Genomic DNA, 144179 nt, shown 5'->3' on the forward strand with positions numbered 1-144179 from the left:
CCGATGTTAGAACCACCCCAAGTTCGATGAACTTATGGATCCAAATCGCCTTCCTTTGCCTCCGATGCAAGAATGTACTCGCTTGTAGAATCACCATCAGATCCCGCTTTGAACTCTTCCACCGATGCCACCATTAATGCAAAATACGAACCCCGACTGTGATCTATAGTCATCCTGGTCGGTCTGGAAGCTAGCATCACTGTAACCCTTTACAGTTAGCTCATCATTGCCTCCATATATCAAGAAATATTCTTTAGTCCTTCTTAAGTACTTAAGAATATTCTTGACCGCTATCCAGTGACTTTCACCTGGATCTGACTGGTATCTGCTCGTCATGCTCAAAGCATACGAGATCGTCAGCATGGCGTACATGATCGATCCTATGGCTGAGGCATAAGGGATCTGATCCATGCGGTCTCTCTCCTCTCTAGAAGAGGGACCTTGAGTCTTCGAAAGACTCACGCCATGTGACATCGGCAGAAATCCCTTCTTGGAGTTCTGCATGGCAAACCGAAGGAGTACCTTGTCAATGTATGTACTCTGACTTAGGCCAAGCAATCTCTTAGATCTATCTCTATAGATCTGTATCCCTAGAATGCGGGATGCCTCACCTAAGTCCTTCATTGAGAAGCAACTCCCTAGCCAGGTCTTGACAGACTGAAGCATAGGGATGTCCTTCCCAATGAGTAGTATGTCATCCACATATAATATGAGGAAGACAACTATGTCCCCTACAACCTTCTTGTAGACACAAGGCTCATCTTCGTTCTTGATGAAACCAAACTGTTTGATCGCATCATCGAATCGAAGATTCCAGAGAAGCTTGCTTTAGTCCATAAATGGACCTATGCAGCTTGCATACTCTGCTAGTATGCTGTGGATCCCTCAGGTTGTGTCATATACACATCCTCGAGTAGGTTTTCATTCAGAAACGCGGTTTTGACATCCATCTGCCATATCTCATAGTCATGGTAGGCTGCAATAGCAAGCATGATCCGAATGGACTTAAACATCACCACTGGAGAAAAGGTTTCATCATAGTCAATACCATGAATCTGCTTGAAACCTTTAGCTACCAAGCGACCCTTATAGATAAGTCCATCCATGTCAGTCTTTCTCTTAAAGACCCATTTGCACCCAATGGGTTTTACCCCTTCAGGTGGATCAACCAAAGTCCATACTTGGTTGGTGTACATGGATTCTATCTCGGATCTCATGGCTTCTAGCCATTTCTCAGAATCTGGTCTCATCACAGCTTCTTGATAGGTGGTAGGCTCATCCTCTATGAGCACAATGTCATCATGGTCAGACAAGAGAAATGAGTATCTCTCAGGCTGACGACGTACCCTATCAGACCTGCGAAGAGGTATGTCTACTTGAACTTGTTGTTCCTCAACTCCTTGTGGAACAACATCATCCACAACACTTTGTGGTTCCAGTTCAATTTCCATCGAGGCATTAGTGCTATTGTTCGCATCTTGAACTTCTTCAAGATCGAACGCGCTCCCACTAGTCTTTCTAGAAACAAAGTCCCTTTCTAGAAAGACCCTAGTCTTTGCCACAACCACCTGACTGGGAATGTAGAAGTAATATCCCTTAGTTTCCTTGGGATATCCGATGAAATAGCACTTGTCGGATTTGGGTCCTAATTTGTCTGAGACTTGACGTCGTACGTAAGCCTCACAACCCCAAATCCTCATGAAAGACACCTGGGCATCTCTCCCAGTCCATATCCTATATGGTGTCTTTATCACGGCCTTTGATGGAACTCGGTTGAGTATGAAAGCTGCCGTGTTTAGAGCATATCCCCATAGATATGTTGGAAGATCTGTGTGACTCATCATAGATCGCACCATATCTAATAAGGTACGATTCCTCCTTTCGGATACACCATTCCACTGTGGTGTTCCAGGAGGAGTGAGTTGAGATAAAATCCCACACTCAGCTAAGTAGTCACGAAACTCATGGCTTAAGTATTCACCACCTCGATCTGATCGAAGTACCTTAATACTCTTGCCAAGCTGGTTCTGTACTTCATTCTTGAATTCTTTGAACTTTTCAAAGGATTCAGACTTATGTGTCATCAAGTACACATAACCGTATCTACTAAAATCATCAGTAAATGTGATGAAGTACCTATAACCGCCTCTAGCAGCGACATTGAAAGGGCCACATACATCACTATGTATGATTCCTAACAAATCAGTCGCTCTCTCGCCGTGCCCACTAAAGGGAGTCTTGGTCATCTTGCCTCGTTGGCATGACTCGCATATCTCATATGATTCAAAATCAAATGAGTCCAGCAAACCATCCTTATGGAGCTGGGATAAGCGCTTGTCATTTATATGGCCTAAGTGACAGTGCCAGAGGTAAGTTTGGTTCAAGTCATTCGACTTGATCCTCTTGGTATTTATGTTATAGACAGGGCTCTCTAGGTCTAGAATGTTGAGTCCGTTTATCAGAGGTGCACTACAATAGAACATATCGTTTAAAAAGACGGAACAACATTTGTTCTTTATTATAAACGAGTATCCTCTCTTGTCCAAACAAGAAACTGATATTATGTTCTTTGTCAAGGCAGGCACATAACAACAATCGTCTAATTCTAGTACTAGCCCAGAGGGCAGAGATAGATGATAAGTTCCTACAGCAATAGTAGCAACTCGTGCTCCATTGCCTACTTGTAGGTCTATCTCACCCTTCGTCAATGCTCTGCTATTCCTCAGCGCTTGTACATTAGAGAAGCACATCCGGTATCTAATACCCACGATGAAGAAATAGAGAGGTTGACTTCTATAACATTTATATCTGAAGTAGAAATCTTATTTCTCTTCTTCTTAAGATCTTTCAGGTATTCTTTGGAGTTCCTCTTCCAGTGCCTTGCTTGTCCTTGATATAGGTGACAAAGATGTTCAACCATATCGTAAGCGCTCATAAACTCATGTTGCTTCTGAAGCTCAAAGTTCATGGTTGCGAGCATAAGACAAGACACATCTAATGCGTCATCTCGATGCTTCTTGTAAGCATCTCGGTCTGCTCGCGTGGCAGTGGAAGGAGGGGCCAGAACGTACAGCTTACGCTCATGGGTGAGGACAATTCTCAGGTTCCTGTACCAGTCCAGGAAATTTGCTCCGTTGAGCTTGTCCTTCTTAAGGACAGATCGCAGAGAGAAAATGTTCGTATTTGACGTCATGGTTATCTACAACAGAAAATTTGCAGAAATAAATATCATATTCTTTAAAAATCATTTAATTAGGCCTTTAATTAAACGATGCTCCCACTGAATTCTATAATTCTTGTGGGACAAGATCCACATCATACTAACCCTTGAGTTAGCTTTGGCTAATACGCCCAAGGCTTAGTATGATCGGTAGGTAACGATTACCAATTACATCTCTATGCAACTCTTGTTTATAGAATCAATATCCGCATTTATATTAAAACTCGAGTTAGCTTTGGCTAATACGCCCGAGAGTTAATATAGATGTGATTTTGACCTATCTTTTCCAACCGTTGGAATAATGCCTATAGTTGACTCGATCCAATCGAGTAACTAGGAATACTCAATCTAATTGAGTTTGTATTCATCCATGCGTTGATAGGCGGGACCAAGATTGTCCCTCCGTACCCTACCAAGATAATATGTATTGCTCTGCTTTGGCAGATTCAACAATACATATGATCGAGATAGTGATAGGTATCACGGCACGGTTAGGCATTTAGAGTTGGTTCGATCTAGATCTAATCTAATCGAGAAGGATGATGCTTGTGCACGACTTAGATCTAATCTAATCGCAAGGGTGCATCATGTGCACGACTTAGATCTAATCTAATCGTTAAGGCACTAATTAATTAATTAACTATTAAACATGCATCAGATACATAATAATTAATTAATTAATCTATTTGTGATTTAGTCATGGCCCTACTACGATCTTCTCAAGCCAATGAGAAGATCGAATGGTCAACCTAGGGTCAACAGCTTCTCCAAGCTCCTCCCTTTGACCACCTTGTGTTGCTCATGCCCGCCTCGGAACTCCGTCTCGTGTGGACCCTCCACCGCTCCAATTTGTACATTAAAATTTGAAACTCGAGTTACATTCGAGTCTAAATCTAATTTACAACAAGAATAAAAGACGAGGCACGACGCGCAGGTCGCGAATAATAAAATAAATACAACACGCGAAAACACATCACGGCACGCAGGCCGTATTATGAATTACAACACAACCAATCATATTGGGTTTTGGGCCATGACTATCACAAAATTAATATATAATTCAAAATTATATATTTTCTTATTTTCTGTAATTTTAAAAATAATTTTTTTACAATTTTACAAGTAAAATTTCCCGGCGGTCCCGTTTAGCGGTTTCGGCGCAATCGCGGAACGGATCCCCTTGCGGGGCCCAGGGGCAGCGCCCCTACCCACGATCTAACCATCGCGAGGGTTCCTTTGCGATCCAACAGCGCCTAAACCCGCTGTCCCAAAATGATTTGGGCCGAGACATTACCGTTTCGGAAAAATCTTCCCGACGGGTTCGTTTTTAGCGATTTCGGGTGCGATCGCGGAGCAAATCCCCTTGCGGGGTTAGGGGCAGCACCCCTACCCATGATCTAACCATCGTGAGTTGCTCCGTTGCGATCTAAAGGCACCCGAGTCCGCTGTCCCAAAAGATTTTGGGTCGAAACGAAGCCGTTTGGGAAAATTCTTCCCGATAGCCGAAGCCTACAAGTGCCGAGACACTTGTGCTTCGCCTATAAGGAAAAATTACCCATAAAAACATAAAAATTGAATTTTTACAGAAAATCACAGAAGTTTTGTTTTCCAAAAACCAAAAACTAACTCGTACAAGTCTTTGCACGTGGCTCTGATACCACTGTTGGGTTCTTCGAGCCGCGAAAACCGCTGAAACCTCGCGGACCCAAAGCCGTAGATCCGTGCAAAGATTCGTATACAAAATTCGAAAAACTATTTCTTGTACGAGTTCAAAAACTGATCTACTACTTAGATCTACGAGGAAAAAGTGTTTACCCTTGATGCGCGCCCTACGCGAATCCCGCTCTTCCAAGGTGTTGCCGGATCTCAAGACCGTCAAGCGCCGGTCCTCTAGAAGTATCCACACGGACACACTAGATGGAGATGACCAAAAAACCAAGGTGTGCTAGCACCTATGTGGTTCGGCCAAGGGAGGAGGAGAGGGAGAGGGAGAGCTTGAGAGGAAGAACACAAGGAAGAAGAAGAAGTTCCACCACTTGAATGGGAAAAATGAAATTCACACCAAAAAATCAAGTGGCCGGCCACTTTCAAAATTCACATTAATTGCATTAATTGCAATTAATATGAAACCATAAAATCACATTAATTGCATTAATTACAATTAATATGAAACCATTAAGAGAGTGGCTTTGTAACTTCCATGAGGTGGCACCCATGATGATGTGGAACATCATTATTGGTCCACCTAATGCCAACTCACCAATGAGGTGGCAAAAGGTCAAGTCAAAATTGACCTTTGGTCTTCCTTCTCAAGTCAAGTCAAACTTGACTCAATCTCTACCATGGTGGATCTAATCCAACCATTTGATTCGAGCCAACTTAATATAATGAATCTAATTCATTAAATTAAATTGATTCAATGAGTCAAAATCTAAATTAGATTCATTTAACACATGAATCAACTTGAGTCGAACTCAAGTTAGCCCAATTAGGATTACTCTTAATCCAATTTGATTCATCAAATGAATCTAATCCTCTTGGTTCATCATATGAACCTAATCTCCACCTAATTGTCCTAAGTGTGTGACCCTATAGGTTCTTGTAACGTTGGCAATGCCCTAAACCCATTTAGGAGCATAAGTAATGAGCGGTATCTAGCAACACATCATTACTACCCAAGTTACAAGAATGTCGAGATCCGACATCACCTTGTGACTACTAATTGTGACTACTCACAAAATAATGACAAGTGTCCTTCTATCCTAGACATCTAAATTGATCAATGTGAGGCATAGACCGTGTCATCCTCTAATCAATCTAAATCTTGAACTCCAAGTAGACTCACTCGATCAAATGAGCTCAACATCTAATGTTGACTTATTTGGGCATGGCCATGCACTTAGTGGTCTCACTCTATCAAGAATACCGATGTCGCTCCCGTCATATGGGAGGGATAGATCTCATCTACATCACTCACATCCCTCTGCATAATTCGTTATATACCCAGTAATCGCCTTTATAGTCCACCCAGTTACGGGTGACGTTTGACGAAACTAAAGTACATAACTCCTTATGTAGGGATCCATGGTGACTTCATGTCTAAGGACTAATAGTCATACTAATAGCCACATGAGAAAGTATATGACACTCATATAACGATCCATGATACTTTCTCATGGCGGGTCATTCAATATACATTCTCTAATGCATACCCATGTGTCAGCTTGATATCTCTATATCCATGACTTGTGAGATCAAGTCATCGAGCTGACCTACATGCTAGTCTTATTGTATTAACATTGTCCCTGAATGCTAATACTCGACTAGGAATGATTTAGAGTAGTGTTCCCTATATCATCTCACTATCGATTCAACTAATCGATTGATATAGGTATGAACCTTCTACTCAAGGACGCTATTATACTTAGTCTATTTGACACTAATATAAATAAGTATAATAACCAAACAAATGCGTTTATTAATATACAAGAATATGATATACATGAGTCCATACAATCATCAAATGATTGGCTCTAGGGCTCTAACTAACATGTATGTGTCTGATATTGCTACTTATTGTATTTGTTGTTTAATAAACACTAGTTGGATTTACCCATATCTATAGATATATGTATTAAATGGATCATTGTACTAGAGGTATTTATGATGATTGAGATGTTGTATTGATGATGATAGTGTGGGTATCATCATTATTTTCGACATATACATTATTGCACTGCATGATGACAACCATTTGCTCCCTTATGGTATGAGCTAATCGCCAGTCAAATATGTGCATGTTGATGACCACTTGCTCCGTTATAGTATGAGCTAGTCATCAGACATGTTAGCTATCCATTCGGCCACTATGGGAGAGTGGTAGCTAGGAGTCGAGCTAGTACTATCGTGCTCACTTGGCCGCTCAGTGTTATACTTTGTCCACCTCAGCCACTCATGCGTAGTGGGTCTAGATGGTACAGTAGTCAGGGGACTAGAGATGTGAGCAGTCAGGGACCCTGATGCTATGTAGTTAGATAACTACTTAGTGAACTATCCGCCTTGGATGTTTTGTAGTGGTATCTAGAGGGTAGTACAGTAGTCACAAACCCAAACCTCTCAGTCATACAGGGGTCGTGGTGTCTTGAGAGGTGGCAGGGGTAACCATGTGGCATGCATGTGTATTTGCATATGATGCGCGATGCATCTGTGGAGATATATCTGCATACATATCTTATAGTTACTGTTAGGATGTATACTAAAAGTCAAGCTTTTTGTATGAAAATTTATTGAATGAACATTTATTTTGTAATAAGAATCACATTGGTCGAATGTCTGCATTTTGTTGAATGCAGTTATCCATTTAATTTATATTGTAGATGACATGGTGTGTGATGTCATACAAAAGATCATGTTATCAGTTCCTTATAAATTATAAATAGTAGCTCATAACCAAGATGGATTGGGATAAACCATTAGAATGGTTGTAGTGTAATTTTGTACTAGTTTATCTTGACTATAAAATTACACTAGTACACTGTGTGTGTATTGAGCAGCACCATTTTATGTTGTTCCTTTTATACTGACTGCATAAAAGAACATAAGCTTTGTTATTATGGATGTGCGTACTCTTAATCCTGATATAATAACAAGCACATATACTTAGTATTTATTTCTTTAATTTATCAATGGGTAAGACTTATTCGTTAAATCAAAAGGCCCGATAAGTTGGGAAATAATATTATTTATATGGTGTGTTGTTGATTATAGAAGGAAACTGTGTCCTAGTAATCTAGGTTGATGATGTCCCCTTGAGGAACTCATAAGGATTGTCATGTAAACCCTGCAGGTGGACCTAGTCCAGCATGACAATGAAGTTGAGTGGTACTACTCTTGGAGCTAGATGTTAATAAAGTGAGTGTCAGTAACTCATTTAATTAATGGACATTCGATATCTTAAACATAGGGAGATCGATACAATCATAATAAGAATGAGCCCATAATGTAATATTGGATTGGTACGGTAGTTCAATAATAACTCTTTAGTGGTATGAGTTATTATTGATGAACTTGAGTTAGGTATTCAGGGCGAACACAAGAAGCTCAAACTCATCAGGAGACCAAAACTAATTCCTCCTCTCAGTCCCTATTGTAGCCTCTATAAAGCCTTATATCCACCAAGTCTACTTCTTACCCGAGAAGTGGCCAGCCAAAGCATGGCTTGGTGCCCAAGCTAGGGGCCGACCATTAGGATTAAAAGGGAATTTTATTTTTATTAAAATCTTTCCTTTTATAGTCATCCACATGGTTTTAAAAAAGAGTTTTAAATTTTAAAATTTTTCCTTTTATAGCTACCTATAAAGGATTAAAAAGATAAATTTTAATTTTGTTAAAATCTTTCCTTATTTGTAGTGTTTAAAAGAGATATTTTAATTTTGATAAAACTTTCCTTTTTTGTAACTATGATTTAAAAGAAAAGTTTTAATTTTAATCTTTCCTTTTTTGTAGTCATCTACAATGTTTAAAAGAGAGAGATTAATTTTAAAACTTTCCTTTTGTTACCATCACAATAGGAAATTTAAAAGAGAGAGATTTTAATTATTATTAAAATTTCTTTTTTTGCCATGACCAAGGATTATAAAAGAGAGGTAGATGGTGCCTTATGGGGTAACACACAACCTAAGTCTCCTCTTCTATTCCTTGGTGGTCGGCCCTTCTTCTCCCTTTCTCCCTTGAGGCCGGTGGCACCTCTCTTCATCCTTGGTGGCCGGTTGTTTGGTGGAGAAGAAGAAGGAGGAGGAGGAGGAGGCCTCTTCACCTTGTTTTCTTCCTTAGGGCCAACGGCACATCAAGTGGCATCTTCTTGTGGCCGGTTACTTGGAGAGGAAGAAGAAGAGTAGGAAGTTTCCTATTTTGGTTTCCCTTAGTGGCCGAATTTCTTGGAGGAGAAGAAGTTGTTTGGGTAGATTTCATCTTGGTAGATCGTCGCCCACACGACGTCCAAGAGAAGGAGAGGAATACAATAGAAGATCAAGAGGTCTTTAGCTACAAAGAAAGGTATAACTAATTAATTGCTTCCACTTCAAATTAATTAGTTTATGTTCTTTGTATGGATCCTGAAATACCAACACAAGAGGCTAGCGATTTCATATTTCATTTTGTGTTTTGATTTAGTGTTTTGATCTTGTGCTTCTATTGAGGTCTATGTAGTTAAACCTAGGGTTACTGTAAGAAGTTTAAATATCCTATTTCTTTGAAAGGATTTGTCTAGGAAGTGGTGGATGATCCCATACCCAATAAAACCAAGTGCCTTGCCATGTTTAACCTAGAAGTCAATCCTTGAAATAGATATTTAATCAACTTCTATAACACGGGATGAACTTGGATTAATAATATTAAGTATCGTTTGCAATCCAAGTTTTAACTACTGAAGAACACATGAGTTGAACTTGAAGGAAAAATGTTAAGTTTCGTTTCCAATTCAGGTTTAACTTATGAAGAACACATAGGTTGTTAGGAAAGTTCTATGCTTGTACAAATTTTTGTACAAGGGAAGCAGAACGGAATTCTGAGTAGCTTCCAACAATTGGTATCAGAGCTAGTTTTCTGCCTCTGAGTGTTTGGTTTTTAGTTAAATTATGCACTTTTTATACATAAATTTAGGCAAGATAATAGTAGAATGTGTAAATAGATTAACTCTATGGTTGTAGGCATCCTAGTTCCAACTATTATGGCCCTATTGTGTTTGTGTGTAATTGGACCCTCGGGCATGTCGAGGGCATTTTATGTGTGTGCAAAATTGTAATTATTAAATACAGCAGGAGCTGTATTAGTTTTAGGATTTTATATTTTTGTTCGATCTAGATTACATGTACATTCCTTTGTGGAATATAGGATCGATAAATGTAAAATTTTATTTTGTTGCAGATCATATCCTTGCGAGGCGTGGTGTTATTTGAGGACCAGAGACGCAGCGGAAAAGGAAGCAAGAATGACGCGACAAAATAAACCCTAGGGCCGGGGGCCAGAGTTGGCGGTAGCTAGGGTTAGCGGCATACGGAGGACAACTATGGATAAGGCCATAATAGTTGGAAAATTAGTTTTCATATTTATTGCCTTTTATGCTGTGATGTGTGTGATGTGCTATGTGTGTGTGCATGTTAAAATTCCTCATTTTAAATAACTAAGTGGGAGAGGAATTATTTAAATTCCACGGTCTCCATTATTGGTTTGTAAGTGATGCATTCAAACTTGCACGTTGGTTCTGAGTGCCTTCCTCCACATCGGATGAGTTTATTTGTGGATCACTAGATTAAACTTCCTTTATGGATGATTATAGGAAGTTATTTAGATGTGTGTGATCTTCTCCATCTGAAGGGGCACAATCATATTTAATAGACTAAATATCAAGTAATGGTATACACTTAGGCGTATTTAATAGTATCCTCCCCATCGGAATCACTACTATTATTTGTGTGACCGAAGAAAAATTAACTATTAATTTTATTTATCATAAAGTTAGGTTGACAAGATAATAAAATTAATGGGTAAACCCCCTCTTATAAATGTTTGAATTTGTATACGTCCACACTATCGTGGCATACAAAATTCATGGTGCTTTGAGGTGTTGGTGAATTTAAATGATATTGTTTGAGGAATCAATATTATTTTAAATTCTTAAGTTTTTGACCAAATATTTTGTGATTCTTAGGAATTCAAATGGCCTTCAATTCTCTTGTTGTTATATTGAAAGAGAACAAACTTACTGGACCCAATTATATTGATTGGAAGAGGAACTTGGACATTGTCTTAACTGCTGAAGGTTACAAGTTCGTACTTTTTGAGATCTTTCCAAGCTTGCCTAATAGTGATTCTAGTGAAGAGGTGATTGAGTGTCATAAGAAATGGGTCAGGGTAGATGAGATGACGCGGTGTTACATTTTGGCTTCTATGTCAAATATACTGCAACATCAACATCAGGTCATGCCTACTGCTTATGACATGATGAGGAATCTCAAGGAATTCTTCGGACACCAGAATCGGGCTGCTAGGCAACAGGCTATGAGAAACTTAATGATAACCACCATGACTGAGGGGACACCCATAAGGGACCATATCCTCAAAATGATGGCCCATTTAAATGAGATAAAAATCCTTGGGGCTGAAATTGATGGGAACCCCCAGGTCGATATCATTCTCCAAACATTGCCTAAAAGTTTTAAGCAGTTCCGCTTGAACTACAACATGAACAAAAGGGTTTATTCGATGACAGAACTTCTGATAGAACTTCAAGCAGCAGAAGGGTTATTTCGTCAAATCTCTCAAATTCACATTGCTGAAAACGTTTCTGCTTCTAAACCAAAAGGTAGAAAGAAGAAAAATAAATAAGTTGGTTCAGCAAAGAAAGTGAATCGATCTCTAGGGACTGGACCGAAAGAAGGTGTGAAGAAGCCGAAGGACAAGTGCTTCACATGCAAGCAGTCTGGACATTAGAAGGTGGACTGTCCTCGTAGAAAGGAGAACAATAAAGGTATATCTTATTCTTTAGTAGTTAAAACATGTTTAGTGGTGTTATCCACAGATACCTGGTGTATAGATACGGGAGCCACTGATCATATCTGTAATTCATTGCAGGGGTTCCAGGAAACTCGACGACTACATGAAGGGGAGATTACCATCTACAAGGGCAATGCTACAAGAGTGGCGGTTATTGCAGTGGGAGATGTTTATTTGTCTTTTGATAGGAATAAAACATTGATTATGAGAAATTATCTTTATGTACCAGGTTTTAGAAAGAACATAATTTCAATTTCTAAACTCTTTATGGATGGATATTCTGTTTCTTTTGGAGCTAGATGTTATCGCAAGTACCACCTGATACGAGACATCGTAAAGCAAGGAGAAGTTGTTATCGCCAAGATTACATCAGAAGATAATCTGGCAGATCCTTTCACTAAGGTCCTTCCGGCGAGAGCTTTTGATAGACATGTTGAGGGGATGAGAATCAGATGTATGGCAGCATATATGGCAGCATAGTCTTTTAGTATAAGTGAGAGATTGTTAGGATGTATACTAAAAGCCTAGTTTTTTGTATGAACATTTATTGAATGAATATTTATTTTGTAATAAGAATCACATTGGTCGAATGTCTGCATTTAGTTGAATGTAGTTGTCCATTTAATTTACATTGTAGATGACATGGTGTGTGGTATCACACAGAAGATCATGTTATCAGTTCCTTATAAATTATAAATAGTAGCTCACAACAAGATGGATTGGGACAAACCATTGGAATGGTTGTAGTGTAATTTGGTACTAGTTTATCTTGACTATAAAATTACACTAGTACACTATGTGTGTATTGAGCAAGACCATTTGAGGTTGTTCCTTTTATACTAACTGCATAAAAGAACATAAGCTCTGTTATTATGGATGTGCGTACTCTTAATCCCGATATAATAACAAGCACATATACTTAGTATTTATTTCTTTAATTTATTAATGGGTGAGATTTATTCGTTAAATCAAAAGGTCCGATAAGTTGGGAAATAATATTATTTATATGGTGTGTTATTAATTAGAGAAGGAAACTGTGTCCTAGTAATCTAGGTTGATGATATCCCCTTGAGGAGCTCATAAGGATTGTCATGTAAACCCTGTAGGTGGACCTAGTCTGGCATGACAATAAAGTTGAGTGGTACTACTTTGGAGCTAGATGTTAATTAAGTGAGTGTCAGTAACTCATTTAATTAATGGGCATTCGATATCTTAAACACAGGGAGATTAATGCACTCATAATAAGAAAGAGCCCATAATGTAATATGGGATTGGTGCGGTAGTTCAATAATAACTCTTTAGTGGTATGAGTTATTATTGATGAACTTGATTTAGGTGTTCGGGGGCGAACACAAGAAGCTCAAGCTCATCGGGAGACCAAAATTAATTCCTCCTCTCGTCTCTGTTGTAACCTCTATAAAGCCTTATATCCACCAAGTCTACTTCTTACCCAAGTAATGGGTCGGACACATCCTTGCTTGGTGCAAGGGGGTCGGCTAAGCATTAGCTTAGAGCCCAAGAAGTGGTCGGCCAAAGCATGGCTTGGTGCCCAAGCTAGGGGTCGGCCACTAGGATTAAAAGTGGATTTTATTTTTATTAAAATCTTTCCTTTTATTGACATCCACATGATTTTAAAAGAGAGTTTTAAATTTTAAAATTTTTCCTTTTATAGCTATCTACAAAGGATTAAAAAGAGAGATTTTAATTTTTTTTAAAATCTTTCCTTATTTGTAGTGTTTAAAAGAGATATTTTAATTTTGATAAAACTTTCCATTTTTGTAATCATGATTTAAAAGAAAAGTTTTAATTTGAATCTTTCCTTTTTTGTAGTCATCTACAATGTTTAAAAGAGAGAGATTAATTTTAAAACTTTCCTTTTGTAACCATCATAATAGAAAATTTAAAAGAGAGAGATTTTAATTGTTATTAAAATTTCCTTTTTTGCCATAACCAAGGATTATAAAAGAGAGGTAGATGGTGCCTTATGGGGTAACACACAACCTAAGTCTCCTCTTATATTCCTTGGTGGCCGGCCCTTCTTCTCCCTTTCTCCCTTGAGGCCAGCGACACCTCTCTTCATCCTTGGTGGCCGGTTGTTTGATGGAGAAGAAGAAGGAGGAGGAGGCCTCTTCACCTTGTTTTCTTCCTTAGTGTCGGCAGCACATCAAGTGGCATCTTCTTGTGGCCGGTTGCTTGGAGAGGAAGAAGAAGAGTAGGAAGTTTCCTATTTTGGTTTCCCTTAGTGGTCGAATTTCTTGGAGGAGAAGAAGTTGTTTGAGTAGATTTCATCTTGGTAGATCGTCACCCACACGACATCCAAGAGAAGGAGAGGAATACAACAGAAGATCAAGAGATCTTTAGCTACAAAAAAAGATATAACTAATTAATTGTTTCCGCTTCAAATTAATTAGTTTATGTTCTTTGTATGGATCCTGAAATACCAACACAAGAGGCTAACGATTTCGTGTTTCATTTTGTGTTTCGATTTAGTGTTTTGATCTTGTACTTCTATTGAGGTCTATGTAGTTAAACCTAGGGTTACTATAAGAAATTTAAATATCCAATTTCCTTGAAAGGCTTTGTCTAGGAAGTGGTGGATAATCTCATACCCAAGAAGGTCAGGTGTCTCGCCATGTTTAACCTGGAAGTCAATCCTTGAAATAGATATTTAATCAACGTCTGTAACATGGGATGAACTTGGATTAATAATGTTAAGTATCATTTGCAATTCAAGTTTTAACTACTAAAGAACACATGAGTTGAACTTGAAGTAAAGATGTTAAGTTCCATTTCCAATTCAAATTTAACTTATGAGGAGCACATAGGTTGTTAGGAAAGTTCTGTGCTTGTACAAATTTTTGTATTGGGGAAGCAGAACGGAATTCCGAGTAGCTTCCAACAGTTACTAGCTACATGTGATTATGATATGTTACACTTATTTGATATATGATTGTTGCATATAGTTGTCATGCTTCATACATGTCATTTATCATACATGTAGATGTTTTCAGTTATATTGCTCAAGTACTACGAGTAGATCTATTGTTGATCCCTGGTGAGTATACTGATCATTATACCGTATGTGTTGGTTCCAGATTGGGTATGTGTATTTATTATGTCTGTTATGATTATGTGCAGTGGTTATGTCAGCTATGGTTATGTGTAGTCGTTATGTCAATTATGGTTATGTGTGTTGATTATGTCGTATATGTTCATGTTTTTATTTCTGAGACTATATAATTTGATCTTCATGTTTTATATAGACCATGTACCATTTTGTCTATTACCCGCTGAGTGACCCTCTCTCACCACCACATTCATGTATTATCTTTTTCCTCAGGTAGCAGGTAGATGATTGTGGAGTCGCTTGGAGTATCCTGTTAGTCGGATCCACGTCACATCCGAGGACAGTTTCTAGTTTTGTTTCTTATTTTACTTGTATTACATTTTGTGGACTTGACATTGTATAACTTGATTTGTTTTTGGAGTTTTGCTGTGTAGTGTCTTGTATTTGTTTTGTTATGGTTGTGTAAAGCCTAGTCGGCTAGCAGTCTATTATTTTTTGTTTATAGGCTTTTCTTTCGTTTTATACTGTGTTTTTATTACAACCGTATTGGCTGTTTATTATACAAGTGCATAGTTGTGATTATTTTTTTCTAGCCGAGTGGGTTGTGTATCTGTGTGGTTGTATATGTTTCAGCTGTATAGGTTGTTGATTATAGCTTGTGAGTAGCCTTGTGGCATTGTATACATATTTCAATTATCACTGTTACAGAGGAGATGTTGTTCATTTATCGGGTAGGGACTCCTCTGGGGGCATGACATATTCAGTCCTACATATGATGATGTTGTGAAAGAAAATGTAGAAAACTGTGTTGTGAAAGCAGTGTCTCAGGAATCACTGTCTTTTGTTGCATAACTATTTGATAATATGGGCATTGCAAGGATTGAACCTGTTGATGATGGAGGTGTAGGAATTTGTGCAGTGAAAGCCAAGCACCCCTAGAATTACTTCCTTTAGTTGCACCACCACTTGAGTAAGAGCTAGAACCCTTATTAGACTTAGAGAAAGTCGTATTCACTTGTTTAGAACCTCTAAGTATCTCTCTGCAATGCAAGGTTAGTATTTCTTATAATCTTTTTAAAAAAATTTATAGTGGTACCTATATTTAATTTTTTTTTTATGTGATTCATTTCTTGATACATGATTAGTTAAACTTAATATGATTTTAGTTCTTTCTTATCTCACATGCATGTGAGAAGTGTACTCGTTTATTGGGTGTGCAGGTTTTTATTGGGCCTGGGATTGGATGCTCAAATTGAACCATCTCCAACCTTTGGGATGTACTTTCAAGGAGATGATAGAGGAAGCAGTGTTTTAGGATATTGATCCCATGGTAATAGCTCTCTTTAATAGTTGGGCCATTGGAAAGAAAGTCCAAAGATATCTTACTCTAGTAGGAGTGAGATATAGAAGACACTTCATTAATAAGGGATCAAGCTAATGACCTAAAACAAATGCTTCTTGGGAGGAAACTCAAGTTCTTTCTTATTTGCATTTCTCTTTGAGTTTCCTTTTCTCTTTTTCCCTAACCCAATCCCTCTACTTAGTTTTTCTTATCTAATCTTCTTTTTGTAGTATTCATAGATAAGGAGGAGTGTGATTACCAGACAGAGAAGTGACTTTGGCAAAACAATGACTTAGACGCTTTACACACATTACTTGATAACTTCTCTCACTTCAAACCTCCTTTGCATTAGATTGCTTAGTTTTCATTGGGACAATAAAAGATTTAAGTCTGGGAGATGTATAAATATTATATTGTAGGTTAGTTTTTGTCATATTTTCTTTTACATAATAAATTTATTTAGTTGTATCATATATCATGTCATTATTTATTAATTACTCATAGCAAGATACTAAAACGCTTGTTCTAGATATTTATGTTATTGTGATCTGGTATGTTAGTATGCTTAGTGATCTATTTCTTTCTATCCATAGTAGCATGTTTTTATTGAAAAAGTTTAGTGTTGTCTTAGTTTAAGGATTTATTTACACTATACTTCCAAAAATAGTCATGATTCATAGAACTGGACTAGTATGTTTATTTTCTTTTGTGACTTCTCGACTATATTTTAGTTACTGTATAACCTCAATTCATGTCAACTTATTAGGAAAAATCTATATCCCAAAAAATAATATGTGTGGTCACACTTGGCAATCATTTTTTAAAAAAAAAGGAGAATAAGGGATATAAAAATAGTTATCATTAGTGGAAACTAACAAGCTACCCTTTTGAGACCAAGTTAAGTTATTGGAGAAATAACTATTATATTTCTCTTGATACCGCATACTTCTTTAATACTTTGTGTAGTTTGAGAAGGAAGAACTTTGTGAATGATAGATAAGTGTTGATCATCGGAAGCATGAAGAACATGGTTAGATGATGACTTGACTAGGCTTGAAAATTGACATTTGAAAAAGTTAGGCTACTCATTACATTGAGCATAGAAAACTTCAACTTAGGCTATACTCAAATAATTTTATATCATGCTCATCAATGAAACTACACAATAGGATTGGATTGATTCACTAGGGATTATGATGCACTATTTACATACATAAATCTAGATTGTAGATTTTACTTGAGGATAAGCAAATGTTTATATCTGGGGGGTGTTATGTGTGTATATCATATATGTTTTAAAGCGTCATTTTGTTGGCATTTCCGAGTCGCAAAAACCGCTTTTGCGTTGTAGAAACCCCGAAATCCCATGTCACCAGATCCGTACGAATATTAAAATTTTACATATACAAGTTTTCTAATCCTAGATCTACTTTAGATCTACATGTTTAGGAGCTTATACCTTTGATGCGAAGCCCTTCGCTTATCCCGCTCGTCCAAGGTTCGCCGGATCTCAAGGGTGTCAAGTGAACACCCCTCTATGTGTATCCACACGAACAAAAGGTGGAGAAGAAACCTTAGAGTGTGCTAGCACCCTTGAAGGTTTCGTCCAAGGTGGAGGAGAGGGAGAGAAGAAGATGAGATGAGGAAGAAGATGGAGTTACAAAATAAAATGAAACTCACAACACTTGAATGGCGGCTGGCCACTTCATGAGGAGTTTTAAACTCCATGGAATTCCAAGAGTCACAACTCTTGATTTCCCTCACGAGGTGGCACACACATAAACCAACCTTGATGATGTGGAACATCATCATTGGCCCACCTAATACTAACTCACAAATGAGGTGGCAATGGTCAAGTCAAACTTGACCTTTCATCTTCCCTCTCAAGTCAAGTCGAACTTGATCACTTCTCTCCCATGGTTGATCAAATCTAATCATTGGTTCAAATTAATTTTAATTTAATGAATCTATATTCATTGAATTAAATTGACTCAATGAATCCAAGTCCAAATTAGACTCATTAAACACATGAACTAAATTGAGTCCAACTCAATTAGTTTAATTTGGATTGCTCTTAATATAATTTGGTTCATCACATGAACCTAATCCTCTTGGTTCATCATATGAACATAATCTCCATCTAATTGCCCTTTGTGTGTGACCCTATAGGTTCTTGTAACGTTGGCAATGCTCCTAAACCCATTTAGAAGCATAAGTAATGAGCGGTATCTAGCAACACATCATTACTACCCAAGTTACAAGAATGTTGAGATCCAACATCACCTTGTGACTACTAATTGTGACTCTTCACAATATATGACGATGTCCTTCTATCCTTGACATCAAGGTTGATCAATTTGAGGCATAGACGGTGTCATCCTCTGATCAATCTAAATCTTGAACTCCAAGTAGACTCACTATAATCAAATAAGCTTAATATCTCATATTGACTCATTTGGGCATGGCCATGCACTTAGTGGTCTCACTCTATCAAGAATAACGATGTCACTCCCTTTATATAGGAGGGATAGATCTCATCTACATCACTCACATCCCTCCGCATAATTTGTTACATACCCAGTAATCGCCTTTATAGTCCACCCAGTTACGGGTGACGTTTGACGAAGCCAAAGTATGCAACTCCTTATGTAGGGAACCATGGTGACTTCAGGTCCAAGGACTAATAGTCATACTAATAGCCACATGAGAAAGTATATGACACTCATATAACGATCCATAATACTTTCTCATGGCGAGTCATTCAGTATACATTCTCCAATACATAACCATATGTCAACTTGATATCTCTATATCCATGACTTGTGAGATCAAGTCATCGAGTTGACCTACATGCTAGTCTCATCGCATTAACATTGTCCCTGAATGTTAATACTTGACTAGGAATGATTAATAGTAGTGTTCTCTATATCATCTCACTATCAATTCAACCAATCGATTGATATAGATAAGAACATTCTACTCAAGAACGCTATTATACTTAGTTATTTGGCACCAATACAAGTAAGTATAATAACCAAAACAAATACCTTTATATACATAGGAATATGATACAATGAGTTCATACAACAATCATCATATGATTGGCTCTAGGGCTCTAACTAACAATCTCCCACTAGCACTAGTGTCAATCTGTGTAGGCTCTAAGGCCCGATGACCTAGTGTGACCATTATGCTTTCTCTGTGCCAAAGCCTTGGTCAAGGGATCAACGACGTTAGCCTCTGTGGGTACTATGCAAATCTTCACATCTCCTCTATCGATGATCTCTCGAATGAGATGGAAGCGCCATAGTATGTGTTTGGTCCACTGGTGTGAGCGAGGTTCCTTAGCCTGTGCAATTGATCCATTATTGTCACAATAGAGCTCTATCGGATCGGCTATGCTAGGAACCATCCCAAGCTCAGTAATGAACTTGCGGATCCAAACTGCCTCCTTTGCTGCTTCTGATGCAGCAATATACTCGGCCTCTGTTGTAGAATCAGCAACTGTGTCCTGCTTCGAACTCTTCCAGCTTACAGCACCACCATTTATGCAAAACACGAACCCAGACTGCGATCTATAATCATCCTGGTCAGTTTAGAAGCTGACATCACTGTAACCCTTTACAGCTAGTTCATCATCGCCTCCATATATCAAGAAATATTCTTTAGTCCTTCTCAAGTACTTAAGAATATTCTTGACTGCTATCCAGTGACTTTCACCTCGATCTGACTGGTATCTGCTCGTCATTCTCAAAGCATACAAAACATCAGGACGAGTACATAGCATGGCGTACATGATTGTAACGCCCCAACTCCTGGGTACTAAGCTGTGAGCCGGATCGCTACATTAACTACTGAAGCTACTATGCTGTACTGTGCCCTAAACTGGGTAAAATAAAGTTTCACTAACTGACTCTGTTAAACTGACAACTGGTACACCCATGCTGTTATAAGGAAGGGTTCAAGACCTTTCCGGTTGGGGTATATGTGCTAAGGAGGATACTTGACCTCCCGTCTGAGCAAGAACTCCAAGCTAACTTCCCAGCTAGCTGCTGTTCGATCCACGGCTCGACCAAACATGCCGCGATTCTGTGCCCTGCTGGATCGGTCTGCGGACCGATCCAGCAAAGGCTAGATCGGTCGGCAAGACCGATCCAGGTGTGTCTGGATCGGTCTGCAGACCGATCCAGGCACCTGGAGACGCTGGGATGCCTTCTGTTCGATGCTGGGTCGGTCGGCTGACGATCCAGGGGGATACAGTAGGCACCGACCCAGGAGAAGGAATGGCACTGGATCGGTCTGCTGACCGATCCAGGTTCTGATAGTCTGAAATGAAATCAGAATTTCTGATTTCCAGCACTGATTCGTGCCAAAAATCACATACACAAGCTCTATATACATGAAAAACACTCTAGCATGTAAATACTAACGTTCTAAACATGATAAACTAAACAAGACATAGTTTACTAAACTATAACACCTAGTAACAAGACTAAGTCATAAAACTAGACATGTTAAGTACTAGAACTGAAATAAAAGCGTATAGATCCCAAGGATCTTTATTCCAGACCTCTTGCACACACACATCATCGTAGCATCGCCCCCCAGCCTTCGCTAGTCCACTTTTCTTTTACTGGTATCTGCAGTATAAGAAAAATAGCATCTGTAAGCTAAGAAGCTTAGTAAGAAACCATCTACCTCACAAAAACATGCAACGATGCGATTATGGTTTTAAATCATGCTGTTTGAAAACTGAACTGAGCATGGCAACATGGCATGGCATACAACATGTACTGAACTGATCATGGCATACAAATAAGCTGAGCATAGCATACTGTATCTGAACTAAGCATAAATACTGAACTGTTCATGCATATACATCTAACTGGTCATGAACTCAAATCATGAACTTAACTGAAATAATTAACTGAAACTGAAACTAAGTTAGTGTTTCCATCACTGATTACATATTTGGAAAACTATATATAATAATAGATGAAAATACTAAACATGCTGCTGGGCCCTGGCAACTGTACTTACTGTGCGCGCATCCCTAGGAGACCCGAGATTTGCAAGTTCTGAATCCAGCAGGGTTACTAGGTTATCTGAACCTAGGGACGACTGTGGGAGTCCATCCCATGGATATCTGATCCAAGTACAGTGCCACCTGAATAAAAGTAAAATACTAAATACTGTTTTATTTTACTTTGCTGTTCTAGGTTATCTGAACCTAGAGCTAGGTTATCTGAACCTAGAGGCTACTGTGGGAGCCCACCCAATGGATATCTGATCCATATAGCTGTAATAACTGATAATAAGCTGAATAAAATGTTTCTAATACATTTTACATGCTGTTAGGACGCCTACTGGTGCATCCTTCTGAACTGGGCATTCTACCGAATGCTTGGTGTGCACTAAAAGCACACCCTAAAACTGAAAACTGTAGAACTACTGAACTAACGCCAAAACTAACAAGCGAGAGCAATTATACTGCAGGTGAGGGGTTTCTTACCTCAATCGCAAGGTTTTCTTACGATTCTATCCGCTAGATTTTCCGGAAAAACTGCTCCGTTCGACGAACCGCTTACGTCCTCGCGTTCCTCTCGCGGAGAAGAACCGACTTCATGCTGGTGTTATCGCCGGAAAGTGAACACACGATCCTAGGGAAGGAACCCTAGGTCTCCTTTGCTTTGTTTGCTGCGCCGAGAGAAAGAAACGGGAGAGGGAGAGAAAGGCTTCGTTGAGGAGAGAAAATACCAAACCAAAAAAAATAAACCAATCCCACTTAAGTTTTCTATTTATATCGAATAGTTATTTCTCCCAAATCAAATATAAATATATTTGATTTCCTATCCTTTCAGCATGGCCCTGCTGGGTTCACTTGGTTTCCGGAACACATAATAAGTCGTAGGCTCCGATGGGTCCCGGGTTCGATTCCCGCGTAAACCATTTTGCGACTTATTTATTTTTGCTACTTCCGGTACTCCAAAAATTATGTAAAAATATCCTAAAAATCTAGAAAAATCATAGGGTATTTCTAAAATAAATTCGGGAATTTTTTCGGGCTTTACAATCCCCCATACCTTATAAAAAGTTCGTCCCCGAACTTAAAACAATTCTGGGTACTTCTGTCTCATGCTGGCCTCTGCTGCTGTGTGATTTTGCCAGCTGACTTTGACTAATGGTACTTCCTTGTTCCGTAATTTCTTTACTGCTCGGTCTATTATCTGAATAGGCCGACTGTCATAGCTGAGATCATCACGAACCTGTACCAACTGGGGCTCAATCACCTGGGTAGCGTCTGGAATATGCTTCTTCAGCATGGAGACATGAAATACGTTGTGGACAGCTGACATCTCCTGAGGTAGCTCTAGCTCATATGCTACCTTGCCCACTCTCTTCGTGAAAAGGTATGGTCCCACATATCTGGGAGCTAGCTTGCCCTTCTTCCCAAAATGCATGACTCCCTTCATGGGAGCTACTCTGAGGAAAACTGTATCCCCAACTGAAAACTCTAGGGGTCTGCGTCGTGTATCAGCATAGCTCTTCTGATGGCTCTGTGCTGTCTCTATCCTCTGGCGAATCTGCTGTATGGCTACTGTGGTATCTGCTACTAGATCTGTCTGAAGCTCTAGTTCCTTCTGTTCACCACTCTCATACCAGCAAATTGGTGATCTGCACCTCCGCCCATAGAGTGCCTCATAAGGTGTCATGCCGATAGTGACCTGATAACTGTTGTTGTATGCAAATTCTGCTAGACTCAGATATTTGCACCAACTTCCCTTGAAATCTAAGGCACAAGCCCGGAGCATATCTTCGAGTACCTGATTTACTCGCTCCGTCTGACCATCTGTCTGAGGATGGAAGGCTGTGCTGAATTTTAACTGGGTGCCCATAGCTGACTGTACACACTTCCAGAAGTGTGATGTAAATCTGCTGTCTCTGTCTGATATAATGGTTCGTGGGACTCCATGCAGCCTGACAATCTCCTTGAGATACAATTGAGCTAGCTGCTCCATGGAATAGGATATTCTGATAGCTAAGAAGTGGGCTGATTTAGTCAACCTGTCGACTATTACCCAGATGGCATCAAAATCATTCGTGGTTCTGGGTAATCCCACTATGAAGTCCATAGAGATATCCTCCCACTTCCATTCTGGAATCTGGATCGGCTGCAGAACTCCTCCTGGTCGCTGATGTTCTGCCTTAACCCTCTGACAGGTTAGACAGATGCTGACGTATCTGGCGATATCTCGCTTCATCCCAGGCCACCAAAATCATTTCTTTAGATCCTGATACATTTTGGTGGAACCAGGATGCATCGCATAGGGAGTCCTGTGAGCCTCGTCTAGAATCTGCTTTGTAGTTCCTCCTGATCTGGAACACAAAGTCTGTCACCACAATACACTACCCCACTGGCGGACACTCTGAACTCTCCACTTTCTGATTCTGCTAACCCTTGCTTGATTTTCTAGATTTCAGGATCCTGCTCCTGAGCTGTCTGGATATCATCAAGCAAGGTAGATGCTAAGGACATAGTGGAAAGCTGCCCGACTATAAGCTCGAGACTAAAAGCTGTAATCTCCTTCCTTAGGGGTGGTGACATAGTTGCTAAAGATAATAAGGTAGCACTGGACTTCCTGCTGAGTGCGTCTGCTACCTTATTAGCTTTCCCCGGATGATAGAGGATATCTATGTCATAATCCTTGACCAGCTCTAACCATCTGCGCTGTCGCATATTCAGATCCTTCTGAGTAAAGAAATACTTCAGACTTTGATGATCTGTATACACTCTGCACTGAGCTCCGTACAAATAATGTCTCCAAATCTTGAGAGCGAACACCACTGCTGCGAGCTCAAGGTCGTGAGTAGGATAGTTCCTCTCACAATCCTTGAGTTGTCTGGAGGCATAGGCGATCACCTTGCCCTGCTGCATCAGTACTGCTCCTAATCCCAATTTAGAGGCGTCACTGTAGATGTCGAAGCTGTCTGTGTTTTCTGGTATAGCTAAAATAGGAGCACTGGTCAGTCTCCATTTTAGTTCGCTGAAGCTGTTCTCGCAGTGCTCTGTCCACTGAAATTTCTTGTTCTTCCTGGTGAGAGCTGTCAGTGGGGAGGCTATCCTGGAGAAGTTCTCTAAGAATTTCTTGTAGTAGCCTGCTAATCCCAGAAAGCTTCTGATTTCACTGGCGTTCCTGGGTCTCTTCCAGTTACTTACTGCTTCTATCTTGCTGGGATCTACCATAACACCATCCTTGGAGATGATGTGACCTAGAAAGGCTACCTGGTCTAGCCAAAATTCACATTTCGTGAATTTGGCGTACAGCTGGTTCTGCTGAAGGATCTGCAAAACTGTCTTCAGATGCTCTGCATGGTCATCCTGAGTGCCTGAATAGATAAGAATGTCATCGATGAACACGATGACAAACTTGTCTAAGTATTCTCTGAATACTCTGTTCATGAGGTTCATGAAAGTAGCTGGAGCATTTGTCACGCCGAAAGGCATGACTACGAACTCATAATGTCCGTATCTGGTCCTGAAAGCTGTTTTAGGTATATCACTTTTCTTGACTCTAACCTGGTGATATCCTGATCTGAGGTCAATTTTAGAGAACACTGTGGCTCCCTTTAGCTGGTCAAACAGGTCATCTATCCTGGGGAGAGGGTACCTGTTTTTAATTGTGACCTGGTTCAAGGCACGGTAGTCTATGCATAGGCGCATGCTTCCATCCTTCTTCTTCACGAACAACACAGGTGCTCCCCATGGTGAGTGACTAGGGCGTATGAAACCCTTGTCAAGAAGCTCCTGTAATTGCTCCTGAAGTTCCTTCAGTTCTGCTGGAGCCATGCGGTACGGTGCCTTGGAAATTGGATTTGTGCCGGGAATGAGCTCTATCTCAAATTCAATCTCCCTGTCTGGTGCTAAGCCTGGTAGCTCTTCAGGGAAGACTGCTGGGTAGTCACAAACGACTCAAACCTCTGATAGCTGTTGGTTCTTGTCCTGGCTGGTGTTGACTACATTTGCTAAAAATCCCATGCATCCTGAATCCAATAGCTGCTGTGCTTTCAATGCTGAGAGAAACTTCCTGGCTTTTCTCTTTGGTTTTCCCATGTACTCAAACTGTACTCCTACTTCAGGTTAGAATATGACCTTCTGTTTACGGCACTCTATAGAAGCGCCGTATCTGATCAGAGAATCCATTCCAAGGATGACATCGTAGTCAGTCATTTCTAGCACTATCATATCACCAAAAAGTTCTCTGTCTGCTATAATGACTGGCACTGCTCTGAGCCAGTGCGTAGATGCCAAAATGTCTCCTGAGGGTAGTGTTGTCAGAAACTGACTATTGAGTACCTCTGGAGGTGTTGCTAATTTCTCGGCAAATGCCCTGGATACATAAGAGTGGGTTGCCCCAGTATCGAATAAGACAGTTGCATTATGCTGTAAAATACTGATCTGACCTGTGACAACTGTCGAGGCATTTTCTACGTCCTCTCTGGTTAGTGAGAAAATCCTGGCATTCGTGATAGCTGTGGGGGCTTCTAATCTGCCCTGACTGATCTGTGGACCATCTAAGGCAGCATACATCTGATGTAGCTGCGCTGGCTGAGCTCCATACTGTATCGGCTGAGGCTGAGGAAGACTGTTCTTGTTCGGGCACTGCTTAGCCATGTGCCCTTCCTGTCCATATTCAAAACAACCTCGCGTACCCTTGCGGCAAACTCCTGGATGATGTTTCCCACAAGTAGCACACTTGGGATGTCTGGAATATTTTCCAGCTGGTCCTCCTTTTGGGTCACTGCTTGCCATGCGTTCCCTTCCAGCTGGAGCTATGTCCTGTTGTTTCACGAGTACATGAGCCACTTGTCCTTGGGCTCTGTGGAAACTCGTCATGGGTGATGCTTGTCGATAGTGCTCGGTGATCGAGCACTACTCACTAGCTCCTCCGTGGTTTGTGGCCTATGAACGCCACCACCACATTCATTACGATCTCGTCCGAGCATCTTCAAGATCAACCGTACTCGCCTTCTCTCGTCCGACTAGTTCCTACGACGGGTTAACTGTTGAATTTCTTCACGGCTTCCTCAATCGATAGGTCCCTGACGAAATTCTGTAAACTCGTCATAGTGTTGGTTCGTGACTTGCATGTGAAAGAATTCCTCGAAGAATTCTTTCTCGAAGTTGGCCCATGTCATCTGGTTTCTTGGCCACTTCGATTTAATCCGCCACCACATGCGTGCATCTCCTGTTAAACAGAAGGAGGTACACTTCACCTTTTCGTGCTCTGGCCAGTCTAGAAGCTCCATCGTGCTTTCCAGTGTTTTAAACCATGCCTGAGCATCCCATGGTTCGCTGGTGCCTGAGAAGTTCTCGGGCTTAATTCTCTGCCACTGGATAAGGTAAGCTTCTCTCTTAGCCCCTGCTACTGGGGCTACTAGGACTGGTACTGCAGGCTGAGCTGGTACAACCTCTGTGATTACTGGAGTCGTGAGGTTCGGTACTGGAGTGACTGGGGGAGTAGTCTGCTGGTTAGCCTTTAAGGAGGCTATCTCCTGCTGCTGTAGCTGAGCCACTAGTGCTGTAAGGTCTGGGGGAGGCACTGAACTGCCTGCCTCATGCTGGGGCTCAGCCGCTGATGCTTTCTTAGCTGGACGTCCTCGTACCATTTTCTAAATAGCAGAGAACACATATATATAACTAGGCTATCATGTTATAGTTAACTACTGGTAACATGTTAAATACTATCACTGTAAACATGAATTAATTAACTACCAACATGAAAGCAAATACGAAAGCACATATAACTGATATGAAAGCTGAAAACAAAACTGAGTGAGAGATGTTCTTACTTGGAAGCTGTAGGCACAATGCTGATGTGTGTGTAGGAAGTAAGGAACTTGCTCTGATACCACTCTGTAACGCCCCAACTCCTAGGTACTAAGCTGTGAGCCGGATCGCTACATTAACTACTAAAGCTACTATGCTGTACTGTGCCCTAAACTGGGTAAAATAAAGTTTCACTAACTGACTCTGTTAAACTGACAACTGGTACACCCATGCTGTTATAAGGAAGGGTTCAAGACCTTTCTGGTTGGGGTATATGTGCTAAGGAGGATACTTGACCTCCCGTCTGAGCTAAAACTCCAAGCTAACTTCCCAGCTAGCTGCTGTTCGATCCACGGCTCGACCAAACTTGTCGCGATTCTGTGCCCTGCTGGATCGGTCTGCGGACCGATCTAGCAGAGGCTGGATCGGTCGGCAAGACCGATCCAGGTGTGTCTGGATCGGTCTATAGACCGATCCAGGCACCTGGAGACGCTGGGATGCCTTCTGTTCGATGCTGGGTTGGTCGGCTGACGATCCAGGGGGATACAGTAGGCTACTGTATCAATCTGGATCGGTCGGCTGACCGATCCAGGAGAAGGAATGGCACTGGATCGGTCTGCTGACCGATCCAGGTTCTGATAGTCTGAAATGAAATCAGAATTTCTGATTTCCAGCACTGATTCGTGCCAAAAATCACATACACAAGCTCTATATACATGAAAAACACTCTAGCATGTAAATACTAACGTTCTAAACATGATAAACTAAACAAGACATAGTTTACTAAACTATAACACCTAGTAACAAGACTAAGTCATAAAACTAGACATGTTAAGTACTAGAACTGAAATAAAAGCGTATAGATCCCAAGGATCTTTATTCCAGACCCCTTGCACACACACATCATCGTAGCATCGCCCCCCCAGCCTCCGCTAGTCCACTTTTCTTTTACCGGTATCTGCAGTATAAGAAAAATAGCATCTGTAAGCTAAGAAGCTTAGTAAGAAACCATCTACCTCACAAAAACATGCAACGATGCGATTATGGTTTTAAATCATGCTGTTTGAAAACTGAACTGAGCATGGCAACATGGCATGGCATACAACATGTACTGAACTGATCATGGCATACAAACAAGCTGAGCATAGCATACTGTATCTGAACTAAGCATAAATACTGAACTGATCATGCATATACATCTAACTGGTCATGAACTCAAATCATGAAACTTAACTGAGATAATTAACTGAAACTGAAACTAAGTTAGTGTTTCCATCACTGATTACATATTTGGAAAACTATATATATAATAATAGATGAAAATACTAAACATGCTGCTGGGCCCTGACAGATTTATCATGCGCGATCCCTACGAGACCCGGATTGCAAGTTCAATCCAGAGGGTTACTAGGTTATCTGAACCTAGGGACGATTGTGGGGCCCATGGATATCTGATCCAAGTACAATGCCAACTGAATAAAAGTAAAATACTGAATACTGTTTTATTTTACTTTGTTATCTGAACCTAGAGCTAGGTTATCTGAACCTAGAGGCTACTGTGGGCGCCCACTCAATGGATATCTGATCCATATAGCTGTAATAACTGATAATAAGCTGAATAAAATGTTTCTAATACATTTTACATGCTGTTAGGACGCCTACTGGTGCATCCTTCTGAACTAGGCATTCTACCGAATGCTTGGTGTGCACTAAAAGCATACCCTAAAACTGAAAACTGTAGAACTACTGAACTAACGCCAAAACTAACAAGCGAGAGCAATTATACTGCAGGTGAGGGGTTTCTTACCTCAATCGCAAGGTTTTCTTACGATTCTATCCGCTAGGTTTTCCGGAAAAACTGCTCCGTTCGACGAACCGCTTACGTCCTCGCGTTCCTCTCGCGGAGAAGAACCGACTTCATGCTAGTGTTGTCGCCGGAAAGTGAACACACGATCCTAGGGAAGGAACCCTAGGTCTCCTTTGCTTTGTTTGCTGCGCTGAGAGAAAGAAACGGGAGAGGGAGAGAAAGGCTTCGTTGAGGAGAGAAAATACCAAACCAAAAAAAATAAACCAATCCCACTTAAGTTTTCTATTTATATCGAATAGTTATTTCTCCCAAATCAAATATAAATATATTTGATTTCCTATCCTTTCAGCACGGCCCTGCTGGGTTCACTTGGTTTCCGGAACACATAATAAGTCGTAGGCTCCGATGGGTCCCGGGTTCAATTCCCGCGTAAACCATTTTGCGACTTATTTGTTTTTGCTACTTCCGGTACTCCAAAAATTATGTAAAAATATCCTAAAAATCTAGAAAAATCATAGGGTATTTCTAAAATAAATTCGGGAATTTTTTCGAGCTTTACAATGATAGATCCTATGGCTGAGGCATAAGGGATCATATCCATGCGGTCTCTCTCCTCTCTAGAAGATGGACTTTGCGTCTTCGAAAGACTCACACCATATGACATCAGTAGAAATCCCTTCTTGGAGTTCTGCATGGCAAACTGTAGTAATACCTTGTCAATATATGTACTCTAACTTAGGCCAAGCAATCTATTAGATCTATCTCTATAGATCTGTATGCCTAGAATACGGGTTACTTCACCTAAGTCCTTCATTGAGAAACAATTCCCTAGCCAAGTCTTTACAGACTGCAGCAAAGGGATGTCGTTCCGAATGAGTAGTATGTCATCCACATACAACACAAGGAAGACAACTGTGTTCTTGATGAAACTAAACTGTTTGATTGCATCATCGAATCGAAGATTCCAGCTTTGAGAAGCTTGCTTTAGTCCATAAATGGACTAATGCAGCTTGCATACTCTGCCAGTATGCTGTGGATCTAAAAAACCCCTCAGGTTGTGTCATGTACACATCCTTGAGCATATTTCCATTCAGAAACGTGGTTTTGACGTCCATCTGCCAGATCTCATAATTGTGGTATGCTGCAATAGAAAGCATGATCTGAATGGACTTAAACATCGATACTGGAGAAAAAGTTTCATCATAGTCAATACCATGAATTTGCTTGAAACCTTTAGCTACCAAACGACCCTTATAAATAAGTCCATCTATGTTAGTCTTTCTCTTAAAGACCCACTTACACCCAATGGGTTTTATCCCTTCAGGTGGATCAACCAAAGTCCATATTTGGTTGGTGTGTATGGATTCCATTTCGGATCTCATGACCTCTAGCCATTTCTCATAATCTGGTCTCATCACAGCTTCCTGATAAGAGGTAGGCTCATTCTCAATGAGCATAGCGTCATCATGGTAAGACAAGAGAAATGAGTATCTCTTAGGCTGACGACGTACCCTATCAGACTTACGAAGAGGTATGCCTACTTGAACTGGTTGTTGTTCTTCAACTCCTTGTGGAACAATCTCATCATCCAGAACACTTTGTGGTTCCAGTTCAACTTCCATCAAGGCTTCGGTGCTATGGTCCATATCTTGAACTTCTTCAAGATTGAACGTACTCCCACTAGTTTTTCTAGAAACAAAGTCCCTTTCTAGAAAAACCCTAATCTTAGCCACAACTACTTTGTGCTGACTGGGAATGTAGAAGTAATATCCCTTCGTTTCCTTGGAATATCCTATAAAATAGCACTTATCGGATTTGGATCTCAGTTTGTATGAGACTTAACGTCGAACGTAAGCCTCATAACTCCAAATCCTCATAAAAGACACCTGGGCATCTCTCCCAGTCCATATCCTATATGGTGTCTTTATCACAGCCTTGGATGGAACACGGTTGAGTATGAAGGCTGCTGTATCCAGAGCATAGCCCCAAAGAGATATAGGAAGATCTGTGTGACTCATCATAGACCGTACCATATCTAATAGGGTACGATTCTTCCTTTAGGATACACCATTCCACTGTAGTGTTCCTGGAGGAGCGAGTTGGGATAGAATCCCACACTTAGCTAGATAGTCATGAAACTCATGGCTAAGGTATTCACCACCTCGATCTGATTGAAGTATCTTAATACTCTTGCCAAGCTAGTTTTGTACTTCATTCTTGAATGCTTTGAACTTTTCAAAGGATTCTGACTTATGTGGCATCAAATACACATAACCATATCTACTGAAGTCATCAGTAAAGGTAATGAAGTACCTATAACCACCTCTGGCAACGACATTGAAAGGGCCACATGCATCACTATGTATAAGTCCTAACAAGTCAGTCACTCTTTCGCTGTGTCCACTAAAGGGAGTCTTGGTCATCTTGCCTAGTAGGCATGACTCACATGTCTCATATGATTCAAAATCAAATGAGTCCAGCAAACCATCTTTATGGAGCTAGGATAAGCGTTTGTCATTTATATGACTTAAGCGACAATGCCAGAGATAGGTTTGGTTCATTTCATTTGATTTGAACATTTTAGTATTTATGTTATAGATGAGGTTCTCCAAGTCTAGAATGTAGAGTCTGTTCATCAGATGTGCACTACAATAGAACATATCATTTAAATAAACTGAACAACATTTGTTCTTTATTATAAATGAAAAAATCTTTCTTGTCCAAACAAGAAATTGAAATTATGTTCTTAGTAAGAGCAGGCACATAACAACATTCATCTAGTTCTAGTATAAGCCCAGAGGGCAGAGATAGATAGTAAGTCCCTACAGCAACAGCAGTAACCCGTGCTCCATTGCCTACTCGTAGGTCCACCTCACCCTTCGTCAATGTCCTGCTATTTCTCAACGCCTGCACATTAGTACAAATGTGAGAAGCACATCCGGTATCTAATACCCATGATGAAGAAATAGAGAGATTAACTTCTATAACATATATACCTGAAGTGGAAGTCTCACTTCTCTTCTTCTTAAGATCTTCCAGGTAAACTTTGCAGTTCCTCTTCTAGTGTCCGGTCTGACCGCAGTGGAAGCAGGTAGCATCCTTGGCGACCCCTCCTTTGGGTTTCAGTGCCTTGCCTTTGCTCTTGGCTTGGGACATTCCCTTACCTTTAGGCTTGCCCTTGCCTTTGCCCTTTTGCACCATCAAAATGGAGTTGGGCTTTACCTTCTTAAGGTTTAGCTCAGCAGTTCTCAACATGCTTAGCAGCTCGGGCAGTGGCTTGGCAATTTCATTCATGTTGTAGTTCATGACAAATTGACTGTAGCTCTCCGGCAAGGATTGCAAGATCAAGTCAGTGGCCAGCTCTTGGCCAAGGGGAAATCTCAACCTCTATAGGTTTTCTATGTACCCAATCATCTTGAGTACATATGGACCTACGGGAGTCCCGTCTTGCATCTTGCACTGAAACAGTGCCTTAGAGATCTCGAATCTCTCGTGCCTAGCTTGTCCTTGATATAGTTGACGAAGATGTTCAACCATATCATAAGCACCCATCAACTCATGTTGCTTCTGAAGCTCAGAGTTCATGGTCGCGAGCATGAGACATGACACATCTAATGCGTCATCTTGATGCTTCTTATAAGCATCACGGTCAGCTCGCGTGGCAGTGGCAAGAGGTGCCTTGGGAATGGGCTTCTCCAGGACGTACAGTTTTCGTTCCTGTGTGAGAACAATTCTCAGGTTCCTGTACCAGTCTAGGAAGTTAGCTCCATTGAGCTTGTCCTTATCAAGGACAGAACGTAGGAAGAAGGTGTTCGTGTTTGACGACATGACAATCTACAACAGAAAATGTAGAAAATAAATAATCATATTCCACTAATCATTTAATTAGGCCTTTAACTAAATGATGCTCCCACTGAATTATAGAACTTTTGTAGAAACAAGTCATGGATGTGGTCAAACCACACCTACTAGATTCTAACCAACTAGCTATAATTCTTGCGGGACAAGATCCACATCATACTACGCCTTGAGTTAGCTTTGGCTAAATTGCCCAAGAATTAGTATGATCGGTAGGTAACTAATTACCAATTACATCTCTATGCAACTCTTGTTTATAGGATCAAGATCCGTATGTATATTAAAACTTGAGTTAGCTTTGACTAAATCACCCAAGAGTTAATATAAATGTGATTTTGACCTATCTACCAACAATTGGAAAATGTATATAGTTAAACCCGATCCAATTGAGTTTAACTAGTTTTACTCAATCTAATTGAGTTTGTACTCATCTATGCGTTGATAGGCGGAACCAAGATTGTCCCTCCGCACCCTACCAAGATAATATGCGTTGCTCTGCTTTGGCAGATTCAACAACAACATGTGATCGAGGTAGTGATGGGTATCATGGCATGGTAGGCATTTTGAGTTGACGCGATTTAGATCTAATCTAATCATTGATGTGTATCATATACTCGATTTAGATCTAATCTAATCGTGGTGCATCATATACGCGATTTAGATCTAATCTAATCGTTAAAGCACTAATTAATTACTCTACTCTAGCATGCATCACATACACACACAAGCAATTAATTAAATTAATTGTCATGTCCCTACTACGATCTTCTCAAGCTAATGAGAAGATCGGATGGTCAACCTAGGGTCAACAGCTTCTCCAAGCTCCTCCCTTTGACCGCCATGTGTTGCTCGCACCCTCCTCGTAACTCCTCCTCGAGTGGACCTTCCACAGCTCCATTTTGTACATTACAAAGATGAAACTCGAGTTACATTCGAGTCTAAATTATTTTACAACAGGAAATAAAATAGATAGGCACGACGCGCAGGTCGCGTATCAAATATACAACACGCACAATCACACAAAAATGGCACGCAGGTTATATTATGAATTACAACACATATATCCAATCCAATTGGGGTTTTTGGGTCATGACTATCATAAATACATACATAATTCTAAATTATGTATTTTATATAAATTTCTGTAATTTTATTACTGTTTTTACGATTTTATGAGTCGCAACTTCCCGGCGGTCCCGTTTAGCGATTTTCGGGTGCGATCGCAGGATAATGCCCCTTGCGGGGTTAGGGGCAGCACCCCTTCTCACGAAATGAATCTCACGAGTATCCCACGATGATCTTACAGTGCCTTTAGCCGCTGTCCCAAAATATTTTGGGCGAGACCTTATAGTTACGGAAGGGGTTTCTCAGTAGTCGAAGCCTACAAGTGTTCAAACACTTGTTGCTTCGCTTCTACGAGAAAAATACTCTTAAAAACCATAAAATTAACAAAATCACAGAAACTTACAGAACTTTAATTTTTCATAAAAATTAAAATAAAAATAAGTACATGTTCGCACGTGGTTCTGATACCACTGTTGGGATTTTCGAGTCACAAAAACCGCTTTTGCGTTGCGGAAACCCCGAAATCCCATGCTACCGGATCCGTGCAAATATTAAAATTTTACATGTACAAGTTTTCTAATCCTAGATTTACTTTAGATCTACATGTTTAAGAGTTTATACCTTTGATGCGAAGCCCTTCGCTTATCCCGCTCGTCCAAGGTTCGCCGGATCTCAAGGGTGTCAAGTGAACACCCCTCTATGTGTATCCACACGAACAAAAGGTGGAGAAGAAACCTTAGAGTGTGCTAGCACCCTTGAAGGTTTCGGCCAAGGTGGAGGAGAGGGAGAGAAGAAGATGAGATGAGGAAGAAGATGGAGTTACAAAACAAAATGAAACTCACAACACTTGAATGGTGGCCGGCCACTTCATGAGAAGTTTTAAACTCCATGGAATTCCAAGAGTCACAACTCTTGATTTCCCTCATGAGGTGGCACACACATAAACCAACCTTGATGATGTGGAACATCATCATTGGCCCACCTAATGCCAACTCACAAATGAGGTGGCAATGGTCAAGTCAAACTTGACCTTTCATCTTCCCTCTCAAGTCAAGTCGAACTTGATCACTTCTCTCCCATGGTTGATCAAATCTAATCATTGGTTCAAGTCAATTTTAATTTAATGAATCTCTATTCATTGAATTAAATTGATTCAATGAATCCAAGTCCAAATTAGACTCATTGAACACATGAACTAAATTGAGTCCAACTTAATTAGTTTAATTTGGATTACTCTTAATCCAATTTGGTTCATCACATGAACCTAATCCTCTTAGTTCATCATATGAACCTAATCTCCATCTAATTGCCCTTTGTGTGTGACCCTATAGGTTCTTGTAACATTGGCAATGCTCCTAAACTCATTTAGAAACATAAGTAATGAGCGGTATCTAGTAACACATCATTACTACCCAAGTTACAAGAATGTTGAGATCCAACATCACCTTGTGACTACTAATTGTGACTCTTCACAATATATGACAATGTCCTTCTATCCTTGACATCTAGGTTGATCAATTTGAGGCATAGACGATGTCATCCTTTGATCAATCTAAATCTTGAACTCCAAGTAGACTCACTATAATCAAATGAGCTCAATATCTCATATTGACTGATTTGGGCATGATCATGCACTTAGTGGTCTCACTCTATCAAGAATAATGATGTCACTCCCATTATATAGGAGGGATAGATCTCATCTACATCACTCACATCCCTCCGCATAATTTATTACATACCCAGTAATCGTCTTTATAGTCCACCCAGTTACGGGTGACGTTTGACGAAGCCAAAGTATGCAACTCCTTATGTAGGGAACCATGGTAAATTCAGGTCCAAGGACTAATAGTCATACTAATAGCCACATGAGAAAGTATATGACACTCATATAACGATCCATAATACTTTCTCATGGCGAGTCATTCAGTATATATTCTCTAATACATACCCATATATCAACTTGATATCTCTATATCCATGATTTGTGAGATTAAGTCATCGAGTTGACCTACATGCTAGTCTCGTCGCATTAATATTATCCCTGAATGTTAATACTTGACTAGAAATGATTAAGAGTAGTGTTCTCTATATCATCTTACTATCGATTCAACCAATCGATTGATATAGATAAGAACGTTCTACTCAAGGATATTATTATACTTAGTTATCTGACACTAATACAAGTAAGTATAATAACCAAAAAGAAATGTCTTTATATACATAGGAATATGATACAATGAGTCCATACAATAATTTATCATATGATTGACTCTAGGGCTCTAACTAATAATCTCCCACTAGCACTAGTGCCAATCAGTGTAGGCTCTATGGCCCAATGACCTAGTGTGACCATTATGCTTTCTCTGTGTCAAAGTCTTGGTAAAGGGATCAGGACGTTAGCCTCTATGGGTATTCTGCAAATCTTCACATCTCCTCTATCGATGATCTCTCGAATGAGATGGAAGCGCCATAGTATGTGTTTGGTCCGCTGGTGTGAGCGAGGTTCCTTAGCCTGTGCAATTACTCCATTGTTGTCACAATAGAACTCTATCGGATCGGTTATGCTAGGAACCACCTCAAGCTCAGTAATGAACTTGCGGATCCAAACTGCCTCCTTTGCTGCTTCTGATGCAGCAATATACTCGGCCTCTGTTGTAGAATCAGCAACTGTGCCCTGCTTCGAACTCTTCCAGCTCACAGCACCACCATTTATGCAAAACACGAACCCAGACTGTGATCTATAATCATCCTGGTCAGTTTGGAAGCTGACATCACTGTAACCCTTTACAGCTAGCTCATCATCGCCTCCATATATCAAGAAATATTCTTTAGTCCTTCTCAAGTACTTAAGAATATTCTTGACTACTATCCAGTGACTTTCACCTGGATCTGACTGGTATCTGCTTGTCATGCTCAAAGCATACGAAACATCAAGACGAGTACATAGCATGGCGTACATGATAGATCCTATGGCTGAGCCATAAGGGATCCCTTAGTGATATAAGGTATCCCTTTAAGCAGACTTTCTAAAGTTATTTATTTACTTAATGGCATTAAAAATTAGTATAAACACCCTGGTATAACCTTAATGGATCTATGCCAGTAATTTGTTTAGGATTCCTATAAGAATATAAGCATAGAGGTAAGAAGATGAATAATGCATTGGGATATTAACTAGTATCATAATGAAACTGAACCCCTAGAATCTCCCCCAAAGTCAACTTTTTTCCTCACTTGCTCTCTCTCCCTCTCTTTGCTCACTCGCTCTCTCTCTCTCTTGCTCACTCACTCTCTCTCTCTTTCTCTTTCTCTTTCTCTTTCTCTCTCTCTTATGTTCGTGACTAATACAACTTTTGATCGTCTAGATAACTTGCTTTATGAACTTGGCTAATGCTTAATCAACAATCCTTATGAATTTAATATTTTATTACTTAATTACTTATCTGTGCACTTATGGTTTTGACAACATCTTGATCCACTCTGGATGACTGGAGGCCTTTTTTGGCCAGCTTCTAACTTTATATTTCTACATCATCGAGTTAACACAACAAGTATCAAAGCAAATATAAAACAATTTGATAGTTTTGGGGTTGTCCGATCTTGACTTTTGGATTTTCCATGAAACCTTAGGTTGGACCGACCCATACTATTCCCTTAAAAGAAATGCATGCTCACCTAGTCCTCTTAGGAGAAGTTACTTGACTTGCCAAACATTTGGTCCTCTAGACCTATTTAGACTTCTACTCAGCATCCGATCCTCTGACCCTTATGGCTTCCTCTCGATGTCCAGTCCTCAAGACCCATCGACCTACAAAGCATCGGGTCCTCCAAACTCATCTAGACTATCTGCCTAGTGCACTCGATCTACTAAGTCTTCTACTTAGTATCTGGTCTAGTTGACCTACTAGAGCTTTTCTTTTGCCTAGTATCCACTCGAACTTTTTCCTTGCCTAATATCACTAGGACTTTATGGTTGTGCTACCTACACACTTAATCAACATCATAAGTATGTATATGTTATTTTTCTCAACTCCTAAAATGGACAAGTTTGGTTCTTCAATGTACTCAGTTAAAAGACATTTTATTTTCAACATACAAATTTTTCTCAATAAATAAATTCAAATTTAAAGGGATGATACCTGACTTAATTACCTTTAACTTGCCTTGTCCCGATTCTGACTTTTGGCTTGAGTTCTAGTTCGGGTTCAGATATTAACTCGGGTTGAGCTTCATTGGTTGAGTCCTTGAAATTTGATTCATCCATATGAGCTGTGCAATTTATTTGTTCTGATTTAGCTTCTTTATTTTCTACACTTAGCTTTTCCCAAAGCTCATTTACATCTTTAAATGAGTTGACTTTTTCAAGTTGGGCTGGAGTTAGAGCATAAAGAATGATGGTAGTAACTTTTGCATTTGATTGAACTACTTGCTTCATGTTGCTTGTTTATAGTTTGAACCTACATAGGTCACATTTTGTCTCTTTGCAAGTTAGTTCCATTTTAGATACTTTTCCAACATTTTGAGTTAGCTTTAAGAAAGTCTTCTATCTTTCTCCTTTAATTGGAAAAACTTTTGTCATTGAAAAGAGGAGGGTGGATTGTACTAAATCCTTCCGACAAAGACATTTCTCAAAGAAAATATTTATTTAAGTTGTATTAAGGTCTAGGAAAGGACATGAGTTTGGTTTGGATCTAGTATGGTTATAATTAGGGTTTGAACTAGGTTTGGATTATTAATCAATTTAATTATTTATTCCTGACTAAAAGTACAAAGTTTGCCCTTTGTTAGATTTAGGTTTTACTTTGGGCTAATTGAGCAAGAGTTTTTGAAATTAGCTTCCATGTTATGGTGAGACACATAAGTTTTCTTGAGTATCATAACAATGACCACTTCCTAAGATAAAATCTTTTTAAGAAATTGGAGCTAGATTAACTTTAATACAATGCTTTGATCTAATTAGTTTAGAGTAAGATGAGTTAGTTTCTTCTAGTTCCACTTGACTAGATACACTAGGTAGGGTACTCCTTACCTAGCCTAAACATGCACCTAACCAGGATTTTATAGCATAATATCAGCTCAACCCGCTTTGATACCAAATTGTAGGATTGAATTCGACGCTAGAGTAGCGGTGAATAGCGTTACAAATTTAAAAATAAGTAGATAGTAAATAAAATAGTTGAATCAATTAGAGTAGCAAGACAAATAATAAAGATTACTTAGATTGATTCAATCAAATAAGATAAGGTAATATAAACATGTAATAAATTTAGTTAACAGTTAAGAATGAAAGTAGTTGATCAATTAAATCAGAAGTAGACACATGCAACAACAATAATAATATGATTCTTATTTCTAAATTTCACCTAGATGGAGAAATCTTACAAAAAATAATATAAAAATTAAGCACAATAATAAAATGAGATAACACGATAAAAATGAAAATGCACTCAAGATGTTGCCGATAAAAAATGAAGCTCACGTTGTAGCATGTCGTAGCATAGAAGGTGAAGAAGCACTTAGAGCATGATAATAAGAGTGAATTCTGTATAGATGAGTGATTTTCAAGCTCCGTTTCAAAACTCCTTATATAGGACTCCTCCAGTTGCTTAGAACCTTTTCAATCACCTATATTAGTGCTGAAGTGGCTACAACTTTTATCTGTTTGATAATGTTAACGAAGCTCTCCAACAGATTGGACACCCTGTGGTCGCCCGAATATGGGTCAAACCTTATCTTGACCCGACCCACTCCGATTGCTAATAACGTCATCTCCTAGTCGCCTGAAAGCTGCTATAGTCACTCCGATCACCTGGACCCAATATAGTTGCTTAGACCCCTTGAAATGCCTTCGTCGAGAGTTATCATCAACTAGTCACCCTCAAACTCCCTTCTGGTTGCCTGGAATTGTTGAACATGCTTCCCTGCAATGGTTACAAGTAATGAGTGGGATATAGAATGTAAAGTTACTCATACTTACATTGGGTCTAGACGTTCAACTTCCAACTAACTTATTTAGACTGGTTACTAAGTCATAGCTCCCAACTACTTCCACTTGGACTTATTTGCTAAGCTTTAGCTCTTAGTTGACTTCACCTAGATTTGATCCATCTAGCACCCAACTAGTACTTTATTTGTCAAACTTTAATCACTTGGACTTGATTCACCTAGCCTCTAGTTCAAAATTTATTTGCCAAGTCTTAATCAATTATATTTGATTTACCTAGTCTCCATCTAGGAATTTGTCTACCAAGCCTTAATCACTTGGACTTGATTCATCTAACTCTAGTTAGATATTTGTTCGTTAAACCTTAATTACTTGGACTTTTTTCACCTAACTCCAATTATGAATTTGTTGCTTGGTCTCCAACCAAAACTTAGCTTATGTTTAACTTCCAATTAAGACTTCAGATGCCTAGTTCCACTAGAACTTAATCACTGCTTGATTTATAACCAGGTTTTAATATCTATTAAGTAACCTACACTTGCAAACTTGATACAAACTGGTTAGATCACAATTAAGTTAACTTTAAACTTAATCATATATCAAAACTTTGGATTAAATGTTATACACTCAACACTAACATTGTTTGTAGTACTTTCTATTTGTGTTTTATATTTATCATTATTGTGATTGTTGGAAAACATATAAGGGGTTTCTCAGTCTCCGAAAAAGTTTTGAAAAGGAGATAAAGCTAATGGACAAACCCCTCCTGTACATAGGCCTTGATATACTAACCATAGGGGGGGGGGGTTTAGGAACTAAGTAATTCTCATATCTTTTGTATTGTTGCTTTATTGTTTTATATTCCACTGCTATTAATTTTGAAGAAAGAATGAAAAAAAAAGTGACGTGATCGATATTTATTCCCCTCCATTGATTCTCATGATCCTACACATTGTGATGTTTTAGAATTTAGGTTTGAGTATGTGGGGTAGACTCAACGATCACACTGTTTTAGAATTTAGGTTTGAGCATGTGGGGTAGACTCAACAATCGATTGAGGAAAAAAAAATAGAAGCAAGTATATAAAACCTTCTTGTATTTCAATACTCAGTGGTTTAGATGAACACATGCTTTATGCGTGGACTATGTTTGGATATTATGGGAATATAATGTGTGAATTGATAAAAGTGATTTGAGTAGTAATGGCAGTGGAATGGAGAGTAAAATGCTAAAATCAATTTTTTTAAAAGCCATATTAGACAACCAATTTAGAGCTTAGAGTCCTATGTAACATAGTTTGAGGCGGAATTAGATTGGATATAACATAAAAATAAGTGAATCTACTAGGTCTTTGATGTGCTTACTCATGCATAATAATAATAATAATAATAATAATAATAATAATAATAATAATAATAATAATAATAATATATAATTTTTTTGAATTAATTAATTCTAGAGTTATAAAAATTTTCTACCAACAACTAACTACTAGAATAAATTAAAAAAATGGTAAATTTTATAATAATAATAATAATAATAATAATAATAATAGAATTTGTGTCAGCACACTTTTGCTATGACTTAATTTACTAGATTTTTTTTTCAAAAAATATTAATGTTGAATCGAATCTGGGAGTTAGGGTTGATGGACATCCAGTTTTTTTTTAATTAACATTACGGATTTATAATTCTTTTTTAAAGAAAAAATATTATCCAAGTGTAGTTTTGCGTATATTAATTGTCATAGTTAAATGTTTAAATAAAAGAAGGAGAAACAAAAAACATTGAAGATCCTAAATTACGAATATACCCCTGCCGGCAACTATTTAATTTTCTCGCCACTGGAACATCCGAAATTATGAATATACCCCCTGCCGGCAACGATTTAATTTTTCTCGCCACTTCTCCAAACTCCAACTACCCCCACCAAGCCACCTACCGATCGCGACCTTTATGCCACATCCTCCACTTTTTTCTCTCCATTTCTCCCTGCAGAAACACGCTCGGAAGCGAGATCTCAAGTTGGATTTGGAGTTTATTCATTCAATCAAAGGTGCGAGCTTGGCGAGCATACATCGGAAGGTGAATCATTTTTCATTTCATGCCCATTTCCATTTGGATCCCGTTCTTCTACTGAAATTTTAGGTTGGATTCTGGATTTTGGTCGGAATTTTGGAATTCTGTTAGACTGAGATCTTGGTAAAAGCTTTTCTTTGGAAAATAAAAATGTTGTTTTTTCTCCTATTGTAAGTCTGATATCGGGAACTAGCAATTTGGTTGATATGCTTCTCATCTTGGGTGGACTGAAGGCTTCGTTTTTTATCTTCGTCTTACGATGATTATTGGTTGGATGGTTGGATTCTTCGATCTGTATACTGGCGCATGAGATGGCGAGCGGTCTGTTCAGCAGGAGCGTTGCGGCTCGATTAGCTCCTACCACTTTCCGCAATCCTAGGGTTTCTGTTCATCGAAAATTGTGGCTGGTACGCAGACCTTCCTTTGCTGATCTTGCGGCGGCCTTCTGTCTTGCTTCCTTCGTTTTGGTTTTCGGTTGTATTGTGCATCTCTATCTATTCCGATACTCGGGAAGTGGGAGATTGATTGCTGGATATATTGGGGATACTGATGCATGCGATGCCTTAGATGGTAGTTGGGTTCCAGATAACTCATATCCTCTGTATAATAGCTCGGAGTGTCCCTTTGCTGAAAGGGGATTCAATTGTTTGGCAAATGGGAGAAGGGATATGGACTATCTAAAGTGGAGGTGGAAACCAAGGCAATGTGATGTACCCAAATTCAATGCCCATTATGCCCTTGAAATGCTTAGAGGGAAAAAGGTCATCTTTGTGGGGGATTCCATGAGCCGAACACAGTGGGAGTCACTTGTATGCATGCTTTTGACTGGAGTGCAGGATCCCAGTAGTGTTTATGAAGTCAATGGAAACCAAATATCAAAGACAACCCCCTATTTAGGTGTTCATTTCCGAACTTTCAATCTAAGCATAGAGTTCTTCCGTTCTGTGTTTCTTGTACAACAAGGATCACCGCCAAGACATAGTCCAAAACGAGTTCGAACATCACTTAAGCTGGACAAGATGGATGAAGTAAGTGGGAAGTGGGTTGATTCAGATGTACTCATATTCAACTCTGGGCATTGGTGGACTCCAAGCAAACTCTTTGAGATGTAAGTCCTTTAGTTTTACTGCATCAGTTTATTTACTGGCTGATTGTCTTTTGGCATTAAAAAAAAACTGATGCTAGCATAAAACTGATGCCATCATTAAACTAATGCCAAATCAAAAGAACAGATCGGTCTTCTATTGAATGCCAAAAGACAATCAGCCAAATCAAAAGGACTTACTGCATCAGTTTTAAAGCATGATATATATTTACCTTCATCAAAAGAAAAAAAAAGAGCATAACATCAACAAATGGCAAATCAAAATATTCTAATAGAGCTTTACATGTTTTTCTACTCATAAGAAAACACAATAGTTCCTTTTATTGTGTAAGCCATGTATCTCATAGCTAAATATTCAATTTACGTTAGATATGCTCATTAAACTTCATTTAGTCATTAGTTCGTCAAACTCAATGATCAATATATATTTATCAAAACTTCTCCATTAATAATAATATACAGAAGGTATCTCAAAGGAAACAAGTAGGAAGGTACCCACCTCGAAGAACCTCAAATTTTATGTCTCGCACTCCAAATAAATATTTTATCCACCTCGATGTTAACTCTAGATTGCATCACTAACTCAATCACACAACATGTAATATAAAACAATTTAACCGAGTATCTTATTAAATTAACTCACTAATGCCCCAACAATCAAGAAGGAATATTTCCAACAATTGATCAAAACTCCAAGTCTTATCAATCAAATTAGATCATCAATAAGCTTATAAACTCTCATATGCTTTAAAATAACTAAAATTGTAATTCTAAACCAATACAAAGTCTTATTAAAAGGAGAATAGACTTTATAGTTGAATTAAGATTCAACCATAAACATGTGGGGGTACACCCTCACAATTCCTCTTGTTAGGTCTTGATATATTCAATGTAGTTAGGATCAATATCATGAGTTCATGCAAAGACTCACTCTAGACGAAGTGGGTTATCTCACATCTTTGGACATTGCACATGATAGCTTAATAAAGGTAGTAGCCTCAACATGGTTTTCTCAACAATGAAGAGCAACAACTTTTACACTACTTGCTCGAGAGAGTAAGGATGTGGCCCTTGGCAGCACTTGCTTGGTTTGGACATGTTGTAACCAATATGGCTAATTGGAAGGGCACTAAGAACTTTCTCGAGGAAGGGTGGTGAATCGCTTAGGGAAGAGGACACTAAGAGAGAGGAAGATAGGGTGCAATGCCAAATAGAGAGAGGGGGAGGAGTCGACATCGACTAGGGCTATAAGGAGAGAAAGGGGCAGATCCAACTCTCTTATATAAGGAATCCATTGGTCACAACTAAACCAAACACATTTTAACTCTTTCACCACAAAAGTGATCGATTTGGCTATGAATCAAACCTAATTTGAGTTGAAACAACTTAAAATGTAATCTTCTCTTGATTAACTCTAATTACCCCCTAGTCTTAAGGTTTCAACTTGAATTCTTTTAAAATAAATTTCCAAAATTAAATTTTAAATTCAAATTAGTTATTTATTAGTTTAGGAAATAAAGAAAAATGTTGGAACACGTAACATGAATATTGGTGCGATGCTGCCCTAAGTGGTAGAGTATTTCCAACAACTTATCAAAACTCCAGTCCTTATCAATTAAATCAGGTCATCAATAAGCTTATATGGAGAGAATGGTGAGGATCCAACTCTCTTATGTAGGGAGTCCATTGATCACAACTAAACCAAACACAATTTAACTCTTTCACTACAAATGAACATTTTGGGTATGAATCAAACCCAATTTGAGTTCAAAAGCTTTGAATTTAATCTCCTCTCAATTAACTCCAATTATACCCCTAACCTTGAGGTTTTGACTCGAATTATGTAAAAATGGATCCCCAAAATTAAATTTTAAATTTAAATTATTTATTTATTTGTTCAGGAAATAAAGAAAAATTTTGGAACACATAATATGTATATTGGTATGATCTTGCTCCAAGTGGTCATGCTCCACCTTGAGTTTTGATATTTGTACAAAGTATTGAAGTTAGACCTTGCATGTGTATTTGAATTGTATAGAGTTTTGTAGGACACACATAGCTCGAAGAGCTTATCACTCAATGGCGTCGAGTGATGTATAGATCATGACTTAGTGCGACTTAGGTGACACATTCAGTGCTTGAAGATTCATGGATATCAGAGAAGGTTGCATGAAGCAACTTAGGGACCATAGGATGAAAGCATTGAAATGGTGTTGGAGCAGCTTTGGAGCATGATTTGGCGTGTCCAAGTTGGCAACTTGGTGGTTTGAGAAAAGTAGAGATTTGAGAAGGATAAAATGAAACATCCAAGGGACTGTAAGACGAGAAGTATTGAGGTCAGCGTTGACAATAGCCCATGGAGGCTCACTACATAGGTGAAGTATGAATGATGACACAGAGCGAGTTGATGGTATAGGTGCATGCGAGGGATGAGTAACTTACGGGAGGCGTTTGTGGTGGCGAAGAAGGTATGCTTTGGTCGTGAGTGATGTGTGGCAAATCCGCAAGTGCATGGAAGTGTCGTCAAGTAATAATAAGATCGAATCTACAGGGGCTGTTGATTAAGAACTAGTTAACTTCGTGAATTATCTAGACAATCGAAGGTTGGTTCACAAGCCCTTGAAAACTAGAAATTGAGAGCAGAGACAGAAGGAAAGAGCGAGAGGAGTGAGGGAAAGAGTGTGAGTAGAGAGGCATAGAAGAGGGGATTAGAGAGATCACAATAGAAAGATAGTAGGATCTCAGTGAGAATGCAGTGGGTGACGATAGTGGTGATCAGAGAGAGAGAGAGAGCGCAGAGGGTTATCATAGGAAATGACAGTGAGATCACTTAGAGAAGGTAGTGGTGAAGGCAATTTTAGAACTTCGGTTTCATTTAAATGATTGTAAACACCTAATCTATGTTTGGTTTCCTATCCTCAATGTGTATTTATGTAGGTAGACCATCCTATGGTATCCGATGTGAATTTTTTACTTCTACAACGACGTATCAACCCTAATCGTCTAACATATTAGGTATGATCCATTAAGTTCTATGATCGCCTAGGGTTTCTCGCGGTAAATCGGGTTGCACTTTTGTATCCGACTCTCCGCAACTCAGTTTTCTACGGGTCGGAGGGTCAAGTTCTTCTTTCGATTCATCCCCAATCCCTCGCGGGATACAAATCTCGTGCTTTGACATCGAGATTGTGTTAATACAGTAGATTTGGACTATAAACATACATTTTATTGAACAAGAAACATACAAACATATAGATTACCTGAAAAAAAGTTCACATAACAAAAGAGTTACTCCCTACATCTTAGAATCATGAGAGCTACTCCACAACGAAAGAATTATAATCCAAAGACACTAATGAAAATATTCACACAAATCAAAATAGAGAATAGAGATAAAAAATGCTTAGGGAGAAGATTCCCTTGCATTAGAGATGGACGAATCATCGGAGTGGATGAAGATGATGCCTCTAGGGTTTCTCAAGAGGGGAAACCCTCTCCGAAGGAGGGGGATGAAGTCCTCTGGTCCAAGCTTCCTAACCGATCTGATCGAATCCCCTTTTATAGGCATTAAGGTCGGTTGAGTGGCACGACCCATGCCGCTGGGCACGAGCGGCCGTGTTGAGCGAGAAAGCTCAGATCTAGCAGTCATGACCCATGGCGTGGCAGTCGAGCCACGACCTGTGGCGCTAGCCACGGGCAAGCTGTGGCATGGCGGTAGAGCTTTCCATGGGTCATGGCGCTGGCCATGATAGCCCGTGGCAGGGCAGGGCTTTTGGCTTGGTCTTTTTGCTCCCCATTTCGCTCCAATTTTTGCTCCTGTCATCCAAAATACACAAGAGCAATATCTAGGAACAATAAAATATGAGAATGTAGCATAAAACCAAGTTATATCAAATTATGCATACAAAAGTGGGTCGAATGTAGTGCGAAAACATGATGACAACCCTTTATACTTCACACTTAATTTCCCCATACCGAACCCTTGTTTGTCCTCAAGTAAACATCAATATCAAGAATGCATGTGAGTTCATATCTCCTAAATTTCAATAAGTTCATCTAATCCTATCAACTAGTATCATCTTTAAACGAAGGTATTCAATTACTTTCACCAAACCTAACGAGCTAGCTTAGGTGCACAGTGCATAATTTGTTCCTAAGGTTTGAAGTTCCTCCCTAAGTTAAGTCATCATTCCATGGTGTTCCCATAGTTTCCAGCGTTAAGCACTTACTTGGCATACGTGTGGTTCGTCCCCTCTTCCTAACACAAAGTCTATTGAGAGAAATGGATAGATATTTCCCCAATAACCTAACTCGGTCTTAAAGGGCATCTTATCATTTCCACCCATAACAACTATTTTTTTATCCCTTTATTTCCACTATTCATTTTCTTTCATTTTCATTTTTTTTTCCTTGTCATTTTTTATTGTATCTCAAACGTTCCTTTTTTTCACTTGGGATTTCGATTTTTTCCAAATGGGCTTTCAAAAAACTGAGCATGATCCAGTAACTAAAATATTGTGAAAGGGTCACCTATGCTCACTATGGTACTAGTCCAACAAAATAAATTATGACTGTTGTACTAAATCAACCTTTCGAAAACAAATCAAAAGTGAAGTGAAATGGTCAAACTATCAAGTAGGCAGATGGTGAAACAAAACAATTCAACTCAACATCGCTTCTACAAAATTTTACTACTAGATAGGAAAATATGAATCACTAAAAATGAGAGAATGCATCCACATGATAACACTAATACTAAACACGTCAAAATATTGCCTAATGGACAAAGCATGCATAGGTGCTTCTATTCGAATCCGAAACGTCCACAAGAGCTAAACATGATATGATGCTAGCTAAAAGAAGATTTTATCATGCAACGAGAGACATAACAAAACTAACTAACAATCCAAAGTATGTACAAATCCCCTCGACCTAAACTTTTCAATGTCTTCAATAATTGCAAAATGTATTATGGAGGAAAGTTTAGAGAGGTTATCAAGTGATGCATGTCAAACGCCTAAGTAATTAACCCCTCCTAGTGGTCACACTTCTCTCAATCTTTGAATCCTCTGTAATAGACAAGAAAAGCTAAGTAGAGGGTTTGAGTTATGTAAAGAGAAATGAGAACAAAAAAAAACTTAGGGTGTCTCCTAAAAAGCGTTTGTTTTAGGTCATTAGTTCGACTCTTTATTTAGTTCATCTAAATCGGGTTATGACCGAAGTAGAATACTTTCGGACTTTCCTTCTAATGGTCGACTGTCATCATCTGATCATTATAGTGTAGCACCACTCTCTCCATCTTCATCTCCTTGCGAATTCTTTCCGGTGGTCGGAGACAGTTTAGTGTGAGCTTCCAAATCCTGGTCTTGTGAAAACCTACACACCCATAGGAAAAAAATACCCCCACAAGCATATTATATAAGATAGAACTAGAATCATATTGAATTTGAAGAAGTATGCATCAGAAATTGAGTCACATCCAACAAGATCAATTATAGGTACCTTTATGAAGTTTTCTAAAAGATCACAAGAAATGTTGACCTTACATTGTTTGGGAGTACCTGAAAGTACTAAACAAGTGGATGATGCTTCTTCTAGATCAAATGATGGTTCTGGCTCTGACTCAAGTGGTAATGCAACTAAAAGTGGTGATTCTTGGGGCTCTTCTATCTCTGCATGAGTCTCTATATTTATATACACAACTTGATCATTTTCTGCAATTTCCATAATATCGAGTGGTTGTGGGAACATAGGAAGTGATTCATGAGATAATACAGTTCCCTACACTTCTTTCCAAAACCTTAACTTCATCGCATACAATGTTAGATAATTCACTAAGATCAATTTCATCACCTCCAATCAACAATTCCATAAGAAATTTCAAATTGATCATCCTCATCAAAAAAATCTTTATCATTAAATAGTCCAATAAAGCTGCAACTGGATGATTCATCATCATCTGAAAATTCATCATCTTGATTTAATCCAACCAATTTGCATGCAACTAAATTATCATCACAGAATCTGCTCAATTTGTCTTCTCTTATAATTGCCTAAAAAATTTTGTGGGAAAGGGATTTGTGGTACAAAAGTATCTTGTTGCAACATTAGAGTGGATTTATGATTCCTATCCACAGTCATCTTTTTACTAAGTAGCGGAGATCCAAATTTCTTGTCCAGTGTTGGTGTGGCCTACCGTTGAGGGAAGGGTACCTGTGACCTATAAACATTTTATGGAGTGTTGAAATTGAGTTTTTGTCATTTCCATTTGTTCTCCCCCTCATTTCTATACAAATCTTTCAGAAATTCTTTAAGATTCTTGCCACTTCTCAACTTGAAAGCATTACAATTTGTACCGGACTTCTCTTTTCCTTTCGACTCCTCATTCCGTGTTTTGTGATTTTCAAGTCTCTTGGAAAGTTGTATTGTATCTTGTTCAACTGATACACTTGCATTTATGGCTTGCACTTTTGGAATTCTCGAGGGAGATGTTATTAAGTTTTCACTTGACCATCCCTGAAGGTTCGTTGTCACTAGATTAATTAATATATAAACTTCTTCTAAACTTTTGTTCATCAAGGAACCTCCTACAGCTGAATTTAAAAATCTCTTATTCGAAAAAAAATCCCTATGTAGAATATGTGCACTGTGAACCATCTTTTCAACCCATGGTGAGGACACTGTCTTAATAATTTTTGAATCTATTCCATACTTCAAATAATGATTCTCCATCGTTCTAAGTAAAATTTATGATGCAATTCCTCATATATACTGTTATTCTTGGAGGGAAAAAATGATTTTGGAATCGCTACTCTAATTGTTCCTAACTTGTTATGCTTTGCGGAGGGAGAGAATAAAACCAAGTTTTTGCTCTATCTTTGATGTTGAAAGGAAATGCAATCAACTAAACAGCATCAGCAGAGACTCCCTCATAATTCACCATATCACAATATCTAAGAAATATCTCCAGGTGTTCATAAGGGTTTTTTGAATTTTCTCCTCAAAATTTATGACCTTGTATTATGAAAATTAATTCTAAGTCAAGTTGAAAGTTGTCTGCTTCAATTTGGGATTGCACAATGGGAGGTCTGAATCTAGTAAAAATGGGTGCGAAAAATTCTCCTAAAGGCCTGCTCGATAGGTTAGTGCTCATTAAATCTTAGAAAAACACAATTGTTAGAAAAATTGAAATGCATAATTTAAATTGCCAGAAATAAAAATGCAAAAATAAACACAAACAAGTAAATAAAAAATTTATTAACAAATCTTGAGTAACTCATGCTAATCAACTAATGTTAATCGAAATAGTCCCCGACAATGACGCCAAAAACTTGATGTATGGCAAATCTGTAAGTGCACGGAAGTGTCGTCAAGTAATAATAAGATCGAATGCACAGGTACTGTTGATTAAGGACTAATTAACTTCGCACAGCGAATTATCTAGACGATCGAAAGTTGGTTCACGAGCGCTTGAAAACTAAAAATTGAGAGCAAAGAGAGAAGGAAAGAGTGAGAGAAGTGAGGGAAAGATTGTGAGTAGAGAGGCAGAGAAGAGGGGATCAGAGAGATCACAATAGAAAGGCATTAGGACCTCAATGAGAAGACAGTGGGTAATGATAGTGGTGATCATAGAGAGAGAGAGAGAGAGCAGAGGGTTATCACAGGAAATGGCAGTGAGATCACCGAGAGAAGGTAGTGGTGAAGACAATTCTAGGACTTCGGTTTCATCCAAATATTGTAAACACCTAATCTATGTTTGGTTTCTTATCCTCAATGTGTATTTATGTAGGTAGACCATTCTATGGTATCCAATGTGAACTTTTTCTTCTACAATGACTTATTAACCCTAATCGTTTTAACGTATTAGGTATGATCCATTAAGTTCTATGATTGCCTAGGGTTCCTCGCGGCAAATTGGGTTGCAAATTGGGTTGCAGTTTCGTATTCGACTCTCCGTGTCTCTGTTTTCTACTGGTCGGAGGGTCGGGTTCTCCTTTCGGTTTATCCCCAATCCCTTATGGGATACGAATCTCGTATTCTTGGCATCGAGATTGTGTTAATACAGTAAATCTGGACCATAAACATACATTTCATCGAACAAGAAACATGCAAACATATAGATTACCTAAAAAGATGCTCACATAATAAAAGAGCTACTCCCTGTATCCTAGAATCATGAGAGCTACTCCATAATAGAAGAATTACAATCCAAAGACACTAATGAAAGCATTCACACAAATCAAAATAGAATAGAGATAAGAAATGCTTAGGGTGAAGATTCCCGGTGTCTTTGGTATAGTTCCCTTGCGCTGGAGGTAGACGGATGGTCGGAGTTGATGAAGATGATGTCTTTAGGGCTTCCCCAAGAGGGGAAACCCTCTCTCAAGGAGGGGGATGAAGTTCTTCGGTCCAAGTCTCCTAACCAATCTGATCGAATCCCCTTTTATAGGCACTAAGGTTGGTCGCGTGACACGGCGGGCAACCATGTCGGCGATTAAGCTCAGATCTAGCAGCCACAGTGTGTGGCGTGGCTGCCGAACCTGCCGCGGCTTGTGTTGCTGGCAACGGGCAAGCCGTGATGTGGCGGCAGAGCCTGCCATGGGTCGTGGCGCTAGCCACGATCGCCCGTGGTAGGGCAGGGCTTCTGGCTTGGTCTTTCACTCCTCGTTTCACTCCAATTTTCATTCCTGTCATTCAAAATTTACAAGAGCAGTATCTAGGAACAATAAATATAAAAATGAAGCATAAAATCAAGTTATATCAAATTATGTATGTAAAACTGGGTCAAATGTAATGCAACAATATGATAAAAACCCTATATATTTCACACTTATCAGTGAGCTATGAGAGTTGAGAGACTTGTACTTCTAGGTGAGGGTAGTTTTCAACCTAGGCAAACTTGATTATTATAATGATCATAGTCTAGTCAAGTTCAAGTAAGCTAGAAGAAATTCTTGTTGATTGGAAATCTAAGTCGACTAATTAGTTAACTTGGGGTGATCAACCAATGAATAAAATATTTTTGTTCGTGGTTGAGTTGATTGTGCTTGATTGATGCTATAGTAGGAAAGCCAAAAGGAGTCGTTAATCTAACAAAATTGCGTTGGAATGGTCGGATGACATAAAGACTATAGTGGATGAGTTGACTACTGGTGGATTCTAGTTGACTAGTTGCTTGCAGACTCAAGCTAAAGCAAACAAAGAAGGTAGTTGACTGATGGATGAATCCAATTGATTGATCGACGATAGATTCAACTGAATAACAAATTAGAATTGAAGAGGATGAAGATTAAAAATATGGAGCAAGATGGAGGCTGTAAGGTTGACAAAAATAGGATTGATTCAATCCTATTAGAGCTTCTCCATTGTAATCTTAAGTCTTCTTCCTCTGAGCTGTTATAATTCTTGTATGTTATAAGAGGTTTCTTCACTTTTGGTAATTCACCACAAAGGAGGAGAAACATAATGACTTTCTTAGAGTAATTCATCGACGAGTCATAGATTGTGGAATAGAAATGAGGGCATTGAACCATATAAACCTTCATAATAGCAATTGGTATGTGCTTGTTTGTATTTGTTTTTATTTCCATTGGTAATCTTTGTGTGACCTAGCAAAGCTTGTAGTAAGAATAGTTCAGAATTGTCATTTGTAGGCACAATTGTTGTTCATCCCCTTTAGCGTATTTGACTATCTCACCAACCTATCGTAATAAGTGGTATTAGAGTTAGGAAGTTCAAGTTGGACTAATCGTCAATAGAGCACTAGCCAGAAAAAACCCTTCAATTGCCACTCCAAGTGGTTTGGACTATGTGAGAGCATCAAAGATGATGACTAGGATAGATTTTGAGATTCCATTGTACAATGAACATTTAGTTTTTGGAAAGAGAAGGTGGAATGTTGGTTCAACATCAACCTTGGAAGCAATTTTGCCCAACATTTCGGGGTGTGAAGAATCTAGAGATGGGGAAGGAAGAAGAATCCAAGGAAAGGATTAAATGAAGCTATAAACCAAAATTTATGAAGGAAATAAGATCATAAAGTCACTTATTTTAGTTGTGCGTAAGAGGATTGAGGATGACATTGAGGAATGTGAGAATGCAAGATATCTTTGGAAAATTCCAAGCAAGAGGAAGAAGTTCAAGAACAAGAAGCTCAAGTCCATGAGTTAATTGAATAGGAGATTACGTTCCATATAGAAGAAAAATCCAAAACTCCACAAGAAGAGGAGGAACCCTTGAGGAAATCATGGTGGACATAAGGGCCTCTTCATTAGATGAGTTGAATATGGAACCATCTGCCTCTTCAAGACCATTTAGGAAGTTATGGTGGACATAAGACCTACTTGATTGGATTAGTTGAATAGGGAACCACCCACCTCTTCAAGAAGAGAATGATTCTAAGACAAGTGAAGAAGTGATCTTAGAAGTGAAAGTCTTGAGTGCTTCCACTCAAGGTAAAGACCAAAGAAGTGTGCTTTTGGTACAATCAAAGAGGAGACTACAAGAATATGTGTCCATTTGTCAAACGAAAGGCTAAGAAGGTATATGTAATTTAATTTATCTGCTAATCCAAGTTGTAGGAAGAAGGAAACAAAGAAGATGAAAGACCATATCATTTGCTTCACTTGCCGAGAGAGACCATTACAACACTAAATGCCTAAGGAAGGTGATAAAGAAGAAGAAGCCAAAGGAATAGAAGAAGATTTGAGGCTCAATTCAAGAGGAGCTCCAAAGATAAAGAAGAAGCCATTGCCACTTAGTTTTAATTTTAATTTAAATTTCAAGCCTTCTATGCATAGGGTTAATTCTTATGTTTATTTACCTATGCTAAATTTTTATTTCAAGTAAGTAATGATAATTTCAGGAGTAAATTTCATGATTGAACTATGTTACATTGAGGAATAACTTCCTTCCAGCATAGCAGGCTTAGCTTATGTGGTCGGCTCCACTTTGGTAAAAACCAACACACGAGCCTCGCTCTAGATCAAAATTGGGCATGACCTGCACACAACCTGCAATTGTCAATTTACAAATCTAATAATCCGTTAGTTTCAAAGCATGCTTCTCTATAAAAGGTTGGCGTAAAGGTATAAAACTCGGATCAAAACTTCTTCCTTATTGTTTTACTTTTTTTTTATCCATGATGACTTAGGCATCGGAGGGACCTCGCCGACTCTTAGCGATCCCTTTAACGCGTGTTAATTTATACAGGAAGCATCGTAGTGAGGTCTGTAGGTGCAGCGGGGACTGGCAAGAGGGGGGTGAATTGCCTGCAAATGAAAACTAAACCCTCCTCAACCAATTTAAACTCAAATAGATGCAATAGCTACAAGATTAAACAGAACTAAAGTATGAACAGAAAAGAAAGACTTAGCTATTTTAACCTGGTTACAACCAAGAAGGTTGTTAATCCAGGGCGATGAAAGGCGCAGTAAGAAACTCCTTCTCTGAAGGCGGAGAAGCCTTTTACACTTTGAAGAGCATAGAACTATTGCTTAACTAGAGAGTACAAGAGTTGAATTTCGTTCAGTTGTTCGTTGTGATCTAAAGCTGCCCGAGACCTTCTTTATATAGGGGTTCTCGAGCTTATCAGATCACCTGATCCTTCGAGATCAGGTTTGGCTTGAGAGGGATCGGTCGACCGATCCGCTTCACCAACGGTCAGCTTCTGACGTGGCATTCGACGTGTCTGCTGTGGTTGGCTTCGGCTATAGAAGGGTTCGGTCGACCGATCAATAGGTTCAGTTGACCGAACCGTTGACAAGTCAACTTCCAGTTGACTTGCTCCGATTCGGCTCCTTAGGTGATTGCGGCCATCCGGAATAGGGCTCACCCGAACCCAGTTCCCGGCCTTCTCCTCGAGCAGGCTTCCGTCCGGCTTTTCGTCCCTCGAACGCCGTGCACGTTCTTCTCGCTCCACCGGAATACTCTTCCGCAGCTCTCTCGTCCTTCGGACGCACCGAGCCCATCGGCTCCCTTCTCGTGCCGTCCTTTTCGCTAGCTGCGTCTTTCGCTCGACTTCCCGCGTCCTAAGTTCCTGCACACTCAGACACAGGGTTCAGACAAAACGCAAGACCTAACCAACTTGGTTGATCACATCAAAACTACCACGGGGTCCAACAATCTCCCCCTTTTTGATGTGCATCAACCCAAGTTCAAGTTAGGGTTAAAAATAGACAAACGTAATTTTAAGAAAATTACTAAACTAACAAGTATAGCATAAATTTGCAATAAATAAAATTGCAACATAGTTTAGAGAGACAACAGATATATTTTAATTTTCCTAACTCCCCCTAAACTTGTACTTTTCTCTCCCCCTTTGATCACAGCAAAAACGGGGAAGCAAGGTCTTTAAGATAGAAAAAGTTTCTAAGCAAAATAATTTCTTAGAATTTTCACAAGGAATTTCTAAGTAAAAATGAAGAAACATTATTCAAGTGTTATGAGAATTTTTTTTTTGTTAAAATATAGTTTCTAAGTTAAAAATTTCCAAAACTCCAAAACTTAGTAAAGGAAAAAAAATGTTTGTACACTTTCAAAGCATTTTAATTCTACTTTTAATGCTTTTTCAGAAAGTTAATTAAACATTTTTGTTTCAATATTTCAGCTTCCAGGTCGTGGCGAGGCACTAGACTTTCTTGGTTATTGGAGCAACAACCACTTCCTTAGACAAAACCTTCATAAAGAAAATGTTTAATTTTCTCTCTATAAAGTTTTTAATTTTAAGAGATTAGTTTAGCACAGATTTTGGAACCCAATAGAGGTTCCTTCCTACTGAATTAATCAGGAATTTAGGTGGTACATAGTTTCTTGGTATTTTCCTAATTTGACCCTGATAATGTTTAACATACCAGTTTAATTTTCCATATAACTTTATTTTTGATTTTGGAAAAATATTTACTTTTAAACATGCATCAGATTTCAGTTCTTGAATTTCATTTTTTAACTTTGCATTTTCTAATTTCAAATTTTCCTTTTCCTTTTCAAATTTATCTAACTCTTTAGAAAGTGCTTTAATAAAGCGAAAGGACTGAGTAGGGGTAAGATTACGTACCTGACTTACCTGATTTGGTGAGGCTCCCCCTTCACTGCAGCTTTCCTCTTCTGATGTTCCTCCCCCTTCATCGATGCTCATCTCTGAGCTTGACTCTTCTTCTGGCTGATGGTTAGCTAGTAGAGCTAATCCTGAGAATTCTTCGACTTCTGACTCGGAGGATGAAGAGTCGTCCCATGTCGCCTTCAGATTTTTGTGCTTGGGTCGAGCTGGCTTCTTCCTTCTTTCCTTATCTTTCTGTTTGCTCTTCAATTTTGGGCAATCATCCTTGATGTGCCCTTCTTTGTTGCAATTGTAGCACCGGACTGTCCTTCCTTTTTGATGGCGTTTACTTGACTGCGATCTAAACTTGTTAGATTTAAAAAACTTATTAAAACGTCTTACCATTAACGCAGCTTCGTTTTCGTCGATTGACGCATCGGAGTCGAGATCGTCCTTTTCAGCTCGTAGGGCAACGTTGAGGTTTGACTTCTCTACTGGTTTTTCTGCAAGTCGAGACTCGTGAAGTTCGAAAGTTGAAAACAAGTTTTCTAAGCTATTTACCTCAAAGTCCTTAGAGATGTAGTAAGCATCTACTAAGGACGCCCATTCTGAAGTCCTCGGGAAGGCATTGAGCGCGTATCAGATAAAATCCCGGTTGGTTACTTCTTCTCCAAGGTTCGTTAGTTGCGTTATCAGCTCCTTGATTCTCGCTTGGAGTTGCGCTACCTTCTCGCCGTTGTTCATCCGGAGGTTTGTTAGTTGTGTCCGGAGGATGTCGCGCCGCGCCAGCTTCGCTTCAGAGGTACCTTCGTGAAGCTCCAGGAATTTCTTCCAGATATCTTTCGCTGAGTCGTAGCTTCCGATCCGACTTACCTCCTGAGGTGGCAGAACGCTGAGGAGGTGGAATTCAGCTTTTCCGTTGGCGACGAAATCGGCTTGCTCCTTCTTGCTCCACGTGTTTTCTTCTTTGTCTTTAGGAGCTGCAAAACCATATTTCATGGTAATTAAAATATCAAAGTCTGTTTTAAAGAATACCTCCATTTTTCGCTTCCATGTAGTGAAATCTCCGTCGAATTTCGGGGGATGAATGTTCGAGCCGGCCATTGTTTTGATCTTAGTGCTTCAGACGTCGGTTAGTCCTTCTGAGGCTGTCAGGCTCTGATACCACTTGTAGGTGCAGCGGGGACCGGCAAGAGGGGGGTGAATTGCTTGCAAATGAAAACTAAACCCTCCTCAACCAATTTAAACTCAAATAGATGCAATAGCTACAAGATTAAACAGAACTAAAGTATGAATAGAAAAGAAAGACTCAGCTATTTTAACCTGGTTACAACCAAGAAAGTTGTTAATCTAGGGCGATGAAAGGCGCAGTAAGAAACTCCTTCTCTGAAGGCGGAGAAGCCTTTTACACTTTGAAGAGCACAGAACTATTGCTTAACTAGAGAGTACAAGAGTTGAATTTCGTTCACTTGTTCGTTGTGATCTAAAGCTGGCCGAGACCTTCTTTATATAGGGGTTCTCGAGCTTATCAGATCACCTGATCCTTCGGGATCAGGTTTGACTCGAGAGGGATCGGTCGACCGATCCCCAGGTTCGGTCGACCGAACTTGCTGTACCTGCCAAGTCTTCCGTCCAGGTGTAGTCTCTGAGGATAAAGCTTTTGTTCGGTCGACCGATCCTTATGTTCGGTCGACCGATCGGCCAACGGTCTTCCAGCTGAGTTTGCCCGATCATCTTGCTCGACTAAGTCTCTGGATTAGCTTCGGTTCAGTCGACCGATCAGGAGGTTCGGTCGACCGATCAGCTTCACCAACGGTCAGCTTCTAACGTGGCATTCGACGTGTCTGTTGCGGTTGGCTTCGGCTATAGAAGGGTTCGGTCGACCGATCAATAGGTTCGGTCGACCGAACCGTTGACAAGTCAACTTCCAGTTGACTTGCTCCGGTTCGGCTCCTTGGGTGATTGCGGCCATCCGGAATAGGGCTCACCTAAACCCAGTTCCCGGCCTTCTCCTCGAGCAGGCTTCCGTCCGGCTTCTCTTCTCTCGAACGCCGCGCAAGTTCTTCTCGCTCCACCGGAGTACTCTTCCGCAGCTCTCTCGTCTTTCGGACGTACCGAGCCCGTCGGCTCCCTTCCTGTGCCGTCTTTCTCGTTAGCTGCGTCTTCCGCTCGACTTCCTGCGCTCCTAAGTTCCTGCACACTCAGACACAGGGTTCAGACAAAACGCAGGACCTAACCAACTTGGTTGATTACATCAAAATTACCACGGGGTCCAAAAAGGTCCATCGAAGTGGCAAATTTTTGCCACATCAAACTACTTTGCTTAGGGATAGGAAAGTAGAAGGTAAATATGAAAGCAACCTAAGAAGGATAAACATATATCTAGGCTTATGAATGTCCAAGGAGACCTAGAATAAGGAAACTATAATTGGACAGCCAAGCCTCGAGGATAAAAGCTTAAATATTTATAAAAGACCTTGAACAATTTACAAATTGGTCTAAGGCTCTAGATGGTGTTAGGAAAGTCAAAGACCTACATATAATCTACTGGTTTAGAATATTGATTACCATCACCAAGGGCTGATGCATTAGTGTATGCTATATAAGCATTCAATTATTGTAGGGGAGAACCATATAGGGTGATAATGTCAAGAAGGCATTTAGACATAAAAGGTTTGCTAGAGTTGGGAGCTCTAGTGAGAACCTTATAAGCCCAATTAGGACCCATAGTTATTGGATCGAAAAGATGGGATGCGTGAGTTACTAGAGGGTTCTACGATGTGCCAATTGTTTTGAGGATAAGTAAGGAGCTTGATCCGAGGAAATTGGCACATTGGGTAACGTTTCATGTATAAAAGCATATAAGATATATTCAAGAGGCGTGAAATGTTTTTCAATTGTATGGAATGTCAAATAAATTGATGCAAAGGGTGTAATTCAGTTTGAATTTGACAGATACAGTTGATTTGAATCAAAAATAGGATTTTAGATTAAGGTTCATCGAATAATTTATCTAATTTTCACAAAAGTGTCTAACTTCGAAATTAGGAATATTTTTTAAATCAATTTTTTCAAGTAAATATAGGTGAAACAAACCTCTTTGCAAATTTTTGGATTTTTCAGAGGTTTGAGAAATTTCTGATACATTTTAGAAATTGACATGAATGAGTGTTTTAAATGTAGAGATGACTAGGACTATTTTTGAGTCGACTAGACCTGGTATAGGGCCAACTAGGCTTGTGTTCAGTCGGCTGGATCATGGAATGAGTAAAGTGTTGAAAATAGAAATTGGCATATTTAACTTTGGGAAATGATCAAGAGAACTTGGTATTCATGTTGGAATTCATTGGAGCATTATGAATACAAGTTAAAGATTATTATAAATGCACAAGTTCAATAATAAGGTTTTTTTTTATATATGCTAGGGAGAAAAGAGAAAAGGTTTAAGTGAAAAACCTTATTCCTCTAGGACGTTCTCCTATGTTGGAATTAATAGAAGCCTATTTGGAATTAGAGGGAGAAGAAAGAAAAGGTTAAGATATTCTCCTCTAATGATGAATTTGGAGATTTGGTGAAGGGGGAGCCTATGTTTAGGTCCCATGGCATGAATTATATTAATTTCCCTAAAACAAATTGCCAAACACAAAAAAGGAGATTATTGGTGTAATCGTGTCTCAAGTGGTTTAGCTCGCCCTGTTTGTGCAAAGGGTTTAAGTTAAGTCTTACATGCGTATTTGATATATGTATTTGAGTTGTTCAAGGATTTATAGGGGACACATGGAGTCTGGAGAGCTTGTGATTTGACGAGGTTGAGTGATGTATTGATAATGACTTGCATGGTAAAAGTGATATTCTCAATGGTTTAAAGGTCTATGGAGATTAGAGAAGGTTGTATGAGGTAACCAAGGGTTCACGAGATAGAAGCATTGAGGTGGTGTTGGAGTAACTTTGGAGCATGACTTAGCACGACCAAGTTGACATCTCGATGGCACAAGGTGAGTAGAGATTGAAGAATGCTAGAATGGGATATTTGAGGGACCGGAGGATAAGGAGAATCTAGATCAATGTTAATGACAATTGATGGAGACACATTACGTAGGTGAAGCGTAAAGGATGGTATATAGAGTGAGCCGAAGGCTCAAGTGCATCAAAGGAACAAGTAACCTCATAAGAGACAATTACTGTGGCAAAGTCAAGTTGTGAACGTAAGTTTGTTATATTTGAGAGGTGTGCTAAAGATAATCGTCTTTAAACATTATGTTATTTACTTGATAAATAAAATTCACTATTTGAGTATGTATTCTTAAACTCAATTAATAAACTCCATAATACAAAGCATAGTATAAGAGAAATTGTAATTGAATTATAATTAGTGAGTATCTCTTCATGTGTAATTATGTACTTATTACAACCTTCCCTAGTCAATGAATTGATGAGATTAGACATTGTTAATTCTGAGAGATTAATATATGTTATACTCTTTGGTTTATCCAAGCAGCCAATGCTGAGAATTAACATGTAAATGTTAGTTATGAGTAACTAGTTTATTGGATGTGATCTGCTATGAGATTTCATGTGATTCTTTATATGTCGATGAAGATCTCATTGCAGCTCGAGTGTAAGTTTCTTTAGACTTGAGGTATTCAAGTCATTTTAGTTATGCAGACATATAACTTCTTAATAGGACATCCCTTAAGAGGTGTAGATCTGGGATGATTGAGTATAAGTTAATATGTCCGAAAGTATTTGAATAGCCCACATAACATTCACCACTATTTATAAGGAGACGTATATCTTATGATCTATTGTCATAACCAAAGCAAACACATCAAGAGGATAGTCTTCTTGTACATGTATTTTTGAGTAATTCAAATCTATAGGATAATGAACTACAACTTGGACTAGATGTGACGTAGTTAGCCTAGTGGGGACTGACACATAGATAATGTCCTGAACCAAGTGAGTATACGATGAGTGAAAGAAATAGGCATACTAATAATTGGAACTGCTGAAAGATTCAGAAGATGTTCTGAAATCAATTATGATTTTTCGGTCAGTTGGGGATCATAACGATGTACTACTAGGTGTCACTCATGATCAATTCATAATTAATGATTAATTATAAATGACTAATATAATCGAGAACCTATTAGGTCACATGTACTACGAGTATCTTTTAAAGACCTAAGAGTAAGTTGAGAATAAGATTCTCAAAAAGAGATATTATATTTGGTTAGACCAAACAAAGGATAAATATAGAAAATATTTATTGCAACGGAAGGGATAATGGGCCATGCCTCTTGTAGGCAAATTGGGCCTACTCATGAGACATGTTTGGGTTTGGGATCATACCTCTAGTAGGTGGATTAAGCTAACACATATAATGTGGGCATAAGATTAGGCTTGGGCTGACTTGTTTCCTAAGTCTTAATGAAGAGGTTTATAAATACCTCTTCATAAAACAAGAGGGTTAAAATTTTATTAAGGGTTTGTCTCCTCTTGGTTTTTGGTGTGTCACCCCCTCCCTTGCTGCCGTCCCTTTGCAAGACTCTGGCCAAAAGTTGACCGGACCTTTTCTTTGCCATTTTCCCTTAGCGTGTGCTTGACCTGCTCATGTGATAAACCGCAAGCGCACGGTCGTCGTCAAGTAATAAAATTTATAAGTCGATCCCACGAAAACTAAAGATTAAATGCTAGTTAGTTTTACACTTCAAATTTAGATAGACAAAATCAATAAGTGTTTGTTTTAAGATTTTCAACTAAAATGTAAAAGTAAAAGAAAATAAATTGAGGAAGTCCTTAGTTCAGTGAATGTTCTAGGCCTTGGTTTCATTGTAATGGTGAATATTATGCTATGAATTTGTCCTTTCCTAGTTCTCTACTTATATGATTGCAAAACAATCTAAATTACTATCAAATATCACCCCGCGATAGTATATCAGAGTATTTCCCCTGCTAGTAACCAAGTATGCTATCAAGTGAAGTAGTCTAGAGAGTTCGGATTTTCAGTAGAATATCTCCTGTCACAAGGTGGGTTTACGTCTCTAAATTACGTAGTTCATTTTCGTGGCATATGATTAGGGGAAGCCCATTAGGTCAAGTGATAGACTTGTCTATACATAGAATTATTCTCCCTTAGGAGATTACGTTCTATATAAAAGGATAATTACCTTAGATACTCAACTCCAAACAAGTATCCTAAGGCCATGCCGAGCTATATCGGAGCGTACACTCAGAAGAGACAACAAACTATGCATCTATCCAATGAAAATTCAGGTTTATGCTCAGACCCAGATATAGACATACAGCAATGTATCTATTACAGAAATGAGATCTACGCATATAGAAATGCAATCTAGATAGATAAGTTTATGTCCTTAAAGCAAGTCTTCTTACAAGCATTTCATCGAACAGAACATATGCATACAAGCTTCACCAAACAAGGGAATTGGTAGTTCAATAGAGTTTACAACATCCACACATTACAATTACTTCCTACGTTCTAGAACAGTTTAAATCTACTCCATAATATAGCTAGAAATGCAACCCAAAGACTCATAATAACAGAAATCCAAGAGGAGGAGAAAATCTTATCCTTTGATGTCGAGTTAAGCCTTTGGATGCAGATCTTAGCGTGCCGACGAAGATGGAGCAGCAGGATGGCCTTGGATCGCCTAGACGACGCATCCGGATGCAAGGATTTAACCTAGATGATCTCCTCCCATCCACCAAACTTCTTCCCTTGTGGAGGAGATGAAGTGCCCCTCTTATAGAGGTGAGGCACGAGGTGATTGTGTCTAGAGACACGGCCAAACCACCTTCTGGCTTACTGGTCGGCATGGCCAAAACAGAGTCTTCTCTGTTTAGTCCTTTTGGGCCATGCCATTTGGCACAACCTAATCTTCAAATTTGCGTTTTTGGAGGCATGACCTCAACAAATCTGGTTCTGGAAAAAGGCATGGGCAACCTCCAGGCCGTGCCTTTTGGCACGACCCCTTCAAAAATTGGCTGAAACAAGAGACATGGTCGTGCCTCTAGGCACGACCTCCCCTTTTCTTCCACTGTTTCTTCTTCCTAGCACAACCTATCTTCATTTGCTTCCTTGGCTATGCCATTGGGCATGACTACCTTTTGGAACTTGACTTGGGTACTCCACTCTTTTGCTTTCCTCACCACGGGGAAGAGATCTTCTTTAAGTGATCTTTTGCATCCTTAAATCTTTTCCTACTCCAAACTGCTCATGCAAATGAAAACAAACATCGAGCAGATCTCTGAATGCAAAGTAGTAATTACGCTGAAATATGATAGAAAAGGATGCAAAAACACATAATCATAGACATGAAATATGAAATATAAGTAGATTTGCGTCAAATAGTGAAAAATTACATATATAATCTACGCACATTATACTCTCGGACTTAAACCTTTGCTTGTCCTCAAGTAAACTCTGCAATCTGGATTCATGAGCTAATAATGTGTATCCCTAGTGATTCCATTCAGTTTCATCAAACTAGTGAAACTAATGAGCGTAATCAAGAATGATCTACAAGAAAGCATTTAATTGTTATCAAACAAAATTCTACAATCTAGAAGCATGTGTAAGAGTAAGTGCGTAATAATCCTTGATGAATCAATTTAACTCTATCAAACAATTTTAATAATGAGCATGATTATAAATGGATTTATCTTAGCCTAGGAATAAGTTTTTCGTACTCAGTGCAAATCGTGATATAAATTTCTCAAGTATCAATTCCTAATCCTAGTCAAGTCGTCATTGAACCATCTTTTCCTGTTATTCCCAGCAGTAATCACTGCTTAGTTCATCTTTCCTAAATCTATCCAAAGTCTAAAGAATGTGCTCGATATCAAGAGAAATCTAATGTTTGTTTTCCCAGTAACCTAACTTGGTCTCAAAGGGACAAACAATTAGTTTCCACTCATGACAACAAATTTTTCAATCTCTTATTTCATTAACTTTTTTTTTTCATTTTAATATATGGGTTTTCTTCTTCAATTGCACATTTGTAACGATGCAACTGGTGGGATTTCTGTTTTTCCAAATGAGCTTTAATGATTCGAGCATCAATCTAATGACCAAGATATAGTTAAGAAATTATCATGGGCATTCAAGTACTCATCAAGTCTAATGAATCATGACTATTTTAAGAATCTTCAACTATCAAAATAAGGTAGAGTGTAAAGAGATCCTTAATCTAGATTAGAATTTGATCCTTTCAATGAAATACCATGCTCATGTCCTACTATTGAAGATAGAGAAAAGTAGATCACCAAACATATTAGCACTAATTACCTAACAACATGATTCTAAATGAAAATGTGTGAAATATTTTGTTATCAAACAAAGGCTATACTCATTTTGATTCACTAGAGACAGAAAAAATAAATCACTAAATATACTAGCACTGAAAAGTGTAACTCATGATCTCTAGATAATGATCGTGTTAGAAGTTTACTCTCGGACAAATCAGGTAATAGTGTGGATAGTGTAACTCAAAATGTCTCAAAAATTTTATTATGATCAAAATCTAAATTTTATTATCAAAATCTACACTATAACCCAACATATATGCTTCTAAGTATGCATCCCCCATACTTAAACTTTTCATTGTCCTCAATAAAAACTAGAAATAAAATATGGAGGAGGTTTTTGAAATTAGAGAAGCTACCAAGTGATGGACTCCAAATGGTTGACATTCATGTTCTTTAAGACACTCCTCTATCTAATGCTCACACTCCTCCACAGCTTTAAACCTATAAAAAGAAGATAGACAACAAAAATTAAGTAAAGGATTTGAATTATTACCGGAAATAAATTAAAATTAAATTGAAAACAAGATTGAACTTGGGTTGTCTCCTAAGAAGCGCTTGTTTAAGGTCATTAGCTTGACCGCCTCATTAGGCTCATCGAAATCATGATCTTGCCGGAGTGAGAAACTTCCGGACTTTTCTTTTAATGACCCATATTATTATGAAGAGAGCTATCATCATAAGAGCAATGTAGTGTATCACCGTTGTCTTTTATCTCCTTAAGAGTCCATTCTGGCGGTCGAAGATGATTCAGGGCGAGCATCCAATATTTGGTCTCTTGAAAACCTGCACACCCATAAGAAAAACATACCTCCTACATGCATGTTAAATAAGTAAGAACTAGAACCATATCAAATTTAGTTAAGCAGTTATAAAAAATAGAATACATCCAACAAAATCAATCATAGGTACCTCTATGAAGTTTTCTACAAGATCACTAGAAATACTAACCTTACATTGTTAAGAGGTACCTGAAAGTACTAAACAAGTGGATGTGACTTCTTCTGAATCAATTGATAGTTCTAGCTCTGGTTCAGGTGGTATTGTAATTAAAGGTGGTGGTCCCTATACATATATCATCAACCAATTTTATTCTTACAAATTCTATAGTATCAATTGGTTGTGTGATCAAAAGGGTGATTCTTGAGATGTTACTTCCTTAACACAGCTCCCTACACTTCCTTCCACAACTTCATCAATAGCAGGCCAAAGGGAAGACTCCTCTTGATTATTGACAATAGGAGGTATTGGAATTAAAGTAATGCACTCCTCTGTCAGATTCTCTGTTTCATTTGTCCCAAGCTTATTTACATTATCATTATTCATCTCAGTTGATTGAGTCTGAGAGACTTTGAAGCTTTCCCACATTTCCCATAATCTATCTTTCAAAGTGTGGGATGAAGCTTCTATATCTTATTCCTCAAGCTCATATTCACATATAATGCTCATCTAAGGTCCTCCCAAGTTGAGAGTAGAGTTGATGTTTCAATGTAAGATGAGTCTACATTGTTGCTCTTAATCATTTGCTTCATATCCACGAGCATTTGAGCTTAATTGGCCAAAACTTCCGTCATTTTTTCCAATCTATCTTCTTGAGATGGTGGTTGAACTTCCATTGTCGGACCAAAATAATTCTGCCTTCCTACTTGTTGATTATTTTCAAAAACATTTTGGGGGTTTCTCTGGTTGGATATTTGATAATGTGAATTTGAATAAGCCACTTTATTGAGCTTTCTTTCAAGTTCTTCCAATGATTTCACCAAATTATTTATCTGTAAACAAGTTGCAATGGAATGACTCGCTACTTTACAAGCCTCACAATAACCTTGCTCCGACCTCTGATTGTAGTTGGGGATGGAACCCCATAAGGACAGGTCAAATAATGATGGAGTACTTTTCACATGACCTATTGCAAAACAAATATAAAAAAAATAATATAAGAATTCATGTTTGCATTTTGGTTGAACCTATGAATTAGAGCAATCAGCTTCGCCTTCAAGGAGTCCATGTCTATCTGAAAGGGAATGCGCTAGAAACAAATAGACATGAAGTAACAAAATTAAAGCAGGAAAGAAAATAAAATGCAAAAAAGGGAATATAATGCAAAGATGAAAACTAACTAGATTATAATGAATGAAAGAATTAAAGAGCTAAAGAATTAAAGAATTAAAGAATTGAAGAATTAAGGAATTGTCTAGACAAATTCTAATGTAAACTAACTAGATTCAAACATTCAATTCCTAGCAACGATATCAAAAACTTGATGTGATAAACCGCAAGCGCACGATCGTTGTTAAATAATAAAATTTATAAGTCGATCCCATGATGACTGAAGATTAAATGCTAGTTGGTTTTGCACTTTGAATTTAGATAGACAAAATCGATAAGTGTTTGTTTTGAGATTTTCGACTAAAATGTGAAAGTAAAAGAAAGTAAATTGAGGAAGTCCTTAGTTCAGTGAATGTTCTAGGCCGTTGATTTATTGTAATGATTAATGTTGTGAATTTGTCCTTCCCTAGTTCTCTACTTATATGATTGCAGGGAAATCTAAATTACTACCGAATACCATCCCGTGATGGTGTATCAGAGTACTTCCCCTACCAATAACCAAGTATGCTATCAAGTGAAGAAGTAATCTAGAGAGTCCGAATTTTTAGTAGAGTACCTCCTGTCACAAGGTCTCCCCCGGGTTTACGTCTCTAGATTACGTAGGTCACTTGCGTGACATATGATTAGGGGAAGCCCATTACGTCAAGTGATAGACTTGTCTATACGTAGAATTATTCTCCCTTAGGAGGTTACGTTCCATATAGAAGGATAATTACCTTAGATACTCAACTTCAAACAAGTATCCTAAGGCCATTCCGAGCTATATCGGAGTGTATACTCAAAAGAGACAACAAACTATGAATCTATTCAATGAAAATTCAGGTTCATGCTCAGACCCAGATATATACACACAACAATGTATCTATTATAGAAATGAGATCTACGCATACAGAAATGTAATCTAGGTAGATAAATTCATGTCCTTAAAGAAAGTCTTCTTACAACTATTTCATCGAACAGAACATATGCATACAAGCTTCATCAAACAAGGGGAATTGACAGTTCAATAGAGTTTACAACATTCACATATTACAATTATTTCCTACGTTCTAGAACAGTTTAAATCTACTCCATAATAGCTAGAAATGCAATCCAAACACTCATAATAACAGAAATCCAAGAGGAGAAAATCTTATCCTTTGATGTTGACTTAAGCCTTTAGATGTAGATCTTGGCGTGCCGACGAGGATGGAGCAACAGGACGGCCTCGGATCGCTTAAGACGACGCCTCCGGATGTAAGGATTTAACCTAGATGGTCTCCTTCCGTCCAACAAACTTCCTCCCTTGTGGAGGAGATGAAGTGCCCCTCTTATAGAGGTAAGGCACGGGGTGGCCGTGTCTAGAGACACGACCAAACTGCCTTTTGGCTCACTGGCCGTGCTATTTGGCACGACCAGAGCCAAGCTGGTTCTGGCTTTGGTCACCTAGCCATACCATTTGGCTCGACCAAAGCTTTCTCTGGCGTGCCAGATAGCACGACCAAAACAGAGTCTTCTCTGTTTAATCCTTTTGGGTTGTGCCATTTGGCACGGCCTAATCTTCAAATCTGCGTTTCTGGAAGCATGGCCATGCCTCCCGGCACGGCCTCAGCAAATCTGGTTATGGAAAAAGGCATGGGCAAGCTCCTGGCCGTGCCTTTTGGTATGGCCCCTTCAAAAATTGGTTGGAACAAGAGGCACGATCGTGCCTCTAGGCACGACCTCCCCTTTTCTTACGCTGTTTCTTCTTCCTGGCCGTGCCATTTGGCACGACCTGTCTTCATTTGCTTCCTTGGCTGCACCATTGGGCATGGCTACCTTCTGGAACTTGACTTGGGCACTGCATTCTTTTGCTTTCCTCACCACGGGGAAGAGATCTTTTTCAAGTGATCTTCTTTTGCATCCTTAAATCTAGATTTCCCGCTAGAAATTGCTCTTGAAAATGAAAACAAACACCGAGCAGATCTTTGGATGCAAAGTAATAATTATGTTGAAATATGATAGAAAAGGGTGCAAAAGTACATAGATCATAGACATGAAATATAAGTAGATGTGTGTCAAATAGTGTAAAATTACATATATAATCTACGCGCATCACCTGTCCTTCCTTCTTCGGGCCAAAAGGTGGCCGAAATTCTTGGAGCATCACCAGATCTACAAGGGAGCACTGTCAAATCTCCTTTTGGTGCCACCCCGTTTCAATTGCTGTCGAGCACCAAATCAAGCCGTGGGTTTTTCTCCTCTCTCACGTCGTCTCCTAGTTTGACTAGTACCAAACGGAGAGAAACAACTTGTGGCTTGTGAAGCCGTCTTAAAGACAACTCGGTGTGGATATCGATAGAGGGAAATTTTGCAAGGTTTCTAGTTGATGTCGTTTCCACTAAACGTCATCCGACAGGTATAATTTCTAAATGAAGTTTTAATTTACGGTTATGTCTTGTACATGGGTATTTCTGCGGATGCATGTCATATGTGTTGTAATAATTTAGAAATTTATTTCGCTTCCACGGTATGTTTTTCGAAAACATGTTTATACACGCATAGATTCACACATACAAAATCCAACAAAGTTACCGTGGTGAGTTGTGAGAGTTGAGAGACTTGTACTCCTAGGCAAGGGTAGTCTTCAACTTGACGGAGACTCGATTATTAGGATGATCGTATTCAGGTTTCAATTGAAATTCACTAAAGAGTCGACTGAGGTGATCATTCAATGAACAAAATATTTCTTTTTGTTGTTGAGTCAACTTGGCAATTGAATGAGTTGGGGTTAGTCGACTGATGCTACAATATGATAGCCAGAAGGAGCCATTGATCTAACATAGTTGAACTACAATGATCAGATGACCTAAGCGTTATAGTGGCTTAGTGGATTTCAGTTGACTCAAGTAGTTGTTGACAAACTTAGGTTGCTAATCCACAAAAGATTAGCTAAACAACAAGTGAAGATTGAAGAGGAATGAAGCCTAAAAATATGGAGCAAGATGAAGGCTTTAAGGGTGACAAAAATTGGATTGGTTAAATTTAGAGCTTCTTCCTTGTAATCTTAAGCGTTCCTCCATTAAGCTCTTGTAACTTTTGCATGCCATAAGAGGTTTATCCATATTCAGTAGTTCATCATGAAGGAAAAAGATAGTGGCTTTCTAGGAGTGACTCACTAAGAGTTATAGGGTGTGGAGTAGAAATGAGAGTTTTGAACCATGTAAACCTCTGTTTTAGCTATTGCTATGTGCTTTCTTATGTTTGTTTTTATTCCTGCTGCTAATCTTTTGGTGACATTGCTAAACTTGTAGCAAGAGTAGTTTAGAATTGTACAATTACTATTCACCCCTCTTATCTCACCAACTGGTCCCAACAAGGAACACCCTTCAAACACCAAAAATACTAATAAGAAAATACAAAAAGATTAAGATGGATTAAACATGCTAATGACCATGGCTGCTCTCAATTTCTTATAAGGTGGTCTAAACATCAATATACATGAGATGGTTTGCCCTCTTTTTATTATTTAAGGAGTATAGTGCATATAAGAAAAATGGGTTTGGTCTGTAATTGAAGATGTGTAGGGGCAGATTACTCATCAACCTCCTAGTGCATGGCTCAATTAAGTTATTGGTAAGTTTTTAGCAATGGGTGATGAATTTGTGATATTATTTCCTTTTGTAGTGGTTGCTATCTCCAGGCTGAAGGAGCAGTGAAGCTTGGAATGTCTATCAAAACTGCATTTAGAATTGCTTTAAACACTTGGGCTTTTTGGGTTAAGACAAAGGTCAACACAAACAGAACTCATGTCTTTTTCAGAACTTATGAGCCTTCTCATTGGAGGTAATCATGCATACTTATTAAATATAATTAGTGGTCTCTTTCGAAAGGATTCCCTCCTAGCCAGCGTTATTTTCTTTTTACTGGTAAATGAATTTTATTCTCTATTCCGCAATTTTCCAAACAGTGAACTAATGCTTGGAAGTTTGAACTTCTGTCTTCAGCCTTAGAAATTCATTTCTATAATATCTGTTCCTTCACTGTTAATGTACATGAGTTTCTTACCTGTGATTAGTATTTCTATGCTACTTAATATTATGCAGCTATGTAAAACTAATTCCTTGGGTTTTTTTCTAAGAACAAGTTAAATTATCTTTGGGGTGTAATTCAGTTAGATTAAATATTTAATATATTTCAATTGTTATGTAAGAATAACAATTCAACCAATGAATCTTCCTTTTTTCTTGTTAATATATAATGCTTTTGTTATATTTTGCTAGGGAAATTACTTTTTTGTAATTATTATTGTTCATTTTAGTATGGAAATATTCTAGCTGCAAACTAGATTCAGAATAAATTAATATGTTAAAAGATATAAATTGTAGAGAGTTGAACTCTTGGAGAAGTACTTTAAGGAGAGAAGAATGGTTTCAAAATGAATAATCCATGGGTAACTATCTTATGAATTTCTTTTCTATTATCCCATACAATTTTTTCTATGGCATTTTTGTTAATCTTGGAACCATTTATAAATATCAATTTCATCACAAAAATTGAAGAAAAACTAATACCTATTTTGATAAAAGATATCAAATAATACACCTAATAAAAAATAATAATAAAAACATAATAATGAAGAGTTTAAAGAAATAGAATTCAGAGGCAAGCTGGGACTCACTATTCTATTATAAAGATGCATCCCTTTCATATGGGGTTGATGTTAACTTTCTAACTGACTAGTATTGATTCAACTGCAAGTGCAACAAGAGTTTGACCTAGGTCTCTTTATTTTTTATCACAATAAGAATGTTTTGATTTAAAATATCAAATAAGAAAAAGGATAGGGGAGGTAGAGCACTAGAGAAGTTAACTCGTAATTTGTATAATTATTTTTTGGATGAAAAAAATTCCATAAAATTACTTCTTTTGTAGAAAGTAGCCCCTTAAGATCACCAATTGGATTAGATGTATTTATATCAAGAGTTGTGATCGTCTAATGATAAAAAAAAAATCAAAAATAAAAATAAATTAAATTGAATAGTTCCCGATGGAATTAAAAAGTAATTAATATAGTTTATAAAGTATTGCTTACCACAACTTGTAAGGTAATTTTAATAGCTTGAACCTTCATTTTGTACTTAAATGTCTACAAGCAACTTAGTGAAATCGACTCTTAAATTATCACAACCCATAGGCATTCATCCCTATATGAGGGATAATCTCTCTTCTCGGACAATATTTATCATTGCATCAAAAATCATAAATAATCCCTCAGGGTACACTAGACTATATGTAACAATTCATTAAATGATGTAGAAAATGTTAATAAGCTGGTTGTCTTAAAACAATGACTTTGCCATATCCATGACACTACTGATAAACTAGCCTCATGCAGATAATGAAATAAGACACCAAAGTACCAAAATTGCATAAAATAACAATCTATGTAATAAAGAAAAATAAACTAAATCAACTCTACAAAACCTGTCTCCAAAACTATTGCTGAGCATCTCTGAGCAATCCTTCATATATTGACTAAATCTCTAAGATCGTCTCAAGTTTGTTAATCTAGAGGTCAAAGGAAAAGAATAATGAACACATAATGCAAAGTGGAGAAAGGAGAGACACGCATGAAAATATAATAAAAAAGGACAACAATATAATTTATAATTTATATTTTCATGTCCTTAAACACCATTTGATTATTACTCTTTTCTCGTTATTCGTCTTTTATTCTCTTCTTAATTAATTTCTTCAGTTCTTTTTAATTTCTGATTTCAACATTACACACATTTTGGTCTTACTTTATCCAAAAACTCAACATAATTTATTAAGTGGGCGAACAACTTGCAATCCATCCATCAAGGAAGTGTCCTATCAATAAAGGTGAATGACCCGCAAGCTATCTGATACGAAAATACATCATATAAAATTATAAGCTATCTGATACGAAAATACATCATATAAAATTATAAGATAAGAGTGAGCAACTCGCACCCCACCCGATAAGGATGTATTATATATAGATGAGGTGAACGACCCACAATCCCCTAATACGAAATACATGCATATGCACATATGCATACATATATAGGGTGAATGACCTGCAATTCACCTGAAGTGCTTCTCACATGAGAATAAGGTAAATAATCTGCAATTCACTCAGTGAGGAAAACTCATCTTAATTTGGCCAAAGCCTATGAACTCACAGAAAGAGTCAAAAGCTTTTTTTAAAGCACAACAGAAATGCTCTATATTTATAGAGAATTATTTTATTACTAATTTGGTATAAATAATCTCACGTCTTTTATAAATTGTAGAACCAAAATTCTACGACACAAGGGTTAGGCCCGTTCCTTTATTAATTTAGTTGAGAAGTTACATACTTTCTTATGAGCGATGAGCTGAAGCTTTTTTTCCTATTACTTGGTTGTAGGGGACTATTTCAAGATAGTTATTTGTTATCGGTTCACTTATTATTTTTCATTATGATTCATATTTTCTTAAAGGGATTCTTTTAAGCTTTCCTTGTTATTTCTAGATTTCAACTTATGTATTGTAAGTTTCACTAATAAATTTTAATAGAGCAACAACAATTAGATTATGAAAAGGACAAGTAAATATAAAAAACATGACCAAGCAAATAGAGGTAAATATAAGTATACAATTATTCTTTTTTTTTTCTAACGAGACATAATATAAATCTTAAAGAATTTATCTCTAATATTCCCCTAATAAAGGTCTAATTTAATTCTCAATGAAATTCTTATTTATTTCCTATCATCAAGCACTAAAATAATTTATGACAACAATCAAGCACATAGAGTAGAACTTTAATCTACTTCCTACTTCATAATTATATAATTGTAAATTATTTTTTCCCTAATATTATTTATGTTGTATGTTTAATCATGTGTAAGGTAGTTAGAAAGGAAGAAGTAAGAAAAACCTCCACCTAAATTGAAGGGTCTAATCGTGCTCGTTGTTATGGAACATTAACGACGATGATGACTGTGTCAAAGATGGTGACGACGATTGGCTGCCAACGACGACAAAGTGTGAGGAAGGACGACAACATGAGGGGAATTTTAGTGTTTTTTTAATGATGAAGAGAGTTCGGATAAGCCCCTGCCATGGTTGGCCCCAAGCTCGGATGTAAAAGGGTGAGAATTGCATTAGGTAGCAAGTCAGCGTTGAATTTAGACAAATATTCAATGAATGGATCCATTAAACTATTGTGCTAATGCTAGGTTGTTTCCTAAAAGGAACGCGTTACAGGTCCAATTGTAACATCTCGGCAAGGACCGTATATCTTGAGAACTTAGGTGGTGTTAAATATGTAAAAGTTCTCATTACGAGGTTCGATTGTAACATATTAGTAAGGACTGTTACATCTCTATGAGAATTTGAGCATAGTGTTAAATATGCAAGAGTTCTTACACTATAGGTTGGATAAGAATAAATATTATAGCAAAATTAATGGTCTAATATTTAGAACACGGAACAAAGAACACTCATTGATAAAACAATAGAGGTAGTAGATATGATAATTAAAAGAAAAATTAGTATTTTGTGTATACAAGAGATCAAATGGGTAGGAGAGAAGACAAATATTATAAAGAATTGGAGTTTTAAGTTATGATTCACTGGAAGAAGTAAAACAAGAAATAAATTAGGTATTGTTGTAGATACTTCGTTAAAGGATGAAATTGCAAATTAATTAGAAAAGGGAATAGAATTATATCTCTCAAGATAGTAGTAACGAAAGAAACTATTAACATAATTAGATATGTGCATCTCAAGTAGGATTAGATGAAGACGCCAAATCTAAGTTTTGGGATGACGTAGATGAAGTATTACAAAATATTTCATCAAACAAAATGATTTTAATAGGAGGAAATTTAAAGGGGCATGTCAGAGTGAAAAATAAAGAATATTATAGGGTGCATGAGAGTTATGAGTTTGGAATAAGAAATGAAGGAAAAATTATATTGAATTTTGTGATAACATATGACCTTATATTAGCTAATACATTTTTTTCAGAGAGAAGGACACTTGGTCATGCTTAAAAGTGGGAATAATAAATCACAAATTGACTTTCTTATGGTTAGGAAGAAGTATAGAAATATTTGTAAAAATTGCAACGCCGTTTTTGGAGAAAACTAAACTACCCAACATAAATTAGTGTTGGATATGCGCCTTAAACATAGTATCAATAAAAGAAATATATACGACTCCTAAAATTAAATGGTGGAAGTTGAAAGATGAGAAACAAAATATATTTAAGGAGGGTAGGAGTACAAGTATTAAGAGAAATACTTGACGATTTGAATATGACATGAAATGAAATGGTATCAAAGTTAAAAATAGTAGCCAAGAGCGTATTTGGTGAGGACGTGCACTACCAAATAAAAAATCTTGATGGTAGAATAAATCATACAGAAAAAAGTGAAGGGAAAACGAACAACCTATAAGGGATTATATATTTGTAAGAATGAGAAAAACTTAAAGATATACAGTAACCTAGAAAAATGTTAAGAAAGCAGTGAATGATGTAAAAATAAAACTTTTGAACACTTATATCGAAAATGAGATATAAGAGAAGGCAAAAGAGACATTTACAGAATAGCTAAAGCGGAGAGAGGAAGATAAGAAATCTTATCCAAAAAAGATGTATTAAATATGAGTGCAATATGATACTAGTAAATGATGAGGAAATAAAAGTGTGATGGAAGTTATATTTTCATCATCTTTTTAATGAAAGTTTAGGTGATCAACTTAATTTAGATAATTTAAGTAACTAAAATGATTATAGAAATTTAAATTTTTATTGTAAAATTCAAACTTCAGAAGTAGAACAAGTTTTAAATAGGATGTAAAATAGAAAAGTAGTTGACAAGATATTCCAATAAAGGTATGGAAGTGCCTAGAGAAACAAGATATTGAATAACTTGCAAAGTTATTTAAATTGATATTGAAAAAAAAATGTTTGATTAATATGGATAAGTACTTTAATACTCTTATATAAGAATAAAGGAGTTGTACAAAATTGTGCAAATTATAAGGGTATTAAAATAATAAGTCATACCATGAAACTTTAGGAAAGAGTAATTGAAAAAAGATTAAGGAGACTATGGTGACCGAAAATCAATTTAGATTCATGCTTCGAAAGTTGACAATAGAAGTTATACATCTTCTCAGACAACTTATTGAAAAATATCTAGAATAAAATAATATTCGTTGACTTAGAAAAAGCTTATAATAGAGTCTCAAGAAAAATTATATGGAGATTTCTTGAAAAGAGATATGTTATCATATCATATATTGAACTAATTAAAGATATATATGAGGACATAACGACAAGAGAGAAGACTTCAAGCGGATTAATTGAAACATTTTCCATAAAGATAGGGTTACATCAAGGAACTAAAGATAGGGTTACATCAAGGATTAGTTCTAAGTCTATATTTTTTTACACTAATTAACAAACTTACTGGATACATCCAAGATACGGTACCATCGTGCATGTTGTTTGATATTGTTTTGTTAAATGAGATACATAAAGGAGTAAATGCTAAACTCAAATCTTGGTGGTAAACACTGGAAGTGAAAGGTTTTAGGCTTAGTAGAGTAAAAATATAATATATGAAATTTAAGTTTAGTAATATTAGACATAATGAATAATTGTTAAAATAGGGAATGACAAGTTGTTTGGAACTAAGAGGTTTAAGTATTTACGATCATTTTTTGTAAAAAGACGATGGGATTGAGAGAGATGTTTTATATAGAATACAAGAAGGATTATTGAAATAGAGGAGAGTGTCAGGTATTTTATATAATAGTAAAGTACCTCTAAAACTTAAAGAAAAGTTATACAAAATGATAGTTGGACTTGTTATGTTATATGGAGCTGAATGTTGAATTATGTTCAGTACATGAGTAGAAGATGAGAATTATAAAATGAGGATGTTAAGGTGGATGTGTGGATATACGAAGATGGACAAGATAAGAAATTAAAACATTAGTGAGAAAGTCGGAGTTGCATTTATTAAGGAAAACTTCGAGAGACACATTTAAGATGGTACAAAAATATACTTGATGACTTATAAATGTTCCGGTTAAGCGATGTAAAACTATGACAAATATACATATCAAACAAGGAAGAGGAATATTAGAAAAAGACTTGATTAGCAATAATTAAATAAAATAAATTTTATTTAAATATAGATGATGATATAGTAGATGATAGAGCTAAAGATCCATATAACCAACCCTACCTAGTGGGATAAAATTTGGATGTTATTTATGAGTAGAGTTAGGGTTAGAGAGAATAAAAAGAGATGGGGTTGATGTGGAAGAAGTCACGGGAAGGAGAAAAAAAAGTAAGTCGGTTGCTTTTTAATTGCACTTTTGCAAAAAGATCCAAAAGGTTTTAAAAATTACAACTACATCCTTTCTTTAATAATTTTTTTTTTTTTTTTATAGATATAACATAAACCACGAAGGGGAGCCTTGGTGTAATGGTAAAGTATTACCGTGTGTAGGGATGGCAATTTTCCCCGCGGGTTTGGGGCCCCGCGGGGAAAACCCGAAATGGGGATGGGGATCCCCGATTTTTCGGGGATGGGGCGGGTATGGGAATACTATCCCCATCCTCGAACCCGCCCCGAATATTATTATTATTAATATTAATAAATAATAATATGATTTTTTTAAAAAAGTAATAATAATAGTATTAATATTAATATTAAATTTTTTGAAAATATTATTAATAATATTATTATTAATATTGATATTAATATTAATATTATCAATTGACCCAAACAAACCACAGACACTAGAATAGCTCATGCTAGGTCAGATTACATGTATTAATATTAATATTAATATTGATGATAATATTGGTATTAATACATGGCAGTTAAACTTTCACCTCCATGGATTGCAATTGATGATACAGTGGCTACCATTTTGGTGTTTCTGTGTCTGTGATTTGTTTGGGTTAATATTCTACTATTTCTGGTGTCTGTGGTTTGTTTGGGTCAATTTGGAAATGGGGCGGGGATGGGGAATCCCCGAACCCGTGGGTTCGGGTTCGGGGAATCCCTGAACCCGAAAAAATAAGAATGGGACGGGGATGGGAATGGCAAATCCGCCCCCGCCCCGCCCCATTGCCATCCCTAACCGTGTGACTTGGCCTAGAGGTCATGAGTTTGAGTTTTGAAAACAGCCTCTTGCAAAGCAAGACTATATATAATAAACTCTTCCTTAGGATCTGCGCTAGTGGAATCTTCGTATACTGGACTATCCTTTTTTATATAACATATACCACACAAATTGCCTTTAACTCAAACTATAACAGAAGTCTATTGCACGAGTTGGCACATTTATGACCATAAGTAATGCATTGTTTTTTCACGAAGACATGTTTGACTGTCCAATTTTTAACTGTGGATTTGTGGCAATATATCAATACTCTCGTATAAAGGAATCTCTCTATTGGGATCCGTTTAATGACCTCATGGTTATAGTGACATGTCTTTCTAAGACTTTATTGAAACTCATTCTATACATCTACATAGGATTGCTTATCATCATTTTAAGCATGGGGGTGAATATTCCTTAAATGAACTTACCTCATTGTAAAAATTAGTGTTTGCTAAATCTGCTCAGTAGTATTTACATTGTTATTTCTTTGAATAAATTATTTTCAACCCTTCTTTGAGATTAAAAGTTATTTCTTTATCTTTGACTCTCTTTCAATCAGAATTGAAGCTCATTAAAATATGCAATTGTTTTGTTAAGTTTATGAGAAATTGCTGAAATTGAATTACCTCTAGACAATGTTGCTGCTAGACTTGCCCATGGGTTGAGTCGGCCGTTAACCCAGTTCAACAAGCCCAACTTGTAACCAACCCATATCTAGACGGGCCGATTAAGGGTTAGGCCCCAAGTAAACCGACGAATCGGCGGTTTGAACTACCGATTCAAACCACCATATATATATATATATATATTATTGAATAATATTTTGATTTTAGTTCTCACGTCTAGAGTATGAATATTATTTTGCTTGCTTAAAGCAAATAAAGCCTTATTACCAAGATCTACCCTATAGGCAGTAACTTTCAGATTATAGGCTAAATCTGTTTGTGAACAAGAATCTAGATTTAAGTAGTCTAGATCTTTTCTGTTTTGCCAAGAGTTTTTCCACAAAAGAAATTGATTTTCAAATTCCTTCAGATCAGTGTTCATGTACTAATCAGAGCTAATTGTAAACGATGATGATTAAACAAGATAAGGTTTATGCCTTCTTAGGATACTTACTTTCACCTAGTTTATCCTTTTAAGTTTGTACGTCTTACCAGGTACGTGGTCTCTTAAGAATTAACCTTACTCTGCCTCATGCTTCTTCTTATTTTGTAAATACTTCACGTAGCTTCATCACCTCAGGAGGATATTAGAAGATTTTTGAGTCTGACACGGTCTTCACGCCACCTAGGCTTCAAGCGACCTTTAGCAACGACTCCCCTAATCTTCCCAGCTCCACTTTAGGTTTTCGGTGAAGAATCATTTTTCTTTACTTCATAAGGCAGAAGCATGATTCAGACATAAGGCAACCTTCAAAGAACTAATACCTGTTCGACTTATAAAACAATCAAGGTTAAACATTGGTTTTTGTAAGTAGAGCCTAATTAGGCCCTTATCTTAAGGTTTTACCCCATGTATTCCATAACCAAGCTCTGATACCAAAGAAAATGCAGTAATAGGAAAGGAAATTTATTTCAAACTTTCACACGAACTTACAAGCTGCTAGCGGAAATCTTACAGGATCTTGTTTCTTACTCACAAGGCTGAAATAATTCAGTTGCTTTCTAAAACTTAGGAGTGAATAGGCAGATAGAGATCTTCTTCGATGCCTGTTACACTTCAAGAGCTACTCCTTATATACACCAAGGAGCAGAGGTTTTGCTTCGCTAGTAAGTAAGGAATTATTAGCTAGCAAATGCCTCATGACTCAGCTCTGACACACTTAGTGCACGACAATCTACTTTCGGTGCACGTTCTAAAAGTAAAGAGGACACGTAAGTCCTTTGTTACAAAAGAAAAAGTCAGGATAAGATTCCTGAATTATTGCTCCGACATTTGTTTGTGGGGGGGTCCACCACGTCCGCTTCAGTCCATGTGCTGGTGGAAGAGTGAAGAATCTTCCGATGGATCATCAACCTCTGAGTTGGCTTCATCATCATTGTTGATAACTTCGGGTTCTCCTAACCCTGGTTCTTCCCATACTGGATCATTGTCCCAGTAGCCGTGTTGTTCTATGTTTACCCAATTAATTGGTTCCTGGGCCAAAGGTGCCTCCATGTTGAGCCTTTGTTGTACATAATTTTCTATTAAGTCAGCCCAATACCAGGAGTGGCATGTATCGGTGCTGCACTTATAGAAATGTCGTCCAGGATTCCTGCTAGTGTGAGAAACTAGCAAGGCTGCATCTCTTCCGCATGCACACTGCAAAGAGAGTTGGTTATTTATAATTACATTAACAAGCTCATTACCCTTTTTGCTGGTCCTCAATGCGTTTAGGATATGGGATGCCATTCTTGCTTCTGCAACAGGATTAGGTTTTGTAAAACCTCACTAATAGCTTGTTAGTGGACGCAGCAAGGTGTGCTCCCATTTGTCCACCAGAATTGTAGTTATTAGCCGAGAAAGTTCATCAGCTAAGACATTGTCCTTCCCACTTATATGTTCAAAGGAGACTTTTATACCAATCCCTGAAATATAATCTGAAAGGGTAAGCCAACGTACCCGGGATGGTTTGTGATCAGTAGCCTTTTCATAGAATTTGACTATAGCATGGCTATCCGTTCTAATAATCAATTCAGATTTATCAAGATAATAAATTTTGAATTTTTCTAAGCTGTTGATCACGGCCTGAACTTCTGCATCAATAGTACTTTTCAACGGCAAGAATCGCCCTGAAGCATATGCACAAATTTTCTCAGAAGTCCTTGGTTCTCCTTTAGAAGTCTTCCATTTACATATACCGCCCCATCCCTCCATACATCCATCAGTTTCAAGGAGGATAATTGCATTTAGCGGGGGAATTTCCAGATCTGGCAGGTTCTGAACTTGCTGTTTGATCTGTTCTATGATTTTCCAGTCCTGTGTATTCATACGTCTTTCACCTTTAACAGACGTCTTGGAGTAGAGTGGTCCTAGCGTCTTTCCCAGATTAGGGATATACGCTCTTGCATAGTTCAAGATTCCTAGCCACCTTCTTAATGCTCGTATTTCAGTCAAGCTCTCAGGTTTCGTCTCTAAGATTTTTTGGATAATATGTGGCTGTAGCTTGATTTTAGAATCCCCAATAGTGGCTCCCAAGAAATCCACTTGCTTAACTCCGATTTTATACTTGGTTGGGCTAAGTATCAGCCCATTCTGCTCACAGATTGTGATAAAGGCCTTTAAATGTCTTTTATGCGCCTCATAGGTATCTGAAAACACAAGTATATCGTCAATATAGATAGCAATAAACTCTTCAGTACCTCGGAAGCAATTATCCATCTTCCTCTGAAAGATTGCAGGCGCGTTCTTAAGGCCGAATGGCATAACAAGCCATTCATACAATCCATCAATTGCCCAGAATGCTGTCCACGGAATTGACTCTGGTTCCATCATAACTTGGTGAAAACCGCTCTTTAGATCAAATTTTGAGTATATCTTTGAATGACCAATCCGTGCAATTATTGTATTAATACCAGGTAAAGAATACTGGTCTTTTTCAGTATTATCATTAAGACGTTTGTAATTAAAAACCAAACGTTCGTTTCTCTAGGCCAGTAACAGGATCAACTTCCGTACCTGATTCTACCATTATAGCTGTGGTTCTGTGTTTACTGGATGATGGTCTGATTACTTTAAGATCTAGCAACCTTTTGACATGTCTGGCCATTGTCTCCTTCATCTTGGCAGTTACATGTTTAAGAGGTCGATCTTCTATGATCAAATCTGGATTCTTGACCTCTATTTTGCATTTCACTTGATTCTTTTCCCAGAATTTTAACGGTTCTTCCCCAATAACGCCAAGCTTCTTTAGCCTTTCAAGTTCTCGGGGATCAATCAATTCCTGATTAATGATGCCCTTTTGTGGCATAGCTGCACAAATATCATAATATTCAGTTAACTCAAGATCCAGTTCTTCAAGTAGAGTTACCTGGTGTGCAGTGGGAGGGGTTGAAACTGTGGTAACTAGTTTGTAAAAAGTCACCTCCCCCTTTTCTATTCTCAGTCCTCCTTCCATTGCTCGAATGAAATTCATTCCAAGGATAAAGTTTAATCCTTCTGCTAAGGAGGGCATGACAAAAGTTCTAGGTAGCCTGAAGTACTGCTCACCTATCCAAATTTTTCCTTCCTTCAGAATTTCACTTACTTTTGTTGCACCATTAACACCTTGAATGAGAGCGTCCACGGAGGCTTGTTGTCTAAACTCCTTAGGAATCTTTGTTCCATCACAGACACAAGTTGCGGCTCCAGTGTCCAATATTGCATTTAGGACACAATCTTGATTGTTGATTTCTACTCTCACTTTGATATTTAGAAGATTATTTCTCTGTGGTGCAGCATTAACATAATATTCATTAAATGTCAGTACAGGAAGAGATGAGGGAACAAGTAACCTGGTTTTGAGATCCATCAATTCCCTTTTGTTTATTTCCTCGAGTTCCAGCAGGAGTTGCTTCTCTTGTTTTAAGGCTTCAATTTCCTTCTGTTGCTTTTCATTCATTAATTTGAGGAAAGCATTTTCTTGCTGAACTTCTGTTAACTCTCTTTCATATTCTGAGGGGGCTTCCTGTATAATTGCTAATTCTTCCATACCTGAGATTTGCTGTCTCAAATTTTTGACTTCTTCCTCAAGTTCATTTTCTCTTCTAATGAACTTTTGTATTAAATTACTCTGCAGGGCTGAAAGTGACTTCCAATCTGTCTTCTTCATCGTGTTCTAGTTATGTTTGACCATGAAATTTTGAAACAATGGTATGTACATAAAGAACAGATGGTTAGTTTACACTTTCGACAGTCAATTCTATTACCTGCCCTTGCTTCAAGTTTGCAGTCTCTACAATCAGCTGCAGTAATTTCATCATAACTCCAGTCATGTTGACATAAGTATTCTTTTCTTGAGACCCGCATTTGGGATCGCCATTCGGATTCTCCAATTAAATATTCAGAAGGTTCATCTTCTATAACCTGGAGCATATTAATAGGAATAGGCACTGGTTTAAATGCTGTTGATACCTTCCTTTCTTCTTGTTTATCTGTTGATCCGAAACTTCGAGATCCTCTCTGAGTCTCGATCTAAAGATTGTACTTCCTCTACTTCGGAGTGCTATTTTCTCAATAATGAGCTGTGCTATATTATCACCGATATTGAATAATATATTCTCAAATGAGAAGTTGAATAGAATCACTGAATGCTTCCTCTAAAATCTGCATCAATAACTCCTCCATTGATGAATATACCTTTTGCCGATAAACCGGATCTAGGAGCTATCCTTCCATAGGTTCCTTCTCGTAATTTGATACTGATGCGATGTTCGATATAGCATGAGAATGTGGCGTTAGAACACAACCTTCACATGTTGCTAGGTCATAGCCCGCCGCTCCTTCAGTCTTTCTCTGAGGTAGGAATGCCAGAGGATGCGTTCTTCTTATCTTTAAGGTTTCCTGTGGAATATCATTCTGTTGGAGCATAAAAATATCAAATTCTTCAGGCTGATAAGTTAGGTCTTCTCCTTCCGAAACAGAGTAAATATCAGATAAATCTGATTCATTCATACCTACGGAGACCACTTCTATCCCTTCCTGTAACTCCAAAGAGTCCAGGATTGCAACCCTTTTCATTATTTTTCTAGGGTTTGTGCATTCAGATGCATAATGGCCTGTTTCACCACATGCATAGCACTTGCAATTCTTTTTACGTAAAGCAAGATGTTTTGCCTTACCAATTCTTACATGGGAATCATGAGGCTTTCCCTTGTAAGTCGTGCTCTTTCTAGCACCAAACTTTTTACCTGTTTTCTCCTTATTCTTCCCATATACACCATGAACAGGTGTATTGCCACATAAATTCATCTTCTTGAGCTGGCTTTGGAAAAGGGCTTCTTGACACATATCTTTCAAGAATTGTCTGGTGAAGGCTATTCTTGGTACCACCCCTATTGTGTTAGTAGGGTGCCTCTCTTTGAATGCCTTCTCAACCCTGTCTCCCAGGGGTCTTGGTAACTTTGTAAAAAATTCTGTTGATAATTCTTCATTCACCCACATTCTTCCACGTTTAGATGCTAAATGGAAATAGTCATTCATGTATCGGTACACCGCTTTGTCAGTCATCTCGTTACATACCAGGCTCTTCAGAGTTTTATAAGCGCTGTCCTGTTCACCAGTTGTTCCTACCTTTGGATTTTCAAGGTAGAAAATTAGTCTCATTTGATTAAGAACATTTTGCGTACCGTTATTGCCCATGGCTTGCTTCTTTAGATCTTCAAATTCTTCTAAGTATTTCATTTGCCATGTCACAAATGCTTTCTTCTCTGATTCTCCAAGAAGGTTTTCAATATATAAAATTTTGTCTTCTGGGAGCTCAAAATTTTTGTCCGCAAGATGGATGAGAGTAGAGCTTTCCCATCTGTCAAAAACCTTTGGGTCAAAATCATAAGGCATTACAAATACCGAACCTCTTCTTGCGTTGGCTGATGGTAATTGGAACCATTCAGAGTTGTTTTCCCACTTCTTTGGCTTTTTTCCTGCTAGGTTGGCTTCTTCAATACCTGCCCAACCTTTTGAGCTTCCTGCTGGGGCATATCCTGGGATATCCATCTCCTCATCTTGAGGTGGTCTGTAATTACTTATTGCTGATTTTCCAGTGGAGAGAATTCTTTCAATATTTTGGAGCTCAGGATAATCATCAAGAGCAGTATTGATGTTGTATCTGCTTCTTGTTGATGAGATTGTTGTTTCCTCAAGGATTTTTGAAATTGCTTCTTCTTCAGAAATTTTTGAAATTGCTTCTTCCTCAGAAATTTCTTCTTCTTCTTCACTTTCTTCTCCCACCAAAGAAAATGCAGTAATAGGAAAGGAAATTTATTTCAAACTTTCACACGAACTTACAAGCTGCTAGCGGAAATCTTACAGGATCTTGTTTCTTACTCACAAGGCTGAAATAATTCAGTTGCTTTCTGAAACTTAGGAGTGAATAGGCAGATAGAGATCTTCTTCGATGCCTGTTACACTTCAAGAGCTACTCCTTATATACACCAAGGAGCAGAGGTTTTGCTTCGCTAGTAAGTAAGGAATTATTAGCTAGCAAATGCCTCATGACTCAGCTCTGACACACTTAGTGCACGACAATCTACTTTCGGTGCACGTTCTAAAAGTAAAGAGGACACGTAAGTCCTTTGTTACAAAAGAAAAAGTCAGGATAAGATTCCTGAATTATTGCTCCGACATTTGTTTGTGGGGGGGTCCACCACGTCCGCTTCAGTCCATGTGCTGGTGGAAGAGTGAAGAATCTTCCGTTGGATCATCAACCTCTGAGTTGGCTTCATCATCATTGTTGATAACTTCGGGTTCTCCTAACCCTGGTTCTTCCCATACTGGATCATTGTCCCAGTAGCCGTGTTGTTCTATGTTTACCCAATTAATTGGTTCCTGGGCCAAAGGTGCCTCCATGTTGAGCCTTTGTTGTACATAATTTTCTATTAAGTCAGCCCAATACCAGGAGTGGCATGTATCGGTGCTGCACTTATAGAAATGTCGTCCAGGATTCCTGCTAGTGTGAGAAACTAGCAAGGCTGCATCTCTTCCGCATGCACACTGCAAAGAGAGTTGGTTATTTATAATTACATTAACAAGCTCATTACCCTTTTTGCTGGTCCTCAATGCGTTCGAGATATGGGATGCCATTCTTGCTTCTGCAACAGGATTAGGTTTTTGTAAAACCTCACTAATAGCCTTTGTTAGTGGACGCAGTAAGGTGTGCTCCCATTTGTCCACCAGAATTGTAGTTATCAGCCGAGAGAGTTCATCAGCTAAGACATTGTCCTTCCCACTTATATGTTCAAAGGAGACTTTTATACCAATCCCTGAAATATAATCTGAAAGGGTAAGCCAACGTACCCGGGATGGTTTGTGATCAGAAGCCTTTTCATAGAATTTGACTATAGCATGGCTATCCGTTCTGATAATCAACTCAGATTTATCAAGATAATAAATTTTAAATTTTTCCAAGCTGTTGATCACGGCCTGAACTTCTGCATCAATAGTGCTTTTCACCGGCAAGAATCGCCCTGAAGCATATGCACAAATTTTCTCAGAAGTCCTTGGTTCTCCTTTAGAAGTCTTCCATTTACATATACCGCCCCATCCCTCCATGCATCCATCAGTTTCAAGGAGGATAATTGCATTTGGCGGGGGAATTTCCAGATCTGGCAGGTTCTGAACTTGCTGTTTGATCTGTTCTATGATTTTCCAGTCCTGTGTATTCATACGTCTTTCACCTTTAACAGACGTCTTGGAGTAGAGTGGTCCTAGCGTCTTTCCCAGATTAGGGATATACGCTCTTGCATAGTTCAAGATTCCTAGCCACCTTCTTAATGCTCGTATTTCAGTCAAGCTCTCAGGTTTCGTCTCTAAGATTTTTTGGATAATATGTGGCTGTAGCTTGATTTTAGAATCCCCAATAGTGGCTCCCAAGAAATCCACTTGCTTAACTCCGATTTTATACTTGGTTGGGCTAAGTATCAGCCCATTCTGCTCACAGATTGTGATAAAGGCCTTTAAATGTCTTTTATGCGCCTCATAGGTATCTGAAAACACAAGTATATCGTCAATATAGATAGCAATAAACTCTTCAGTACCTCGGAAGCAATTATCCATCTTCCTCTGAAAGATTGCAGGCGCGTTCTTAAGGCCGAATGGCATAACAAGCCATTCATACAATCCATCAATTGCCCAGAATGCTGTCCACGGAATTGACTCTGGTTCCATCATAACTTGGTGAAAACCGCTCTTTAGATCAAATTTTGAGTATATCTTTGAATGACCAATCCGTGCAATTATTGTATTAATACCAGGTAAAGAATACTGGTCTTTTTCAGTATTATCATTAAGACGTTTGTAATTAAAAACCAAACGTTCTTTACCTCGTTTCTCTAGGCCAGTAACAGGATCAACTTCCGTACCTGATTCTACCATTATAGCTGTGGTTCTGTGTTTACTGGATGATGGTCTGATTACTTTAAGATCTAGCAACCTTTTGACATGTCTGGCCATTGTCTCCTTCATCTTGGCAGTTACATGTTTAAGAGGTCGATCTTCTATGATCAAATCTGGATTCTTGACCTTTATTTTGCATTTCACTTGATTCTTTTCCCAGAATTTTAACGGTTCTTCCCCAATAACGCCAAGCTTCTTTAGCCTTTCAAGTTCTCGGGGATCAATCAATTCCTGATTAATGATGCCCTTTTGTGGCATAGCTGCACAAATATCATAATATTCAGTTAACTCAAGATCCAGTTCTTCAAGTAGAGTTACCTGGTGTGCAGTGGGAGGGGTTGAAACTGTGGTAACTAGTTTGTAAAAGTCACCTCCCCTTTTCTATTCTCGGTCCTCCTTCCATTGCTCGAATGAAATTCATTCCAAGGATAAAGTTTAATCCTTCTGCTAAGGAGGGCATGACAAAGTTCTAGGTAGCCTCAAGTCTTGCTCACCTATCCAAATTTTTCCTTCCTTGAATTTCACTTACTTTTGTTGCACCATTAACACCTTGAATGAGGCGTCCACGAGGCTTGTTGTCTAAACTCCTTAGGAATCTTTGTTCCATCACAGACACAAGTTGCGGCTCCAGTGTCCAATATTGCATTTAGGACACAATCTTGATTGTTGATTTCTACTCTCACTTTGATATTTAGAAGCTTATTTCTCTGTGGTGCAGCATTAACATAATATTCATTAAATGTCAGTACAGGAAGAGATGAGGGCACAAGTAACCTGGTTTGAGATCCATCAATTCCCTTTTGTTTATTTCCTCGAGTTCCAGCAGGAGTTGCTTCTCTTGTTTTAAGGCTTCAATTTCCTTCTGTTGCTTTTCATTCATTAATTTGAGGAAAGCATTTTCTTCTTGAACCTGTTAACTCTCTTTCATATTAGGGGCTTCCTGTATAATTGCTAATTCTTCCATACGAGATTTTGTCTCAAATTTTTGACTTCTTCCTCAAGTTCATTTTCTCTTCTAATGAACTTTTGTATTAAATTACTTTGCAGGGCTGAGAGTGACTTCCAATCTGTCTTCTTCATCTGTGTTCTAGTTGTGTTTGACCATGAAATTTTGAAACAATGGTATGTACATAAAGAACAGATGGTTAGTTTACACTTTCGACAGTCGATTCTGTTACCTGCCCTTGCTTCAAGTTTGCAGTCTCTACAATCAGCTGCAGTAATTTCATCATAACTCCAGTCATGTTGACATAAGTATTCTTTTCTTGAGACCCGCATTTGGGATCGCCATTCGGATTCTCCAATTAAATATTCAGAAGGTTCATCTTCTATAACCTGGAGCATATTAATAGGAATAGGCACTGGTTTAAATGCTGCTGATACCTTCCTTTCTTCTTGTTTATCTGTTGATCCGAAACTTCGAGATCCTCTCTGAGTCCGATCTAAAGATTGTACTTCCTCTACTTGGAGTGCTATTTTCTCAATAATGAGGTGCTATATTATCACCGATATTGAATAATATATTCTCAAATGAGAAGTTGAATAGAATCACCAATGCTTCCTCTAAAATGCATCAATAACTCCTCCATTGATGAATATACCTTTTGCGATAAACCAGATCTAGGAGCTATCCTTCCATAGGTTCCTTCTGGTAATTTGATACTGATGCCGGTGTTCAATATAGCATGAGAATGTGGCGTTAGAACACAACCTTCACATGTTGCTAGGTCATAGCCAGCCGCTCCTTGAGTCTTTCTCTGAGGTAGGAATGCCGGAGGATGCGTTCTTCTTATCTTTAAGGTTTCCTGTGGAATATCATTCTATTGGAGCATAAAATATCAAATTCTTCAGGCTGATAAGTTAGGTCTTCTCCTTCAAACAGAGTAAATATCGGATAAATCTGATTCATTCATACCTCTGAGACCACTTATCCCTTCCTTAACTCGAAAGAGTCCGGGATTGCAACCCTTTTCATTATTTTTCTAGGGTTTGTGCATTCGGATGCATAATGGCCTGTTTCACCACATGCATAGCACTTGCAATTCTTTTTACGTAAAGCAAGATGTTTTGCCTTACCAATTCTTACATGGGAATCATGAGGCTTTCCCTTGTAAGTCGTGCTTTTTCTAGCACCAAACTTCTTACCTGTTTTCTCCTTATTCTTCCCATATACACCATGAACAGGTGTATTGCCACAGAAATTCATCTTCTTGAGCTGGCTTTGAAAAAGGGCTTCTTGACACATATCTTTCAAGAATTATCTGGTGAAGGCTATTCTTGGTACCACCCTATTGTGTTAGTAGGGTGCCTCTCTTTGAATGCCTTCTCAACCCTGTCTCCCATGGGTCTTGGTAACTTTGTAAAGAATTCTGTTGATAATTCTTCATTCACCCACATTCTTCCACTTTTAGATGCTAAATGGAAATAGTCATTCATGTATCGGTACACCGCTTTGTCGGTCATCTCGTTACATACCAGGCTCTTGGAGTTTTATAAGCATCTGTTCACCATTGTTCCTACCTTTGGATTTTCAAGGTGAAAATTAGTCTCATTTGATTAAGAACATTTTGCGTACCATTATTGCCCATGGCTTGCTTCTTTAGATCTTCAAATTCTTCTAAGTATTTCATTCGCCATGTCACAAATGCTTTCTTCTCGATTCTCCAAGAAGGTTTTCAATATATAAAATTTTGTCTTCTGGGAGCTCAAAATTTTTGTCCATGAGATGGATGAGAGTAGAGCTTTCCCATCCGTCAAAAACCTTTGGGTCAAAATCATAAGGCATTACAAAACGCGCCTGCAATCTTTCAGAGGAAGATGGATAATTGCTTCCGAGGTACTGAAGAGTTTATTGCTATCTATATTGACGATATACTTGTGTTTTCAGATACCTATGAGGCGCATAAAAGACATTTAAAGGCCTTTATCACAATCTGTGAGCAGAATGGGCTGATACTTAGCCCAACCAAGTATAAAATCGGAGTTAAGCAAGTGGATTTCTTGGGAGCCACTATTGGGGATTCTAAAATCAAGCTACAGCCACATATTATCCAAAAAAATCTTAGAGACGAAACCTGAGAGCTTGACTGAAATACGAGCATTAAGAAGGTGGCTAGGAATCTTGAACTATGCAAGAGCGTATATCCCTAATCTGGGAAAGACGCTAGGACCACTCTACTCCAAGACGTCTGTTAAAGGTGAAAGACGTATGAATACACAGGACTGGAAAATCATAGAACAGATCAAACAGCAAGTTCAGAACCTGCCAGATCTGGAAATTCCCCCGCTAAATGCAATTATCCTCCTTGAAACTGATGGATGTATGGAGGGATGGGGCGGTATATGTAAATGGAAGACTTCTAAAGGAGAACCAAGGACTTCTGAGAAAATTTGTGCATATGCTTCAGGGCGATTCTTGCCGTTGAAAAGTACTATTGATGCAGAAGTTCAGGCCGTGATCAACAGCTTAGAAAAATTCAAAATTTATTATCTTGATAAATCTGAATTGATTATTAGAACGGATAGCCATGCTATAGTCAAATTCTATGAAAAGGCTACTGATCACAAACCATCCCGGGTACGTTGGCTTACCCTTTCAGATTATATTTCAGGGATTGGTATAAAAGTCTCCTTTGAACATATAAGTGGGAAGGACAATGTCTTAGCTGATGAACTTTCTCGGCTAATAACTACAATTCTGGTGGACAAATGGGAGCACACCTTGCTGCGTCCACTAACGAAGGCTATTAGTGAGGTTTTACAAAAACCTAATCCTGTTGCAGAAGCAAGAATGGCATCCCATATCCTAAACGCATTGAGGACCAGCAAAAAGGGTAATGAGCTTGTTAATGTAATTATAAATAACCAACTCTCTTTGCAGTGTGCATGCGGAAGAGATGCAGCCTTGCTAGTTTCTCACACTAGCAGGAATCCTGGACGACATTTCTATAAGTGCAGCACCGATACATGCCACTCCTGGTATTGGGCTGACTTAATAGAAAATTATGTACAACAAAGGCTCAACATGGAGGCACCTTTGGCCCAGGAACCAATTAATTGGGTAAACATAGAACAACACGGCTACTGGGACAATGATCCAGTATGGGAAGAACCAGGGTTAGGAGAACCCGAAGTTATCAACAATGATGATGAAGCCAACTCAGAGGTTGATGATCCAACGGAAGATTCTTCACTCTTCCACCAGCACATGGACTGAAGCGGACGTGGTGGACCCCCCCACAAACAAATGTCGGAGCAATAATTCAGGAATCTTATCCTGACTTTTTCTTTTGTAACAAAGGACTTACGTGTCCTCTTTACTTTTAGAACGTGCACCGAAAGTAGATTGTCGTGCACTAAGTGTGTCAGAGCTGAGTCATGAGGCATTTGCTAGCTAATAATTCCTTACTTACTAGCGAAGCAAAACCTCTGCTCCTTGGTGTATATAAGGAGTAGCTCTTGAAGTGTAACAGGCATCGAAGAAGATCTCTATCTGCCTATTCACTCCTAAGTTTCAGAAAGCAACTGAATTATTTCAGCCTTGTGAGTAAGAAACAAGATCCTGTAAGATTTCCGCTAGCAGCTTGTAAGTTCGTGTGAAAGTTTGAAATAAATTTCCTTTCCTATTACTGCATTTTCTTTGTTGAAATAAATTTCCTTTCCTATTACTGCATTTTCTTTGGTATCAGAGCTTGGTTATGGAATACATGGGGTAAAACCTTAAGATAAGGGCCTAATTAGGCTCTACTTACAAAAACCAATGTTTAACCTTGATTGTTTTATAAGTCGAACAGGTATTAGTTCTTTGAAGGTTGCCTTATGTCTGAATCATGCTTCTGCCTTATGAAGTAAAGAAAAATGATTCTTCACCGAAAACCTAAAGTGGAGCTGGGAAGATTAGGGGAGTCGTTGCTAAAGGTCGCTTGAAGCCTAGGTGGCGTGAAGACCGTGTCAGACTCAAAAATCTTCTAATATCCTCCTGAGGTGATGAAGCTACGTGAAGTATTTACAAAATAAGAAGAAGCATGAGGCAGAGTAAGGTTAATTCTTAAGAGACCACGTACCTGGTAAGACGTACAAACTTAAAAGGATAAACTAGGTGAAAGTAAGTATCCTAAGAAGGCATAAACCTTATCTTGTTTAATCATCATCGTTTACAATTAGCTCTGATTAGTACATGAACACTGATCTGAAGGAATTTGAAAATCAATTTCTTTTGTGGAAAAACTCTTGGCAAAACAGAAAAGATCTAGACTACTTAAATCTAGATTCTTGTTCACAAACAGATTTAGCCTATAATCTGAAAGTTACTGCCTATAGGGTAGATCTTGGTAATAAGGCTTTATTTGCTTTAAGCAAGCAAAATAATATTCATACTCTAGACGTGAGAACTAAAATCCAGGAACAGGGCTCACAGCTAGAAGAAATCAGCCGTCTTTCAAAGATTGTTAGGCAACAACGAGAAGATTTACTACAGTTGTTGAAACAGCAAAATCAACTGAAAGAAGAAATACTGCAACTAAGGCAAGACTATTTAAAGATACGTCCCCTCTCCAAGGAAGACGTTAAAGAATTAGTCATCAAGCTTAGTGAACAACCGAAGCATATTAAGAAGCAAACTGAAACTCTTACTGAAGAGTTATCAAAGAAGGTGGACAAAGTAGAAGAATTGATCAACCACCTAAAGCACGTGATTGTTGGATGAACTTACCAAAAGATTCTGAAGAATATAAAGAGGCTATCATTTCTACTTCTACAGGGTGGCCTGATATTGGTGTTGGATTTTCTAAAAAGGAAACTTCACAAAGCCTAGTTTTATTATCCAGGCAGCTTAATTCTGTTCTTTATTCTGTTATCCAGCTAAGAAAAGAAGTACGTCAACTGAAAATCAAGCTTGACAAAGTCTCTGATACAACCGGCGTAACAGAGCTTACAGAACAACTGAGAAGAACACATCTTAGTTCTCAAGGGGCAGCCTTTATCAAGGAAAAAGGAAAAATCAAGGTATTCAAAAATCCATTTGATCTTTTGAAAAATATAAAATGAATACCAGGCAAGCACATCTTCCTCCTATCACCGGAACTGAAGTAGCAACTACCTCACAAAGACCCGGTGTTCCCCTTGTGGAAGAACAAGTTCGAGACTATAGACGGACTGCCCGTGCAAGATATGAAGCTGAAAGAATGGGCCGAAGTATCGCCAATCTTGGGAGATCTATAGTGGGAAGACAACCTAGGGAACACACCCTAGCCCTACTAATGAACCCTGAAACTGAACTAAGGCGATCCATGCATGAACGCGCAAGAACGGTACCTGCGGAGGTTCTCTATATGACCCGAAGAGATAATATACATCATAGGGTGTATCATTATAGATCTGAAGAAAGAATGCTGATCACTGGCTCAGACCAGCAAGACCGTACTTTCATAATGGAAGATTCTTATGAACGCCTGGCTCAAGCAGAGTTAGAATATATCCATCTTGGGATATTACAGGTACGCTTCCAAATCCTCCATAGGCGCTATGCGGGGACTATGGCTCTCATAGTATTCAGGGACACTCGATGGAATACTAATGATAGAAGCATTATTGCTGCAATGGAGATTGATCTCGCTGAGGGACATCAGCTAATATATGTTATGCCTGATATTATGTTAACAATTAAAGATTTCTTTAGGCATATACAGATCTCCATTCAAACCCATGGATATGAGTCATGGGAAGGAGCAGAAGCTAATCTGCTTATAACAAGAAGTATCACTGCAAGACTGTCAAATACTCCAAACATCGGATTTGCATTCCGAGTTGAAAAGGTTGCGGAATACCTCCGGTCAAAGGGGGTCAAAGCAATTGATGCAACTAAACATTCAGCCATTAAGTTCCAAGGCAATCAGTGGAACTTACGACCTTCAAGGGTAATTCTCCCTATGCAACCATCATCTTTATTATCTTCAACTAACTATGATGGCAGTACTTCGATACAATTTGGAGGCTATCAACCAGCTGCTTCATCTAAAGCACCTCTGTACAATAAGGAAGATGATGAGACTGATGAAGAACATATAGTTGGTGTTATTACTATTATTGATGATTCGCTGGATGACTACCCAGTTCTTATAAACACTAATGATTTCCTTCAAGATTACCCAGCACTCGCAGCTTTCGAAGATTCTCTTCTCCAAAGCATGGTGGGAGAAGAAAGTGAAGAAGAAGAAGAAATTTCTGAGGAAGAAGCAATTTCAAAAATTTCTGAAGAAGAAGCAATTTCAAAAATCCTTGAGGAAACAACAATCTCATCAACAAGAAGCAGATACAACATCAATACTGCTCTTGATGATTATCCTGAGCTCCAAAATATTGAAAGAATTCTCTCCACTGGAGAATCAGCAATAAGTAATTATAGACCACCTCAAGATGAGGAGATGGATATCCCAGGATATGCCCCAGCAGGAAGCTCAAAAGGTTGGGCAGGTATTGAAGAAGCCAACCTAGCAGGAAAAAAGCCAAAGAAGTGGGAAAACAACTCTGAATGGTTCCAATTACCATCAGCCAACGCAAGAAGAGGTTCGGTATTTGTAATGCCTTATGATTTTGACCCAAAGGTTTTTGACAGATGGGAAAGCTCTACTCTCATCCATCTTGCGGACAAAAATTTTGAGCTCCCAGAAGACAAAATTTTATATATTGAAAACCTTCTTGGAGAATCAGAGAAGAAAGCATTTGTGACATGGCGAATGAAATACTTAGAAGAATTTGAAGATCTAAAGAAGCAAGCCATGGGCAATAACGGTACGCAAAATGTTCTTAATCAAATGAGACTAATTTTCTACCTTGAAAATCCAAAGGTAGGAACAACTGGTGAACAGGACAGCGCTTATAAAACTCTGAAGAGCCTGGTATGTAACGAGATGACTGACAAAGCGGTGTACCGATACATGAATGACTATTTCCATTTAGCATCTAAAAGTGGAAGAATGTGGGTGAATGAAGAATTATCAACAGAATTTTTTACAAAGTTACCAAGACCCCTGGGAGACAGGGTTGAGAAGGCATTCAAAGAGAGGCACCCTACTAACACAATAGGGGTGGTACCAAGAATAGCCTTCACCAGACAATTCTTGAAAGATGTGTCAAGAAGCCCTTTTCCAAAGCCAGCTCAAGAAGATGAATTTCTGTGGCAATACACCTGTTCATGGTGTATATGGGAAGAATAAGGAGAAAACAGGTAAAAAGTTTGGTGCTAGAAAGAGCACGACTTACAAGGGAAAGCCTCATGATTCCCATGTAAGAATTGGTAAGGCAAAACATCTTGCTTTACGTAAAAAGAATTGCAAGTGCTATGCATGTGGTGAAACAGGCCATTATGCATCTGAATGCACAAACCCTAGAAAAATAATGAAAAGGGTTGCAATCCTGGACTCTTTGGAGTTACAGGAAGGGATAGAAGTGGTCTCCGTAGGTATGAATGAATCAGATTTATCTGATATTTACTCTGTTTCGGAAGGAGAAGACCTAACTTATCAGCCTGAAGAATTTGATATTTTTATGCTCCAACAGAATGATATTCCACAGGAAACCTTAAAGATAAGAAGAACGCATCCTCTGGCATTCCTACCTCAGAGAAAGACTGAAGGAGCGGCGGGCTATGACCTAGCAACATGTGAAGGTTGTGTTCTAACGCCACATTCTCATGCTATATTGAACACTGGCATCAGTATCAAATTACCAGAAGGAACCTATGGAAGGATAGCTCCTAGATCTGGTTTATCAGCAAAAGGTATATTCATCAATGGAGGAGTTATTGATGCAGATTTTAGAGGAAGCATTCAGGTGATTCTATTCAACTTCTCATTTGAGAATATATTATTCAATATCGGTGATAATATAGCACAGCTCATTATTGAGAAAATAGCACTCCCGGAAGTAGAGGAAGTACAATCTTTAGATCAGACTCAGAGAGGATCTCGAAGTTTCGGATCAACAGATAAACAAGAAGAAAGGAAGGTATCAACAGCATTTAAACCAGTGCCTATTCCTATTAATATGCTCCAGGTTATAGAAGATGAACCTTCTGAATATTTAATTGGAGAATCCGAATGGCGATCCCAAATGCGGGTCTCAAGAAAAGAATACTTATGTCAACATGACTGGAGTTATGATGAAATTACTGCAGCCGACTGTAGAGACTGCAAACTTGAAGCAAGGGCAGGTAACAGAATTGACTGTCGAAAGTGCAAACTAACCATCTGTTCTTTATGTACATACCATTGTTTCAAAATTTCATGGTCAAACATAACTAGAACACAGATGAAGAAGACAGATTGGAAGTCACTTTCAGCCCTGCAGAGTAATTTAATACAAAAGTTCATTAGAAGAGAAAATGAACTTGAGGAAGAAGTCAAAAATTTGAGACAGCAAATCTCAGGTATGGAAGAATTAGCAATTATACAGGAAGCCCCCTCAGAATATGAAAGAGAGTTAACAGAAGTTCAGCAAGAAAATGCTTTCCTCAAATTAATGAATGAAAAGCAACAGAAGGAAATTGAAGCCTTAAAACAAGAGAAGCAACTCCTGCTGGAACTCGAGGAAATAAACAAAAGGGAATTGATGGATCTCAAAACCAGGTTACTTGTTCCCTCATCTCTTCCTGTACTGACATTTAATGAATATTATGTTAATGCTGCACCACAGAGAAATAATCTTCTAAATATCAAAGTGAGAGTAGAAATCAACAATCAAGATTGTGTCCTAAATGCAATATTGGACACTGGAGCCGCAACTTGTGTCTGTGATGGAACAAAGATTCCTAAGGAGTTTAGACAACAAGCCTCCGTGGACGCTCTCATTCAAGGTGTTAATGGTGCAACAAAAGTAAGTGAAATTCTGAAGGAAGGAAAAATTTGGATAGGTGAGCAGTACTTCAGGCTACCTAGAACTTTTGTCATGCCCTCCTTAGCAGAAGGATTAAACTTTATCCTTGGAATGAATTTCATTCGAGCAATGTGTCTGTGATTTGTTTGGGTTAATATTCTACTATTTCTGGTGTCTGTGGTTTGTTTGGGTCAATTTGGAAATGGGGCGGGGATGGGGAATCCCCGAACCCGTGGGTTCGGGTTCGGGGAATCCCTGAACCCGAAAAAATAAGAATGGGGCGGGGATGGGAATGGCAAATCCGCCCCCGCCCCGCCCCATTGCCATCCCTAACCGTGTGACTTGGCCTAGAGGTCATGAGTTTGAGTTTTGAAAACAGCCTCTTGCAAAGCAAGACTATATATAATAAACTCTTCCTTAGGATCTGCGCTAGTGGAATCTTCGTATACTGGACTATCCTTTTTTATATAACATATACCACACAAATTGCCTTTAACTCAAACTATAACAGAAGTCTATTGCACGAGTTGGCACATTTATGACCATAAGTAATGCATTGTTTTTTCACGAAGACATGTTTGACTGTCCAATTTTTAACTGTGGATTTGTGGCAATATATCAATACTCTCGTATAAAGGAATCTCTCTATTGGGATCCGTTTAATGACCTCATGGTTATAGTGACATGTCTTTCTAAGACTTTATTGAAACTCATTCTATACATCTACATAGGATTGCTTATCATCATTTTAAGCATGGGGGTGAATATTCCTTAAATGAACTTACCTCATTGTAAAAATTAGTGTTTGCTAAATCTGCTCAGTAGTATTTACATTGTTATTTCTTTGAATAAATTATTTTCAACCCTTCTTTGAGATTAAAAGTTATTTCTTTATCTTTGACTCTCTTTCAATCAGAATTGAAGCTCATTAAAATATGCAATTGTTTTGTTAAGTTTATGAGAAATTGCTGAAATTGAATTACCTCTAGACAATGTTGCTGCTAGACTTGCCCATGGGTTGAGTCGGCCGTTAACCCAGTTCAACAAGCCCAACTTGTAACCAACCCATATCTAGACGGGCCGATTAAGGGTTAGGCCCCAAGTAAACCGACGAATCGGCGGTTTGAACTACCGATTCAAACCACCATATATATATATATATATATATTATTGAATAATATTTTAATAATATTAATGGTATAGTTCAATATAAATTAAATCATTTGCTTAATTTCAATGTGTGACTATTGTACATTTCTATTCAGTCAAAAATTTAACCTACATCTTAAATCTTCTAATGTGGGACTATAATACCTTTAATTTATTAAATTTATTAATTTAACTTTACTTATTGGTCTTATTCTTTCTTTTTATCATAGACTATTTGACTTATATGAAATATCCAATAATAAATTTGTCAAGTGATATAATTTATTCAACAATAAAATATTATATATATATATATATATATATATAGTGAAGATTATCATCAAATATATAAAATTAATCAAAAGAATAACTTATGTGAAATATATCTCATCACACTAAAATATAATCATATTAGTATTAGATAAACAATCATTTGGTATTAAAAAACGAAGATGGTTTAGGGTTTAGTATAATATTATTTTTGATCTACTTTAACTCTAGACTTTTTGGAAGTCAAACACAACCAAAGTTACAAAAATAATAAAAGGAATGCAATTTTCAAAGGACAAAGTAGAAAATTTTAATACAAAAGGGACTAATGAACTACGTGATTTTAACTCCTTTATATCCTAAGTGGATAGATAGACAACTTAAATAAATACACGATCTTTTTATTTTTTATTTTGCACATTTGTAAATTTTAAATATTTTTTTAAAATAAAATATAAATAATAATTTTGAATTGTCGCAAATTGTGAACCAAACCACAAACTGACAATTCCGAACTGTGAATTGTAATTGTCTTTGAAGGTTAATGTTATAACAACAACAATCAACAACAACCAAGTCTTATCCCACTAGGTGGGGTCGACTATATAAATATTTTTATGCCATTGAGATCTATCTCCTACTATCATCATCTATACTTAAATAAATTTGATCTTGTTTTATTGTTGCTAACCAAGTCTTTTTTGGTCTTCCTCGTTAGATATGCGTGTTTGTCATAGTTTCACATTGCCCACCTGGAGCATTTATTGATCGTCTAATTACATGCCCGTATTATTTCAAACGTATCTCTCGGAATTTCCCTCAATAGATGCAACTCCGACTTTCTCTTTAATGCTCTCATTTCTTATTCTGTCCATCTTCGTATATTCACACATCCATTTTAACATCCTCATCTCTGCAACTCTCATCTTTTATTTATGTGCCCGAATCATAGCCCAACATTCAGTTCTATATAACATAGCAGGTCTATCTGTGGTTTTGTAGAACTTTCCTTTAAATTTTAGAGGTACTTTACGGTCACATAAAACACCCAACGCTCTCCTCCATTTCAATCATCTTGCTTGTATTCTATGTAAGACATCTCTCTCAATCCCTCTATTCTTTTACAAAAATAATCCTAAATATTTAAAACTCTGAGTTCCGGGCAACTCGTCATCTCCTATCTTAACAATTATCTCATTACGTCTAATATTGCTAAACTTAAATTTCATATATTCGGTCTTTATTTTACTAAGCCTAAAATTTTTCCCTTTTAGTGTTTCCTGCCCATATTCTAGTTTAGCATTTACTCCACGTGTCTCATCTACCAAAATAATATCATCTGTAAAAAACATGCACCAGTAGTTCGTTCATAATTAGTGTAAAAAAATAGAGACTTAAAGCTGAACTTTGATATAATCATATCTTTATTAAAAACACTTCAGTTACTCCGCCTGAAGTTTTTACTCTGATCGTTAAATCCTCGTACATATCCTTAATTAGTTCAATATATGTTATGCTAACGCCGTTCTTTTCCATAATTCTCCATATAATTTCTCTTGGGACTTTATAAGTTTTTTATAAATCCATGAATATCATGTATAAATCTTGTTTTTTACTGCTGATATTTTTTAATTAATTGTCTAAGATGTGTAGCTTCTATTATCGACCTTCCAGCCATGAACTCAAATTGATTTTTGGTCACCGAGGTCTCCTTAATCTTTTTTATATTACTTTTTCCCAAAGTTTCATAGTATGGCTCATTAGTTTAATACACCTATAGTTTGTATAATTTGGTACATCTCCCTTATTCTTATATAAGGGAACTAGAGTATTTATCCTTCATTAATCAAGCATTTCTTTCATTTTCAATATCACATTAAATAATTTTGTAAGTCATTCAATACATTATTTGCCTAAGCACTTTCATATTTCTATCGGAATATCATTTGGTTCAATGACTTTTCCATTGTGCATCTCATTTAAAGCTTGTTCTACTTTTGAAGTTTGAATTCAACAATAAAAATTTAAATTTCTATATACATTTGACCTACTTAAATTATCTAAGTTAAGTTAGTCATTTAAATTTTTATTAAAAAGTTGATGAAAATACCTCTTCCATCGCGCTTTTATTTCTCCATTGTTTACTAGTATCTTATTACATTCATCCTTAATATATTTTATTTAGATAAGATCTTTTATTTCCTTTATCTCATTTTACCTATTCTATAAATGTCTCTTTCCCTTTTTTTTGTATTTAATTTTTGATATAAACGTTCAAAAGTTTCATTCTTTATTTCATTCATTACTTTCTTAGTTTCTTTCTTAGCTATTGTATATTTTTTTTAAAGTTTTCCTCGTTCTGACAAATATATAATTCTTTATAAGCTATTCATTTTTTCCTTTACTTTGTCTTGTACTTTCTCATTCTACAACCAAGATTTCTTACTTAGTTGTGCATGTCTATTTAACTCACCGAGTGCATTCTTAGCTATTAATTTCAACTTTGATACCATCTTATCCCATGTCGTATTAGAGTCACAGTTTATTTCATCTAATGTATGCACTTTTACCTTCTCCTTAAATATATTGTGCTTCCCATCCTTTAACTTTCACCATTTAATTTTAGAAATCATATATTTTCTTTCTACTGATACTATGTTTGAAGCGTATATCCAACACTACTAACCTATGTTGTGTAGTTAAGTTTTTTCAACCTTGCAATCTTTACAAATCTTTTTTTCTTCCTAACCATAAGAAAGTCTATTTGCAATTTATTATTTCCACTTTTGAACGTGAATATATTAACTAATATAAGGTCATATGCTATCGTAAAATTTAATATAGTTTTCTCTTCCTCATTTCTCATTCCAAACCTATAACCCCCATGTACCTTCTTATATTCCTCAATTTTTACTTTGACATGCTCATTTAGATCACCTTCTATTAAAATCATTTCATTAAGCGGAATATTTTGTAATATTTCATCTAAGTTATTCTAAAACCTTGATTTGGTAGCTTCATTTAATCATATTTGCGATGCATATACATTAATTATGTTCATAGTTTCTTTCACCACTATTATCTTAAGGGTAATAATTCTATTTCATTTTCTAACTATTACAACTTCATCTTTTAACGAACTATCTCACTATACTCACTCAATTTCTTGTTTTACTCTTTCCTGCGTACTGTAACCTAAAACTTGAGTTCTCTATCATCTTGCCTTCTTGCTTACCTATTGTCTCTTGTACATACAAAATACTATTTCTTCTCATAATCATCTTATCTACTACTTCTATTGGTTTACCAGTGAGGGTTCCTATGTTCCATATTTCAAATCTTAGATTATTAGTTTTCCTATTATATTTGTTCTTATTCAACCTATGGTGTGAGAACTCTTATATATTTAACACTGCACCCAAGTTCCTCTGGAGATGTAACGGTCCTTGTCAATACGTTCTAGTCGGATCCTACAACGCGTTTCTTTCGGGAACAACCTAACATTAATATAATAATTTAATGGATCCATTCATTGAATATTTGTCATAGCTTTAACATTGGCTGGTAACCTAATGCAACCCTCCTTTATCCGGGATTGGGAACGACCATCACTGGTTTGTCATGGGCGAAGTTCTTTGAAGGTTAACGTTAAGGGTCAAAATTTTATAAACCGTTGAACCGACAGTTCTAAAATGTGTGTGGGTCTAGCTGTTGCTATGCATTTTCACAAACTAAAGAGTTGCCACATAAAAGTTGAATCAATTCATAGGCACGATTGCACCAAATCACACATTTGTGGTGGCTATGGATCCTGAGATGATTGAAAAACATTTCATTCTTCTCTTTGTTTGAATTTCTTGATTGTTGCGCCTCTCAATTCTTTCTATGCTTATCATAGTATGCCAATATACAATGTAGAATTTCCTCAATAGGTAACCTGCAACTTAATACTTGATTATCTGGTGCAGCAGTGGCTCAAACCAAAAAGTCTGCAAAGTGACAAAGCAACCTTTATCCGAGGCCAAAGCAAATGACAGAAGTGAGTTTGCAGATATAATATCTGAGGTCATTGGAAATATGTCAGTTCCTGTCACTGTACTCAATGTGACTTCAATGGGAGCATACAGAAGTGATGCTCATGTTGGTGCCTGGAGTTATCCTCCTACGATTCTTGATTGCAGCCATTGGTGTCTTCCTGGCGTGCCAGATACTTGGAATGAGCTTTTGTTCTCGTATCTTCCGAGAAAAGGTGAGTTGGGTTCAGATTCCCGTGCATGATTTCATTAAGTTTATGTCAATTTCTAAAATATGTGATAGTTTCCAATTTCTAATTTTCAACAACTACAGTGTTGATTATATGAACAGTGTCATAATCCAGTATGGAGTTGTAAATTGCTGCATATAACAATTGGTTGATGATTAACAGTTGCTGCTCCCTCTAGATTGATGCTTGGGATTGATCTTTGTAATTTCGTAATATGTAGGCAGGAGAAAATTAGAATAACGGATGGAGGGCATGATATCTTGTTCATACCTTGTTACAATTTATTATTCTTTTGTGGTGTCAACATGGCAAGTGCAGAGGAAGCACAGGATCACCTATGATGGAGTAGGTTCCACTAATGCCAGCCAAGAACATTAGCTCCAGTCCATTTTTTTCTAGTTCATAAGATTCAGTTACCTCCGAGTTCTTGTATATGGAAGGGGTAAAGTATAATACTACAACATGAATTTGTTTAATTTTCTTGGAAGAGCATGTATTTTTTTTTATCCATGGGGAGCTTTGTATCTTAATTAAATGAGAGAAACATACAGAGAAACAAATGAAAACATGGTATTTGAAAGCTGGCAGTTAGAGAAATTGGCTTCACTTTACAGCTTACAGATGAGATACTTCAGTTTCTTAGTAGACTGTTTTCACGTTTAAATTTATTGGTTTCTGCTTGTATTATAAGCAATTTGAACTTGGTTTCTTTATCCACAAGGACATCAACTTTGTTCTTGAAATGCTAAACATGTATGTATTTACTCATGTAATAATTAGTCAATTGTATTATTCTTTTTAGCAATTTACAAAAAAAAAAAAAATCATGCCTCAAAAGGTCTCCGAGGATCGTTGTGATGCAATGGCATATCTACTTAGGGGAGAATAAAAGGTAGGATAAATTGAATTAATAATCGATTGGATTTAAAAGTTTAGTTTGATTAATTTGACCTGTTTTTTTTAATCTCAATTAAATCGGTTTGGTTTCGTTTTAAAAATTTAAATACGGTTAAATTAATTAAATCAAAAATATCAGTTGATTACTATGTTATTAGCATAATGAATATTGCTAACAACATAATAATTGATTGTTATGACCAAATCAAAGTTTAAAATATCTAATTTATGATTCATGGTCAACACTCACACCTCTAGACTACTCGAAGTTGAACGACTTAGTGTCTTAGCCCTCTCATCACTTTGATCGCCGCTAAGGTCGTTGATCAAACCTCCTAACTCTCGAGTCTCGTTGATTATTGACAATGCAGCCCTCCTTGAGTCTCTCATACTCACGCAGGTCACAACAACTAGTGCAGTAGCACTAGTGGTGCTCTCAACCACTTCCTTTCACGCTCTCCGTGCAACCTTTGATACTTGTCGTCACCTTGTGACTTGTCGGCAGTAGCTAACACAAGCACTCAACCCCATCTCGAACTCCCATGTCACCATCACCCCATCAACCCTCGCCGATGCCATGACTCACGAGCCTGCTTGCCTTGGAGGTTCCCTACTCTACTCCTAATCTCCCATCATCTCTCATAGCACCAGCACATTCGCCCCTCACAATCTCGCCACCGATGAAGAAAATGTTAGGGTGGTTTTAAATTTTAAATTGTGAATGAATGTTTAATATTTGGATTTATCGGTGGTATTAATCATGATTCATGAATATTTAAAACTCTTTTATGTATATATTTTGATGAAATTATGTTTATATATAAGTAGATCATCTATAGTAGATGTTAATGCAAGGAGATTTATTAAATATAGATGTTGATAATAGTTGTTCGATATTACAATCTAGTCCTTCAATGAGAATAAAAATAACTATAGATTATAAAGAAAAGGTAACCAAGTGAAAACAAATAAAATCAAGAAGTGAGATATGAGATTATTTCATAAAGTTTACTAGTGCTAATAAGGAGATTAAAGCTAATGCAAATATTGTGATAAGGATTTTTTTTTTATTCATACAAGAATGGAACAACAAGTTTGAGATCTTATATGACCTCATGTAAAAAAAATTTACTAGTAGGTTCAAGAGAGGCTGAGGTATGTCTAACTTCTTGAAAATTTAATTAATATGCAGCTAGAAAAACATTAACTGGAATGATTATAATAGATTATTTGTAGAAAGAGAAGGGTTTAGAGAATTTATGGTCATGGTATGCCCAAAGGTTTCAATTCCTTCAAGATGGACGATTGCATGTGATTATTTTGAATTATATATAGTTGAAAGGGAAAAATTGAAAAGTTTGTTGCATGATTCAACACAAAGATTTTCTTTGACCACCGATAAATGGACGTCGATTAAAAAAACCAACTATATGTACTTAATAGCTCATTTTATCGATACAAATTGGAACTTGCAAAAAGTAATTCTCAATTTTTATCTAATTACAAGTCATAAAGGTGAGACAATTAGCTTAGCCATTGAAAATTGTTTAAGGGGCTGGGAAATTAATAAAATTTTCACTATTACAGTTGATAATATAAGTTCAAATGATATTTCTATCAATAATTTTTGAAAAAGATGATTAATTGGGATTCTACTATTTTGAAGTGATAATATGTTCAATATAATCAATTTGGTTGTTGTTGATGTCTTAAAATATATAAATCAATCTGTGATGAGGGTTAGGAATGTGATTAAATATGTTAAGTAATCCCCCTCTAGATTAAGCATGTTCAAAGAATGTGTAGAGATTGAAATAATTGAAAGCAAAAACTCATTATGTTTAGATGTATTGATCTGTAACTCAACTTTCTTGATTTTGAATGTAGCTCAAGAATTTGAAAGAGCTTTTTGAAAGTTAGCTCTTTATTGTCTAACTCCGATTTGTCCTCTGACTCTAGCTCTAGTAGTGACTTTGATTTGACCTTCTTGCTCTGAGTCTGACTTGCAATCAAAACAAAACCCTTCTCATTTTTGTAGGACTGTGGGGATTGATGGTGGTGGGGGGTGAATATTGATTGTTTCTTTCTTTATTTTTCATCATGTGTTCATTCTTTTTATCAGATTAGTCGCATGGAAATATAATATAAATAAAAGACAAGAATGAAAGACACATAGGTTTACTTGTTTCTCAACCCCTCGGGGTTAGTACTCCAAAGCTTATGTACAAGAGGCGCTTGTCCACTAACTTATCTCCTTTTCAAAACTTTTTTGGAGGCAGAGAAATCTCTTACAAGAGTTGCATCACAATCACAAATAAGACAAAATCATGTTCATATATAAAGTAATACAAACGATTACCAATCTGATCTGATCCTACCCAGAAGTCCTAAGTGCCACTCACTCCTAACGCTTCCCCAGTCGAATGAGTAGAGCTTCAAGATCTTTTTCAAATACAGAGTTAAAGAGTAGAATAAAAATAGGTGATTTGATCTTTGATCTCGAGGTTCTTTTATAGGCCTTGATCGTTTGACCTATAAACCTCGTTCAGCCTATCAAACTGTTGGTGCTAGGTGCACAACATTTAACCTAGAATTTTGATATATGACTAATTTAAAAGTTAGGTTAGTTGTGATCTAACCAGTTGTATCAAGTTTGTAGGTATAGGATACTTAATAAGTGTTAAAGCCCTGGTTGTGTACCAGACAGTGATTAAGGCCTAGTGGATCTAGACAACTAAAGTCCTGATTGGGAATCAGACATAACCTAAGTCTTGGTTGGAGATCAAGCAACAAATTCCTAGCTGGAGACTAGATGAATCAAGTCTAAGTGATTAAGGCTTGATAAACAAATTCTAATTGACTGCTAGGTGAATCAAGTTCAAAGATTAAGGCTTGACAGACAAATTCCAAGCTAAAGGTTATGTGAATCAAGTCCAAGTGATTAAGGTTTGATAGATAAATTCCTAGCTAGGTAGTAGGTGAATTAAATCCAAGTAGAGTTAACTGGGAGCTAAAAGTTTGGTAAACAAGTCCAAGTATAAGTAGTTGGGAGCTTAGCACCTTAGTCTAGATAAATTAACTAGAGGCTAAACATCAAGACCCAACGTAAGTGCAAGTAACTTTACATTCTATATCTTACTTAAGTGCAAGTAAACACTTCAAGGAAGTATGTTCGACGATTTCAAGCAACCGAATGGAGTTCGGGGGTGATTGGCTGGTGATAACTCTCGATAAAAAAATTTCAGAGGGTTTAGATGATCAAAGTGTACTGGCGATCAAAGCAGCTTCTAGGCGATCAGGAGATGGCGTTATCAACAAATTGAGCGAGTCGGGTCAAGATGAGATCTGACCCTTTTTCAAGTGACTGAGGGTGTCTAGACGACTAGAGAGCTTCTTTAATGTTATCAAACAGATGATGTTGTAGCCACGACAACACCTCTATAGGCTATCGGAGGAGTCCTATATAAGGAGTTTTAGGGCAGAGCTTGACAATCTCTCTTCTATACAGAATTCATTCTTGTTCTCATACTCTCTCATCTTCTGTGTTGTAATATGCTACAACTTGTGCTTCATTTTGATCGACAACACCTAGAGCAACATTTTCATTTTTATTGTGTTGCCTAATTTTATTATTGTACTTAATTTTTAGATTATTTTTCTATAAGATTTTTCCACCTAGGATAAATTAGAAATAAGAATCATATTTTGTAACTACTACGTGTCTATACTTCAGGTTTGATTAATCAACTTGCATTCTTAAACTATTAGGTAAATCTATTACATATTTTTATTGCCTTTGTCTTACTTGATTGAATCAATCTAAGTTTAAATTTATTTTCGCTATGCTACTTTGATTGATTCAACTACATTAATTACTATTTGATAATTTTTTAAATTCATCACCCCTCTAGGATCTAGTTCAATCCTACAATTTGATATTAGAGTGGATTGAGCTAATAGAAACTAGGAAAGCTTGAATAGTTGCATGTCTATGCTAGGTTTTCCTACCTAGTGCATCTAGTCAAGTAGAACTAGCTGAAGTTATCTCACCTCACTCTAAACCTGTTAGACCAAGACATTATATTAAAGTTGATTTAGCACTAGATTCTTAACTTAGCATTGTCTTATAAAGTACTTATTGCTCCGATAATCAAGAAAGCTCTTGCCTCACCACTACTTGGAGGCTAACTTAGGAAACTCTTGCTCAATTAGTCTAATGTAAAACCTCAATCTAACATAGGGAGAACTTTGTTCTCCGAATCAAGGATAAACAAATAAAATAATTTAATAATCCGAGCCTAGCCCATACCCAAATCCAAACCCTAACTACAACCTAACCAAACTCATTCCCTATACTAAACCTTAATACAACTGGAACAAATACTTGTTTGCATATATGTCTTTTACAAGAAGGATTCAGCACAACTCGCCCGTTGCTTTTCAACGGTGACAATTTTGCCTATTGGAAAAATATAACGGAATAGTATTTGATGAACGATATAGAGATTTATCTTATTATCAACATGGATTTTAAGTTTCCAAAAACTCTAAATGGCACCCCAGTTCCTTTTGAAAATTGGTCAAATGACGATAAAAAGAGGGCACAAGCCAATGCTAGAGCCATAACTACATTGTGATGTGTTGTCAATCCACAAGTGCATAGAATGTAGTCAAGTAATAAAATATTGATCCCATAATAACCATAGATTAATCATTAGTGACCATAGTTAAAATGAGAAATAATATTGTAGGATTTTTTTAAATTTTTTGGGATTTAATCTGAGTTTGGATGACACGTTTTGATCCTGTCCGAAAGCTGAATCAACGGACGCTGGGCACGTGGCCCTCTCCGAGTCGCTGATATGGATCTCCGACTGGTCGTATGATCCTCCGACGAACCTGCACAAAAGTCGGGCCGGGAAGGGATTCCCGGTGGCGACCCTCCGACGCTCAAGTCAAGCAAAGCTCGACAACAAGAAAGTGGCTCCAAGTCCCCAAGAACGCGTACCTCTGGCGAAGGGTGAGGACCTTTATATAGGGTTGTGGAGAAGCGAGTGCACACATACCGAGGTGTACACGTGTCCTTTCCCACACCGTAGTGTGGGCTTGTCAGAGGAGCTTACCTGACACCATACCGCTACAGTTTGAGCACGTCTCTGATGGGACAGTGGATCTTTCTGCTGTAGGATTTTGAGTATGGCTTGAACGTAGAACATGTCCGCTGTCAGAAAAAGATGTCCCTTGTCCTTTTCCCCTTACTCCCTGCCGGACATCCGGCCGGACAGCCTCCACCTTACGTCCGGCCGGACATATATAGTGGTTTACTTGGGAGATTCTCGGCCATATGCTTTGTGGATACTGTTAGTAGTATGCTACCTTATGCCTTCGGCCGAGCGTGACTTCCGCTCGGCCCTTCGTTCCTATTCAATCGAGCGCCGGAACCCCGACTCCCATCGGGGCGCCTTTTGGCCGTCAGTTAAACACCGGTTGGCCATCCGGTCGGTCAGCCACCCTTCTCCGGTCGGCTGATCGGCCCGACCTTCTCTCGAGCATCCGGTCGGTCCCTCCTTTTCCTATGGACCACTTGGCCCTTTGACTTCCACGTGGCGTTGACTCCTCAAAATGGGAGTCCCCTGTTCTTACCGCCGGATCACTTGCCTCCCCTTCAAGTATAGTCGAAGGAGGCGAAGTCCGACTGACTGGACTGCCGATCTGACTGAGTAACGGCCGCTACACTAGTCCACTCGGCAGGGCTTAGGGGGTGCCCATCCGCTCGGTTCACCCTCTTCGTTGCACCCGTTCGGCTGTGTCTTGCCCGTGCCTTGTATTCCCTTGGAATCCATACCGAATCTTCCCCTTTACCGCCCAGCACGTGCACTGCGCACAGTAAGGGGCGCTCATTAAATGTGACCTGTATCCTGTTGACACGTGGCGATCTCACTTTTGTCAGCGTATGGCGGTGGCGTTACCTCCGATGGGACAACCACCGTTTGAAATGAACAGTTTGATGATAGCTTCGTTTTTTGCAACCTGAATCTGACGGCTAGGGCTATCAGAGGCCAACGCTATAAAGTTTCCGATTTCTTCTCTCCGCCGCATTCCTGCTTCATCGCACCTCGACACCCTGCTGCTTCTTTCTGCTCCGGCGACTCCGTTTCTCAGCTCTCCGACGACCTCGCAACCCACTTAGATACCCTTTTACTCGTAAGCCCTTCTTTTCTTCACTTCCTCATTCCTTTACGCTTTCGATTAGCTACCCTTGTCGTTCTGCCACCTTTCTTCCTTGCTTGATTTCCCTTTCTTTTTGTCCCGCATTTCTTTTTTACTTTCGACCATGACTAGCACTTCCCAGCCGACCGCCGGTGCTCTTGGTCTTTGGTACACGACCATGGAGAGCCGGTTTGACCAGGAGGACGCACTGCGCCTCACTCGGACCTATGAGATCCCTGCCGACCACCACATAGTATTAGCCACCCTCGCCGACCGACCTCATGAACCGCCGCCCGACACTGTCCTCTTTTTTCGAGACCAATTTTTAGCCGGGCTACGCTTTCCTCCACATAAGTTTTTCTTATAAGTGTGCAACTACTTTCGCATCCCGCTCGGCCAGATAGTTCCGAACTCCATTAGGCTGCTGAGCGGGGTGGTAATTCTCTTTAGACTGAACGACATCCCCTTGGATCCCAAAGTTTTCCACTACTTCTACTATCCTAAGCAAGCCTAGTGGGGTACTTTCGTTTTCCAATCTAGGATAGGTTTTGTCCTTTTTGATAATATGCCGAGCTCCAACAAACACTGGAAGGAGCATTTTTTCTATATGCGTTTCCCCGAGCCACCGACTTTCCGTATCAAATGGCAGACGGCGATGCCGGCACAATCGGAGCTCGGCAAGTTTAGGGGCGATCAGGCCTATCTTCATGCAGCTGACCGGCTGGTCGGCCAGCGCTACCACATCGACAAGCTGCTCCTTCCGAGAGTGCTGTATATATTCGGCCTGTCCCCCATCCCAGCCGACTTGCCTTGCAGCATGAGTAAGTGCTCTTATCATCCTCTTTCTTTTGTTCTAACTGATTTATTATTTGCTTCTGCAGCCGAAGTCATGTGGCGCGCCAAGGCCACCGAGCGGCTGAAATTGAGAGCCGCTGAGATTGAGGCGGCAAAGAATAGGGAGATCGCCGAACGGGGCTTGGTCTTAGCTAGCCCGACCACCGGAGAGGGTGAGGGGACTCAGAATGTCCCTGAGGCCTTAGCCGCTTCTACTTCTCCCACCGAGGCTGCGGGCAATATACCGTCTGCTCAAGTCGAAGTGGAGGGCCGTTCTGCCGATGAAGCTCCCCTAGCAACTCGGAAGCGCAAACGGCGAGAGCAAGTCTCTCAGCCGACCCCATCTGATGAACAGCGTTCCGAGCGGGGTGATGAAGCTCCAGTGATCTCCGGGACGGTCTCCATAGAGAGTACCCCCACGCCGCTCGGCTCTCCCATGGCTACCTCCGAGGTGCCGCCCTCCAGTCCTCCCCAGCCTATGCGTCGTCTTAGACGATTGGGCGACCTTCCTTCCTCAAGCGGTGAGCCGTCTGGTAAAGCAGCTGCGCCTCAAGTTGACCCGAGCGGCGCGCGGCCGATAAAAACTGTCCTGCGACTTCCTTCTGAGGAATATTTAGCGGCTGCTGATTGGCCAACTGTTCCCGAGCAACAGATCACTCTTACGGGTCCCCTCGCCAAAGCTTGGGAGGACGCTCAGCTCCGTATCGCGCTTATGACTCCCGGTCAACTAGGCGACAGCAATTTGCAGCAGGCGACTGGGGTATATTCTTTACCTTGCTGGTTACTTTGATTTAACCTCTAACCTGATCACGTCCATTTGCGGAACTGGGTGGAGCAGATTGCTATCAGCAACCGCCTAGCCGAACTGGAGGACGAGCTGAAAAAGCTCAAAACTTCGGGAGAAAGCAGACAATCAACGACCGCTCTGGAGAAGGCCAAAAAGCTACTGGAAGCCGAACGGGGGTAAGTCCTCCGGCTTGTCGAGTGAAGTGGCTCGACTTGAGGCTTTGGTCAAGCAGCGGGACAAGTAGATAAAGACCGCGACCACCCGGAAACGCAAAGCCATCGACGACATGGACCTGATGAAGGTGGAGAACCGGGGGCTAGAACAGCGGGTGAATGATTTGGACGCCTCGCTGTCCGCCGAACGGGAGGGCCGTTCAGCCGACTAGGCTAAAGCGGAAGGGGCTCTGAAAGATCTTCAAAATGCCCTCGACGCTTCTAAAGCTACTTTTAAAGAATATCAAGATGGGGAGCTCGGTCGGTTGGCGGAGGTGCGCAAAGCATTCATTCGCTCGGATGAATTTGGCGAAAAGTTCAGCGACAAGCTGTCTTTAACTTTTGAAGAGGCGATCAAAGTGGCGGTCAAATATCTGAAGACCAAGGGCCACATACCAACCGAGCTGTCGATCCCCCCCGATGATCTGGCGGTCATGATGGGCTCCATCCCTGATTCTCTCTTTAATTTTGATGATAGTGAATGAAGGGTTTATGAACTTTCTTTAAGTGTTTGCTGTCTTTTGTAGCTGGCCGTTCGGGGCGAATACTATTATAAATTTTGTCTTTCCTCTGTTCAGCGCAAATAAATTCTCTTCTTTTGTTATTTGTTTGTTCGATCAGCATCCAATCTTCAACTTTTGCCTCGGTCCTAATTTTCTTGCACCAAGTATATTTTATGAGGGAACCGCTCGGCCACACGTTGCCTTTATTTTAGCCTTATCGGCGGGCCCGATCATGGGTCGGCCCTTACAGCCGAGGATCACGCAGCACGTTACCCATTCGGCGGCGTTATAGACTCTGGTTGCCCGCCTCTTAATGTAGATTTTTATCGTCTGAGCTCGACGGTCTTCTGCTCGGATGGTTTATAGACGCCGGCCTGTCTCTCGATTTTTAACGTCGGAGCTCGACGGTCTTCCACTCGGCGAGTTTATAGACGCCGGCTCGTCTCTCGATTTTTAACGTCGGAGCTCAACGGTCTTCTGCTCGGATAGTTTATAGACGCCGACTCGTCTCTCAATTTTTAACGTCGGAGCTTGACGGTCTTCCGCTCGGAGGGTTTATAGACGCCGGCTCGTCTGTCGATTTTTAACGTCGGATCTCGACAGTCTTCCGCTTGGAGGGTTTATAGATGCCGGCTCGTCTCTCGATTTTTAACGTCGGAGCTCGACGGTCTTCCGCTCGGAGGGTTTATAGACACCGGCTCGTCTCTCGATTTTTAACGTCGGAGCTCGACGGTCTTCCGCTCGGCGGGTTTATAGACGCCGGCACGTCTCTCGATTTTTAACGTAGGAGCTCGACGGTCTTCCGCTCGGAGGGTTTATAGACACCGGCTCGTCTCTCGATTTTTAACGTCGGAGCTCGACGGTCTTCCGCTCGGAGGGTTTATAGACGCCGGCTCGTCTCTCAATATTTAACGTCGGAGCTCGACGGTCTACTGCTCGGCGGGTTTATAGACGCCGGCTCGTCTCTCGATTTTTAACGTCGGAGCTCGACGGTCTTCCGCTCGGAGGGTTTATAGACGCCGGCTCGTCTCTCGATTTTTAACGTCGGAGCTCGACGGTCTTCCGCTCGGAGGGTTTATAGACGCCGGCTCGTCTCTCGATTTTTAACATCGGAGCTCGACGGTCTTTCGCTCGGAGGGTTTATAGACGTCGGCTCGTCTCTCGATTTTTAACGTCGGAGCTCGACGGTCTTCCGTTCGGAGGGTTTATAGACGTCGGCTCGTCTCTCAATTTTTAACGTCGGAGCTTGACGGTCTTCTGCTCGGCGGGTTTATAGACGCCGGCTCGTCTCTCGATTTATAACGTCGGAGCTCAACAGTTTTCTGCTCGGATGTTTTATAGACGCCGGCTCGTCTCTCGATTTTTAACGTCGGAGCTCGACGGTCTTCTGCTCGGCGGGTTTATAGACGCCGGCTGGTCTCTCGATTTTTAACGTCGGAGCTCGACGGTCTTCTGCTCGGATGATTTATAGACGTCTGCTCGTCTCTCGATTTTTAACGTCGGAGCTCGACGGCCATTAAGGCTAATTTTGACACTGCCGTTCGGCGAAGTTATTTGCCATCCTTTAATTATTTCTGCTTCCTGCATTACAAGGACATAGGCGGCCAAAACATATATAAAATTACATCAGCGCACCTCTCACCCAGCTCGGTACGGCTGGAGATGATTCGCGCTCCATGGTCGATCTAGCTGCCGCCCGTCTTCATTCTCCAAATAATAAGCACCTGAACGAAGCTTCTCGATGATTTTGAAGGGGCCTGCTGATGTGCGTAGATTATATACTCTTTTATGCATGTTTTTACGCACATTTACATACTTTGAGCATGCTTGATCTATGCATTTTTATACTTCCAGCTTTCCTTTTAGCATATTTACTCTTTTGGTTCAGAGATCTACTTTTTGTGCATTTTCTGTACACAGGAGTCAAAATTGGTGAAGATTATGCGTCCTCGGGCAAGCTTGGAAGGAATTGAAGGGAGAGAGAGCATCAGGCCATGTACCACACACGACCGTGTTGTTTTAACAGGAAGGGAAGAGGACATGGCCGTGTGAATCTCACACGGCCGTGTCTTGATTTGAAGAAATTAGAGCAGATGCATTACATGGCCGTGTAGATCTACAAGGCCGTGTGAGGTTTCCAGAGGCCAAGCAGGTGGTGGCCGTGTGCACCACACGGCCGTGTAGCATTTCCAGAGAGCAGAAGGGTCCTGGCCGTGTGCTTCACACGGCCGTGTAGCATTTCCAGAGAGCAGAAGTGTCTTTGGCAGAGAAGGAACTGGACATGGCCATGTGAATCTCACACGGCCGTGTCATGGGGCCGTGTGGCGCCCGATTTTCTGCTCTATTTAAACCCTCCTTCATGAATTGAAAGGGGAGCTCTCCCCCCTTTGGGAGAAGGCAAGATTTGGTGGTATCCTCCCATTCTTGGGAGGATTTCTGGGCGATTCGAGGGGAGTTCTTGACGATTTCGACTCCGGAGCGAGGATTGGATCCGAAGACGTGGCTTCTTCGTAGATAAGTTTTCTCTTTTCCCCTTTTCTTGGTTTCTTGGATTGGGGATTTAAGAAATACTTGTAATCTTTATTTCTTCGGGTATTCTTCCTCGATTCATGGAGTAGATCTTGTATTCTAGGATTAAGGGAGTATTTGTATGATGGATTGATGTAATCTCTTATAGATTTGCCATTTTCTTGTTTCAATGACATTGTCTTGCTTGTATCAATTAGATCTTGAATGATTAATGGTGATTTGTGCTTAATTCTCATTCTTGATTGATTGTTTAGATTTCTTGTGGACTTTGTAAAGATAAACTCTCACTCGATCATCCGAGGGATCCACGTGACAGGTGCAAGCCCGTGTAAGGACGTTTGAGAGATAATCTTGAAGAGGAAATAGGAACATTTAAGAGAGTAGGATGGATCTTGTGCTTAGTTTCTTGTATCTTGATAGATTAATAAGTTGTGGGCTTCTATGTTGATATCCGAGGAAGGCATAGTAATAGGTGCGCTTCTGTGTAAGGACAACGTAGGTTCACGTCTAATTGATCATATTTAGATACATTTCTCAGTCCTTAGCCGGTTATCTATTGCAAGAGAGAACCGACAACTTTCTACAAGTGTTTGGCAATTGAGGGATAAGAATTGGTGAACCATTTACATTCGAGAAATCTTACAAAGAAATCGAAACTCCTAGAATCTCCCTTTATCATAACCCAAAACACTAAACTCTTGTTTGTTGATCTTTAATATTAGATTTGTTTACCTTCACTTTGCATTGAAACAATTGGATAGTTGTTTAGCTAATTCGCATTGAGACATTTCTAGTGCTTATTCCAGTCCCTGTGGATACGATAATCTTTTATATTACTTGCGACATTTCCGTACACTTGCGGGTTGCAACAAGTTTTTGGCGCCGTTGCCGGGGACTGCGCTATAACATTAGGAATTATCAATTGAGTTAGACTAAACATAACATTTGTTTTCCTTTCATATTGCATAGTTGTAACTAATCATTAGATTTCTGTTTTTACTTTCTTGTATAACTTTCACTTCTTGTTAATTCTTTTTGTACAAACTTAATTCTGCATTTTTGATTCTTCTATTTTTCTTTTTGTTTCGAATTGCTATCTGCTATCTTGTTCTTGTGTATGCGAAGATCTAACTTTGCAGGGGAATTCTTTCCTTTTGACCCTGAGATTGATAGAACTTTCCATAAAAGAAGAATTCTGCAAAGGCAAATCGAAGAACAAGAATATCTAAACATGGTGTGCAAGTCACTAGGAGATTATGGAGCTCCGAAGTCTGCAAAACAAATGGGAGCAATTGTTTACCCTAACATACAAGCAAGAAATTTTATACTCAAACCATCTTTTGTTTCCATGGTTCAGAAAACTCAGTTTGGAGGATTGGAGATTGAGAACCCTTATTCCCATTTGATGGAGTTTTATAGATATTGTTATACTTTGAAATATGAAGAAGTTTCATCTGATATTGTTCAGCTGCTTGCTTTTCCTTTTAGTCTGAAGGATGCTGCAAAAAGATGGTATAATTCTCTAAAGTCTCAAAGTATCAGAACATGGGATGAGTTAGAGCAAAAATTCCTTGACCAATATTTCCCTCTAAGGAAAACTACTTATTTGAGAAGTCAAATTTTAAATTTTAAGCAATTGGATGGAGAAAAATTATACCAAGCCTGGGAAAGATATTCTTCTCTTCAGCAGTTATGTCCACATCATGGAATTGAGAAGTGGTTAATTATGCATTTGTTCTATGTTTGGCTTTCTTTCTCAAATAAGAATCAACTGGATTTAGCATCTGGAGGATCATTCTTGAAAAAAAGTCTAGAAGAAACTTTTGAGATAGTTGGCAGAATTACGCAAAATTTCAATGATTGGGCAGAGCAAGATAGCTCATTCTTAACAATGGATATCATTAGGGAAAAGGATGATGTTGAAAAAGGGCTTATCTTGAATCAAAATGATTTCCAAACATTATTTCCTTGGTGCTGTGAATCATTATCAAAAATATTTGGTGAAAAAGCATTTTCAACAGAAAAGGGGGTATGTCTTGGTGATCTTAAGGAGGATGATCTGTCTTTAGATAATGAAGAGTTTTTAGAAGAAAGCTTGGCTAAGGAGGAGACTATGTTGATAGAACAAGAGCCAGTTTTACCAGAAATAGTACCACCTCAACTTGAACTTAAACCATTACCACCAAATCTTAAGTATGAATTTCTTGGGCCGAATTCTACTTATCCAGTTATAATTAATGCTCAGTTAAATGAGTTTGAAACAAAGAGACTGTTGGATGAGTTAAGGTTGCATAGAAAGGCCATTGGATATACAATTGATGATATAAAAGGGATTAGTCCATCTGTCTGTATGCATAGAATTTTACTTGAAGAGGGGTACAAGAACTCAATTGAGCATCAAAGGAGACTAAATCCAAATTTAAAAGAGGTAGTAAAGAAGGAAGTGATTAAACTTCTTGATGCAGGGATTATTTACCCAATTTCGGATAGTGAATGGGTGAGTCCAGTCCACGTGGTTCCAAAGAAAGGAGGAATGACTGTTATCAAGAATGAAGAAGATAAGCTAATTTCAACACGAACAGTGACGGGGTGGCGAATGTGCATTGATTATCGGAAGTTGAATAAAGAAACAAGGAAGGATCATTTCCCTTTATCATTTATTGATGAAATGCTTGAAAGATTAGCTAAACATTCCTACTTTTGTTACTTGGACGGATATTCTGGATTTTTTCAAATTCCAATTCATCCTCAAGACCAGGAGAAAACTACTTTTACTTGTCCTTATGGTACCTTTGCTTATCGTCAGATGCCATTTGGGCTTTGTAATGCTCCAGCCACTTTTCAGAGATGCATGATGGTAATTTTTTCAGATTTAATAGAAAAAATTATGGAGGTTTTCATGGATAACTTCTTAGTTTATGGAAATGACTTTGATTCTTGTTTGTCAAATCTTTCTATTGTTCTAAAAAGGTGTGAAGATACAAACCTAGTGTTGAACTGGGAAAAATGTCATTTTATGGTTAAGGAAGGAATAGTTTTGGGGCATAAAATTTCAGAGCGTGGTATTGAGGTAGATCAAGCAAAAGTGGAAGTTATAGACAAATTACCCCCACCCATCAATGTAAAAGGAGTTAGGAGTTTTTTAGGACATGCTGGTTTCTATAGACGTTTTATTAAGGACTTTTCAAAGATTTCCAAGCCATTAACTAATCTGTTGATTAAAGATGTTGAGTTTTGTTTTGATAGCGAATGTATTGAAGCCTTCAATAAAATCAAGAATGCTCTTACAACAGCTCCAGTCATTCAAGCACCTGATTGGGATCTTCCTTTTGAAATAATGTGTGATGCTAGTGATTTTGCTGTAGGAGCAGTTTTGGGACAACGAAGAAATAAGATTTTACATGCGATCCATTATGCAAGTAAAACACTTGATGCAGCCCAAGTAAACTATTCTACTACAGAAAAAGAATTATTGACAGTGGTATTTGCTATTGATAAATTTAGATCCTATCTAGTAGGATCAAGAGTAATAGTATATACTGATCATGCAGCTATTCAGTATCTACTTGGAAAGAAAGACGCTAAACCTAGGTTAATCAGGTGGATTTTACTTTTGCAAGAGTTCGACCTTGAGATTAGGGATAAGAAAGGAGCTAAAAATGTAGTAGCGGATCATTTGTCTAGAATATCTCAAAAGTCAGAAAATGAGGTGGATTTTGATTTACCTATTGATTACATATTCCCGGATGAACACTTATTAGCTTTATCAAGTGTGAAAACTCCTTGGTACGCAGATTTTGTGAATTTCCTTGCTAGTGGAGTGTTACCTCCGGATTTTTCTCATCAACAAAGGAAAAAGTTTTTTTCAGAAGTTAAGAATTATGTTTGGGATGAACCTCTCCTGTATAAGAAGTGCAATGATGTGATTTATCGAAGATGTATACCTGAAGAAGAAGTTAGAGATATCTTGTTTCATTGCCATTCTTCGTCCTATGGAGGACATTTGGGTAGTTCAAAAACGATTACGAAAATTCTTCAAGCAGGATTTTATTGGCCAACCTTATTCAGGGATGCTAAGTTGTTTGTTCAGTCTTGTGATCAATGTCAGAGAACTGGGAATATAACTAAAAGAAATGAAACGATGTTAAATTACATTCTTGAGGTTGAGTTATTTGATGTTTGGGGAATTGATTTCATGGGACCTTTCCCTCTTTCATATGGGAATAGGTATATTCTTGTGGCGGTAGATTATGTGTCCAAATGGGTAGAAGCTGTGGCATCCCCTACGTGCGATGCGAAATCAGTTATCAAATTATTTAGGAGTATTATCTTTCCAAGATTTAGGGTGCCAAAGGCAGTCATTAGTGATGGAGGATCACATTTTATAGAGAAACAGTTTGAAAACTTACTTAGAAGATATGGAGTGAAGCATAAAGTAGCAACACCTTATCATCCTCAAACTAATGGGCAAGCTGAGATATCTTACCGGGAAATTAAGTCCATATTGGAAAAGACTGTATCCACTTCAAGAAAGGATTGGGCATTGAGATTAGATGATGCTTTATGGGCATATCGAACTGCTTATAAAACTCCTATTGGGATGACCCCATTTCGATTAGTTTATGGTAAGCCTTGCCATCTTCCAGTTGAACTAGAACATAAGGCTTATTGGGCAATTGCAAATTTGAATATGGATTTAAAGGAGGCAGGGGAGAAAAGGAAGCTTCAGTTGAACGAACTTGATGAATTAAGGATGGATGCATATGAGCATGTTAAATCTTACAAAGAAAGGACGAAGAAATGGCACGATCAGCACATTCTTCGTAAAGACTTTAATGTAGGAGATTTGGTTTTGTTGTTCAATTCAAAATTAAAACTTTTTCCTGGGAAGCTTAAGTCAAGGTGGACGGGTCCATATGAGGTAAAGAAGGTTTATCCTTTTTGAACTGTAGATATTTGGAACAAAGATTTTGGGATAATTAAGGTAAATGGTCAACGTTTGAAAAAATATATTCATGGTACGAAAATAGAAGAGGTACAAAGGTTGTATTTTTCTGAACCTCGCCCTCCAGATTGAATTCTTTTAGCTAGTATAAATTCATTTTGTTGGTTTTTACTTGTTTTTAATTTTGTTTTCAGGTTAAGCCATGACATAGAAGTGAAGTGCTTGGGCCGTGTCATCCAGACATGGCCGTGTAGGATCTACCGAGGAGAAAGAGGTCTAGGCCGTGTCTCAAACACGGCCGTGTAAAGAATCCCGAGGAGAAAGAGGTCTAGGCCGTGTTCCAGACACGGCCCGTGTCTGGAATCCAGAGAAGAAAGAGAAGGGGGCCGTGTCATAGACACGGCCGTGCAATGAGAAATGAATATGGCCATGTGATATCACACGGCCTGATCCACATCTTTTTAAGGAATTAGGGCACGGGGTGTGGGCGGTACACGGCCGTGTACCGCCGCTCCTTCCTCTTTCTTATTTTCCCATTTCTAAAGGTTTAAACTACTTCTTCTAATTTTTCTTTCTCATTCTTCTTAAGGAGATTTGATTTTCTTCCATGGAAAACGTGATTGAGGAGATTTCGGCCACAAGAAAAGGGAAGGAGAAGGTGGTTGCAAGAAAGGAGAGGAATGTTTGCTTTAAAGGTATTTCTAATGACTTTGGTATTGTTTTCTCTAGTGATGAGCAACGGTATAGATATTCTTCTTTATGTAAACGACCTCTTTTAGGCACTAGGTTTCTTGATGTTGAAACTTTAGAAACTTTGGGGTTTAAGGATGATTTGGTTTGGTTATTTGAAAGGATAGGATGGAGTGGTTTAGTGAACATAAAATATCCTACTTATCCTAGAATTGTTTTTGAATTTTTAAGCTCAATAGAGGTTGATAATGTTCAAGGTGGGGGGAAGCTTAAATTTCGTTTGTTTGATGAAAGTTATGAATGGACGTTGTGAGATTTTAATTCTTGTTATGAATTGCCAAAGAATGAGGTGTGTGTGATTTTGCCCCAATTTGAGAATTCACATTTTTGGCGACAAATTTCTGAACAACCGCTATTTGATCCTCATAATTCTAGAGTTTCCCAAATTATCAATCCTATTTTTAAATATGCTTACTTATTCATGAAAAACACTATATTTGGAAGGGAGGACAAAGAGGGATCAGTAAGACTTGTAGATTTGTATTGTTTGTGGGCAATGGTCGAAAATGTTCAAATTAATTCTGGTTATTTCTTCTTAAACATTTGGCAAAATTAGGGAAATCAAATTCTACCACACCTATTATTTTAGGGGGATTACTTACTCAATTGGCCTTAGTATTAGGATGTGATTTGAGTGAATTAGAGGTGGTGGAGAGTTCTTGTACATTGGATTTGAATTCATGTTTAGCAATGAAAATGATTAAGCATAAAGAGCATGGATTTAGTTTATTCATTAAAAATGGTTTCCCTTTAAAATTGCCCAATCATGATTTTACTACAATTCATAATAAAGAGAATTGGTGTTTAAAGTTAGCTAGGCAACAATCTAGAGCTTTGTCATCTTTTACTCCAAGAAATGTTTCTAAGGGTAACCAAGAGATTCATAGTTTTATGTTTCAAGAACTTAATTCCGCTTTAAAGAATATTCATAGTGATTTAGATTCAACTAATGAATTTCTTTAGAATAAGAAGCTTATGGAGGAGGAACTATTTAAAAAGCTACAAGATTGTTTTAAGAGTGAGAGAGAATTGTGTGATAAGATTTCTAAAATGATGAATGCTTATAAGGCTAAAATGGAATTTCATGAAGATCTTAGAGGTTTTATGAGATTTGTGCAGGATGATATTGATAAATTGTTTGAGTATCATAATTTTTTCAGAAACGAAGTTAAATGGTTTGTTAATGATTTTGCATCTTTCTTCCCTGATTTTCCTGATTTTCCACCTCCTCCACCATATTGATTTCATCGAGACGATGAAAAGTTTAAGTCTGGGGGGGGTGTCTTGTACTGTCATGGTTTGGTTTTCAGTTTTTAGTTTTTTGTTAGTTTTTCATGTTGGTTCTTATTTTCATTGCTTGTTGCTTTATTTTGCTTGTTTTTGAAATAATCATGGCAAAAATTTTTTTTTTGAGAACATCAAATCTTCACTTATATGCTTTCTTGGATTCAAGTGAAATGTTAGCACGATTATTGTCTTGATTCATGATGTTCGAATGATGCTAGTAGTAAACTTTGTGTAGTTATTTTTTCTATCTTGGGAAGCATTAATAAGCTGAGAATCTTATGGTGATGAGTTTTAGTTTTGGTTCAACCTTAAGGATTTTATCTTCACTACACTTGTGCTTGATGCTTGAATAGTTGATGTCATTGAAATAGTCATGATTCATCTTGTTTGCTTAGTACTTGGTTTCCATTGTGATTTCTCAACTTTCATTTTGGTTACTGGATGTTACGCTCCGCAAGTGTACGGAAATGTCGCAAGTAATATAAAAGATTATCGTATCCACAGGGACTGGAATAAGCACTAGAAATGTCTCAATGCGAATTAGCTAAACAACTATCCAATCGTTTCAAAAGCAAAGTAAAGGTAAACAAATCTAATATTAGAGATCAACAAACAAGAGTTTAGTGTTTTGGGTTATGATAAAGGGAGATTTTAGGAGTTTCGGTTTCTTTGTAAGATTTCTTGAATGTAAATGGTTCACCAATTCTTATTCCTCAATTGCCAAACATGTAGAAAGTTGCCAGTTCCCTCTTGCAATAGACAACCGGCTAAGGACTGAGAAATGTATCTAAATAGGATTAATTAGATATGAACCTACGTTGTCCTTACACAGAAGCGCACCTATTACTATGCCTTCCTCGGATATCAACATAGAAGCCCACAACTTATTAATCTATAAAGATACAAGAAGCTAATCATAGAATCCATCCTACTCTCTTGAATATTCCTATTTCCTCTTCAAGATTATCTCTCAAACGTCCTTACACGGGCTTGCACCTGTCACGTGGATCCCTCGGATGATCGAGTGAGAGTTTATCCTTACCAAGTCCATAAGAAATCCAAACAATCAATCAAGAATGAGAATTAAGCACAAACCACCATCAATCATTCAAGATCTAATTGATACAAGCAAGATAATGTCATTGAAACAAGAAAATGGCAAATCCATAAGAGATTACATCAATCCATCATACAAATACTCCCTTAATCCTAGAATACAAGATCTACTCCATGAATCGAGGAAGAAAACCCGAAAGAATAGAGATTACAAGCATTCCTTGAATCCCCAATCCAATAAAACAAGAAGAGGGGGAAAGAGAAAACTTATCTACGAAGAAGCCTTGTCTTCGGATCCAATCCTCGCTCCGGAGCCGGAATCGCCAAGAACTCCCATTGAATCGCCCAGAAATCCTCCCAAGAATGGGAGGAAACCACCAAATCTTGCCTTCTCCCAAAGGGGGAGAGATCCCCTTTCAATTCATGAAGGAAGGTTTAAATAGAGGAGGGAATCGGGCGCCACACGGCCCCTCGACACGGCCGTGTGAGATCCACACGGCCATGTCCAGTTCCTTCTTTGCCAATGCTGCACGGCCGTGTGGTGCACACAGCCACCACCTGCTTGGCCTCTGGAAACCTCACACGGCCGTGTAGATCCACACGGCCACCACCTGCTTGGCCTCTGGAAACCTCACATGGCCGTGTAGATCCACACGGCCATGTCCTGCTTGGCCTCTTGAAACCTCACACGGCCGTGTAGATCCACACGGCCACCACCTGCTTGGCCTCTGGAAACCTCACATGGCCGTGTAGATTTACACGGCCATGTAAGGTTTCAGCACTAGATTCCATACATGGCCGTGTGCAGCTCACACCCCCTTGCATGGCCCTTGTACACCCTTTGTCTTAGCTTTGAATAGTTATGTTTCATTGTAACATCTTTTAGGCCACCAAGATGGGGTTTTCTCCCGTTTAAGTCTTTATCAAAGTTTTAGATCTTGAAGTTATCTACAAGTCGGTATAAAGAACAGCCCAAATCTCCAACCGTGCACAAAGTTATTGCCGTTTTAGTTTTAGTCTGCAGTGCAGAAAACCTCACACGGCCGTGTGAGGTTCACACGGCCTTCACACGGCCATGTGAAGTTCACACGGCCCCAACATGACCCCTACACGGCCTTAACACTCCCATGTGAGTTCTACACGGCCAGAACATGAAGAAAACATAGTTTTGCATGCCCATGTCACTCTGGAAGCTCTAGACTTCATTTAAACTCTGTTTTTGCTCCAAATCACGTCCTATCAATCAAAATAAGCAAAGAGTAGATCTCCGAACAGAATATAATGAAAGTATGATATTCTAATGAAATAGAGTGCAATAAACATAGATTATGCCAATGAAATACAAGTAGATGAGCGTCAAAGTATGCATGAAAGAGTATATAATCTACGCACATCACACCCCCAGACTTAAACCTTTGCTTGTCCTCAAGCAAAATGCTGCAGTCTAAATGCATATGTTCTACAAAATATTCATAAAACCTAGTGCACTTTCCTAATTCTATCAAAAAGTTTCATTAACAAGCGTGATCATGGAAACAAGTAAAGTATGGTTCAAGCATAAGAATCTTGTGCACAGTGTAAAAGTAACTCAACACCCTTCAAGTTTCAATCCATGTCCTAGTCAAGTCGTCATCAAATTTGAATTCCTAATGTTTCCAGTGAAAGACAAGTAACCAGTGATAGGCACTTACTCACCATTCACTTGGTTCATATTTCTCAACTAACCCAAGGTCTCAAAGGTGTGCTCAATCTCAAGAGAAGCTAAATAGTCATTTCCCCAGTAACCTAACTCGGTCTCAAAGGGGTGACTTGCTAGATTCCACTCATGACAACTATTTTTTATATCCCTTATTGTTTTTTTTATTATTTTTTTTTATAAGTGTTTTCATTGTGCAAAACTTATTCACAAATGTACTTTTAGCACACATGTTGGGATATTTTGATTTTTCCAAATGAGCTTTAATGATTTGAGCCTCATCCAGTAACCAAAATGAAAGTTGAGAAATCACCATGGAAACCAAGTACTAAGCAACCAAGATGAATCATGACTATTTCAATGACATCAACTATTCAAGCATCAAGCACAAGTGTAGTGAAGATAAAATCCTTAAGGTTGAACCAAAACTAAAACTCATCACCATAAGATTCTTAACTTGTTTCATGCTACCCAAGATAGAAAAAAGAACTACACAAAGTTTACTAGTAGCATCATGCGAACATCATGAATCGAGACAATAATCGTGCTAACATTTCACTTGAATCCAAGAAAGCATATAAGTGAAGATTTGATGTTCTCAAATTTTTTTTTTTTTTGCCATGATTATTTCAAAAACAAGCAAAATAAAGCAACAAGCAATGAAAATAAGAACCAACATGAAAAACTAATCAAAAACTAAAAACTGAAAACCAAACTAAACAATACATGACACCCCCCCCAGACTTAAACTTTTCATCGTCCCGATGAAATCAGTATGGTGGAGGAGGTGGAAGATCAGGAAAATCAGGGAAGGAAGATGCAAAATCCTTAACAAACCATTTAACTTCGTTTCTGAAAAAATTATGATATTCAAACAATTTATCAATATCATCCTGCACAAATCTCATACAACCTCTAAGATCTTCATGAAATTCCATTTTAGCCCTATAAGCATTCATCATTTTAGAAATCTTATCACACAATTCTCTTTCACTCTTGAAACAATCTTGTAGCCTTTTAAATAGTTCCTCCTCCATTAGCTTCTTATCTTCAAGAAATTCATTAGTTGAATCTAAATCACTATGAATATTCTTTAAAGCAGAATTAAGTTCTTGAAACATAAAACTATGAATCTCTTGGTTACCCTTAGAAACATTTTTTTTTGTAAAAGTTGACAAGGCTCTAGATTGTTGCCTAGCTAACTTTAAACACCAATTCCCTTTATTATGAATTGTAGTAAAATCATGATTGGGCAATTTTAAAGGGAAACCATTTTTAATGACTAAACTAAATCCATGCTCTTCACGCTTAATCATTTTCATTGCTAAACATGAATTGAAATCCAACGTACAAAAACTCTCCACCACCTCCAATTCACTCAAATCACATCCTAATACTAAGGCCAATTGAGTAAGTAATCCCCCCAAAATAATAGGTGTGGTAGAATTTGATTTCCCTAATTTTGCCAAATGTCTAAGAAAGAAATAACCAGAATTAATTGGAACATTTTCGACCATTTCCCACAAACAATACAAGTCTACAAGTCTTACCGATCCCTCTTTGTCCTCCCTTCCAAATATAGTGTTTTTCATGACCAAATAAGCATATTTAAAAATAGGATTGATAATTTGGCAAACTCTGGAATTATGAGGATCAAATAACGGTTGTTCAGAAATTTGTTGCCAAAAATGTGAATTCTCAAATTGGGGCAAAATCGCACACACATCATTCTTTGGCAACTCATAACAAGTATTAAAATCTCCCAACGTCCATTCATAATTTTCATTAAACAACCGGAATTTACACTTCCCCCCTCCTTGAACATTATCAACTTCTATTGAGCTTAAAAATTCAAGAACAATTCTAGGATAAGTAGGATATCTCATGTTCACTAAACCACTCCATCCTATCCTTTCAAATAGCCAAACTAAATCATCCTTAAACCCCAAAGTTTCTAAAGTTTCAACATCAAGAAACCTAGTGCCTAAAAGAGGTCGTTTACATAAAGACGAATATCTATACCGTTGCTCATCACTAGAGAAAACAATACCAAAGTCATTAGAAATACCTTTAAAGCAAACATTCCTCTCCTTTCTTGCAGCCACCTTCTCCTTCCCTTTTCTTGTAGCCGAAGTCTCCTCAATCACGTTTTCCATGGAAGAAAATCTAATCTCCTAAAGAAGAATGAGAAGGAAAAATTGGAAGAAGTAATTCAATCCTTTAGAAATGGGGAGATAGGGAAAAGGAGCAAGCGGCGGTACACGGCCGTGTGCCGCCCCCACCCCGTGCCCTAATTCCTTAAGAAGATGTGGATCAGGCCGTGTGATATCACATGGCCATGATCATTTCTCATCGCACGGCCGTGTCTGTGACACGGCCCCCTTCCCTTTCTTCTCTGGATTCCAGACACGGGACGTGTCTGCGACACAGCCTAAACATCTTCTTTCACGGGTTTCTTCGCACGGCCGTGTCTGGGACACGGCCTATTCATCTTTCCCCTCGGGATTCTTTACACGGCCGTGTTTGGGTGGCACTGCCCCAGCACTTCCCTTCTCTGCAACCTTTGCCAGGCCGTGTGTAGAACACGGCCGGGCTTTGTTTTGCATCTAATCCTGAAAACAAAAATAAAAAGCAAGTAAAAACCAACAAAATGAATTTATACTAGCTAAAAGAATTCAATCTGGAGGGCGAGGTTCAGAAAAATACAACCTTTGTACCTCTTCTATTTTCGTGCCATGAATATATTTTTTCAGTCGTTGACCATTTACCTTAATTATCCCAAAATCTTTGTTCCAAATATCTACGGCTCCAAAAGGATAAACCTTCTTTACCTCATATGGACCCGTCCACCTTGACTTAAGCTTCCCAGGAAAAAGTTTTAATTTTGAATTGAACAACAAAACCAAATCTCCCACATTAAAGTCTTTACGAAGAATGTGTTGATCGTGCCATTTCTTTGTCCTTTCTTTGTAAGATTTAGCATGCTCATATGCATCCATCCTTAATTCATCAAGTTCGTTCAACTGAAGCTTCCTTTTCTCCCCTGCTTCTTTTAAATCCATATTCAAATTTGCAATTGCCCAATAAGCCTTATGTTCTAGTTCAACTGGAAGATGGCAAGGCTTACCATAAACTAATCGAAATGGGGTCATCCCTATAGGAGTTTTATAAGCAGTTCGATAAGCCCATAAAGCATCATCTAGTTTCAACGCCCAATCCTTCCTTGAAGTAGATACAGTCTTTTCCAATATGGACTTAATTTCTCGGTTAGATATCTCAGCTTGCCCATTAGTCTGAGGATGATAAGGTGTTGCTACTTTATGCTTCACTCCATATCTTCTAAGTAAGTTTTCAAACTGTTTCTCTATAAAATGTGATCCTCCATCACTAATGACTGCCTTTGGCACCCCAAATCTTGGAAAGATAATACTCCTAAATAATTTGATAACTGTTCTCGCATCGCACGTAGGAGATGCCACAACTTCTACCCATTTGGACACATAATCTACTGCCACAAGAATATACCTATTCCCATATGAAAGAGGGAAAGGTCCCATGAAATCAATTCCCCAAACATCAAATAACTCAACCTCAAGAATGTAATTTAACATCGTTTCATTTCTTCTAGTTATATTCCCAGTTCTCTGACATTGGTCACAGGATTGAACAAACAACTTAGCATCCTTGAATAAGGTTGGCCAATAAAATCCTGCTTGAAGAATCTTCGTAATCATTTTTGAACTACCCAGATGTCCTCCATAGGACGAAGAATGGCAATGAAACAAGATATCTCTAACCTCTTCTTCAGGTATACATCTTCGATAAATCACATCATTGTATTTCTTGTACAGGAGAGGTTCATCCCAAACATAATTCTTAACTTCTGAAAAAAACTTTTTACTTTGTTGATGAGAAAAATCCAGAGGTAACACTCCACTAGCAAGGAAATTCACAAAATCTGCATACCAAGGAGTTTTCACACTTGATAAGGCTAGTAAGTGTTCATCTGGGAATATGTCATCAATAGGCAAATCAACATCCACCTCATTTTCTGACTTTTGAGATATTCTAGACAAATGATCCGCTACTACATTTTCAGCTCCTTTCTTATCCCTAATCTCACGGTTGAACTCTTGCAAAAGTAAAATCCACCTGATTAACCTAGGTTTAGCGTCCTTCTTTCCAAGTAGATACCGGATAGCTGCATGATCAGTATATACTATTACTCTTGATCCCACCAGATAAGATCTAAATTTATCAATAGCAAATACCACTGCCAATAATTCTTTTTCCGTAGTAGAATAGTTTACTTGGGCTGCATCAAGTGTTTTACTTGCATAATGGATCGCATGCAAAATCTTATTTCTTCGCTGTCCCAAAACTGCTCCTACAGCAAAATCACTAGCATCACACATTATTTCAAAAGGAAGATCCCAATCAGGTGCTTGAATGACTGGAGCTGTTGTAAGAGCACTCTTAATTTTATTGAAGGCTTCAATACATTCGCTATCAAAACAAAACTCAACATCTTTAATCAACAGATTAGTTAATGGCTTGGAAATCTTTGAAAAGTCCTTAATAAAGCGTCTATAGAAGCCAGCATGTCCTAAAAAACTCCTAACTCCTTTTATATTGATGGGTGGGAGTAATTTGTCTATTACTTCCACTTTTGCTGGATCTACCTCAATACCACGCTCTGAAATTTTATGCCCCAAAACTATTCCTTCCTTAACCATAAAATGACATTTTTCCCAGTTCAACACTAGGTTTGTATCTTCACACCTTTTTAGAACAGTAGAAAGATTTGACAAACAAGAATCAAAGTCATTCCCATAAACTGAGAAGTCATCCATGAAAACCTCCATAATTTTCTCTATTAAATCTGAAAAAACTGCCATCATGCACCTCTGAAAAGTGGCTGGAGCATTACAAAGCCCAAATGGCATCCGACGATAGGCAAAGGTACCATAAGGACAAGTAAAAGTAGTCTTCTCCTGGTCTTGAGGATGAATCGGAATTTGAAAAAAACCAGAATATCCGTCCAAGTAACAAAAATAAGAATGTTTAGCCAATCTTTCAAGCATTTCATCAATAAATGGTAAAGGGAAATGATCCTTCCTTGTTTCTTTATTCAACTTCCGATAATCAATGCACATTCGCCACCCCGTCACTGTTCGTGTTGAAATTAGCTTATCTCCTTCATTCTTGATAACAGTCATTCCTCCTTTTTTTGGAACCACGTGGACTGGACTCACCCATGCACTATCCGAAATTGGGTAAATAATCCCCGCATCAAGTAGTTTAATCACTTCCTTCTTTACTACCTCTTTTAAATTTGGATTTAGTCTCCTTTGATGCTCAATTGAGTTCTTGTACCCCTCTTCAAGTAAAATTCTATGCATACAGAGAGATGGACTAATCCCTTTTATATCATCGATTGTATATCCAATGGCCTTTCTATGCAACCTTAACTCATCCAACAGTCTCTTTGTTTCAAACTCATTTAACTGAGCACTAATTATAACTGGATAAGTAGAATTCGGCCCAAGAAATTCATACTTAAGATTTGGGGGTAATGGTTTAAGTTCAAGTTGAGTGGTACTATTTCTGGAAAAACTGGCTCTTGTTCTATCAACATAGTCTCCTCCTCAGCCAAGCTTTCTTCTAACAACTCTTCATTGTCTAAAGACAGATCTTCCTCCTTATGATCACCAAGACATACCCCCTTTTCTGTTGAAAATGCTTTTTCACCAAATGTTTTTAATAATGATGCACAACACCAAGGAAATAATGTTTGGAAATCACTTTGATTCAAGATGAGCCCTTTTTCAACATCATCCTTTCCTCTAATGATATCCATTGTCAAGAATGAACTATCTTGCTCTGCCCAATCATTGGAATTTTGCGTGATTCTGCCAACTATCTCAAAAGTTTCTTCTAGACTCTTTTTCAAAAATGATCCTCCAGATGCTAAATCCAGTTGATTCTTATTTGAGAAAGAAAGCCCAACATAGAACAAATGCATAATTAACCATTTCTCAATTCCATGATGTGGACATAACTGTAGAAGAGAAGAATATCTTTCCCAGGCTTGGTAAAATTTTTCTCCATCCAATTGCTTAAAATTTAAAATTTGACTTCTCAAATAAGTAGTCTTCCTTAGAGGGAAATATTGGTCAAGGAATTTTTGCTCTAACTCATCCCATGTTCTGATACTTTGAGACTTTAGAGAATTGTACCATCTTTTTGCAGCACCCTTCAGACTAAAAGGAAAAGCAAGCAGCTGAATAATATCAGATGAAACTTCTTCATATTTCAAGGTACAACAATATCTATAAAACTCCATCAAATGGGAATAAGGATTTTCAATCTCTAATCCTCCAAACTGAGTTTTCTGAACCATGGAAACAAAAGATGGTTTGAGTATAAAATTTCTTGCTTGTATGTTAGGGTAAACAATTGCTCCCATTTGTTTTGCAGACTTCGGAGCTCCATAATCTCCTAGTGACTTGCACACCATGTTTAGATATTCTTGTTCTTCGATTTGCCTTTGCAGAATTCTTCTTTTATGGAAAGTTCTATCAATCTCAGGGTCAAAAGGAAAGAATTCCCCTGCAAAGTTAGATCTTCGCATACACAAGAACAAGATAGCAGATAGCAATTCGAAACAAAAAGAAAAATAGAAGAATCAAAAATGCAGAATTAAGTTTGTACAAAAAGAATTAACAAGAAGTGAAAGTTATACAAGAAAAGTAAAAAAAAATAGAAATCTAATGATTAGTTACAACTATGCAATATGAAAGGAAAACAAATGTTATGTTTAGTCTAACTCAATTGATAATTCCTAATGTTATAGCGCAGTCCCCGGCAACGGCGCCAAAAACTTGTTACGCTCCGCAAGTGTACGGAAATGTCGCAAGTAATATAAAAGATTATCGTATCCACAGGGACTGGAATAAGCACTAGAAATGTCTCAATGCGAATTAGCTAAACAACTATCCAATCGTTTCAAAAGCAAAGTAAAGGTAAACAAATCTAATATTAGAGATCAACAAACAAGAGTTTAGTGTTTTGGGTTATGATAAAGGGAGATTCTAGGAGTTTCGGTTTCTTTGTAAGATTTCTTGAATGTAAATGGTTCACCAATTCTTATTCCTCAATTGCCAAACATGTAGAAAGTTGCCGGTTCCCTCTTGCAATAGACAACCGGCTAAGGACTGAGAAATGTATCTAAATAGGATTAATGAGACATGAACCTACGTTGTCCTTACACAGAAGCGCACCTATTACTATGCCTTCCTCGGATATCAACATAGAAGCCCACAACTTATTAATCTATAAAGATACAAGAAGCTAATCATAGAATCCATCCTACTCTCTTGAATATTCCTATTTCCTCTTCAAGATTATCTCTCAAACGTCCTTACACGGGCTTGCACCTGTCACGTGGATCCCTCGGATGATCGAGTGAGAGTTTATCCTTACCAAGTCCATAAGAAATCCAAACAATCAATCAAGAATGAGAATTAAGCACAAACCACCATCAATCATTCAAGATCTAATTGATACAAGCAAGATAATGTCATTGAAACAAGAAAATGGTAAATCCATAAGAGATTACATCAATCCATCTTACAAATACTCCCTTAATCCTAGAATACAAGATCTACTCCATGAATCGAGGAAGAAAACCCGAAAGAATAGAGATTACAAGCATTCCTTGAATCCCCAATCCAGGAAAACAAGAAGAGGGGAAAACAGAAAACTTATCTACGAAGAAGCCTTGTCTTCGGATCCAATCCTCGCTCCGGAGCCGGAATCGCCAAGAACTCCCCTTGAATCGCCCAGAAATCCTCCCAAGAATGGGAGGAAACCACCAAATCTTGCCTTCTCCCAAAGGGGGAGAGATCCCCTTTCAATTCATGAAGGAAGGTTTAAATAGAGGAGGGAATCGGGCGCCACACGGCCCCTCGACACGGCCGTGTGAGATCCACACGGCCATGTCCAGTTCCTTCTCTGCCAATGCTGCACGGCCGTGTGGTGCACACGGCCACCACCTGCTTGGCCTCTGGAAACCTCACACGGCCGTGTAGATCCACACGGCCACCACCTGCTTGGCCTCTGGAAACCTCACATGGCCGTGTAGATCCACACGGCCATGTCCTGCTTGGCCTCTTGAAACCTCACACGGCCGTGTAGATCCACACGGCCACCACCTGCTTGGCCTCTGGAAACCTCACATGGCCGTGTAGATTTACACGGCCATGTAAGGTTTCAGCACTAGATGCCATACATGGCCGTGTGCAGCTCACACCCCCTTGCATGGCCCTTGTACACCCTTTGTCTTAGCTTTGAATAGTTATGTTTCATTGCAATATCTTTTAGGCCACCAAGATGGGGTTTTCTCCCATTGAAGTCTTCATCAATGTTTTAGATCTTGAAGTTATCTACAACTCGATATAAAGAACAGCCCAAATCTCCAACCGAGCACAAAGTTATGGCCGTTTTAGTTTTAGTCTGCATGCAGAAAACCTCACACGGCCGTGTGAGGTTCACACGGCCTTCACACGGCCCCAACATGACCCCTACACGGCCTTAACACTCCCATGTGAGTTCTACACGGCCAGAACATGAAGAAAACATAGTTTTGCATGCCCATGTCACTCTGGAAGCTCTAGACTTCATTTAAACTCTGTTTTTGCTCCAAATCACGTCCTATCAATCAAAATAAGCAAAGAGTAGATCTCCGAACAGAATATAATGAAAGTATGATATTCTAATGAAATAGGGTGCAATAAACATAGATTATTCCAATGAAATACAAGTAGATGAGCATCAAAGTATGCATGAAAGAGTATATAATCTACGCACATCATTGGATGAGGCTCAAATCATTAAAGCTCATTTGGAAAAATCAAAATATCCCAACATGTATGCTAAAAGTACATTTGTGAATAAGTTTTGCACAATGCAAACACTTATAAAAAAAAAAAAAGGGATATAAAAAATAGTTGTCATGAGTGGAATCTAGCAAGTCACCCCTTTGAGACCGAGTTAGGTTACTGGGGAAATGACTGCTTAGCTTCCCTTGAGATTGAGCACACCTTTGAGACCTTGGGTTAGTTGAGAAATATGAACCAAGTGAATGGTGAGTAAGTGCCTATCACTGGTTACTTGTCTTTCACTGGAAACATTAGGAATTCAAATTTGATGACGACTTGACTAGGACATGGATTGAAACTTGAAGGGTGTTGAGTTACTTTTACACTGTGCACAAGATTCTTATGCTTGAACCATACTTTACTTGTTTCCATGATCACGCTTGTTAATGAAACTTTTTGATAGAGTTAGGAAAGTGCACTAGGTTTTATGAATGTGTTGTAGAACATATGAATTTTGACTGCAGCATTTTGCTTGAGGACAAGCAAATGTTTAAGTCTGGGGGTGTGATGTGCGTAGATTATATACTCTTTTATGCATGTTTTTACGTACATTTACATACTTTGAGCATGCTTGATCTATGCATTTTTATACTTCCAGCTTTCCTTTTAGCATATTTACTCTTTTGGTTCGGAGATCTGTTTTTTGTGCATTTTCTGTACACAGGAGTCGAAATTGGTGAAGATTATGCGTCCTTGGGCAAGCTTGGAAGGAATTGAAGGGAGAGAGAGCATTAGGCCGTGTACCACACACGGCCGTGTTGTTTTAACAGGAAGGGAAGAGGACATGGCCGTGTGAATCTCACACGGCCGTGTCTTGATTTGAAGAAATTAGAGCAGATGCCTTACATGGACGTGTAGATCTACAGGGCCGTGTGAGGTTTCCAGAGGCCAAGCAGGTGGTGGTCGTGTGCACCACACGGCCGTGTAGCATTTCCAGAGAGCAGAAGGGTCCTGGCCGTGTGCATCACACGACCGTGTAGCATTTCCAGAGAGCAGAAGGGTCCTGGCCGTGTGAGTCACACGACCGTGCAGCTTTGGCAGAGAAGGAACTGGACATGGCCGTGTGAATCTCACACGGCTGTGTCATGGGGCCGTGTGGCGCCCGATTTCCTGCTCTATTTAAACCCTCCTTCATGAATTGAAAGGGGAGCTCTCCCCCCTTTGGGAGAAGGCAAGATTTAGTGGTATCCTCCCATTCTTGGGAGGATTTCTGGGCGATTCGAGGGGAGTTCTTGACGATTTCGACTCCGGAGCGAGGATTGGATCTGAAGACGAGGCTTCTTCGTAGATAAGTTTTCTCTTTTCCCCTTTTCTTGGTTTCTTGGATTGGGGATTTAAGCAATGCTTGTAATCTTTATTTCTTCGGGTATTCTTCCTCGATTCATGGAGTAGATCTTGTATTCTAGGATTAAGGGAGTATTTGTATGATGGATTGATGTAATCTCTTATGGATTTGCCATTTTCTTGTTTCAATGACATTGTCTTGCTTGTATCAATTAGATCTTGAATGATTAATGGTGATTTATGCTTAATTCTCATTCTTGATTGATTGTTTGGATTTCTTTTGGACTTTGTAAAGATAAACTCTCACTCGATCATCCGAGAGATCCACGTGACAGGTGCAAGCCCGTGTAAGGACGTTTGAGAGATAATCTTGAAGAGGAAATAGGAACATTTAAGAGAGTAGGATGGATCTTGTGCTTAGTTTCTTGTATCCTGATAGATTAATAAGTTGTGGGCTTCTATGTTGATATCCGAGGAAGGCATAGTAATAGGTGCGCTTCTGTGTAAGGACAACGTAGGTTCACGTCTAATTGATCATATTTAGATACATTTCTCAGTCCTTAGCCGGTTATCTATTGCAAGAGAGAACCGACAACTTTCTACAAGTGTTTGGCAATTGAGGGATAAGAATTGGTGAACCATTTACATTCGAGAAATCTTACAAAGAAACTGAAACTCCTAGAATCTCCCTTTATCATAACCCAAAACACTAAACTCTTGTTTGTTGATCTTTAATATTAGATTTGTTTACCTTCACTTTGCATTTGAAACAATTGGATAGTTGTTTAGCTAATTCGCATTGAGACATTTCTAGTGCTTATTCCAGTCCCTGTGGATACGATAATCTTTTATATTACTTGCGACATTTCCGTACACTTGCGGGTTGCAACACCTGCCCAAGGAGCTTCTAGCTTGCCGACGTCTCCGACCTGCTTTACTTTCTTCCAGACAAGGTCGCCGACCTGGAATGATCTGGGGATTACACGCCGGTTGTAGTTTTGCTTCATCCGTTGCCAGTACGCCATCAGCCGGACGGACGCCTTGGCTCGCTCCTCATCAACCAAATCCAGCTCCATTTTCCTCCGCTCGGCATTGCCATCATCATAATTCTGGATCCGGACGGACTCGACGCCGACTTCGACAGGAATCACCGCTTCGCCGCCGTACACCAGATGGAAAGGTGTGACGCCCGTTCCTTCCTTTGGGGTCGTTCGGATGGCCCATAGGACACCCGGCACTTCATCTACCCAACTTCCTCCCATATGGTCGAGCCGAGCGCGCAAAATACGAAGAATTTCCCGATTGGCTACTTCGGCTTGACCATTGCTTTGGGGGTATGCCACGGACGTGAAGTGTTGCTCAATGCCATAACTTTTGCACCAATCTTCGAGCAACTTTCCAGTGAATTGCCTTCCGTTGTCGGAAACAAGTCGGCGAGGGATGCCGAACTGGCAGATAATATGTTGCCAGATAAACTTCTTGACCATCAGCTCGGTGATCTTGGCTAGCGGCTCGACCTCCACTCACTTAGAAAAATAATCGACCGCCACCAGTAGAAATTTTCGCTGCCCGGTCGCCATGAGAAACGGACCCACAATATCCATTCCCCATTGGTCGAACGGACAGGACACAGTAACTGCTTTCATTTCCTCAGCCGGTCGGTGTGAGAAATTATGATACTTTTGGCAAGAAAGGCATGTCAACACGGTCCGAGCGGCGTCTGCTTGTAAGGTTGGTCAGAAGTATCCGACCAGCAGGATCTTCTTAGCCAGCGATCGTCCGCCCGGATGCCCTTCGCACGATCCTTGATGTACTTCTTGGAGGATGTATGCCGAGTCTTCCGAGCTCATGCATTTCAACAGCGGGCGGGAGAAAGCCTTCTTGTATAATTGATCTCCAATGAGTGTGAACCGGCCGTCTCTCCTCCTTAACAGCTGGGCTTCATCCCGATCAGACGGTGTAGCGCCCGAGCGCAGAAACTCCATGATGGGTGTCCTCCAGTCGCTCGGAAACGTGAGGCCCTCCATCCGGTCGACGTGCGCCACCAAAGATATTTGTTCAATTGGCTGCTGGATGGCGACCGACGTTATTGAACTTGCGAGTTTGGCTAACTCATCGGCTGCTTGGTTTTCTGCCCGGGGTATCTTTTGTATACTGACCTCTCTAAAGTCGGCTCTGAGCTTTTCGAATGCTTCCGTATAGAGTTTGAGCCGCGCGTTATTAATTTCAAAGGTGCCAGAGAGCTGATGAGCGGCTAGCTGAGAATCCGAGTGAAGCATCACTCGACCGGCCCCAACATGCCGAGCTGCCTGCAAGCCGGCTATGAGTGCTTCATACTCTGCTTCATTGTTCGTAGCTCTGTAACCTAGCCGGACGGATAAGTGCATCTTTTCTTCTTGGGGAGATAGCAGTAGTACTCCAATCCCGCTCCCGAGCCTAGTGGACGACCCGTCCACAAATATCCTCCACATGGCTTCGAGTTCTGGCCTTTGTACTTCGGTGACGAAATCCGCCAAGGACTGCACCTTTATCGCCGAACGGGGTTGGTACTGGATGTCGAATTCGCTCAACTCCGTTGTCCATTTGATGAGCCGTCCGGACGCTTCTGGGTTCAATAGCACTCTTCCCAATGGACTATTCGTCCGGACAATGATGGTATGAGCCAAGAAATAGGGACGGAGGCGCCGAGCGGCGAGGACCAAAGCGAAAGCCAGCTTCTCGAGCCCGGTGTAGCGAGATTCAGCATCTTTTAAAATATGGCTCAGAAAATATACAGGCTCTTCTCCGCTCGCCCTCACTAGTGCCGAGCCGACTGCTTGCTCAATTGAAGATAAATAGATACAAAGTGGCTCACCCATAGTTGGCTTGGCTAGCACCGGGAGAGAGTTCAAATATGTCTTCAGATCTTCGAACGCCCGATCGCATTCTTCGTCCCATTGAAATTTAGTGGCTTTGCGCAAGATTTTGAAAAAAGGTAAGGCCCGGTCGGCAGTCTTGGAGATGAATCTGGACAATGCTGTTATCCGACCGGTCAAGCGCTGCACTTCCCTCAGATTTCTCGGGGGCGGCATATCTTGTAATGCTTTCACTTTGCTGGGATTTGCTTCGATGCCCCGCTCAGTCACTATGTATCCCAAGAAACGCCCGCCTTTTGCTCCGAATAGGCACTTCTGAGGGTTTAGCTTGACTCCATATTTCCGTAGCATTTAGAAAGTTTCCTCCATGTCTTCGAAAAGATCGGCCGCTTGGACGGACTTGATGAGAATGTCGTCCACGTATACTTCCAAATTTCGCCCGATCTGCTCTTTGAATACTTTGTTCATTAATCGCTGATAAGTGGCTCCAGCGTTCTTTAGTCCGAACGGCATCACATTATAGCAATAAGTGCCGTCGGCTGTAACGAAGCTGACTTTTTCTTGATCTTCTCGGGCGAGCGGCACTTGATGATAGCCTTGATATGCGTCGAGAATGCATATCAACTCGCAGCCGGCCGTAGAATCCACCAGTTGATCGATCCGGGGCAGAGGATAAAAATCTTTTGGGCACGCCTTGTTAAGGTCCCGGAAATCGATGCACACTCTCCATTTATTGCCTAGCTTGGAGACTAGTACCACGTTCGCCAGCCAGCTAGGGAACTGGACCTCGTGTATGTGGCCGGCCTCCAAGAGTTTCTCGACCTCCGACCGGATGATTGCATTCTGTTCGGCGCTGAAGTCCCTCTTTCTTTGCTTCACCGGCCGAGCGTCTGGTCAGACGTGGAGCTCGTGCTGCGCTATACTCGGTGAAATTCCGGGCAGCTCATGCGTTGACTAGACGAAGACATCATGGTTTCTCTGGAGGCATTTGATCACTTCCTCTTTCTGGTTGGCCTCCACATCGGCCGCAATGAACGTTGTGGCCTCCGATCGGGTCGTGTGAATCTGCACTTTCTCTTTTTCTTCATAAACCAAAGAGGGAGGTTTTCAATTATAGCGTTCACCTCGATTCATGGCGCCTTCCGAGCGGCATTGGCTTCAGCTCGGACCATCTCGATGTAGCATCGCCGAGCTGCCAATTGATCTCCTAGTACTTCTCCCACCTTGTCTTCTACTGGGAACTTGATTTTCTGGTGGAAGGTGGAGACGGCCGCTCGGAACTCACTTAGAGCCGGTCGTCCCAATATGACATTGTACGCCGACGGAGAGTCCACGATGACGAAGTTTGCAGTCTGCGTCCTTCTGAGCGGCTCCTCTCCCAGCGATATGGCCAGCCAGATCTGTCCGACCGGCTGAACTTCATTGCCCGTAAACCCGTAAAGGGGGGGTTATCATGGGCAGCAGCTCGGCTCGGTCAATTTGTAGTTGATCGAAGGCCTTTTTGAACATGATGTTGACCGAGCTTCCTGTGTCCATAAAAACGCGGTGTATTATGTAATTGGCTATTACCGCTTTGATGAGAAGAGCATCGTCGTGGGGGACTTCAACTCCTTCCAAGTCCCTGGGCCCAAAACTGATTTCGGCTCCACTTACCCGTTCCTGGCTGCAGCCGACCGCATGGATCTGGAGCTGCCGGACGCTCGCCTTCCTTGCTCGGTTAGAGTCGCCTCCGGTCGGCCCGCCAGCAATAATGTGATCTCGCCTCGGGAAGTATTACTTCTATTTTCTTCTTCCCGAGCGGACGGTCGGGGCCGTTCCCTAGACATCCAGAGATTCTCCCGCCTCGGAGAGCGATGTCCCTCGGGCGTCTGCTGTTGTCGCTTGTCAGCTATCTCCCGATCGGCTTCACGAGGCCTCTGTCGCCTGTCGGCTGATGGCGATCGACGACCGCCACTCCTGGGGATGGGGTGGGTGATTAGAGGAAGACTCCGGCAATCCTTGGTGTTATGTGTGTCCGTCCGGTGGAAGGAGCAGAACATTGGGGTCCATTTCTTCTTTGGCTTGGGCCGAGCGGCAGCTACTCTTGCACGTGGGACCTAGCATGGGGGGAGCGGATTGCTTCGGCCCTCGGTCCTCTGGGTGGCTGATGAGCAACGTGCGTCTTCCGTTCGGTAGGAGGAGCCCGCTCGGTTGGAGTTTCTTTTTTCCGGGCCGCTTGGGCTTCCTCCACGTTGATGTATTCGTTGGCCCGGTGCAGCATGTGGTCGTAGTCCCGGGGCGGCTTCCGAATGAGTGATCGGAAGAAATCCCCATCGACGAGGCCTTGTGTAAAGGCATTCATCATGGTCTCCGAGGTGGCCGTTGGAATATCCATGGCCACTCTGTTGAACCGCTGGATGTAGGCTCGGAGCGATTCGCGGGCTTCCTGTTTGATGGCAAATAGACTAACACTGGTTTTTTGATAGCGCCGACTGCTTGCGAAGTGGTGGAGGAAGGCCGTTCGGAAGTCTTTGAAACTTGAGATAGATCCGTCCGGCAATCTCCGAAACCACCGTTGGGCCGATCCCGAGAGGGTGGTAAGAAAAACTCGACACTTCACTCCATCTGTGTACTGATGAAGAGTGGCCGTGTTGTCGAACTTACCCAAATGATCATCCGGATCGGTGGTTTCGTTGTACTCACCGATCGCTGGAGGCACATAATGCTTGGGCAGGGGGTCTCGTAGAATAGCCTCTGAAAATTGATGGTTGATCCACTCGGGAGAGGCGTCCGTTCGAGGGGCTTTCCCTTTTTTATCTCATCTTGGCATTTCATCCGAAGAAGATCCCCGATCACGATTAGTTGCTGCGGCTTCAAGAGTGCGGAATAGAGCCCGATGAAATGCAACTGTGGCCTGCGGTGCTTCCACTCGGCCTCCTGATGCTGATGTTGCTTGCTGCTCTGCCCGCTCGGCTTGCGACTTTTGCCTATGTTCTACAAGCTTGGCGGCTCTTGTCTCGATCAAAGCGTCAAGCTCCTCTGTGGAGAGCATCACCGAATGCTGTCGTCCAGCCTCGTCCATTGTTTCCGATCGGATGCAGGAGCGTTCCCACAGATGACGCCAAATTGATCTTGTCCGAAAGCTGAATCAACGGACGCTGGGCACGTGGCGCTCTCCGAGTCGCTGATGTGGATCTCCGACTAGTCGTATGATCCTCCGGCGAACCTGCACAGAAGTCGGGCCGGGAAGGGGTTCCCGGCGGCGACCCTCTGACGCTCAAGTCAGGCAAAGCTCGACAACAAGAAAGTGGCTCCAACTCCCCAAGAACGCGTACCTCTGGCGAAGGGTGAGGACCTTTATATAGGGCTGTGGAGAAGCGAGTGCACACATACCGAGGTGTACACGTGTCCTTTCCCACACTGTAGTGTGGGCTTGTCAGAGGAGCTTACCTGACACCATACCGCTACAGTTTGAGCACGTCTCTGATGGGACAACGGATCTTTCTGCTGTAGGATTTTGAGTATGGCCTGAACGTAGAACATGCCCGCTGTCAGAAAAAGGTGTCCCTTGTCCTTTTTCCCTTACTCCCTGCCAGACTTCCGGCCAGACAGCCTCCACCTTACGTCCGGCCGGACATATATAGTGGTTTACTTGGGAGATTCTCGGTCATGTGCTTTGTGGATACTGTTAGCAGTATGCTACCTTATGTCTTTGGCCGAGCGTGACTTCCGCTCCGCTCGGCCCTTCGTTCCTGTTCAATCGAGCGCCGGAACCCCGACTCCCATCGGGGCGCCTTTTGGCCGTCAGTTAAACACCAGTCGGCCATCCGGTCGGTTAGCCACCCTTCTCCGATCGGTCGATCGACCCGACCTTCTCTCGAGCATCCGGTCGGTCCCTCCTTTTCCGATGGACCACCTGGCCCTTTGACTTCCACGTGGCATTGACTCCTCAAAATGGGGGTCCCCTATTCTTACCGCCGGATCACGTTTTAAGGGATAGATTTATTAGGCTAAAAGGAAACCTGTTTAGATATCCCAATTAAGTTAAGAGTTGATTATTAAATTAACATATAGTTGGTTAACCAAATCCTAGTTATAAATATCTAAACCTAACTTATGCTCTTCATTTCCTTGCCATTTTCTAGAACCCTCTCCTCTCGCCTCTCTACGGACGCCTCCACCTCGTTGCCACCGTTGGTCACCGCTGTTGTCGCTGCCTCTGTCGGACGAGGCCAACCCATGGCCAAACATGGCTATCCCATGGCCACTGCCACTCACCCTATATCTTTCATGCCCTAGATCGTAGTAGCTGACCCTTGGCATTGCCATCCACGTCATTCCATTCGTCAACAGTGCATCCCCCAACGACTACCAGGGGCCAGCCAACGATCCCTCACACGCCTTTTCCCTATCTCCAATTCACTGCCGCTATCCATTATTTCTTGATTCATTGCCAGCACAACACCTCAGCCCTTGCCAACGCCACAGATCTGCCACCCCTCTTTATCGTCATTCCCTCACATCATGTGAGGCTAGCCCAACAACGCACTACCCTAGCCACCACTGTGGTGCGACCTACCACAGCTCTAAGTAGTCGTGGAAACATTGTGATCTACCGGCCTAGATGGGCATTGTTTCGTTTGATTAGTCACAGTGTTAGCCCTCCATCGCCTACACCATTCCATTATAATACCAAAAGAGAAGTTGTAGAGTAACTATTTTCTTTACCTATTAGTTATATTTGTTTAGTTTTGTTTAGGTTATAATCAGATTTGAGGAACATTATGGAGGAGTTAGATCATTGAAATGATGTTAATCTCGATTTGGTGGATTAGATTGATCGGTTGTTAATTGAAGTTGTTTTTGAAGGATTAAAATGAAGAAATAAAGGGGGGAGGGGTGAATATCACTCGTTTAAAACTTTTTCTTTTATCGAAAAAATAGATCAAAGTTAAGCAGTGGAAAATAAAAGAAGACTCAGGTGGTTACTTAGTTCGGAGCCTATGTCAACTTCTACTCCAAGACCTGTGATCCTTGATTGCATCGAAGGGTAATTTACTATAATTCTTCTTTCTGAAATCCTTCAAAAATAAGTAATTTGTACAAATGTAAAGTATAAGATAGTAACAACCTACTATTTTATTTGAAATTAAGTATAGTGTAAGCTAAATTAAAGTATATCGAACATGAATAAAGATGAAGATCGTCAGCACTTTGTCAAAGCAGTAGCTTGCTTGAAGATGATCAGCAGAGTAGCACAAATGAGAGCTTTAGCACAGAGAAAATTCAAATTTAGTTCATTGCCTCGGACCTCAAGCTCCCCTTATATAAGCATGGTCCAGTCGACCGAAAAGTCGTTCGATCGACCAAAAAGCCGTTCGATCGATCGAAAAGCCGTTCGATCGATCGAAAAGCCGTTCGATCGACCAAAAAGTCGTTCGGGCAACCCTAAACCCTAAACCCTAAAAGTCGTTTAGTTAATTGAAAAGCCATTCGGTTGACTGATCCTTTCAGTCGACTAATCCTCCTATCGGTTGACTGATCTCCTTGCTTTCCTACTTCGTCGAGATATAATATTTGCGCATTTATGGTTTGGTTGATTGATCTCTTTTACCAGTCGATCGATTAGTGTAGTTTTCCTATTCACTGAGATTCTTCATTAATTATCCATTAATTATATATTATTGTTCGATCGATCGATCCCTGGGTTCGGTCAACCAATCAGTCTGGCTTCCATTTTTTACTTTGACTCGATCTGATAACTAATCTGTGTCAACCTTGTTCGGTTAACTGATCCATGGGTTCAGTCAATCGATTCGGTCATTCCTGCAAAATAGTGTTAAACAAAATGTATTTCTGCAAAACAAAGTTAGGATAGTAATATATGATGCATGGGTAGTAATTGACAATAAAACTTTTTTGATCTCAACTTGGAAACCTTCCTGATTTCTTTAGTTGGTTCAGTGGCCTAGGGTTTATTTCTTTCCAGAACACGACCTCACTATCACTCCTCTCCAGTTGATTACCTCAACCTACCTGCTAAATATTAGTCTTCCAGACCTATTTGGACTTTGTGGCTTAGCATCAGATCAACTCACTAGGACTTCCTCTCGATCTTCGGTACTCCAGACCTATCGAGCTTCCTTGCCAAGTGTCGGGTCCTCTCTACCCACTTAGGCTTCCGCCTGGCTTCCATGATCTGCTAATACTTTCGTGATCGAGTAAACATCTTGCACACTTAGTTAACTTTTAGATCACAATAAGACTTAACTTAAATCTTTGATAATATCAAAAACTTAAGTTCGATTATGATGCACTCTTCACCAATAATCTTCCCCTTTTTGATGTTTAGCAACTAAGGTTCATAGTTAAGCTTATAACATATGCAAAGATAAGTAAATTAGAATTTTAACTTAACTCTTCCCCTGAGTTTGTTAACTCCCCCTGGATTCACTATCTCTCCCCCTTTAATATACATCAAAAATAGGGGAAATATATGTTGGTTCCTTTGGTGACCGACTAGAGGGGGTGAATAGCCTTCATAATAAAAACAAATAAAATCTTTCTCAAACTTTTATAGCTTTAATAAATATAACACTTACATAAAAAATAAGAGACTAATTAAAGAAAGGAAGAGGTTATGATTTTTTACTTGGTTACAACCAGAAAGGTTATTAATCTAAGACTCTGAAGCACTAATCAAATTCTCCTTTAGGCATAGGCGAAGAAGTCTCTTACAATAGTTGAAGCACTCAATTACAAAGCTAAATTGAAAAAGGAATGATTACAAGTATTCTGTCTAAACTTTTGGGACCAGAGGTATATTTATAGCCCTGGTCGAGGTGCCTGGAAGGGTTTCAGGCGCCTGGGATGATAAACTTTTATCCCCATCGCAAAAGAATGCGCTATGTCATGTTTTGGATAAAAACCTGCTTCGGGCTCTCGGAAGGGTTCCAAGCAGCTGGATCTGTTGACTTTCCATCTCGACCTTTCGCTCCAGTTCCGCTCACATTGGTCTAGGTCTTCTGTTCCAACTCCGCTCGCTTGGGTGATTTCGGCCATCTAGAATAGGGCTCACCCGAACCCATTTTTCGGCATTCGAACAAACTTCTGCTCTGGCTTCTCATCCCTCAGAAATGCAACACGCCTCCTCGTCTGCCCACATACTCTTCCACAACACCTCATACCTCGGACGCACTGAGCTCCATTGGCTCTCTCCCGTGACATCTTTCTCACTAGCTGCATCTTTCACTCGACTTCCTGTGCTCCTAAGTTCCT

General features: G+C 39.1%; 1 protein-coding gene across 8 annotated transcripts; it reads left to right on the forward strand.

Annotated features, from left to right (window-relative positions):
• Positions 1-41598: 41598 nt before the first annotated feature.
• LOC122034197 (protein trichome berefringence-like 7) lies at positions 41599-102753 on the forward strand. 8 transcript variants are annotated; one of them, XM_042593330.1, is made up of 5 exons: positions 41600-41769; positions 41939-42871; positions 69987-70145; positions 101840-102120; positions 102356-102753. In XM_042593330.1, the coding sequence occupies exons 2-5, from the start codon at positions 42075-42077 to the stop codon at positions 102373-102375; spliced, it is 1257 nt and encodes a 418-aa protein (XP_042449264.1). In that variant the 5' UTR covers positions 41600-41769; positions 41939-42074; the 3' UTR covers positions 102376-102753. The 8 variants fall into 8 exon arrangements, with proteins under 8 accessions (XP_042449271.1, XP_042449264.1, XP_042449267.1 ...); XM_042593333.1 differs by having other exon boundaries at positions 41997-42871; XM_042593334.1 differs by having other exon boundaries at positions 41601-41769; positions 101843-102120.
• Positions 102754-144179: the final 41426 nt, after the last annotated feature.

The sequence above is a fragment of the Zingiber officinale genome, chromosome 11B (assembly GCF_018446385.1).
Source record: "Zingiber officinale cultivar Zhangliang chromosome 11B, Zo_v1.1, whole genome shotgun sequence".
Taxonomy (NCBI): Eukaryota; Viridiplantae; Streptophyta; class Magnoliopsida; order Zingiberales; family Zingiberaceae; genus Zingiber; species Zingiber officinale.

Bases quoted from the DNA above. Each gene is read 5' to 3' on its own strand.
- LOC122034197 (XM_042593330.1), top strand. From the start codon at position 42,075: ATGGCGAGCGGTCTGTTCAGCAGGAGCGTTGCGGCTCGATTAGCTCCT. The intron at 42,872-69,986 runs GTAAGTCCTTTA...TTCCTTTTGTAG, and splicing joins CCAAGCAAACTCTTTGAGAT to TGGTTGCTATCTCCAGGCTG. The intron at 102,121-102,355 runs GTGAGTTGGGTT...CGTAATATGTAG, and splicing joins CTCGTATCTTCCGAGAAAAG to GCAGGAGAAAATTAGAATAA.